The following is a 144179-nucleotide window of genomic DNA, read 5'->3' as shown; positions in this document are numbered from 1 at the left end:
ATTGTTCAGCGCCAGGTAAGTGTTTGTTTGCTTTTGGCATGGCGGTATCGACAACCCATAATATTTAGTTCCGGTAAATACAATGCCTTTCCATCCAACAGAACAATAAACTATCCATTATCCGCGATTTGAACAGCGGAAATGCGACCTTCCGTAAGCCGCTGTTATTTATCATTTTAATTTATTACTACAGAAGCCTATTATGGTGTACTTTTACCTTACGCAGAAACAGTACGTGTGACATTCAATATGTTTTAGGTAAAGTGTGCATTTGCAGATTCTGGATGGGGTGGGGGCACCCGGCCCGTGCCATCTCTAATATCGTCTAAATTTACTTTTATGTGAATATCGGAGACAAAGTAATATATTAAGCTCCAAAAGAAACATTTCGGCTTAGAAATTGTTCAAATGTTCTGGGGTACGTACCCCCCCCCCCCCCCCCCTGCAAACATCTTAAATCATTTAACTTTCGGTTCTGAGGGAGGGGCGAATGCCAAAAGGTTGTGTAAAAAGTAACGCCACCTCGAAAGTCAATTCCTGGATCCGCCCCAGGTGTGATATTTGCTATGAAACGTGTTTATTCTTCTGGTATATCTGTAGCTACAGGTGATGTATACGGTATACGATATGTAATTTAAAACCAAAATATTAATTATTGAAAAATGAATATTTTAAGCAATTGAAGAATTAAGCATACAGAGAGCCGATTGTTCAGAACTTTGCAAAAGTAAAGAACGTTGTAAATGTTCAATACTTTTTTGAGCTAAAACCTTCATGACAATAACTGTGATAATGACGTCAACGAGTTTTATTTAAACATATGAGTAGATGACATTTTAAAGTTCTTAAGGATGTTGCCAATGATATTGTTTACCTTAACAAAGTTCTGAAAATCGGTCCATTATTTTTCAAATGTTCTGCCCGTCTTATATGCTGAATTTCGACTTATACCCCGCCGTGTCTCACCGTGTATTTAGATTTAAGTGTCATAAGTTAGTTTAAATATGTAAGTTAGTAAATTCGACTTAAATATCAAACTCTTCAACATTATGTGTCATACTATTATACATGTATACAAGAGATATTGAATCGGATTGAAACGAAATCCTGCTAATAAAGTATATCTACGTTGGTGTTTTTTTGGTTTTAGTTTAAATATTTTATTCAACATAAATATATGTCATGAGGTAGAACAGACATATTAAGAGATATGCAGAGTTTAACAAACTGAGTAAAATACAAGGACGTCCTGGGACCCCTTGATCGAAGGTGACCGTCGTAAAGCACATATAAATTTACTGCGTTTTAACCACTGCCGAATATTCCATATTGCCAAGTACTTCCGTCTTATAACGAGCGCACTAGTCAATGAAGCTGATTGGTGCCATGTCTAACGTCTTTAAACCTTGTATCTAAACCGATGCGTTAGCGCTAACACTGAGGAATCGGGGCGGTCAAAAATAACTGTTCAACAAAGGACCGCTATACAGTGACCTCTGCTTAAAAAACGGAAGCAAACTTCGACAAACTGTTATACATAAACTAATTCCACTCTTGAGTTTGCTTATGAAAAACCTGGAAATTGTCATTGTGATATAAGGATAAGTTGGTTAACATTGACAACGCCAGATACAACTTATTCTACTACATAAGTGTGTTTCTAGTTTGAAGTATAATACGTTCATACATATAACAGACACATCATATTGTAATGATTCAGTTGGGGAAGTCAAAGAAAAACGTTGGTTTGTTCAAAGACTAATTTACTGCTGACAACAATGTTCACTGTAAAGTGAGATCCAATGAACAAAACACACAGTACATGGTATACATGGAAACACCGAAACCATCAGATTAATGGAGGGGGACGCCCCCCCCCACCACCCCCGCAAAAAAGAAAATAGTCAATATATAAACAAATAAATGTAAACCGTTTAAGTTTTTGTTTTTTTTTATGTCAATTTTCGTGGTAGAACACCGCCGAACGCACCATGCAATCAATTTATACCATTTAATATCGAGTTTGGGGGAGGAGCGAATTAAAAACGGTTTTGCTCTCTCAAGGTATATTCATGGATCCGCCTCTGAGTTAATCAATAGAACGCAACAATTCAAGATCTAGGGAATTTAATGTTCAGCGGTACGTGTATAAAGAATAGGTTTGGCATATTTATTTATGATTGTTAATTTATCATGATATGTAGAGATGTACTATGTTCATTAAACTGTGCATGCAAACTTTGTATTGGTATAAAATTCCTCGCATGGTAATGAGTCTTATCAATGCCCATGACTCGGCCATTTGTCCCGTAAAATAAACATACAACTGATTATTATAATTAAACCTGCACATCCAATCATTCCACTTTGCCTTGCTTGATGTTAATGGTGTGCATGGACTTTTCTCACGGAAAAAACGCGATCTGGTAAAAGGTTCTGTTTCCTGCAGGCACGAAACGCATTCATCTATCTATTATTACTCAGCTGAGGAACTGAAATCCGACCTTCCCTTCCAATTATAAAACTGCGGTTGATTACAGAATCATAATAGTAGCAACATTGTGTTTTTATTTAAACATGTGATACATGCTAAAATAATATAATGGTTAATCAATTTAAATTAAGCATATAAATAATCTCGTTAATATCTAAAATGCACTAAAACATTTTTGCACCCTAATGGTGGTTGCCTTTACCTCCTGTCATGAATATATTAGTAGGCTAATTGAATGTCCTAATACAATGTCTCATATTTCAATTAAAATAATTTGAAACCTTAATTGCTTTTGAGGCTTTTGACATGATAACCGTTACATTTAAAAAAAACTGTACCATACAGAGTTTTTTTATTAATTGTTTTAGCCCACTCTCCTAACCATATCAAATATCAGCAGGCAAAGGGCTAGGGCAAAATTTCAACGACGTCTATCCAAAATGATGTTACCTTCAAAACAATTTGGCACTTGGTGCATAGCTTTTCGTGCTCACTCGATTAAATACAGCATTATCTTGCACTGAAACAAAGTATCACTTTCTATTATTTTCAATAATGTTACGATTATGTTATGTTGCATGTGTGTTAAGGGCGACCTGTCAAGGTTTAACATCATTGTTTGATGTATTGTCCGGTATAATATTTGTATTAAACTACCTTAACATGAATACTTATGTAAAAAACTACAGAAACAAGCTCAGTAGCAAAAAGTTTAAACATGAACCCGCTTGTATGGCACTGGGTAAACGCCAAAGACATAAAACACCAAAAAAAAATCACAAACAAGAAACATGGAAGAACAGCACAAAACTCCACAAACAGCACAGTGAAACCCTATCGAATGATACCAAACTAATATGGATTCACAAGGCATCCGAAATAAAGCTTATGGAGTAGTGGTTATTTGCCAATGTGCAACTCAAACTACATATTGGAAGTGATTATTTCCGGGGATTCTGTTCTTGAAAGACAACTTAGATACAGGAAGTGTGGTTTATTCAACGTGTGTGTGTGTGTCGCTATCCACGCTGGTGGCAAAGCGCTGACCATTTAGAACCTATAGAATCGTGTCTAAAAGTTATTATATACTAGAAAAAAAAGTACATTGTGTTCAAAGATGTATATGTATACATCAACCCAAGCTGTCAAATTATTGTCAGATCTTAAACTAAATATATATACTTAAGTGGATATAGAACACTGTTGCATCATGTAATAAAAGATTCACATACTAACACCTAGCTCGTCGCAAATATCAACAAATGAAAACCGCTTTTTACAATTTCATTACAGACATTAACAAATAAATATTGTTTATTGCTACCCATAAATAACATCGATAGCATGTTGCTCAATTATGGCTCTTATAAAACTTTCCTATATACTTTTTAAAGAATACTTCTGTCAAAGAGTAGAGTATCTTTAATGGCAACGTTATACCCTCAATACACGCATTAGTCAATATGTTAATCTAAATTAAATCCTGTAAATCCAATAAAAGCATTACAATTAATTCGCTTTAAGTGTATAAGTATAACTTAAGAAAGAAAGCAAAGTGAAAACTATAAATTACAGTTTCTGCTAAGGGAAATACAATGGATTTATCTTATCATGTACGTTTTATAAAATATAAAGAATTAAATATTCAACAACTGATTATTAGGAATTCCTATTGTTGAGGTAGTTTACTTTGTTTTTCGTAAAGATTGCATGCTATAATGCCTTTGAAGTTGTAAGTTTTAAATACGTTTACGTCGGTGATGTTTTTTTTGAACGATGGAAGCCGTTTTAAGATGCACCTTTTGTATGTCATTTGTTCGAATTAGTTTTCAAAGATTCGTTCTCTAATACAAAAGGCCTTAATAAAACTGAAAGAAAATGCCTAACTCATCATAAACTAGTTTGGGTATACTGTGTGTATATATATTGTTTAATGTTATCACTGGTACATATGTACAATGTATTCAAAATAACTGGCTTAATAATGTATATTCCCCACCCGAATTTTCATTTGGTTGATATTGACCGTGTAAAGGCAGTCACCCCAACATTTACCAATGATGTAATTGTATAGTTGTGAACTGTCTGTTGTTCTGTAGCTATATGCCTTATGTTCCTAGTGCCTTTAAATAGAATTTTCATTAAGCATTATAATATTGATCTTGCATCTGTAGTTTCAATTGTATTTTATGTTCAATGAACCAGACCGAATTCCTCAATAAGAAAATACAAAGTGTTCAATGTCCACAGAAACATTTTATATCCACAAAAAAGATTGTATCTAGTTATTAATTTAAAGATATAAACATTCCGAAACATATAGTCTGCAGGGGTGCCAATAACAACACAAGTAAGAACATGGCTGTCTTTTGTTTAGTTTAATGCACGCGGGAATATGTAGGGACTAAATTATATGGTTAATGTATAGAAACCATTTGCAGCAATAATAAATGGCTCTTTCTGAGCCTCTTATTGAATGAGTCTACTGGACCAGGGATATAGTGTCCCATTCGAATGTGAATCGTTTCTATGTTATATCCTATGTTTAGTCAAGTACATATAATACATGGCGTGACCAGTAAGAAGCTGCGTATCCATGAAATCTTAGTGCACTCGCTATTTCGCTGACCATTTCAAATCGGTATAACCTCAAAAGATATTAATAAATATTTTTAATGCATACTGATGGTATCTATCTGTGTTGTATTGCTGTATTATGGCGATGTATAGTCTTCCCGCAGTACCTGTTACACATTCCACCTTGTGACCATTAGTAGGATTGGTGTTAAATGATTGGCTACTTAGCTTATCCCAGTAAGTTTTATTGTTTTATCAATACAGAAATGCATGTACCATTCTGTGTTGTTCTTTGTTGTTATTCTCTGGCAGATATTATATCGTTTCCTAAATGTGATTCTTTTGTGACAAGGGAAGAAAGTCCATTACATTAATGAAGACAAAATTGCAGAATGACAAGACAGATGAATAATACATTATTTCCATTACCATTTCCAACTTAAGAAATGAAGAGAGTGTCTCAGAAATGTTAATAATGGATCCACACTAACAATGACATAAACAGTCGAGAGTAAAATAACGTTGCTTTGACATATAGGACAACATAAACTTCTGATTTTATCAGTTGTACAAGCAGGTTGAATTTTGATTTTCAAAGAACATATGTCTCGTTGTGTGTGTGTCAACAATATCATACTAGATTTCTGATTGAACTCAAACCTAACGAATTTCAAAAACCGCTAGAATGTGTAAAATAGTATGCTTCGTTTAGTCACGTGGTGCTGTGTAAAGAATCTGAAGGCCAAGAGATAATTTTTTTTTTCATCAAGTGTATTCACAGTATCCACTTATTCCATTTTATCAAACATAAATCGTTCATTGCACACCATTTGGCAAGATTTCTGTCACTCTGAAATTAAGGCCGAATGAATGTCATTCAGTATATATGCAACTAAAGGATGAAACCAAATCATCACTAAATATTTGTTTGAACTGCAAATGAAAATAGTTTTTTTGTTCTTTTGACCATGCACTTAATTACCCAAGATAATGGATAATCGCAAAAACAATGTTATTTACTGTCCATAAAATGGAGCATATTTGTGATTACCTGTAACTTTGATTAATTATACCAGGATTAGCACAACTAACCACAATACCATTCGCAATCCTTTGTGGTGTCTGTGAACTCATTAGTCGTAAAGTTCTGTTCTAAGGCACACGGGTTTCTTTAAAAAAATCCTGACTCGGTTTCGCAAAGCGAAAATACGTTCGTAAAGGTACCTCTATCAACTGAAGACAAATACATTACACGATGTAAAGCATTAAAATAACATAAAATTTTCTCCAGTAAGCGCCTTCTATTCCAAACTATTGCATTCTGAACAAGAACACAATACATCGAATTTTCACACAGCACTGTTAATTTGTCAAAAATTGTCTTAAAATTGCTCGCTTTAGCTCAGAAATCAAAATGGCCGATATAAACCAAAGCAAAACGTTGCCAAGTCATGCGGTGCATTCATTCATAAACAACGTTTTAAGTGGTCGGCGTTAAAAGTTACGATCCTTTATTAAACTAGATATTTATTTACCTTCATCATTGCACACAACAAGATTTTACTTACATCTATTCATATGATACATTTTTGTGTAAGTGTGTCCGAAAGGCGTCATTTTGTTATTTGTATTGATAACTTATACTTTGGTAATCTCAGTCATTCAAAAGTGTGTTTTAATTGTTACCTTATAAATGTACAAACATTGTGTTAACTCATATACATTCTAAGTTTCAATATTTTGACTATTTTGGTCTGGATCTTGAAAGTATATATATGGGGTAAAAAAGGATAAACCCCTTTGTTCCAAGGCGCTAACTCAAACATTTATTCAGGGCTTTCCAGTATATCAAAGCGGTTGAGGAAGCGACACAAATTAATTCGTTTCAATGTTCTTTTTTATTTAGTGTTGTGAAAGAAAGTTTGAAAGAGTAAAACATGATATTTGAAACATGTGTTGGTGTCAAAAAGGGGTTGTCCAACTGCCACCCATCGTAAATTTTCTGAAATTCGTTTAGCATTTTAACTAAAAAAGTCTTAAGACAATTTGAATATGCTTTTATGTTGAAATGTTCAAACCTATCTAATCATCAATGTATTGTGACAGCAAGCTCGTAACCGGCTTACGTACGTGCCCTCGGGAAGGTTGTTTTTTTATATCTAGGCCGTAAAAACATAAAATAAATTATTTATCTGCAAGGTCAAAATCGGAGAGACCGCGTTAGTGTCAAATCGACAAAAACGTATTTCAATGCAGTATAAATAAACAGTTTATGAAATGAATTAAAATTCCTGTGACCTTAATGTTCTGAAATAGAAAAAGATCGGATGTGTTCGGGTACTGCAGATGACATTTCTTCTTAAGTAATGAATAAATAGTTGGTGCTCATGTTTTTATGTGTTTATGTTTACGAAAAATGTTCATTGTATCTTTAAAAAGAAATAGACCAAATGTTCATATGCATGTTTATTAAAGCGAATCGATGGCGTTTTATAAATTCTGAATAAAGCCATGATAACTACAGAAGCAAGCCAAGTTGTTCTATTTAAACAATATCCATGAAAATATAGGGACACGCTAAGTAGCTATGATTATTCAATATTATCGACACTACAAGGACAAGCATAGTTCTTTTATTTAAACAATATCCATGAAAATATAGGGACACGCTAAGTAGCTATGATTATTCAATATTATCGAAACTACAAGGACAAGTAAAGTTGTTTTATTTAAACAATATCCATGAAAATATAGGGATAAGCTAAGTAGCTATGATTATTCAATAATATCGAAACTACAAGGACAAGCATAGTTGTTTTATTTAAACAATATCCATGAAAATATAGGGGCAATCTAAGTAGCTATGATTATTCAATATTATCGAAACTACAAGGACAGGCACAGTTGTTCTTTACATAAAACGTATAAACTGGCTTGTAAATATTCATTTCTATATTTGTTGGGATTAAAGAGAGTTTTTTAATCATAACCAACTCGCGTATCATAGTCATTAAAATCGTTCGTCAGACCGTACGGATCGAAATATATGTCACGGACGCGTGTCTCAACTGGAAACCTTCAAAAACGTTGGACAATACCAGCAAAAGGACTGAGCATACCAAGAAGTTATCGCTTACATTTGGCAATCTCATATGACTAATAAAGATACTAAGCTTGCAATACATACATTATGTAAGAAATAAGATAATGATAATGAAGCTTTTGATGTTTAAAACAATATATGTGTGTGGTTATATTTCAAAGGCTGTAACAGATGGTGGCAAAACTCATTGCAAATACTCTTGCTTCTTCCAGTCTGATTTGTTTCGTTCTCCTAAAAGTGTACTTATATTATTGTATATTGTTTTAATTCATTATGGTTTGTAATATTATGCATTATGCCATTTTCAAATATATAAAAAAACACGTTTATGTCGAACGTAACATGTATTCCATCTGTAAGTTGTTCAACATATCGCGTCTACACAAATTTTTAACTATGACTGCTGCTCAAATGCTATCTTATAGGTTTTCACTCAGGAAACAGGGCCTATACCAAAATAGTCAAATGTTATCATAGCATTACATTATTTATGAGGTGCATAATGGAATAGGAAAAGGTAATTAAATTTCCAATCATGTGTTACCTTTGAACTGCTTTTCCAATATATAAGAAATGCTATTAGCTGAATTGAATGTACTTAAATAACAATCAGTAACCATAACCTGCATGGCAGTCTAACAATACATATGTATTAAATAAGAAAGCTTGTTAATAGACATAACAATGGCAAAGGCTTCTAGCTCTACATGTTTTCATAATTGCTTTGAGACAGTCAAATGAGCTTGTTCGCAGTATAATTTACTACACATGAGAATTCATTTCGTGGCAGAAGAGATTTTATCAAACGTTCCATTTTCCAACGTCATAAAAACTTGCTGAGCTCAGTAACAATTAAACCTTCATAATATCAGAATTTGCTTATCTATGATTTCGATTCGTAATATCTAGGCCATGCATTTTTAAAGGGGGTCCTTTGTAAGCACATTGAACTATATTTAACGTATGAAAATAGGTCTAGGTCTGACTGAGACTGTTCATTGACAGCAATGGTAAGTGCCACATAAATAACACCCTGAAGCATGAATGGTATCATGTTTTGAATAATTACCTCGACAAAGGCAATATAGAATCGCCAGGTTTGCAACCTGACCCATGTACATTATCATCTGCGGTCAACAAAAGGTTAAGAGTATTAAATGTCGGGTCAACTTATTAGCAATGACAACTTTACATATTTCTTTAGAAGACTGACAATTTGCATTTATTGATGGGTTGATAGAATTTTTCAAATATCATGTTAACCAATTGAAAACATTAGCAAGGAAAACATACGCCGATCATTGTCCCACGATGTTATGGTCCTTGTTAGCTCAATTGCAGTATGTTTGACCTTTATATTTAAGTTAGGCTTATCTAGTTTTCAGCTCGTCTGTTTTTCAAAGAAAATAAACGAGAGGTTGTCTTAGCCTTGTGATCGATGTCGTCTACGTTGTTGCGCCACTCCTTTTACCTTAGCCATTACTAAAAAAACATTCAAAATATGCAATTGAATCATGGTAAATATATATATTACTCACATCCTGACCTGTATGCACGAAAATATAATACTGTGATTACGGAGAAGAAATCAGTTTCCGTAGGCTCTCCGTGCACTCCCGTTCATTTCATGACGAGTTCGGCGATGGTTGATTCTATTCAATTATTCCATATTTGTACGAACTGGGACCAATAACAAATTTAATTTTAACCATTGTTGTGGAAAGGCATAACCCAGACGTAATGTCAGCGACAACGACTTTGTGCATGACGTCAAAATATGCAATTTTATGACGTCGTTTTCTAGCTGCGCTCTAACCGAGCAGTGTTATACGCATCAGCCTTATGGTTTCACCTAAGCCGTCTCATCAATGATGCCACAGGGATTATTGTGCTGACGTGAGAATGTTCATGCAATATCTATAGTGTAGCGAAGCGGACCATATCAGCAGAATGTGTGTGTCAAAGTGGACTGTTATGGATTTTCCCGTCTATATCAGACGTCTCTGCGCTGCAACAGACATCACGTTCTGTCTGACACCTTACATGCGCATTAAATGAAGGTAATATCACATCTTGTGTGACCTCGAATATTTGAATCCCTCGAGAACAATTTAAAACTGCTCGATGACACGCGAAAATTATTATGTGTAATGAACGTCAAAGTGTAGATATTCACTGTCTGGTAAATACAGAACTGTAGTAACCTTTACCAGGTTTAATGGGTCATTTGGTGTCTGGTGATAAACAAGCCACAGAAGTTGATATCTCCTCTAAAAGTATATTTTTATAGTGATAGACATACTTTACCTATATGCTCATGAAAACTGCGATATATAGGAGCTCGTTAACAGTGGTAGTATTTACTTTAAACACATTTACCCGAATAACAGGAACACTTACCTACGCATTGTCACTTTATTCAAGGTCACTCTAACGCCGTCCCAACCCATCTAAGAACGGATATGTTAAACTAAAAATCACTTGAGAACAAGTTGATAAAATGTATGATATATGTCTGCATAAAATTGAAAGAGTGTAAATAAACAACTTCCAAATGACAAGAGACAATATACCTTCTGGTTTTTAAACAGCGTTGGTTCCGTTTCTGCTGCTTCTGAGACACCATTATAATCTATTCTATTGTCAGAAACATTTAAAGTACCAGTTGACAAGACGTCGTTCAAAGTATGAACATGGCGTTTATTCATATATACGATATATATGATATACTTTAATACGTAAAGAGTTGACAAAATGCAGGTCTTTGGTTGCATCTACCCTCCTTCACACAAATGAGTGCATACAAAATTCACATCATTCTGGTACATAAAAACCAGTTATATGATGATAACTTACCATTAAAGTTATGGTTGTTAGTTTTAACTCAAAGTATCCGATTAACATTGTTCGAATATTTTCGGCAAATCATGATATTTAAGTTTTCTACAGCACGTTAACATAATCTCTTATTGCCGTGTCCTCTTCCTGTATTATCTTGCTTTGTTTTTAATACGGAAAACAAACTCCATAGTTATTTCCTCAATAAAAGTACGTTGACACCAGATCGGCAGATGGTTATTTTATGCAGCTCAAACGTTTGTCTGTGAAAGATACAGCACTATGGATGAAAGTATTTGTTTGTTCCTTCTTCCTTTTTAATTGTGTATGTCAAATAGCTGGTGGCGGTGACGATAAGGGATAGTGAACGAATGTTTTTTAGTGTTTTTGTATATTATTAGCCAATTTTATAGCGAGTATATATATCTTCTGTTTGCTTTGGCGGATAAGGAAATTAGATAAAAAAAAATCAATGAAATGTTTTATTTGCCAGTATTACAAAACAGGAACCTTGATTTTTTCGGAGATGTAAAATAAATTGTTTTTTTTTTGTACTAAATTCACTAGTAAAACTTATATTTTGATAAAAGCATGCATATATATAATATAAATTATGAAATATATTTTATGCCACCTCTTAAATATCTAAGACATTATATATAGAGCAGGACGTATAGAATTCAAAATTGACAACAATAAAATAATTGAACAAAATATTAGTTATATATTTTCAGCTTTATCTTATACATGTTTCAACTGGACGACTTTTAGATGCATGTAAACTTATATTACTCAAGTTTTAATACAAACATTCATTGGCTTCATTAACACATTTTATATAATGTGAAATCTTTTAAATATTTGAACATAAATCGTGCAAACTAAAATAGAACTGTAAATTGAAGCAATGTTTTGCTTCTTTTTGTAAAGCATTGTCTCAATGCATACTACAAGTTCAACAATCGGTGGAATTCGCTCGGTATACATTGTACGAATGTTCCTTCGTTAGGGAAGACGAGCAACATCACAAAACATCCACGATACATATGAAACATTTGTATGAAAATGTTAATATGTGTAGTTTCATCAATATAATTACAAAATTATTTCAAACTGCCAAGTGCAAAATAATGGTAAAGGAGCTTGGAATAAGATTATTTACTGACTCAGAAAATAACAACAAACCTTCAACTACATCAGGCCACTAGAACACAAGAACACAGTCCTTGTATTTTCTCTGTATTAACCCCAAAACAGGACAAATGGACTCCTTCCATTACGTTTTCGACAAAATAACATCAACGGCCGCCATAGAATGTGTTCATAACTTTAATGAGCGTTATATTGTGACAAATGAGAAATTGCAGGACTACATTCTGGCAAAATGTCGGAAAGTCTGTGAAGGGAATATATTAAGATGTTCGTGTGTCTTACTCCATTACAGCATACATCCAAACTTAGGAATGACACTGCTTACACTCTTAAAAAATAAGTACTTGTTTTATTTATAAGAACTATATTTGGAACACTTATATTACCAATTATAGATGCTATTGGAAAATTTGTTGGCGTTTATTATCATACATTACTATATAACTTTTAAGATACAATATTATAAGGAATATTTGCATCAATGGCGTTTATATTAGTACTACAAGCGCACGATTTCCTTCATATTTATGTATAGAAAACTGTCTGTGAGTAGTCTGAACAACACAAATATCATCCATATCACAAAGTATAAAGCATGGTATTGGAACAAAAATGGAGAATGCAACTGTTCAAACCAATCAGATTATTTTTGTCTTGCAGTCGTTAATTTGATACTCTGTTTTAATAAAGGTGGCTTTGAAGTAAACAAACACACCGTGTATATAACAGTTCCTATTTAATTTATTGATTACTGGAATAACAGCCTATTTTCGCATACAATTCCGAACTAAATGAATTTAGAACATCATTTGTTGAACGCATAACTTAAGCTTTATAACTTTAAAAATGACAGCAATTCTTGAATGAGAAATTCAAAATCAATGAAATGTGAAAATTCAATGTTGAAATTGAAATTTTATTACTTGGAAACGATAATTATGTGCTTAATAAGCATACATGTTCAGACAAATAGTTGTTTTGAGATGCAGTTGATCCTCTGTCAATTCCGACGACCTTACGGACACAGTACTGCGCTTTAACACATGGCAACTTCTTTCTTTCAACATTCCCTACGTTATACGATTTATAGATTGTAAATAAATGATATCTTTATATTTCATTTTAAAATCACAGTGAGTTAACACCTAGTATGAAGTTTTTCACACACGGCATCTTGCAGTCCCAGGGCTGGTCGGAAGGAAGTGGTGGAATTTCTCCATGAGGCGCAAGAAGTACGCTCCATCCCTTAGACATGCGCTGTCGCCTTCACACGCCTCCGTCACCGTCACCTTGTAGCCATGGTCACAACCCTGTCGAGGTATCTCGAATACTGATCCCTGAACTTATAGAATATAAAAAAGGATGTAGGGTTTATTGCACTGTAGTTTCCTAACGCTGTAAAATATATATGCTATAAAACACTATTACTATTATAGCAATGGCCCCAATCCTGTCTTGGCAACTAAAGTTCCTGTTGTTTTACTTGAAACAGGAACCATATATGATATATGATTTGGTAGTGGAGTAAGGCATACTTGTAGCAAGACCAAGAGTTCGACCTTGTGAATATCTAAGGCGCATCGGAGAAGTGAATTACTGCAACATATCTCACACTGACAACGTCATCCTTTAACTAGATGATCAAACATTATCTTCTGTCACAAAATCTAGTGCCACAGTTGTGTATAAACAATGGCTTCCAGGTAAACAAAACAATTTCGAAGGACTTATACAATTTAGCACTGCTAGTGAACTGTCCATGTGTATTAAGAAATCTGACAAGTGAAACATACTGGATAACAAATGTTTAACTTGTTTAAATGATCGATGTTCAGGCATGACCTACTAGAATCATACAATGACAGGGGTTTAGTTATCTGGTAAACACACAACATACACATTTCCGTTTGACATGAGATTTCAATGTCTGGTCAAATATGCACTTAGAACCATCTCATGTAGCAGGTAAAATGCTATCGTATCATCTAGTGAGTTATTGAGTACATGCCATGTGAGATAACGCTTGGCGTAACATTAACCTTTGACGTAAAATGGATGACTGATGTGGCCATGACAAACATCCTTAAATCGGCCCAATAGTTAATTCTATAAAATTTAAGTAAGTTGTCCAAATGTTATCTTTTGGATGGTTTGCAGATTTAAATTATTTGATTGGTTAATTCTTAACTGCATAATAATTAAATAGATAATTATTGGCAAATGAACGCATTGGTTAACGAGACCATATCAAAGAATTAACTAAGTTGTCAACAGGACACGTGCGTAAATGTATCAATTAATTGACAGTTCATGAAGAACACTCGTTTGACTGGTATCCATATTAGGTTTATGGTCTTAAACCAGATTCTAATAGTAGAATTCCGAAAAGTTAAGTTGATCTTGTAATATGTGTGTAGTGTTCTTTGCGTAGCTCATGACATCCGAGACTGTTCTTCCTAAAACCAAGACTCCACATTAAACTCGCGCTTCCAAACTAATTGTCCGTGCCATTTTCAATCTCTTTCGTAACTGTAATAGAACGTACTTCTCTTCCTAGGGAAATGTCAACATGTAGGTGTCTGGTAAACAAGCCATACATAAAATATTCCGTTTGGCATTTAATGTCTGATTTTTCATGCATTTTAAAGACGACGAACGCTGAATGAGGCAGCCCGTTAACCGATCTTAATTTGTTTTTTTCCAGTGAAAGGAATTCTCGACGTGCTGTCATGAGCAATATCCCGAAAATATCCTCTTTTACAAAATGTTTGACATAACGATTGCCTTTGACGTCACATTGAGGAGTAAACGTTAGATAAATAATCCATTTATTTTTAACGTTTGGTATTTCGATCAGTGAAGTATTTTATGTATCATTTGATTAAACGAAATACTTTCAGGTCTTGAACCTCATTTGCAAGAGCAAAGTCCCTCCGCACAGTCATATGACAAGTAAATACTTCATTTCATGTATTAAACCTTGTTGTTGCTTTTCTGTGTTTTTTTCAACTCGAATTAGTAATTTGCTGCTATTGCATTTATATGTTGTAAGGAAGATAATAATTGAACACATTTAGCGCTACGGCGGACTAAGATTAACACAGACATTGTCATGTTGTGTTATTAACAAATTACACATGAACACTGTGTTCGAAATTTAACGTCTGATTTCTCCTTAACGATTTTGCATTTTGCTAAAAGCAGTTGCGCCATTTCAAGCAGAAAATAACGACCACTCTGCTTATTATCCCCCGCCTTGAAAAGGCGAGGGGATATAGTTATGGTAGGCGCGATTCCGTGTGTGTATGTGCGTGTGTGTGGGAGGGATGTATGTGTGTGTGTGTGTGTATGCGTGCGTGCGTGCGTCCGTCCGGCCCACATTCATTTCTTTGCATCTCCTCTTACCTTTCTCATGCGATTTCTACCAAACTCTCACAGATTGATGTTCATAAAGTGAAGCAGCGCTTATTGTCGGGCTTTTCCGATTCGACCTTTTTTGAAAGAGTTATTGCCCTTTGCTTATTTTACATTAAAAATTGGTTTCTTCGCAACTCCTCTTACGTTTTTCATGCGATTTCTTCCAAACTTTCACAGATTGATTATCGTAAAGTGAAGCAGCGCATATTGTCGGGCTTTCCCGATTTGACCATTTTTGAAAGAGTTATTGCCCTTTGTTTATTTTACATTTAAAATTGGTTTCTTCGCAACTCCACTTTCGTTTATGACAATAAAGTGATGCAGCGCATATTGTCAGGCTTTTGCAATTTGACCTTATTTGAAAGAGTTATTGCCCTTTCTTAATTTTACGCATTTCTTGTATTCCTGAGAAACTACACTTACCATTGATTGGCTTTCGTTACAAAAAATGCCCCATGAGGCGGAGGATATAGCTGTCTGTGACCGCTCTTGTTCCAGATAAAGCAGCTTCCGATCAGCTGATATACCGACACTATGGTATATCGAAGGGCTTTACATTCACATCGCGGATTAAGTCCGGCAAAACAAAATCTGATTAGCATGCCAGATCTAGACTAAGCACTGATATTACGTGAATATAATTAATTAATGATGCTTACCAATCTGTGAATAGGCACCTAACAAACGTCTTTGTGTATATTTATATTATATACATATCTGTGTTTGTGCTTGTGTATCTAATATACGTATCTGTGTATATGTATCATAAATACATATTTGTGAATTTTTATCAAACATCCGCATCTCTGTAAATTTATATTATATAAAAGTTTGTGTTTGTGTGTCTAACATAAGTTTCTGTGTATATGCATCTGAAATACGTGTTCGTGAATGCGTATGTAATATACGTATCTGTGTATGCCTATTTAACATCCGAACCTGTGTATTTGCAATTAATCTATATATCTGTGTATATCTATTTAATGTGTCTGTGTATTTTTAATAATCAACGCTCATGTGATCAAAGCTACTGACCAGTCTTTTCTAATCTGCTTTTTTAAATAGAAACATTAATTTGAACAATAAGTTTTCCTGAAACTTATTAATTCAATGAATACTTTATAATTGGTGGCAGTTCATATCAAATTGCCTAGTTTATTTTTACAACACATTCTCTGTCTAAGTTGTCTTTTTCGGACTGAAACTATATTTACATGTAAATATAAGAACACTACATTCTTTGAAGACATTCACAGAACTATAACGAAGAAAAATAAACAATTATGACAAATGACCTTAATAAACTTTTTTTTTCAACTTTTCTGTTCACCGTAACTATGCTAAGTTATTTAAACTTTTGGCTGGAAGCCTTATATTACAATAAAATATATTTTATGATATGTTATTCTCTTGATAATAACACCTTTTTGTAAGGGTTATTTTTGAAACGTGAATCGGGTTTAACTTGAAATCGAAAGACTTTAAGTTATTGTTTCTTTCTAGTATCTACGAAAACCTGTCACAATTGCATATACTGTTAATGCATTCATCCAAAACATAGAGGGTTTTAACTTAAGTTTAATGACGTTTATCAGAGTTTTAGTATAAATAAAAAGCGGTCATTGGAGCGTTATGTAAGCTGTTTTGATACCAAAGATCGCGTTTATAAGCATATTAGTTGCTTCTAGACTGTTAGTAATACTAAGGAATAACATATTACATTAAATGATTGGAATTGATGTTGATTTGGATTTTAAGAAAGGAAGGTTTTGTGAAAAATCATAATAAGATACATTGTTCAGTGTTCATATAAGAGTAACGTCATCAAGGTAACTACTAGTATACAAGTTTCTGTTAGCAAATAAACCTAGAATGTTAAGGTTTTGAAGTAATGTATGAGCATGGCTTTCTCTCCGCCAAAATTCATCATCGACCGTACACATCATAGAAACGGCACCATCAATACGCGAATAATTTTGCGTATCACTTGAAACTATCAACTAAAGAATCCGACCCATGCCCCATACAGAGCATACATAAAGGTAAATTTTTTATTGGTTTCCTTTCAACTGAGGATGTCGCGTCTCGTTTGTGTCTGGTTTAGCCATCGGTGACAGTCGGCGAAGGCACACATTAATGGTACAATCAACAAAATGGCACACTTACACATGTATAGCACAGCTGGTACCTCCCACACAGATTTCTAGGGTCGTCATCAATCGGAATTCCTTCAGCGTCTGCAAAGGCAAAGTTCTTTGACAGTTCTAAGACAGTCTAAGTCTAAGACAAACGTCTGCTGGAGACAAAATATGTAAAAAACTATGAAGGCGAAAATCTTCAATAATGCTACTGGTTTTAAGAATCATTTAAGGATTAAAATTCGACTTTTTGCATTTTATTGGGGTATGGTATGCAATGGGCTGTTCAAAATGGGTGGAGTCCAATCCGTCGCTGACGTCGTCTGTAAAAAGTAAAGTCCTATTTTTTTTATCCATATAGTTATATGCAGAGCAGGTTTATCGAGCAAAAGAGCTATGGGTGTTTGGTAGTACACGTGATATGTTTGAATTACCTGATCAGCGTACCATAAAAAGGGCAAGTCAAGAAAATATTCAATTAAACTTAGTGTTGAAATAAACTATAATTGTGTTGTTGTTGTTTTTTTTTTTGTTGTTTTTTCGTTTTTATGTTTGTTTGTTGTTGTGTTTTGGGGTTCGGGGTGAAGGGTGGTGGTTCAATACATTTTTAAGTCCCTGATATGACTTACAGAAAACAATAATTGCATTTACCCTTGAGAACTATAAATTGGTTCAAAACGAGAGGAAAGTTGCCTGCAATATTAAAAAATAAAGTCAATCAAAAGGTGCACGTAACATAATAAAGCAATAAAGTCAATGTCTCCAAGCATTGTCATGTTATTCAAACAAAACCCCAAAACAGTGACAGTCAAAGAAATAAATGGATATGTAAAAACTTGTCAATAGAAAAATGTTTTACGGAGCTTTTGATAAGAAACGCTCCGAGACATCTTTATCAACTATGTGTATATTCTGCACGTCATGTGGTCTGAATGTGGTCTTGAATCGTTGGGGAAACCGGTGTACTAGGAGAAAACGACTAATCTGGCTTGGTATTTGCTAAACTTACTAACTAATAAAAGGTGGTCTGGAATTGTAAGGGGAAACCGGCGTACGAATGAGGACATCACTTTTCAGGCTTGGTATTTGCCAACTAAATTAATATCGATGTTGTTTATTGAGCTTTTGATTGTTTACATAAAAGTCGTTTGAATGTGGTATTGAATTGTAGGGGAAGCCGGCGTACCACTAGAACTCCACTTTTCTGGTTTGGTATTTGCTACCTAATCAAATATCGTTTTTGATTATTGAGCCTTTGATTGCTTTAGATAAAATGATAAATGTGTCCGACGAGATCTATCAAGCACACTTTATATATTATTTATTTGTATTTTGTTTCATTTAAACTCACGCGATAATGTAAATAACTTTATTTTATATAATATTCAAAACAATGGTAATGTTGTACATGAATATAATACTACGTTTCATATCGAAGAATGCACAACGTAACGAACAGATCAGCACCGCAAACTGAATATAATTTATAATTGAATAAAAAATGAAAAAGAAGGATTGATCAGTAGTTCTTATCTTTGTCGGACTTTGTCTGAACCTGATTAGAAGATATCTCTTTCGGTCTGGTAAAACATTCTTACAAAAAATAGAAGGAATTATTATGTGTCGGATCAGTTTACATGAGAAAAGGTCATACATGAAAATTGAAACTTACCATCGGTCAGATTTTGAATCTGTGTTTCCGAAGCTGTTGCCTTGGAAATGTCATCGTATTCCTTGTCAACAAAAACATCACTGTCCTGTATTTGATCAAGCGTGGCAAATTTGAGCGCGCTAGCCAAATAGTGGTTCTAGTCTAATTCAACTCAAGCATTTGAAGGATTTCTAGTTTTGATGCCTTTTCTTTTAATTCAGCAATGTCTTCCGGTAAATTAATAATGTATCTTGGTTGAACAGTTGAGAGACCATCAGAGGCTCCATTTGATTTACTATATTGAGCGTTGTCATCGGTTATTGTATTAACCGGTGCTGTAGATTCAAGAACAACTTCGTCATTTTCAGCTTCTGTACTATCCTGGATGTCTTCTGTTATTTCTTCTGAATCTACAGCGGTGTTTGTATCTTTGAATACTTCACCAAGGTCATCAGCTAATTCTGTCTTTGACTTACTGTCGCTTTCTCCTGCGGTGTTAGTATTTTGTTGCATTTCTTCCGCCGCGCTAAGCAATTTCTTAAATGCATTAACTCTGTTGTCTTTGTCAAAGTTAGCATTGTCTTGTTTATTGTAACTGTAGTCATGGTGCTCTTTGACGACTTTACTTTGTTTGGGTTCCTGACGTTTTACTAGAGCTAGCTTTTTCATTGGTTGACTAGCTTCTCCAAAGATTGTTCGAAGTTCCTCCATTGTCGGCACAACTCTATGAGAATTATGTGTAGTCCTTTTTGTGGTCCATAACTGCGCCCATTCAGTCCAGCATATTCCATAGAACCAATTTGTCTTAAAGATAATCAGGAATGAAAGCAATTTCTCTATTTGGAATGTAAGAACCGGTTTGTAAATATCCAATGCCGTCTTCCTTGGGTTAAAGTAAAGTTCATCACCCTCTAGAACACGTTTTCTCGTCAGAGTTCTATAATTGTAATTTCTTCGCGTGTCAATATCACTAAAAGCGTTCGTCAGACCGTACGGGTCGTCATAACCGGCTACGCCCGCGCGTCTCACTCGGAAACCCTCGGAAATGTAGCAATATACCAGCAGAAGGACTGTGCATATCACGTGGTATATCGCCTCCATTTGACAATGACTGAAAGTAAAAACGATTTAACTTTAAAAATCAGATAATGATGATAAAATACTTTTTATATCTTCTTGTTTTATCTTGTGTGTTTATATGTAGAGATCTGTAACAAAAAATGGTAACACTCCTTTAGCAAATCCACTTATCTATTCCATTCTGGTGAAAGTGTACGCATATATTAATATATAAACAAAGTCATTGTAGTTTGTAATCGATTGCAATGTGCCATTTTCAATTAAAAAAATTATGTCGATGGTAACGTGAGTTTTATCTCATGAAATTGCGTCTTTACCACTTATTCTACGAGTGTTGCCGAAAAACATCGTAAAGCCTATCACTTTGATGTATTTTGACAAGAAAAAGAGCCTGAACTAAATTAATGATAAGGTTTGGGAAAACCGTTATCATAACATTGTTTATGAAGTGCTAAATGGAATAGTAAAATGCAATCACATTTCCAATTATGTGGTACTTTTGAACTGATTTTTTGTATATAAGGGATACAATCAGCTGAATTGAATGTACTTAAATGACAATCGTGTGCACACCTGCTAAAAAGACCATTGCTTTCTACAAACATAAGTATTTATGAAATGGAGCATAGGGTAAGGTATTGCTTGAACTCGTTAACTCTCTCTTGAAGGCAACTGGACCTTGTGTTTTATTTCCTATGTGCTTATGCTAAAGCATTAAAAGGTTATCCTATTACCATTTGATTGCCATATTACCAATACGAATATAAAATAAGTAGGCTTGTTACACTTTCAGAGAATGGGTGATTTATTATCATAGGAATCTAGCTCTTATGGATTTCATAATTGCATAAAAAAGCCAAATGAGCACGGTTCGACACATACTTTATTAGGTAGGGGAACTTCAGTTCTATGAATTTATCAGAAACTTCATTTTTCCATTGATAATTCATAAAAAAAAACTACTCATATCCATGTCAATAAATTGCTTTAACATCATTTCGTCGTGTCTAGGCACAAACATATATGAAACAAAATTCTTCTCACGCTCATTGTATATACAAAGTATAAAAATAGCCCTGCGTCTGATTGAGATTGTCCATGCAATGATATATGCCCCACTATTGATGCCCCCGACCGCGCCATTAGCGGTATACTTTTGTTGTGGTATTTTCGAGAATAATTTAGTCAATATAGACGTGCCAAATTAACGACCTTAACAACATTGTCATTTTCGGTTACCAAACATTCTTGTAGCCACTATTAAATATCGACGAGTTATATTATTTCCATACGCGTATCCGGTTTTAATTAGACATCTCTCTCTCTCTCTCTCAAAATAGATACCACTAAGATAAAGAAAATAATCTCGATTACATCTCTTGGTACTAGTAGTGGTATCTGTTGGCCATCAATATCCCCCTCAACAAGGCTTGATATATCCGTAAACTAAGGTATGTTACCTTTAATTTTGTTTTCTACTTTGAAGGAAAAGCTTTTAAGTGTGCAGTTTATATCTTCGTTGTATAGCGCTCATTCCAAACGTAAACTTCCTTATTTCTTGACGAAATAGACCATATGCTTTAAATGCGTCAATGTTTTGACTTTCCATTTCAAATACAATATACATAACTGAGAACATTCGCATAGACTCACAGATACATGCTGATTATTCTCTGGCGATAGTATGGTCGTGGTCATCTCGATTGCAGTCAGTTACAATTCGATCTTTTTAAATATTGTCTATAGCTAGTTAGTAATGTAGGTTTTATTTGATTTTCACAGTATTTTACTGTTGACTATTGTGAAGTGCTTGTTACTTAGTAGTATATCTCTAGCTTTGGCGGCAGTATCGGCAGGGGAATTGTGAAAAAGTTAAATATTATAAATATATAATGCTTTTGCATTAAAGGGCCTGCACTCCGTATGATGAAAAAGCGAAAAAAACGAAATTGTCGAAAACTGAAATAAACTTGGTATCGATGTGTACAATGCATTGAAACTTCCTAACTGAAGTACCACATAGTTAACAATTAATTTATTTTTCGCAGTGTTTTCGTATTTTTCCATTAAAAAAGATTACTAGGTAAGTCTACCTGTTAGAATTCATTCCTTATGCGTGATTGGCTAGTCGATGTTATCACGGGATATTACCAAGTTAGGTATATAGCTTAATTATTCCATCTATTTAGTTTAATCCTTCGTAACACAGTGGATACAACGCTGGAATGCAACTTTGGCGACACCGGTCCGAACCTGGTCTCCGACACATTTTTTTTTAATATTTGTATTTTTATTTACAATTATGATATCAAAGAGTAAAACATTATCTTAAATAATTGTCCTGAGATTCGAAACAGAAAAAGAGTGTTTTTTGTGCCAATCTGGTGTATAGTACCTTTAATTATTTACACATATTTATTTATATAATAAACTTATACAATAAACGTGACCATCGCTGTTGTATTCCGAAAATGTTGCGTTCATTGGAGAGTGCATGCATTCACATGTAACAGAATGAATCACATCTGCAACCTAGACAAATGGAGTATAGATATCTAACACTTAATCGGATATAAGATTATTTTTACCATGTACATACGTGTTGCCTGTTTGGAAAACGATATACGACCTTCTAGTCAATAACGTTTTATGTTCATGTAAAAAAAGGTTATGATTTTTTTTTCATCTCTTGAGCCTATAGATACATCAGAATCAATCATAGACATTTTGTTTGCCATTTTCACATTCAGCAGAAAATTACATTAATGATAATTGGGAGATTAGTCGGTTCATGATTAGAGAAATCGGTCTCAAGCGAGAAAAATAGAAAACGATGCCCAACTTGTTAGTGGATATGAGCACTATATTTAAAAAAGCAACTTTCTATCGGATCAAAGTGTCTTCTGGTTGGTAAATGTGATTATCAAAACAATGATACTGTAAATGAGTTTTAACTTGATTTCGAGATCATGATTTCTTTTAATTTAAACTATATTTGGTAACTTCTGGATGGCAATAAACGAAATCATCTCTTAACTGTAGCATTCGGAGAACAGATTTATAACTATAGAAATACTTTGTATAGATAGACTTATATAATGCATGACGTAGATGGTTGCCATATATTTTATAATACATCTCCATGATAAGTACTAGCGTTATCGCATTGATGTCTTATTTATTACTATCTCTGACATCATACTTATTTATTTTCAATTAGCTAATTTCCATGGCTAAACTATACTGAAATTCCAATATTTGCTATTGTTATTATAGTGCACATCATATACTCATGATATCTCAATGTTTAATATTCATATATGTCTGTTTTGTATTAGTATGCATTCTCTGAATTATTGTAACTTTTTTCTAATTGGTGACCTATAGGCCCATTGGGCCAGGTGTTATCTGTTTGATACTTAACTAATGAATTTGTATTATGTTTATACACATGTCACGGTAATAAACAATTTACTTACTTACTTACTTACTTACTTACTTATAACAAGCTTACTTTTGGTAGGTTTTATATTAAAAATAAGTATTTCATTACAGGAAATTGAATAAAGAAATGTAAATATACGTAAATATTTTGTCGAAAATACCCGAATGCCAATCTTGTTATGCGAGTGTTGATGTTGATACTAAATTTTAAGCTGAAAAACAATTAATGAAATGCTTTAAAAGCTGAATTCTTTTCGTAGAACTGTTTTGATTTCCTGTTTGATTAGCCGGTTAAAAAATGTTAATTAAAAATCGAACACTTTTTGTTAAATAACTGAGAATTCATTGCATCGAAATATTTCCTCGAATCTTTATAAAATAAAAGAATACATCCAAACCCTCCTGCCAACACTTTAAACGAAACAAATTTTGGTTCTGAGGGAGGGGCGTAGGTCAAAAGGTAACATCCTTTAGTTACGCCTCCTATAATGACAAATCCTGGATCCGCACCTGTAACCCGATATGTAATTTAGCCACGTATGGCTACAAAGAGTCACATAATATACCATTAACAAAATCTTTAAAAAAAAAGTTGAAAAGCAGAGAACAGTCTGAGACTAGAAACAAGAAACATTCAGTTTGTCAATTTGAAATCTAGCTTCAATTGTCCAGGTAAGTGTTTGTTTGCATATGGCATGGCGGTATCGACAAGTCCATAATATTTAGTTACGGTTAATATAATGCCTTTCCCTCCAACAGAACAATAAACTATCCATTATCCGCGATCTGAACAGCGGAAATGCGACCTTCTGTAAGCCGTTGTTATTTATCATTGTAATTTATGACTACGAAAGCCAATTATGGTGTACTTTTACCTTATGCAGAAACAGTAGGTGTGACATTCATTATATTTTAGGTAAAGTGCGCACTCGAGCACCCGGCTCGTGCCATCTCTAATATCGTCAAAATTTACTTTTTATGTGAATATCGGAGACAAAGTAATATATTAAGCTCCAAAAGACACATTTTGGAATAGAGCGTGTTCAAATGTTCTCGGGTAAGTACCCCCCCCCCCCCCCAGCAAACATTTTAAATCATTTTACTTTCGGTTCTGAGGCAGGTGCGAATGTCAAAAGGTTGTGTAAAAAGTAACGCCACCTCTAACGTCAATTCCTGGATCCGCCCCAGGTGTGATGTTTGCTATTAAACGTGTTTATTCTGCTTGCCGGATAAAAATATATCTGTAGCTACAGATGATGTATATGGTATACGGTATGAAAATTTAAAACCAAATTATTGATGATTGAAAAATGAATATTTTAAGCATTTGAAGAATTAAGCATACAGAGAACTGATTGCAAAAGTTAACAACGTTGTTTTATTTAGCTGGAACCTTCAGATGACATTTTAAAGTTCAAAGTGGAAATCTTTCTATTTTTTTTGAATAGTTTATAAAGGTCTGCCCGTGTTATTTGCTTTACTTTGACTTGAACCCCGTCGTGTCTCACCTTGGCCTAACTAGTATTGAAAGTTAAGTGTCATGAGTTGGTTTAAACATGTAAGTTAGTAAATTCGACATAAATATCAAACGCTAAAACATTGTATGTCATACTTTTATACATGTTTACATAAGATATTGTATCGGATTTAAACGAAAGCAGAGCTTATAAAGTTTCTCTCCGGTATTTTTTGTTTTAGTTTAAATATGTCATTCAACATAAACATATGTCATATGTTGATACAGACATATCTAGATGTATGCAGAGTTGAACAAATTCAGTGAAATACAAGGATGTCCTGGGACCCCTTGATCGAAGGTCACCGTGGTAAAGCAATACCCAATACCCCCGAGCCCACCATGCAAATATTTTAAACCATATTATTTCGAATCTGAGGGAGGAGCGAATTTAAAAAGGTTATGCTCTCTCAAGATAAGGTATAATTATGGATCGCCTCTGCGTCAATCAATAGCACGCAACAATTCAAGAACTAAGGAATTTAATGTTCAGCCGTACGTGTATGGGAATATGTTTCTCATATTTATTTAAAAATGTTAATTTATCATGATAAAGCTGCACTATGTTCATTAGGCTTTGCATGCAAACTTTGTATTGCTATAAAAATGCAAGCTTGATAATGAGCCTGATCAAAGCGCATGAGTTGGCCACATACACCAACCTGATTATTATCATTAAACCTGCACATCCCAACATTAGACTTTGTATTGCTTGATGCTAATGGTGTGCATGATTTTTTCTCACGAAACAAATGAGATCTGGTAAAAGGTTCTGTTTCCTGCAGGCACGAAACGCATTCAACTATCTATTATTACTCAGCTGAGGTACTGAAATCCGACCTTCCCTTCCAATTATAAAATTGCGGTTGATTACAAACAAATAATAATACTAGCAGCATTGTATTCTTATTTAAACATATTATCCATGCTAAAAAAAATAATGGTTAATCAATTTAAATTAAGCATAGAAATAAGCTCGATGTTATATCTAAAATGCACTAAACATCTTTGCATCCTAATGGTGGTTGCCTTTACCTCCTGTCATAAATATATTAGTAGGCTAATTGAATGTCCTAATACAATGTCTCATATTTCAATTCAAATAATTTGAAACCTTAATTGCTGTTGAGGCTTTTGACATGATAACCGTTACATTTTAAAAAACCTGTATCATACAGGGTTTTTTATTGATTGTTTTAGCCCACTCTTTTTACCATATCAAATATCAGCAGGCAAAGGGCTGGGGCAAAACTTCAACGACGTCTTTCCAAAATGACGTCACCTTCAAAACATTTTGGCGCTTTGTGCATAGCTTTTCGTGCTCACTCGATTAAATATAGTATTAACTTGCACTGATACACACAATCATCTTCTATGTTTTTCAATAAAGTTACGATTATGTAATGTTGCATGTGTGTTTAGGGCAATCTGTCAAGGTTAAACATCATTGTTTAATGTATTGTCCGGTATAATATTTGCATTAACGTTACCTCAACATGAAACCCTATCAAATGATACCAAACTAATATAGATTCACAAGGCTTCCGAAATAAAGCTAATTGCGTAGCAGTTATTTGCCAATGTGTAAATCAAACTACATATTGAAATTGGTAATTTCCGGGGATTCTGTTCTTGAAAGAAGTTAACTTAAGTGTTTTGACTTGTGTTGAAGAGTCGAGTATCTATGATTACAAAGTTATACCCTTAAAACACGCATTAAAATTTAAATCTAAATTAAATCCTGTATTGTTTCTTTGTATAGCAAATTTTTGACAACCAATACTAAGCTTATTATCTTTAAATCTTTTATCAGATCCAATTTCAACTACTGTCCTGTCGTTTGGCATTTTTGTAGCAAGACCAACACAGAAAAATTGGAAAGATTCAATACAGAGCTTTAAAAATTGTATTTAATGATTACACCTCAACTTACGAAAATCTTCTTCATAGAGTTCAATTGCCAACATTACATTTGAGTTGGGTAAGATAATTGCTATTGAAACCTACAAATGTCTGTATGGTATCTCACCAGAATATGTTCAAAACCTTGTAACTTTTAAGACATGTAATTTTAATCTGAGATACGAAAACTGTGTAGACGTTCCATCAGTAAGAACAACTAAATATGGAGAAAAAACTCTTTCCGCTTTGAGGCCAGTCAGGTATGAAACAGCCTCCCAAAGGAAATAAGGGGCTCCCAAAACTACCTGAAATTTAGAAGGCTGATCCGCACCTGGACAGGTCCCTCTTGTAAATGTTCAATGTGTAAATAATACCTTTTTGCTTACACCCACTGGACAAGACATGGGATTCAAATACCAGAAAAGAATTCAGCGGACTTATTTGACTAAAATTAACAACTTATTAAATTACATGGGCTAATATCTCATTATGATTGTTCAAATTTATATAACATCCGTCGAACACATACAACTACTTGTGTTTTTCTTTCGGCAAGTAGTTTGTTTAGGTGTTACGACTTTACTTTTTCGATTTTTTCAATTAACATTCTTTTACAGTGATAGGTGTAATATCAAAATAACATGATGCATATCATACCTCCTCTAAGCAATACTTGCAAAGTATTTTTCCTATCATGCTAGATTAATTATAAGGTTTTTTTTGTTCTTTTACAAACTACACATCGATGTACAAAGCTGCTATTCCCTTGTATATTTTGCTAATTACAATTTTGCTTCTTCAATGTATATGATTACCCTTTAAGTTATACTTTTGAAACAACTAACCATTTTACAGTGGTATATCAAATAGTGGAAACGTGCGCGTGTGGACTGGTCGTACAGCCGGGAAAACTCGCTGATGTTATCTCTCTTCTCGATGCTTCCATCCAATTTTCCTATTTGTATGTGTATGTATGCTCCAATATGTGTTCATTTTAACATATATACGTTTATTTCCAGGTCACAAACTCATTGTTATTGTTATTTGATATGTTATGTATGTTTGTTATTCATGTCGGAAAATAGCTCATTGATCTAATGTTTCTTGTTAACACATACCCGACTTTAAATAAAGATTCTTGTATCTTGTATCTTGTAGAAAGATACCATTTATTTCACAAAACAATGTTGGAATAAGAATTCATAACTGTAACAGTATTCTTACTGGCAATTGAAAATCATAAACTACAGTTTACGCCCAAGAGAAACGCAATTGGTTTATTGTATCAGGTATGTTTTATAATGAATAAACAACTATTAATAAGGCTTCCTAGAGCTAAGGTAGTTTTCTTTGTTTCTCGTAAAACTTGCATGCTATAATGCTCTCGGAGTTGTTAGTTCTAAGAACGTGAACGCCAGCAATGTTTCTATGAATGATGTATCCCGTTTTAAGATATACCTATTATATGTCATATGTCCGAATTAGCGTTCAAAAATTTGTTCTCTAATACAAATAGACTGAATGATAATGAAAGTAAATACCTTACACATCACATACTGCTTTGGATATACATGGTGCATACATGGATTAAGTATTAGGATACTGGTCTTGTATCTGTGGTTTCCATTGTTGTTTGTTTACCAATGCTCCAGACCGAAGACCTCAAGAAGTAACTACAAAGTGTACGATGTCCACAGCAATATTTAATGTCCACCAAAAGACTGGATATTGTTTACTTAAATATATAAACATTCAGAAAAAGATATTCTGCAGGGGCGCCAATTACAATCCGAATATGTACATAGCTGTCTATAATTTAGTTTATTGCACGCTGGAATATGTACAGAGTACATTATTCGATAAATATATATATAAAAGACTTTTTCAGCAATAAAAAATGGCTCTTCCTGTGCTGCTTTTGGAATGAGTCTTCTGGACCAGGTATAGTGTACCGTTCAAATTTAATTCCAATCTATATTCTATCCAATGTATGGTCAAAACATATAATATATACGTACGCCTGACCAGCATGCGTCTGCGTATCCATGAACGTGTTGAAACTCAAAGTGAACTCACTGTTTCGCTGACCGATTCATTGCGGTAACCTTGACATCTATTAATAAAGACTGTTAATGCATAATTAAGGTATCTATTTGTGCTGTATTGCTGTATTATGACGATGTGTGTTCTTCCATCAGAATCTGTTGCACATTCTACCTTGTGACCATAAGTAGTGTTAATGTTAAATGTTCGGCTACTGAGCTTGTCCCTGTAATTTCATTGTATTATCAATACAGTAATACACACCATTCTGTGTTGTTTTTATTGTTACTCTCTGGCAGATTTTGTATCATTTCCTGAATGTAATTCATTTGAGACAAGGGAAAGAAAGTCCATTACATTAATGAAGACAAAATTGCAGAAAGACAAGACGGATGAATTATACATTATTCCTATTACCATGTCCAACTGAAGAAATGAAGAGAGTGTCAGAAATGTTAATAATGGATCCACACTTACAATGGCATAAACAGTCGAGAGTAAAATTACGTTGCTTTGACATATACAACCACATGAACCTCTGACTTTACCAGCTGTACCCACAAAATTTAAAACATGTCCGGTTTTAGGGTGTGAAAACAATATCAGACTCGATTCCTGGTTGAACTAAAACCTAACGAATCTTCAAAAATCTTTTTTAAACTGTACATTTCGTTTAATCACGTGTTGCTGTGTAACAAAGGCCAAGTTATTATTTCTAAGTTTATTTACAGTATCTAATTACGGCATTTTATCACGCATAAATCTTTCATTGCGCACCATTTGGCAAGATTTGTTGCATTTTGAAATTATGGCCGAATGAATGTCATTCGCTTCATTATGCCTCCAATCGATGGAACCAAATCATTTCTTAATATTTGTTTGAACTGCAAATGAGAACAAACACACAGGTTTTTGTCGTTCTGTTGACCATGCACTTAAGTGCCCAAGAGGTTGGATAATCGCAATAACAATGAAATTTCCTATCCACAAAATGGGGCATATTTGTGATTACCTGAAATTGTGATTAATCATACGAGGATTAGCATGATTAAGCACAATAACATTGGCATTAAATAAACGGAATATCTGTAAATACAGGAACAAGCCAAGTAGTTTTTTTAACCAATATCCATGAAACTACAGGGACAAGCTAAGTAGCTTTGTTTAACCAATATCCATGAAACTACAGGGACAAGCTAAGTAGCTTTGTTTAACCAATATCATCAAAACTACAGGGACAAGCACAAATGTTCTTTATTTGGAACGCATAAACCGGCTTGTAAATATTCATTTCCATCTTTGTTCGGATTAAAAAGAGATTATTAATATAATAATAGTAATATATGTCACGGACGCTTGTCTCAACCAGAAACCTTCAAAAACTTTGGACAATACCAGCAGAAGGACTGCGCATACAAAATAGTTATCGCTTTAATTTGTGTCATATGACTAATAAAATACTAAGCATGCAATACCTACATTGTATAAGAAATAAGATAATGATAATGACGCTTTTGATGTTTAAAACAATATATGAGTGTACGAATATATAAAAAGGTCTGTAACATATGGTGGAAAAACTCATTGCAAAAACTTTTGTTTCTTCCAGTCTGATTTGTTTTGTTCTACTAAAAGTGTGCTTTTATTATTTATATTGTTTTAATTCATTGTAGTTTGTAACATCATGCATTATGCCATTTTCAAATATAAAAAAACGTTTATATCGAACGTAACGTGCATTCCATCTGTAAGATGTTCAACATATCGCGTCTACACAAATTTTTAACTCCGACTGCATCTATAATGCTACATTATTTATGAGGTGCATAATGGTATAGGAAAAGGTAATTACATTTCCAATCATGTGGTATCTTTGAACTGCGTTTCCAATTGATCAGAAATGCAATTAGCTGAATTGAATGTACTGAAATAACAATCAGTAACCATAATCTGCATGGCAGTCTAACAATACATATATTAAATTAGAAACCTTGTTAATACACACTACAATGGCAAAGGCTTCTAGCTCTACATGTTTTCATAGTTGCATTGAGACAGTCAAATGAGCTTGTTCGCAGTATAATTTACTATATATGAGAATTCATTTCGTGGCATACGAGATTTTATCAATCATTCCATTTTCCAACTTCATAAAAAGTTTCTCAGTAACAATGTAATCTTTATAATATCAGAATTTGCTTATTTATGATTTCGATTAGTAATATCTAGGCCAATTAGTATTGAAAGGGAATCCTTTGTAAGCACACTGAACTATATTAAAAGTATGAAATTAGTTCTGGGTCTGACTTAGACTGTCCATTGACAGCAATGGTAAGTGCCCCATAAATAACACCATCGACTTGAATAATTACCTCGACAAAGGCAATATAGAACCGCCAGGATTGCAACCTGACCCCCGTGCATTGATATTTGCGGTCACCAAGATGTTAAAAGTATTAAATGTCGGGTCAACTAATTAGCAATGACGACTTCTCATATTTCTTTACAAGACTGACAATTTGTTTTAATGCTTCAAAGTTTGATAGTTTTTTTTCAAATATCATTTCCACCAATTGGAAACATTTGCAACGAAAAAACATACGCTGATCATTGTTCTACGATGCTATGGTCATTGTCAGCTTTATATTTAAGTTATTAATAAGGCTTATCTAGTTTTCAGTTCGTCTGTTTTTCAAAGAAAATAAACGAGAGATTGTCTTAGCCTTGTGATCGATGTCGTCGTCTGCGTTGTTGTGCCACTCGTTTACCTAAGCCATTACTAAAAAACATTCAAAATATTCAATTGAACCATGGTAAATATATATTACTCACATCCTGACCTGTATGCACGAAAATATAATACGGTGATTACGGAGAAGAAATCAGTTTCAGTAGGCTCTCCGTGCACTCCGTTCATTTTCGTGACGAGTTCGGCGATGGTTGATTCTATTCAGTTATTCCGTATCTGTACGGACTGGGACCATAACAAATTCACTTTAAGGCTTTTGTGGAAAGGCATAACCCAGACGTAATGTCAACGACAACGACTTTTTGCATGACGTCAAAATATGCAATTTTATGACGTCATTTTCTAATTGCACTCTAACCGAGCAGTGTTTTACGCTGCAGCCTAACGGTTTCTCCTAAGCCGATTCATCAATAATGCCACAGGGATGATTATGCTGACGTGGGAATGTTCATGCATTATCAAGAATAGCGAAGCGGACCATATCAGCAGAATGTGTGAGACAAAGTGGACTGTTATGAATTTTCCGTCCCTATCAGACGTCTCTGCGCTAAAACAGATATCACGTTCTGTCTGACACTTTACATGCGCATTAAATAAAGGTAAAATAACTTCTTGTGTGACCTCGAACATTTGAATCCCTCGAGATCATTTTAAAACTGCTCGATGACACGCGAAAATGATTATGCTTGATGAATGTCAACGTGTAGATATTCACTGTCTGGTAAATACAGAACTGTAATATCCTTTACACGTATTAATGGGTCATTTGGTGTCTGGTGATACACAAGTCATAGAGGTTTATATCTCCTTTAAGAGTTTATTTCTATAGTGATACCCATACTTTACCTTGTAAATATGCTAATGAAAACTGCGATAAACAGGAGCTCGTTAACAGTGTTAGTATTTACTTTAAACACATGTACGCGTATATCAGGAACATTTACGTACGCATTGTCACGTATTTCAAAGGAAACTTCATCGCCGTGACAACCCATGAAAGAACGAATTTGTAAAACTAAACATTTAATAAAACACTTACGTTGATTAAATTATTGATATGTGTCTGCATGAATTCGAAAAAGAGCGCATAAACAACTTTGGTATATGCAGGTTTTTGGTTGCATCTACCCTCCTTCACACAAATGAGTGCATACAATAATCACATCATTCATGTACATAAAAACTAGTTATATGAGGATAAACACCAACCAACTTACCATTAAATGGTAGTTTTAACTCAAAGTATCCGATTAAATATTGTTCGAATATTTTTGGTCAAATCATGATATTTAAGCTTTCTACAGCCCGTAAACATTCTCTCTTATTACCCTGTTCCTCTTTCTGGATCATTTTGCTTTGTTTTAAATACGGAAAACAAACTCCATAGTTGTTTCCTCAATAAAAGTAGGTCGCCACCAGATCGGCAGTTGGTTAATTAATGCAGCACAAACGTTTGTCTGTGAAAGATACAGCACTATGGATGGAAGTATTAGTTTGTTCTTTCTTCCTTTTTAATTTTGTTGACATTCATTTGTCAAATAGTTTGTGGCGGTGCCAATAAGGGATAGTTATCATATATTTCTTTAGTGTTTTTGTATATCATTAGCCAATTTTATTGTGAGTATATGTATCTTCTGTTGGTCTTGCGGATTAGGGAATTAGATAAAAAGATCAATGAAATATTTATTTTATTTGCCAGTGTTACAAACAGGAAAATTGATTTTTTTTCGGAAATGTAAATAACGTGGGTGTTTTGTATCAAATTCACTAGTGAAACTTATATTTTGATAAAAGCATAGATATCGATAATATAAATCATAAAATACTTTTTATACCACCTCTTAATTATATTTTACATTATATATAAAGCAGGACGTATAGAAATCGAAATTGACAACAATAAAACATTTCAACAAAATATCAGGAATATATTATCAACTTTATGTTTTACATGTTTAATTTGGAAAACTTTAAGATGCATATAAACTTTTATTAATCAAAATCTAATACAAAATTTCATTGGCTTCATTAGTATATTTTTATATAAAGTGAAACCTTTTAAATCTTTGCACATAAACCGTGCAAAATAAAAAAGAACTGTAAATTGAAGCAATGATTTTCTTCTTTTCGTAAAACATGGCCTCAATGCATACTACAAGTTCAACAATCGGTGGGATTCGCTCGGTATACATTGTACGAATTCCTTCGTTATATGAAGAAGAAGAAGAACCTCACAAAACGTCCACGATACAAATGAAACATTTGTAGCAAAATGTTATGTGTAGTTTCATCAATATAATTACAAAATCATTTTAAAACATTCAAGTATTCGAAAGCTTAATATCGTATCAAAATGATGGTCAAGGAGCTTGGAATAAGATTATTTACTGACTCAGAAAATAACAACAAACCTTGGACTACATCAAGCTACTAGAACACAGTCCTCGTATTTTCTCTTATTCTATAACCAAAAACAGGAGAAATGAATTTCTTCAACCACGTATTCGGCAAATATAACATCAACGCCCGCCATAGACTGTATTCATTACTTTAATGAGTGCTAAATTGTGACAAATGAGAAATTGCAGGACTTTATTCTGACAAAATGACGGTGCTTATAATTCGCAAAGTCTGTGTAGTGAACCTGTTAAGATGGTCGAGTGTCTTACTCCGTTACGGCATACATATAAACTAAGGACTGACACTGCTTACCATCTTAAAAAACAAAGGACTTGTACACTTATATTTACAATTATTGTATTTTTTTTATATATTAGATCGCCTTTTTATCATACATTACAGCAATTAGGAGTATTTGCATTAATGGCGTTAATATGAGAAGTACATGCGCACGATTTCCTTCATATTAATATATAAAAAAACTGTCTGTTAGAAGTCTGAACAACACGAATATCATCTATATTATAAAGCATGGCATTGGAACATGAAACAAATAAAACTGGAGAATGTCACTGTTCACACCAATCAGTTTTTCTTTGTCTTGCAGTCGTAAATTTGATACTCTGTTTATATATAGGTGGCTTTGATTTAAACAAACAAAACGTGTATTTAATAGTTCCTTTTTAATTAATTCATTACCAACATTACTGAAATAACAGCCTATTTCCGCATACAATTTCGAACTAAATAAATTTAGAACCTCATTTGTTAAACGCATAACTTTAGCTGAGGTTTTATACCTTTGAACATGACAGCAATTCTTGGATGAAAAATTAAAAATTAATGAAATGTGATATTTTGACATCAAAATTGATTTTTTTTTTTTGAAATACGATAATCATGTGCTTAATAAGCATACATACTAAGACAAAAAGTTATATTAAGAGATGAAAGATGATCCTCTATCATTTCCTAGCACCTTACAGTCACAGTACAGCGCTTTAACACATGGCAACTACTTTCTTATAACATTTCCTACGTCATTCGATTTATATATTGTAAATAAATGATATCTTAATAGTTCATTTAAAAATCACAGTGATTCTAATCAACGCCTAGTATGAAGTCTTCCACACACGGCATCTGGCACTCCTCAGGGCTGGTCGGAAGGAAGTGATGGAATTTCTCCATGAGGCGCAGAAAGTACGCTCCATCCCTTAGACATGCGCTGTCGCCCTCACACGCCTCCGTCACCGTCACCTTGTAGCCATGGTCACAACCCTGCCGAGGCATCTCGAATACTGATCCCTGAATATACAGAATATAAAGAAGGATGTAGGGTTTATTGCACTGTAGTTTCCTAACACTGTAATATTTATATGCTATAAAACGCTGTTATCATTGTAGCAATGGTCTCAACCCTGTCGCGGCATCTCTAGTACTGATCCATATCATACATGAAACTAAAACCGTATATGTTTTGTTAGTGGAGTAAGGCATACATATCATAAACAAAGAATGACCACGAGTTCGACCTTGTGAATGTCTAAGGCGCAACGGAGAAGTGAATTACTGTTACATACTGTTAATAAGATGATGAAATATTCTCTTCTATCACAAAATATAGTGTCACAATTGTGTATAAACAATGGCTTCCATGTGCGTAATCAAAACAATAACGAAGGACTTTTAACAATGTTACACTGTTTTGTAAACTTTTGATGAACAATAAACTGCTAGTGAACTGTCCATGTGTATTAAGTTAGAAATCTGACAAGTAAAACATACTGGATATCAAATGTTTAACTTGTTATCTTATTATCTAAAGAGTTATTGACTACATGCCATGTGAGATAACGCTTGGCATAACATTGACCTTTGACGTAAAATGGATGATTGATGTGGCAATGACAAACATCCTTAAATCGACACAGTAGCTAATTGTATGAAACATTGATAAGTGGCACAAATATAATCCTTTGGATGTTTTGCAGATTTAAATTATTTGATTGATGAATACTTAACTTCATAATTACTATATTGGTAAATGAACGCATTGGTTAACGTGACCAAACCCAAAGAATTAACCAGGTTTATAAAGATGGCAACAGGACACATGGGTAACTGTATCAATTAATTCCCTGTTAATGAAGAACGCTCGTTTGACTGGTATTCGTATAGGGGTTATGGTCTTAAACCATATTTGAATAGTAGAATTCACAAAAGTTAGGTCTTGTAATATGTATATAGTTTTTTGGCGTTCATTTCACATCCTTATTGCGTAGCTCATCACGTTCGAGTTCTCACTACCAACTAGCGTGTCCAATCTAAATGTCCGTGCCATTTTCAATTTCTCTCGGAACTGTAATAGAACATACTTCTCTTCAGCATATAGGTGTTAGTTGTCTGGTAAACAAGCCATACATCAAATATTCCGTTGGCATTTAATGTCTGGTTGTTCGTGCTTTTTTAAAAACGACGATTGCTAGCAGAGGCAGTTTGTTAACAGATCTTAATTTGTTTTTATTTCTAGTGAAGGCAATTATCGACGTGCTGTCATTCGCAATATAACCCAAAAATATCATCATAGACAAAATATTTGACATAGTGATTTCCTTTGACGTCACACTGAGGACTATATGTTACAAAGATAATCCTTTTATTTTAAACGTTTGGTATTTCGATCAGTGTGGTATGTTGATTTATCAATTAATTAAATGAATTACTCCTACGGCCTGTTTTAGGCCACGTTTGAATAGTCTTGCAATGCATCGACCGTGTTCTTACCGTATTCAGTCTGGCTTTGTAAATAAGCTCATACCCAAGACATTTCTTTTCCATCGTGCCTTTCAAGTTATATTGCCCAAGCAATGTCCCTCCAAGCTGTCATATGAAAAATTATTACCTTCTTATGTATTAAACCTTATTGCTCTTTTCACCGAAAATGAGTTACAATTGCACTTATACATGAATGTTGTAAGGAAGATAATAATTGAAAACATTTAGCAGCATGGCGTGAAACTTTTTACAACCACGATGGACTAAGGATTTGACAGACTTGGGCATGTTATGTCGTAAACAAATAAGACATGAACATTTCGTTTGAATTTTTATGTTTGGTTTTTCATCAAAGAATTTGCATTTTTCTAAAACCATGAGCGCCGTTTCATGTCGCAAATAAGGACCACTCTGCTAATTTCAATTAAAGCACCTTCCGATAAGTTGACACTCTGGTATAGCGAAAGCCTTTGCAGTCACATTGGGGTATTAAGTGTGGCAAAACGAGGTCTGATTAACATGCCATATTTAGACTAAGCACTGATAGTACTTAAGTATAATTAATTAATAGCGCAAACCACTCCTCTTGTTTTGTTCCAAGCTTTATGGATTGCCAAAATAAAGATATTGTATGGTCTTCGGCGAATGTAAGCAGAACATGCCCAACATAAGATAATGATATGGCTGGAAAGGCTGTGCATGTGTATCTTATCTTCGTATGTGTAAAACATTCTGTTCACCTTTACTATGCTATGTTATTTATACTTCGGGCTTGAGGCCTTACACTACAATAAAATGTATGTTATGATATGCTATTGTGTGGATAGTCAAACCATTTTTGTAAATGTTATTCCCGAAACGTGAATCAGGTTCAACTTGAAACAAAAAAATACTTTATGTTAAAATTCCTTTCTAGTATCTACAAAAACATGTTATTTAAGAAAGGACAGTTATGCGATAAATTTAGATAAATTGTTCAGTGTGCATAAAGGAGTTACGTCACTAAGCTAATTATACAAGTTTCAGGTTGCAAATGAACTTAAAGTGACAAGGTTTTGGCGTAATGTATGAGCATGGCTTTAACTCCGCCGAAATCCATCATCAAGCCTAGCTTATCGATCGACCGTATACATCTTACAAACCGACTGCCACCATCAATACGCGAATAAATGTGCGTATCACTTGAAACTAACTACGTAAGAAACCGGCCCATGCCTCATACATAAACGTACAGTTTGTACTGGTTACCCTTTAACCGATCAACTGTATCATCATTTTAAGTAATGCTAGTTAGAACGGCGCGGTAACAAACGAAACTCTTTTGGAAGCTCTGAAACTGTCTTGGGCAAATGGTTTGATTTCATTGCAAATGTAGATAGTACAGCAAGCGACTCGTATGTGTCTCGATGGTGTAGCCATCGATGACAGTCGGTAAAGGCACACATGAATGGTACAATCAATCAAAAGACATACTTACACATGTATAGCACAGCTGATGCCTCACACACAGATTTCTAGCGTCGTCATCAATCGGAATTCCTTCAACGTCTGCAAAGGCACAGTTCTGTGACAGTTCTAAGACAGCCGGACATACGTCTGCTGAAGACAAAATGTGGAGAAATTATGAAGACAAAAATCGTCAATCGTACTCCTTGGGAGGTATTCATAAAACTTCATAAAAGTCATTTCCTAACTGAACTTATATTCTTATCTTATTTTTAGTATCTCTTTAGTGATATGAAGTAAAAAATAACGAATTGTCAAAATACATTGTTTTCATTGACCTTAATGAAAAAACTTATTTTAAAGTCAAAAACACTGATACATTTCTTTTAATTTAACTATGAAAATTTAAGTAATCGACTTAAGTTATTAAATGACCTAAGACGTTTCATAAATATATCCCTAGGCTGGTTGTAAAAAATAATAACAGAAATTGATCAAATAAATAACTAAGTCACCAAATCATTATAAATAGGGACAGCTATAAGGAAATCTATAGCGAAATATAAAAAACTGCGTTCTTTTCACGACTTGTAACATTGCCGTGTGCTTTTAACTATATAGAACATTTTTTTTTACTGGTAAAATTTCAACAAAGTCTATAAATCAGCTACTTTGCAAGTGGGTTTATGAACTACAATTTCCGATTGTTGACAAATGATACAAGTTCTACATAATTTTCACTAAAAAAAATAATAATATACCCTGTGTCCTTAAAACAGGAAAAAGCCATTTACCTGGGGCAGTTTCTTGCTGCAGATCGGAGATGATATTGTTGACGGTAGATGGGGACAGATTAGCCAGCAGTGTGGCCAGAATGTTTCGGTCGCCTAAAATTGAATGATACATGATCTTTGGATTTAAACATGGATATATGAAAATTACGATCATTTTGGCATTTGTAAGAACAATAATTTGATTATCATAAATACTGAACATGTTTATTATATATGTATATGCTATACGGTGGTTTATAGAGATTACAGTAAAATTATCAATTTGATATTTTTCAATGTTTTAAAATTTAAGCCCGCTCTCGGTTCCAAATTAAACGTCAGCACGCACAGGGCTCGGACGCAGTTTCAACGACTTTATTTCCAAAATGATGCTTCGTGCGCATACAAATTAGCGCGTTTTTCTTAATTCCAATTGTTTGTCATCGCCACCTGTGAAATATAATTTTTTGCGCTCACTCTGTGAAATATATTACAATCATACACTGAAACAAACAATTATATTCTATGCATGTATATTTTGAAAGGCCCACTCTATGCGATTTTGAGAATGCACTTTAAACACCGATTATAGTTATTTTAGCACAATAACACTATTGTTTATGTACTAAATAACAAATAACAAGAACCACTGTTTAACCTTGTTTAGTGTTTTCAGAATACTGTGGTGGAGTTTCCATTGCAACTGCATCCCCCTCCTCGTGGTCATCTGGGAATGGCAGAATCAATCGTGAATCCAATCCGTTCAAATCTGTACCTTCGTCATCAGTAGGATCTTCAACATTGTAAGAAAATGTAATCAGTTAAACCGTATTGAGAAATATTACAACATATTATTTTGATAAAATAGTTACAGAGAACATAGAATGCCCAGTGATTCGCTCAAGAAAGATAATGAAATGTAACCTTTGTTAGCAAAAGCTATTTAATATGCGTAGAGCCTACGGTATGATTTGGACATACTTAATATTTTAACCTGGGCGCTGTGATTTTCTTGTAAGAAATAGTTTTAAGTTCATATCGTTTATAAATCAACAAACACATAAAACTGAAGCTGAACTTGATATTGTGTAAAGGATAAAAACAATCTAAGAATTGCTTACTTGTTTTGTTTTTATCATTATTTGTGAACATGCCTGGCTTTAGCAAAAGTAATTTGAATAAAACTCTAACGTGTTCCAACACTGTGCTTATAAATGAGGTAAACATTAAGTATTGACTTCAAACAACATTAGTTTCAGATAACAAATTGATAAATTGCCTTTCAATTTAAAAGCACAGCGTAGTATGGTTAAATGATATAGATTATTGTTCGAATGCAAATTACAGGACATGAAAAAGTACATCAAACAGTCGAGTTTCGTACAAAACGACACACGTTTAACGTGACAATTAATTTAACTTGTCCACAACTGCCGGAGCTTTCGGTTAAAATATTTAAAACCGATTCACCTTAAACTGATTAACAATGGGATCAGTAAGTCCATATACCCCAATTAAAATACATGTAATTAGTATTATTGATTTCCCCAAATCGCCCCTCGGTCACAGCTTTCGTCAGGGGCAAAAACAACTTCTTAAGCCACTAAATACTCACCACCGCATTCAATTAATTATTCATTGCTTGTTATTGTGAACATTTACATTTAAAAACTTCCTTCAGATATGACGTCGGTAAAAAGTCAATATAGCATATGAAGAGGGGTACAAAAAAAACTTATTTCATAATGATTTCAAAAACTACTTTTCCAAAAAATATTTTACCTTCCAAAATCGCCCCTAGGCCAACTCCCTCTCTTACTGGTGTATCGTACCACTCATCGTTCGGACCAGAAGGAATGTTCGGAATGTCAGATCTTTTAGTTTCCTCTCCGACAATATCTTTTGGAAAAAAAATGTTCAAGAGAATTACAACAACATTGATTGATATCAATGTACGTGATAGACCATGCAGAACAACCAGTGTCATTTTGGAATGATTGAATTGATATGATTGATGTCATTAAATAACATATGCATACTTAAATATATAAACTAAGGTGTGAACTGTTGATCTGTTGTATACTATACGGCACTACTTTCACTGTTTCTTGCAGCTATATGTAGAAAATTATTTCCGGTACAATATTTTTTATTTGATTCCTTCCAGGCGATCCAACAGACCCCCCCCCCCCCCCAACTCGCTGAAATCGTCCATGTTTACTTTTGTGTCCAAAATATACGGACAATATCGGACAAAAAAGGTAAAATACGCTCAAAATGCACCATTTCTGACTTGAATCATCAAATTTTCATTCGGGGGAATAACCTTGAATTCCCTGCCAATATTATAAACCATATAAATTTCGGTAATATCGGAGGGGCGGTCATCATTTCACCTCATACAGTGTTTGTAAATAAACACTTTCATATAAACCATTAAAATAAACCTTTAATCTGTTGGAGGTGTATGCTATTAAAGGGTTGTCGAATTTATATGAAAATGTATGCGCTCGTTCAGGCGTCTTGCTATATTATTCCAGAACACGGTCATAAAAATTCAACAACCTATAAAAGAAACTAGTGTGTTCGTATTGTCGTGCCATTTCCGTTTTTATAACTTCATAATTCATCAAATATAGATAAAATATTACATTCGTTGTCAATATGAACTTATTAAACATGTTTTCTTAAGTTAATAAGAAATCGTTAATATATTCCGTATTGAATGACCACTAATTTTACATATATTATATACCAACTGCGTAAGTAACAATTTCCATCTTACCATCAGGAAGAGGGGATTGAAGGTCTTCACCAAGAGTTTCAATAACCCCTTGTTCGTCCAATCCCTCGCTGTCGTCGTCTGTAAAAATAATGTCATGATTGTTTGTTTTAAATTATATGTAGAGCTGGGTAATCTAGCTAAGGAGCAAAGGGTTGTAAACGTGATTCGTCTCAATTAACAGATGCAAGCAAAATGAAAAGGGTTAGTCAAGAAAATATCATTGAATTTAACGTAATGTTGAGATAGACTATTGTTCCTTTTTTTTTCTTTTTTTCCCGTTTTTTTTCGTTTTTTCCCTTGAGAACTATACATTGGCTCAAAAAGATAAGAAGGTTGCCTGCATTATTTAAAAATAGCTTCGATCAACAGGTGTACGTAACATTTAAATTCTAATATCAAGGGAAGGTCTCCACGCATTGTCATACTATTCAAACATCAAAACAGTGACAGACAAACCGATATCAAAAAGGTGTATATTCATCAAGCTCTGTGGTCTGAGTATGGTCTTGAAATGTGAGAAAAACTGGCGTAATAGGAGAAAACCACTTTTCTGGCTTGGATTTTGCCAACTGAACTAATTATCGATGTTGTGTATTGAGCTTTAAACTGTTTACATAAAATGAACACTTTAACATGCATTCAAGTAACGTAACTATCGATAAGTCCGCATAAAAAATGTCAAAATCTTTTGGTGACTCAACATTCGTACCAGAGACAATATCTACATGGAATAACAACGAGTTTTGAGGCTTTTATCATCGGTTGAGATTTTGATAAAATCAATTTTTAACCAATGTTTATTTTTTCCATGCATTGTACAAGATAGTGTTTAAGGAACGTGTTTAATAATGTTTGCCTGTATATTAGACAGGATTTTAAGGTATCTGATATGTAATAGGGGATACCTGGTGACCTATTTCTTTACAATTTGAAACGGATATGCACAAAAAGCAATATACCAAACGATGTCCCTAAATAATATAACAAAGAATTTCTTTTGTCATACTTTTGAAAGATTGCAAATTTAGTCATTACGCGTCCGAAAAGAGCAAACAGACATACTCAAATTACATCATGTATTATTTATTTGTAGTTGTTTCATTTATACGTCACGCTTTCCTATTCCCTTTATATAATAGTCAAGACAATGGTAATGTTGTACATGACTATAATACTAAGTTTCATATTGAAGGACGCACATCAAAACCCACATGTCAGCACCGCAAACCGAATATAATTCATAATCCAATATAAAATTAAAACAAACGTATATATCACTTATACTAATCTTTGTTGGAATTCGTCTAAACCAAATAAGAAGATTATTCTTTGGGTCTGGTAAAAACATGCTTACAAAATAATCCCAATATAATATCCTCCAGGAAATGAAATAGTGATGTGTCGGATCAGTTTACATGAGAAACAACCCTACATGAAAATTGAAACTTACCATCTGTCAGATTTTGAATCAGTGTTTCCGTATCTGTTGCCTTGGATATGTCATCATATTCCTTGTCAACAAACACATCACTGTCCTGTATTTGATCAAGCGTGGCAAATTTGAGAGCACTTGCCAAATAGTCATTTTCTCGTTCCTCGAGCATTTGAAGAATTTCTAGTTTCGATACCTTTTCTTTTAATTCAGCAATGTCTTCCAATAAATTAATAATGTATCCAGGTTGAATAGTTGAGAGACCATCAGAGGCTCGTTTTGATTTACTATATTGAGCGTTGTCATCGGTTATTGTATTAACCGGTGCTGTAGATTCAAGAACAACTTCGTCATTTTGATCTTCTGTACTATTTTGGACGTCTTCTGTTCTTTCTTCTGAATCTACACCGGTCTTTGCATCTTTGAATACTTCACCAAGGTCATCAGCTACTTCTGACTTTGACTTACTGTGTACGCTTTCCCCTGCGATGTTGGTATTTGGATGCATTTCTTCCGCCGCGCTAAGCAATTTCTTAAATGCATTAACTCTATTTTCTTTGTCAAAGTTAGCCTTGTCTTCGTGTTTATTGTAACTGTAGTCACGGGACTCTTTGGTGACTGTATTTTGTTTTGGTTCCTGACGTTTTACAGGCGCAAGCTTTTTCATTGGTACATTAGCTTCTCCAAATATTGTTCGAAGTTCCTCCATTGTCGGCACAACTCTATGAGAATTATGTGTAGTCCTCTTTTGTGGTCCATAAATGCGCCCATTCAGTCCACCATACTCCATAGGACCATTACCAATATACGATTTGTCTAAAAGATAATCAGGAATGTAAGCAATTTCTCTATTTGGAATGTAAGAACCGGCTTGTAAATATTCAATGCCATCTTCCTTGGGGTTGAAGTAGGATTCATCATCCTCTAGAACACGTTTACGCAGCAGAGTTCTATAATCGTAATCACTTCGCGTGTCGATATCACTAAAAGCGTTCGTCAGGCCGTACGGGTCGTCATAACCGGCCACGCCCGCGCGTCTCACTCGGAAACCCTCGGTAACGTAGGAAAATACCAGCAGAAGGACTGCGCATATCACGTGGTATATCGCCTCCATTTTGCAATGACTGAAAGGAAAAAAGTACGAGTATATTTAACTTATATCAAGATAATAATGATGAGATACTGTTTATATCGTCTTCTTTTGTCTGGAGTGTTTATAAGAAAATATCTGTAACAAAAGATGGTGTAACTCAATGCAAATCCACTTATTTATTTCATTCTGATAAAAATGTATTTATATTAATATTCAATGTAGTTTTTAATCAATTGCATTATGCAATTGTTTAAATAAAAAGAATTTGTGTCGAAAGTAACCTGCGTAGTATCCGCAAGTTGCTCTTATATTGCGTCGTCACCAGTTATACTCCGAGTGTTGCCTAAAGACACCGTATAACCTATCACTTAAATATATTTTGACAAGAAAAAGAGCCTGAACTAAAATAATCATCTGGTTTGAGAAAACCGTTATCATAGCATTACATTACTTATTAAGTGCTTAATGGAAAAGTAAAATGCAATCACATTTCCAATTATGTGGTACTTTTGAACCGATTTCTTGTATATAAGGGATGCAATTAGCTAAATTGAATGTACTGAAATGACAACCAGTTTCAACTCGGCATGGCATTCTCATTTTGATTGTAATTCATGACACGTCTTCATGCATTTTATGAACCGGAGCATACGGTAATTGATTTATTGAACTAGTAAACAATATCTTGAAGTCAAATAGACATTGGGTGTTATTGGTAATGTGCTTATGCTAAAGCATTAAACTGTTATCTTAAGAAGGCCTGTTAGTCTTTCAGAGATTGGATGATATATTATCATAGGAATCGAATGGACTTCATTATGACATTAAAAAGTCAAATGAGCTATGTTAGACACGTAATTTATTATTTAGGGGAATTCATTTCCAGCCAATTAGGGATTTATCAGATATTTCATTTTGCATTGATATCTAATAAAAATAAAAACCTGATATCGTCTAGATTGATATCAATAAATTGCTTTAACATTTTCCTCGTATCTAGGCAAAAACGTACTTGAAACGAGATTCTGCTAATGCACATTGTATATAAAAAGTAAAAATAGGCCTGGGTCTGGGATTGTCCCTCGACAGCAATAGTAAGCAATGGTAAGTGTCACACAAGCAACGCCCCCGACCGCGGCATTAGCGGTATACTTCTGTTTTTGTATTTTCGAGAAAAACCTAGTCAATAAAGACGCGCCAGGAGAACAACCTTACCATTATTCTCATCTTTGGTCACCAAAAATATAAAAAAATATAAAATCTCGTAGCAGCTAATGAACATCGACAAGGTATATGATTTCCAAACGCGATACAGGTTTGAATTAGACAGAACAGGCGCCCAATCTCTCAAAATAAAAACCACTAAGATTGAAATAATCTCGATTTGAATTCGTGGTACCAGTAAACTGTTGGCCCTCAAAATCCCCTTCTACAAGGCTTGACTTATCGGTGAACTGAGGTATGCTACCTTTAATACTGTTTTCTACTTTGGCAGAAAAAGGTCCGAAGTGTGCAATTTTATATCTTAAACGTATAGTGGTCATTCCGAAAGAGCCCTTCCTCATTTCTTGACGAGCTATAATTGCGTCGATGTATTGATAGTCCTTTTCAAATACCATTTACATAACTGAAAACATTTGCAAGGAATTACAGATACATGCTGATTATTCACCGGCGATAGTAGTGTCGTGGTCAGCTCAATTGCAGTCAGTTACAATTTTGTTTTTAAATTCTGTAACTATCTCTAGAGACTTACGTCGTAATCAACTCGTCTGTTTGAAGAAAGAAATCGAGGTTTTATCATAGCCTAGTTGTCTTTGAAGGCCTTGTGCAATAACTTGAACCGTGATCATGATTCAAAACAGTTTGAGATATGCAAATCAAATGCGGTGCGCATGCGCACATGCAAGCCCTTTCGTCTGGAATAAACTGACGAGCGTTTGCATTCGCCCCGCAGCGCTCATGTTATATTCGACACATGGAGGTCATATTGATTTTCACAATTTTCAACTGCAGCCAATTGTATGAAAGGGGTTAATTATTTGGTTTGGTCAAAGTTAGCCGAAAAGATTATTGATTGGTCAATATTTATCAAATAGTTACTTTTAACCAATCAAATCAGTTAAATGTGCAAACTAACCAAACGATAACCAGTGGACATCTTAACCACGTTTTATACAATTGGCTGCTGATGACTTATGCGAAGTACGTGTAACTTAGAACTATATCTCTAGCCATGGCGACAGTATTGTATCGGCAAGGCGGTTGTGAATAAAATAACGTTACTATTAATATAAAGTGTTATTTTTTCATTAATATTGTATACGTACGTGTTATATAGATATACATATAGAATTAATTTCACCATCTCTGCTGTATTCCGAAAATGGTGCGTTCATTGGAGTGTGAATGCATTTAAATGTTATCCAATGAATCCTATTTGTAACCTTGTCAACTGGAGTAGAGCTATTTAACACTTTATAGAATTTTAGATCATTTTTACCACGTAAAAGTGTTGCATGTTTGGAAAAGGACATTTTACGTTCATCTAAATTCAGCGGGATGATTTGTTTCTTCTCTTGGGCCTATGGATGCATCAGAATCAATCATACACGATTTTTTCTGCCATTTGCACATTCAGCAGAAGATAACATGAATGATAAATTTGGGGTTAGTCGGTTCATGAATAGCGAAATCGGTCTTAAGCGAGATAAACTGGGAGCCTGGTCATTTTCGTGGACATTCGTGCTCAGATATGCTCATTACTTATAAAAAGCAACTTATTTATCATATCAAAGTTTCTTCTGGTATGTTTATGTGATTAGCAAAGCAATACTACCGAAACGGAGTTATAACTTGATTTCAAGCAATGTTGTTTTTTTAGTTTGAACCATATTTGGCAACTTCTGGTTGGCAAAATACGAAATCATCTCTTAACTGTATCATTTGGAGAACATATTCATAACGAGCTCGTTTTTGGTAGGTTTTATATAAAAGATAAATATTTTGAACAAAAGGAATTGAAAACTGAAATGTAAGCATATATAAACAGTATGTAGAAAATGCCCGAAAGCCGGTCTTGTCATGCGACAGTTGATGTGGATTCTTAATTTAAAACTAAAGAATAATTAATGACATGCGTTAAACGCTTTTTTGTTTTCGCAGATGTTTTTGATTTCCAACTTGATTAGTCAGTTAGAAAATGTTAATGAATTACAAGCAAAATCAAACATGTTTTGGCTTAATAATTTAGAATTCATTTCATCGAAAGAATTCCTAGAATTTCTATAAATTACAAAAATAAACCAAAACCCTCCTGTGGCACAAAGCAGAAGGTTGTGCCGCTAAGAAACGCTGTGTAGTCAAATCCTGAAGCCGCACCTTTAACCCGATCTGAACTTTTGCCACATGTATGAGTCATATCTATATACCATATACTATTTACAAACTCTATACAAATGGTAAAAAGCAATGAACAGTCTAGACTAGAAATTTGAAACATTTATTTCGTCAATTTGAAATCTAACTGCAATTGTACAGCACCAGGTAAGTGTTTGTTTGCATTTAACATGGCTGTATCGACAAGTCCGTAACATTAAGTTTCGGAAAATGCCTTTCCATCCAACAGAACAATAAACTATCCATTATCCGCAAGCTGAACAGCGGAAATGCGACCTTCCGTAAGCCGCTGTTATTTATCGTTGCAATTTGTAACTACCGAATGCCATTATGGTGTACAATTTCCTTGTGCAGAAACAGTAGGTGTAACCTTTATTATGTTTACCATAAGTGTGAAAATTTCTCTTAGTAAACCATTTCGGACTCATTGCTCGAAAAATTGTCATCAGTTAGTTTAAACATACTTTATATAACAAAAATATCAAACATTGCAATATCGTATGCCATACTATTTTATACATGATGTTTGGAAGCGGATTCAAACTAAAGCAGAGGTTATGTTTTATGTTCTCCGATTTTTGTTTTAGTTTAAACATATTTATTCAACATAAGAATATGTCATGAGGTAAAACAGACTTATCTAGATGTATGCAAATCTGAACAAACTGAATTAAATACAAGGGCGTCCCTTGGACCCCTTGATCGAAGATGGCAGTGGTAAAGCACACATAAATTTCAGTGTTTTACAAGTTCCCAAATTGCATACCGAGCGCAAGAGTCAGATGAGCTATTGGGACCATGTCTACCGTCTTTAAACCCGGCATCTTCCTCACCGATGCGATAGAGCTACCAGTGAGTTATCGGAGCGACCAACAAATCCCTTTTCAACAAAGGACCGCTTTACAGAGGTTCTGCTTAAAAGCCCGAGAGCCTACTTCGACAAGCTCCCTCTAGAAAACGTCTATTCATGGATCCACCCCTTAGCAAAACAATTAAGCGCAATAACACAAAAACTAATGAATGTAAAGTTCAGCCGTACGTGAATGGGAATATCTATTACATAATTTGTGATAAATGTTAATTTATCATGATGTATAAAGATGTACTATGTTCATAAAACCTCGTCGAGTTGTTCAAAGGCTGATTTTCTAAAGAACAGTCAACGTTCACTGTAAAGTAAGATCCAATGAGCAAAATATACAGTTCAACACTGTATACAACAGCCGTCAGCAACACTAACGGATTAAGCCCTCCACCCACTCCAAAACTATTTTAAGTTTATTTTTTATGTCAATGTTCGTGGGGATTACCACCGAACCCAATATGCAAACATTTTATACCACTTTTATTTATCCGAGGGAGGGGAGAATGTCATAAGGTTATGCCCCTAAGATACTCACCCTCTAAAAACGTCTATTCATGGATCCACCCCTTAGCAAATCAATAAAAGGCAATAACACAAGAACTGATGAATGTAAAGTTCAGCCGTACGTGAATGGGAATATGTATTACATTATTTGTGATAAATGTTAATTTATCATGATATATAAACATGTACTATGTTCATAAAACTTAGTTTATATATAAAAGTGCACGTATGATAATGATTCTTATCAACGTGCATGAGTAGGCAATGTCCCGTAAAATAAACGTTCATCCCTTGATTATCACTATCAAACCTGCACATCCCACCGACCCACTTTACATAACTTGATGTAAATGACGTGGATGAACCTCTCTCTCTCTCTCGGTAAAAGGAGATCTGGTAAAAGCTTCTGTTTCCTGCAGGCACGAAACACATTCAACTATCTATTATTACTCTGCAGAGGAACGGAAATCCGACCGTCCCTTGGGCGTTGTTTTGATTATAAAATTGCGGTTGATTACAACATATCTCCAGTTGGTCTTGAATTTGCTCTGCATTTATGGTGTGCATACATTGGGTCAGCGCAAAATGGGGGAAGGGGAGTTGAGTTTGTTTACTGTCGCCATTAGGTTATACCTACTATAACTCTTGGATTGCAACATCAAAACAGGGATCATTTTCAAGTTGTCTATTATATTTTATCTCTCACCCTGGTATATTTTTAAAGCAGACCCATCAGCATGAAGTCATATTCACGTCATATAAAGATGCTGGTTTTGAGGACCTCGCCATGCAATTGGATTGTATCCATGCACCGAACAAAACTCATATAATTAGATAGGTTTTGATATAAATTTATAAAACATTTTTGAAATTATAGTTAAAAAAATATATTCCTGAGAACAACAATTCTCTTTAGCCGTTGATAGGAGACGTTGCTCTTTCGACCCTCTTTGGATATGAACATTCGAAGGTCTCTTATTGAAATACTAATGCTGTGTATGTTGCTTACGAATGATCAACAGAGTGTATTTGACGTTGTAGCTCAACCATACGCCGATGGTATTTTAGGTCAACCAATCATCAATAATACAAAACAGTTCCATTTTACAGTTAAAAACCTATAAGCTGTTGTTTTTTTAAGTTTGCACTAATAGCTTTTTTAATAGAGACATTATGTTATATAATGAAAGAATGAATTAGATTAATATTTAAAACGCACTAACACATCTTTGCATCCTAATGGTGGATGGTTTACCTTACGTAAACGAAGTTATTCAAGATTACGACAGATACATTAAAAAAGCATGTTTCTTCTTCAATGCCATTTACATGAACTTACGGCCAAATATTTTGCGTACTGATTCATGTAACGTCTGCCTGAATCTCTTGTCATAAATATATAAGTAGGCTAATGGAATGTCTTAATATAAGGTATACTATTTCATTTGAAATGACACTATCTTAATCGCTTTTGAGGCTCTTGACATGATAAGCGTTACATTTGTATACACTATACCATCAAAGGTGTATGCGAGGTACGTCATTAGAAATCGATAAATTAAAATGACGTAGTTAAAAAAAAGACATCATAGGATTTTATATTCATTTCTGTCTTGTAATATTTTATGATATAGGATAAAATGTATACGTTCCTTTTAGACTAGACTTCAAGTGTAAGATTTCGGCTCCAATTACTCAGTTGCAATTTCCGAAGAATTCATGTATATATTAACTAGGATCATGGTTAACAATAAGACAAAAAAAACAACAAAAAAACACAAATTCTAAAATTCGATTGGAAAGAGGTATGTTACAACAACAAGTGTTTGTGTATATTCAAAACTTTTAACAAAAATGCAACTTTATTTTATGCGTTCCGTTGATTTATAGAGATTTGTCAGTAAAATGAAAATAGTCTTTCATTCTTTCTCTGTTTAAAAACCTATTTTACAATGTTTTTCAATTGATATTTTTGTCCGCTCTTCTTGCCATATCAAATGTCAGCATGTACAGGGCTGGGGCCAAATTTCAACGACGTCTTTCCAAAATGACGTTCCCTTCAATACAATTTGGCCCGCTTTTCTGAAAAACTATTATGAACTGTCTTTAAAATTTTGATGTCTTTTACGGCTATAATAATAAGAAAATAAAATATTATGTAAATGTAGTATCACAATATATTTGATATCAAGAACAACAAAAGTAAATAGCTTTTGGTGCTCACTTTATGAACTCGATGTACTCATAAGGTGCCCATAAAATTAAATATACGTGGAAATGTATACATCAACCCGAGCTGCCAAATATTGGCATTTATCTTTTATTGGCATCTCTTTAACTACATATATATATACATCAACGTATATATAAAACATTTTTGCATCATGTGGTGAAGTATTTCCATTGTTAACACCTCGCTGTTATCAGATATCAACAAATAAATACCACTTTTTACAGTTTCATCACAGACAATAACACATAAATATTGTTTATGACTTACAATAAATAACATCGATAGCATAAGACTATTTAAGATAATGCATTTCTTGACTCTTGCTATAGGCATAAAACTTGATTGACGATACCGAAAAAGAACACTGTTAAAATCGTTTATGACCGCATTGGCGTCCATTGAGTACGATTCTATTGCAACCATTATTGGATGTGGACATTATTTCTCAATAAATCATCATTATTCATCATAATTGGGCTCTGTTCGGGAATAAATTGTGTGTAAATCTCGATTTGTGGTACGGAAAGTGTGAGCGAATTGCGGCCTTGCTTCATCTCCCAGGAATTGATGGTGGTAATTGTGGTAAGTTCGCAATAAGACGGAGTTTCACGGATACATTTATGATCTGCTGTATTTGAGACAACCTTTTTAGACGTACTTATCTAATTTAAATATGTCAGATTTAAGAAGTTAAACACTATGTCTTTAATCAAGTTCCTAACGTTTTCGACAATTGGGCCATAGTTATGACATGATCATAACATACAGGTTTCATCTCATTGCTTTACTCAAAGCAATATAAAGTGTATGATGAAATAACATTGTAAATACTATAATAGATACATGTATGGCACAAGATAGATCAAAATTTAGCAACGGAGTGAACACAGTTAATGTATAGTACATGGATTATTCATTTCGCAATATTCGGAAGATACGTTATGTATTGGGCAATTGCCGGAACATAATTTATTTATTGGAAAATAGTCTGAACATATTGTTTTCACTATTTTTTTATTACTTCTAAATGTGAATGATCGTTACCTTACTGTTAATGGGGCTTTGAGTGTCAAACTGATCTGGGCTGGTTTTTTCACCCATGTCAAAATGATCTGGAATGTTTTGTCCACCCTGTCCACACGATGAGGGTGGTTTGTCCATCTAGTCAAACATGACATGTTTTGTCCATGGGATTTTTGTCCAACATGGTCGTTATATATCAGAAGCATTCTCAGCTGAGACAATTTTCATCGTGCTTATATATATCTTCATGTTTCTTTGAATATCATGTTTCTGGATCTTTACCTGCTGCTTGTGTCGTGCGTAAAATTGATAATATTAGGTCATGCCATTTACATAAAATTAGACAGTTTTTGCCAGTTTTTTTCTCACGCTTTCATAGCGACGCGGAAGTTGTTCCTAGACTCCATACCGTACTAGCGTGATACGAGATCAGAATACAACAGTATGGTGAAACGGATTTTTCCATGTGTCGTGCTGTAGTTTCACTGTTAGATATGTAAAAGGAAATTGATCGGAATTCAGTAAAAACACATACCTGTTGTTTCATCGTGGATTTTCTATATACGTTTTAGAAATATAGACTTTTGTTAAAGAGTCGAGTATCTTTCATTGCAATGATATATCCTCAAAACGTGCACTGTCAATAACTTAATCTAAATAAATGTTTCTTGGAAGAAAGATGCCATTTATTTCACAAAACAATGTTGAAATAAGAATTTATAACAGTAAAAGTATTCGTACTGGCAAGTGAAAACCATAACTTCCAATGATGTAATTTTATAGTTGTGTAATGTGTGTTGTTTTGTAGCTATGTGGCTCTTGTACCTAGTGCATTTGAAAAGAATATTAAGTATTGGTATACTGGGATGCTGGTCTTGTATATGTAATTTCCATTGTTTTTTATGTCCAATGATCCAGACCGAAGACCTCAACCAGTAGCTACAGAGTGCCCGATGTCCACAGCAACATGATATGTCCACCAAAACACTGTATCTAGTTTATTTAAATATATATATATACATTCCGTACAACACCGGTATGAACATAATTGTCTAAAGTTTAGTTTGATGCACGCGGGAATATGTATAGACTACATTATATGGTAAATATAAAGCAACCATTGGCAGCAATAATAAATGGACTAGGGATATAGTGTCCCATTTAAACGTAAATCGTATATATGTTCTGTCAAATGTTTGATCAAGAAAATATGATATATGTAGGCCTGACCAGTAGATGGCTGGGTATCCATGAACTTATTGAAACTCATAGCGAACTCCATATTTCGCTGACCGCTCAAAGCGGTTACCTCGACATTTATTAATATAGATTTAAATGCATACTGATGGTATCTATCTGTGCTGTATTCTTATATAATGACGATGTATATTGTTTTATTTTTCCCTCTGTATCTGTTACACATTCCACCTTGTGGTCATAAATAGGGTTGGTGTTTAAAGTTGGCTATTGGGCTTTTCCCTGTATTATGTGTACAGTAATTTACACCATTCTGTGTTGTTTTTGTTGTTATGCTCTGGCTGATATTATATCATTTCCTGAATGTGATTCATTTGCGACAGGGGAAAGAAAGTCCATACATTAATGAAGACAACATTGCAGAAAGACAAGACAGATGAATTATACATTATTTCCATTACCATTTCCAACTTAAGAAATGAAGAGTGTGTCACAGAAATGTAAATAATGGATCAACACTAACAATGGCAGAACAAGTCTAAAATAAAATAACGTTGCTTTGACATATACGAACACTAAACCTTCTGACTATACCAGCTGTACAAGCAGGTTGAATTTAAATTTCAAAAACAAAATATGGTTGGTTTTGGGTGTGTTCTGATTAAACTAAGCCCTAACTAAACTCCAAAACAGTTGGAATGTTTTAAACTGTATGTTTCGTTCAATCACGTGTTGCTCACGTGTTGCTGTTTAACAAAGAATCTTTAGTCCAAGTTCTAATTTCAATTTTATTTACAGTATCCAGTTATGGCATTTTATCACACATATATTTTTCATTGCGCACCATTTGGCATGAGTTGTTCCATTTTGAAATTATGGCAAAAATGAATGTCATTCGCTTCATCATTCCACCGATCGATGAAACCAAACCATTACTAAATATCTGTTTGAACTGCATTTACAAACAAACAGACAGGTTTAGTGAACAACTATTCCATTTTGAACAAGAACACAATACATCGAATTTTCACACAGCAGTGTTAATTTGTCAAACTCGCCATTTTATGTGTGAACAGTCATCAGCCAATAAAATGGCTCGACAAAACCGTTGTGCTAAAAATCAAAATGGCCGATAAATACCAAAACAAAACTTGATGGATGACTTTGCCAAGTTAAGTGATGCATTCATTCATAAAGAACGTATTATGTGGTCGGCGTTAAAACTTCATTGATCTTTCATTGGAAAAGATATTAATTTGCCTTCAGCATCGCACACAATGTGATTTTTACGAAAGGTAAATTTGAATGATGGATTTTTGCGACCGTGTGTTCAATGTTTATGAATGTGCAACCATTATGTTTACTCTTATACATTCTTCATTTCAATACTTTGGCAATTAAACAATTTTATGTTGGGATATTTAAAGCATAAAATTATATGGGATAAAACATCGAGAAAAAAACCTTTGTTCCAAGGCCGGTAACTCCAACATTGTTAATGGGCTTTTGAAAGACATTGTTGTGGAAGAAATTTTGAAAGAGAAAAACATGTTATATGAAACATGTATTGGTGTAATAAGGAGTTGGACAATTACAACGCATAGAAAATTTGTTGAAATTCCGTTTGCACTTTTATTAAAAAAAAGTCTTAAGACAATATGAATATGCTTTTATGTTAAAATGTTCCAGACTATCAATTTCTTGTCAATTTCTTGTGACAGCAAGTTCGTTACCGGCTTTCGCCCGTGCACTCGGGTAGGTTTTTCTATCTAGGCCGGATACACATAAATATATTATTTATCTGCAAGGCCAAAACCGCGTTAGTGTCAACTCGAAAAAAACATATAAGGTTGAGGTAGAAAAAATGCGAATGTATTCGGGTACTGTAGATACCTTTGAATTATCCTTTGGTACGATTTTCATAATGTCTGAAATATACAAAACAAGTCTACTTGTCAGAGAAAATGAAATAATAAATAAATGCTCAGGTTTTTTATGTGTTTGTTTGTACAAAAAAATATTCATTTTGTCTATAAAAAGAAATTCACCAAATGAATATATTTATAGAACAGAATCAATGACGTTGTATCTATTCTGAATAAAACCATGGAAACTAAAGGGACTATCCTAGTAACTTATTTTTAATAATTGTCATAAAAACTACAGGGACAAGCCCAGTAGGTTTATTTTACCAATGTCCTGTAACTTACAGGGGCAAGCCACATAGCTTAGTTTAACCAATGTCCTGTCACTTACAGGGGTTAGCCAAGTACCTTAGTTTAACCAATGTCCTGGAACTTACAGGGAAAAGCCAAGTAGCTTTATTTAACCAATGTCCTGGAACTTACAGGTAAAGGCCAAGTAGCTTTATTTAACCAATGTCCTGGAACTTACAGGGAAAAGCCAAGTAGCTTTATTTAACCAATGTCCAGGAACTTACAGGGAAAAGCCAAGTAGCTTTATTTAACCAATGTCCTGGAACTTACAGGGAAAAGCCAATGAGCTTTATTTAACCAATGTCCAGGAACTTACAGGTAAAAGCCAAGTAGCTTTATTTAACCAATGTCCTGGAACTTACATGGAAATGCCAAGTATATTTATTTAACCAATGTCCTGGAACTGACAGGTAAAGGCCAAGTAGCTTTATTTAACCAATGTCCTGGAACTTACAGGTAAAAGCCAAGTAGCTTTATTTAACCAATGTCCTGGAACTTACAGGGAAAAGCCAAGTATATTTATTTAACCAATGTCCTGGAACTGACAGGTAAAGGCCAAGTAGCTTTATTCAACCAATGTCCTGGAACTTACAGGTAAAAGCCAAGTAGATTTATTTAACCAATGTCCTGGAACTTACATGGAAAAGCCAAGTATATTTATTTAACCAATGCCCTGGAACTAACAGGTAAAGGCCAAGTAGCTTTATTTAACCAATGTCCTGGAACTTACAGGGAAAAGCCAATGAGCTTTATTTAACCAATGTCCAGGAACTTACAGGGAAAAGCCAAGTAGCTTTATTTAACCAATGTCCAGGAACTTACAGGGAAAAGCCAAGTAGCTTTATTTAACCAATGTCCTGGAACTTACAGGGAAAAGCCAAGTAGCTTTAGTTAACCAATGTCCAGGAACTTACAGGTAAAGGTCAAGTAGCTTTATTTAACCAATGTCCTGGAACTTACAGGGAAAAGCCAAGTAGCTTTATTTAACCAATGTCCTGGAACTGACAGGGAAAAGCCATGTGGCTTTATTTAACCAACGAGTTGTTCAGAGAACTACCATACACTGAACGAATAACACAACGTCAAGCAATGGTGTAATCTATTCTGACAGAGGTAAATTCATAGTGGCACCCACCACCCTCAGTGTGTGTATACCACGTGATAAATTACGTGATATATGCTACGTCGCAAGGCCACAATTTGATTATAATAAAGACTTTAATCAAAGATAACTTTTCCTTTACTACACCATTTTAAATAAAACAAAGGGCAGTACATGCCTCTTAAATAGCCCCTCCTCAGTTTTATTACCGAAGCTTGATAAGGTGATTGTATGTTTACGATGTGACAGGTGTCGGTTATACATGTATATTTACGATGTGACAGGTGTCGGTTATACATGTATATTTACGATGTGACATGTGTCGGTTATACATGTATATTCACGATGTGACAGGTGTCGGTTATACATGTATATTCACGATGTGACAGGTGTCGGTTATACATGTATATTCACGATGTGACAGGTGTCGGTTAAGGATGCATATTCACGATGTGACATGTGTCGGTTAAACATGTATATTCACGATGCGACTGGTGTCGGTTAAGCATGCATATTCACGATGTGACATGTGTCGGTTAAACATGTATATTCACGATGCGACTGGTGTCGGTTAAGCATGCATATTCACGATGTGACATGTGTCGGTTAAGCATGCATATTCACGATGTGACAGGTGTCGGTTAAGCATGCATATTCACGATGTGACATGTGTCGGTTAAACATGTATATTCACGATGCGACTGGTGTCGGTAACATATTTATATTCACAATGTGGCAGGTGTCGGTAATACATGTATATTAACGATGTGACAAGTGTGGGGTTATATATGATTATTCACGACGCTACAAAAGAACATTGACTTTGACACTTTGATGGAAATAATTCACCAAACTTAATTAAGAGAATGGAGGTCACTGTTACCCTATAATGAAATATGCATGGACTTTTGCGTTCGTCTTATTGCAAATGTTTATATCAATATTTGACACTGCACACATGAATTCCGGTTGTATATCGGATAGTACACATTGGCTGCTTCGCATCTGGTTATTACATCCTTTATAGGTCAAAGACATTATTACTCAATAAATCATTATTATGCACATGAATACATTCCTCTATGGCTCGAAAGTGTTTGTGGCGTAAAAGGCGGAGGAATTCCAGCGTTAATTCGTCCCCAAGGCATTGATAGTGAGAATTGTGAGCAAGGATTTAGCAAGACCAAAATGAAATTGTTAATTTGTTGGCAAGATCCTTTGCTTTGAAGGTTTTACTTTTTCCTTCGTTCATTACAAAAAGACGAGAATCATCCATTTGTTTTCGAGAAAAGGTGTATTCAAAACTAAATGAAATATGAGGTTCCACTTTGATTGCAATTATTTTGTCAATGCAACTGCATATACATATTTAGTTCTGGGACATAATCATTACATCAAAGTTGCAATTCAATTAATGTAATAATCTTCGAAAATGATTAATTAAATGAAGTATGTGCTGTTTCCATCAGGTCAACAGAAAGTCAATGATCAACGAGTATTGTTAAAACTATGATATTTTCCTTTTTAAGACAATAGAGTCGTGATTTTGCAATAAATGTATTGATTGGGCAATAGTTGGAAATTGATTTCTCGTAATTAGATTGTTTGAAATGCTTTTCCTCCAGGCGACAGTAATGTAATGATCTTTGATTACAACGTCCTCCCACATCCTGCTTGTCATACCTTTATATACGTACCCAATAATTGTGAGAATCTATCTAGCCCTGTATTTTGCGTTAGTGTTGGTATGTGTTTTGTTTGTGTGCATCTGGCCGACTGATTGCATATGTTGCTTTGTCTATCAAGGGAAATAAATTGTTTACGTAAATAAAAATAAAATCGAGGGAGCTGACGACGGATAAATAATTGATCATCCCCATTTGCATTTCTTAGATATATGGATATATATGTAGTCCACTCAAGCAAGTCGGACGCAAGTCGAGTAAATCATTAAATTTTAAATTACTTTCAATTATGAAAATATATGTCTATTGTATTTTGGTATGTAAGTAAGTAAGTAAGTAAGCATGATGTCTGATTGAACTCAGACTAAGTTCATCTCAAAATGTAGTAGTCTTGAGAACATATAAATATATTAGTTTACAAAAACTTATCAAAGGGTCATATAAAGGACATCCACCACAAATACCACTTATGGTTAAAAACCAAAGCATTACCAATATTTGTGCTTACTTGATATGAAATCAAACATACTGTTTTCAGTATGTTAGCAATGCACTTGAGTACTGACGAAGTGGGAGGTATACGACCACACAAACAATTTAGTTATCTGTCCTCAAAATGGTTCACATCTGAAATCACCTCTAACATTGATTAGACCAAGATTCACCTCGATCGTTTGTATGGTTAACCACAGCAGCACCAAATGAATGAATTATTGATGCGGTTTCATTCAATGACGATTTCCCATTAACATACACGATTCCCACTAGTAAACAGGAAGGAAATGAGTGTGCTTCTTTATATGAACAAAGAGTAATTTTATTGGCTTCAGATCTTACACAAAACAGAAGGCTGTATATATCCCGTTCTGATCGCCAACAGACCTATTATTACGCCTCCATCGCAAGTACATAATCTATTCTGTTTTATATAAAGTATTTTCCCGAGTTGATTCGGAGAAACCAAGGAGTGCTTAATCGACTTAACATTTTATATTAGGTTTTAAACGAACTCTCAAAATAGAATGTGTTATGTAAGCAAAAAATGTACATGTATCTGTGGCGTCAACCAATGGATATTTCTTTTTTGTGTGTACATATAAGGCATGTTAAAACATGTTAAAACATTGTTGCCAAGAAACAACACATAAACTGTCTCAACAACTCTTAACACTCTCCAGTCGGCAATGATGTTCATTCGACAAAATTTCCCCTGCTGTGTATTTAAGTCTCTGAGAAATTTAGAGTACATATTTTGCCAGCTAGAATCTAGTCATGGTATCGATCCGTATCTTAAGCTGCTATTCCTGTTAGCATCGACAATGCCTTATTGATTACAATGTGTTCCTGTTTTGTAATGTGCACGTCATACTAATGTTTCATTGAATTCAGTGTTCCTACAGATATGTTGTGATTTACAAAACAAGTTTTAATTTCATAAACGAGAAAAAGTATATGACTGGAAGGTCAAATAGCTCATACTTGAGCTATCCCAGAACTCATGTTACATTGTTTTTCAAGATAAACCAATATTCCCCTTAGCCGAACAAACTTGTCCTGCTGAATACGGCTTTACATTTGTTTTATTTGTTTTCAGAGTATAAAGGATACAATACAAATATAATTAAAATCAACAAATGTTTGTCTTGTATTTGTATTGTTAACCATGTAAAAGTTTTAAAAAGCAAGGCGTAAACGATATTGCAGAAGTCCCCAGCTAGTAATGCATTTCAGTTGACAAAGTTCAACCTATTGTTAAATTAAAGTCAGGAATGCACAGTGTCAGCGTTCTCAAGTAATGCTCTCATACGAAAGACATATCAGAGCCTCTATTACCAAGAGCTAGACTACCTAGATACGAATTTAATCTGTGTAATGCCATAATGTGTGATGCTTGCTAGATGTGGTATTTCTGTGATGAAAAATATAATATTGCTAAAGAACACAAGCTATGTTTTGTTTACTAAGAAGGAAAAACTTTGTTCTTTATATATTGATTATTGACTGACAAATAATTATTTAAAAGTAATGTTTCACGGATTATGTTTTATGGATGTGATGTGTGGGGCAGTAATTATATATAAGAAACAATACAACTAATTAGTTATATGTATGACAAAAGTGAACTACAATGGATAAAACATATCAAATAATATATTATGGCTTAAACAGTCGTTTCAAATGAAGTTATCGGATTTATTTATAAGTGGTATTCTACTTTGAATACGTCGAGAAAAATGCTAAATACTTATAGATTGTTTAAAAAACGCTTGGGGTTGAGCAATACTTAGTTAAAAAAAATTCTGAGCTTTTGTGATATTAAGTAAAGTTCCGAACAAGAAATATTCGCTAATCAGTTGAAGTTGGAATCTGGTTAAAATGAGAAAGTTAGAGAAAGAAAATGTTAACTTTTGGATAAAACCTGTTTTGGGGATGAATTGTATTGGGTACTTCAGTGTAGATGTTTTGTAAAACAAAGAAAAAAACATTGAAAAACAATAACTTTCGATCTCCAAATATTTTGAAATTCTAAATAAAAAACAAATATGACCTTTTCACAAGTATATCAAATTTATAAAATACTTGAATGTCCTAATGTGGCTATGAAAACTTTGAGCAATGCAACATAATGTACTCCTCCATAACTACTTACGTGATTAACTTTTATGTTTTGTTTCAGTAAGGTGCCGTATGTGATTTTCTTAAAATGTAACACATATTTATGTTTAAAAAAACTTTAATATATGTTATGTAAATTGTATCATTATGTTCAATCTGTATATTGTTCTCTATGCCTTTATATTTATATGGCATATGGTTGTACGCTTGTTTTTCAAGAACATGTAACATGGGTTTTAATGAATAAACTAGGAAACTATTGCCAAGGTCCCATTTTTCTTTTATTACGTTTCAAACGCATTCTCGTTCACCAGAGTTACGTACCTTTCACCTGACGTACCACAGATTTTATCACGATCGAACATCTGATAAATGAGAATGGTTGAACGTTGAAGGCAATTTATTCTTTATTGAGCGTCGTGAATGTGGTCGTTCTACATATATACATCAGCAGTCAATTGTATAAAAGCGGAAAGTTATTTAGTTTGGTTAAAGTTACTCGAAATATTTAATAGTAAATATTATATGTTATATTTGTCAATAATTTATCTAAAAATGACTTAGGCCAATGAAATTGCTTGTATGTGCAAACTAACCAAAGGATAACTAATCCAGTTTTATATAACAGGTCTCGGTATTCCGTGAACCTCGAAAACCGCATTTGCTTTTTATGCAATTATTTCTAATTCGTACTAAACAGATAATCAGCGTTAAAGATAAAAGCTCATTACGCATTTTGAACGTGTTTGTAATGAACTGGGTAGGGTTTCCTGCCTTTAAGCTCGAGAAAATGGATTTATACATGCTATGCAGTCAAGGGATTTTGCCATGCCATTGACCCGTGTCTCACAGATATTTTTGCTAGCATCGGCTTTCCATTATCGGTTACCATGTGATTTCGACAGTTTATAGAGACTCTAAATTTCTGTAAAACTATCGACGAAATAGCTATGTTCTGTTTTAGATGCTATTTTTCCATACAAATCTATTTAAATATGGAAAAAAAACAGATATCAAAATTCGAAAATATTTTTCAGTTCATTTTTTTTGTATATTTACAAAAAAAGCGTTTAAATAATAGGGCAAACAATTTATACTAGCTCTAGTGATTAAAAACATAGTTCATAAGCTTTGCAGTTGTGTTCATGGAATAATGAAACAGAGGAGTGACAACCAAAATATTATTACATTCTAACTTTGAAAGTTAAATATATTAAAGCCAGGCAATGTTCATTCTATAACACGTTGATGGACATATTTTTCTCAGTTAATTCATATTGCTCTAAATAATTAAAATTTTCAATTCTGCTATGTTATTTATTTGCTGTTTTCAATTAAATATTCCAACCAGAAATATTCAGTATTTTTGTTAACAAACAGTTGTGCATGGATATATTCTGCCATATATATTCTAATCATTCAAAGGGATATATTTCTTCAGAAATACGAACACGTCTCCAAGACAAAGGAACATTATTTTAACCAAATGAGATCTAGAATTATATAACTCGGTATGGAGGACACTTCATTTCATTTACTATTATATTATTATTTGAATCAAGTCTATTCCATAAGTCGTAAGGAAAACCTTACGCCTTCTGTATGTTATATTTGGCAATTGTGGTGTCGAGAAATTTACTTATTTTATAAGACTTAAACAAATACAGTTTGCCAATCGAAGTGCTGTTCAACGCATTGGTGCTGTATAACCATGAAAATGTAGATGGTGAAATCTTAAATTGTCCAACTTTATCTTCATTTAATGTCACCTTAATATATGGAAACCTTTTGCCCCACCCGCCTGAACATTGGAATCGTTCACGGATACAATAACGACAACACTTAAATACAACACTTGCTTACCTTGGACTTACAAATTAAATTGTAAGTCTCGCCATAAAAGTCTGTAGTCCTACTTAGTATTTACGGCAAACTCCTTATAGCTGTACTGAACGTAAAATACCAATTTAAAGAACAAACTAAACTGAATCAAATAGCGACTACAACATAAGAGCAACACAAAACAAGACGACTATCCGTTCTATTGGAATCGTCGTTTGTATTTGTCGTCTGTTGTAGTACGTGCGTATCGATAGAATCTTGGAAGTTCCTGGGAAAGGTTTATTGGAACATTGCCAGCTTCGCATCCAATTTCTAAAGGCAAAATTGGAATAGAACGCTCTGCAGTGCGCTCCGTATTGTTTGCTTCTTATGGAAACGCCTGCAGGCCCGCGAAGCTTGTAGATTTTCAATGCTATCGTGATTATATGGAGTTGGAACTATTGGCCGTCAGATGTGCTAAAGGTCGCAGTTTTCGTCATCGGTAAACATGTTCTGTAAACTCCATAGGGAGACATTACATGCAGATTCTAATGACTTGTTTATCGATTTATATCGGGGAAATTATCCCATTATATGTATTTATGATGCATCGCTGTTGATACCGCTATTGATGAATAGTCGCTCTTCATATTGAGAAATACAATTGAATGCAGTCCAAACATGGTCGAGCTTACTCAAATCGATCATTTGTGTCCTAAGTAACATTTGCTTCAGGATTATGAACATCATTTTCTTGCCATGTTATTAAGTGCAATCTTAGAAAACTTGAATTCATAACAGACATCAATGAAAATTAGTTATCTTTTGTATAAATTGATGAAATGAATAATCATTATTCATTAAACATCGATTGATTTATGGTGTGTTCTTAATTGTACGAAAAATATATAAAATCTTTGTTTTCACTAGGTGATGTTCTCAAAGGAGGGCATTTAACATCGCACGTTGAGCGTTCAACACCCATATAAAGTATGTTCAACAGGGTATTAACCTGAACATAATTTATGTACATATGTGTTGTCCTTTTAAGACTATCAAGATGTTAAAGCGAAGTAGTTTCATCGTTTTATGTTTGGGACAGCTTTTTCCGCAACAGTTTGTCAACACTCAATATTACTGCCACTTCCACTGATATTGATGTCAAATGTTTGTACAATGGTAATATATCAACACAACCTGCTGACATTGAATAACGCTCTTCATACGATAACACGGAAGCGATGATATTAATAAAATTAAGCAAAACAAAAAATCCACGAACTATATTTGCTTTTTGATAAGACCGCCGGTACAAGACTTCTCTGGTTAAATCGATTAAATGTCATGGCGCCGTTTTCATTTCGCCTATGCCATCATTGATCATGTTGATATTGCAAAGGTTTGTGTCTGGCTTTAGCATTACCCCGCCAAATCACGTATTCATTATTTGACTAAACCACTCGGGTTTCGTGCTGTTTGATTAGTATTGCTTTGTTATTTATCATATTCTCATGACCAGGACGTTTGTTCATAACAATAATAAAACAATGGAATCTTCTGGTACAAACACATGAGTCTAAAATGGCGTAATATCTTGTCTATGGGCACATGGATCCAAGTTAAGTAAACACCAAACAAGAGACACAACGCTATATGACAACACATTCATCATTTTACTAAACAACTCGGCTTTCGTGCTGTTTATTTAGTATTGCTTTCTAACGTATTATGCTCTTGACATAAAAAACACTATTGAAACTACAGGGACAAACACAGTTTTCTAAAGTGACGCAATATATTTTAAACACGTGTTGTTGATGATGTACATTGTGCAAATCAGAAATATCTGTCGATAAAGCTGTCTATCTGTCCTAATTACCCAGTTAAAATATACGATGCGTCTGGCACTACACTTCGTTCGTTTAGAGTTACCACCTGTATGTTCACCTGATGCTGGTTCTAGCACATTTTGAGACTTAACTTAACAGAAATTGATAGTTTATGTGTAATAACATATCTTTGTGTGACATAATGAAGACGTAAACGTTGATAGTTATTCCTCTGCAACCTCAGTCTACAACACGAATGCGGAATGTAAGAGGCAATACATGGCTCATCTGCCTGTCCGTCCTTATATTAATATACAGTCGAACCCCGTTGGCTCGAACTCAAAGGGAGCTGCGAAAATACATCGAGCCTCGGGAGATTCGAGCCATGCGCGAATGCTTATTTTCAGTATTTAGAACTCATTCCTTTACATCCAGTTCGAGCCAACGAGGAGATCGAGCCAAGTGAGTTCGAGCGAACGGGGTTCGCCTGTATAATTGTAAAAGCATGTAAAACCATAACAAGTACAACTGAAATAACATATACTTATATCATCCGATATACTTATAAGGTTGTAATTTGTTTGAGCCCTTGGCGACTTCTTCGACTTTGATTCCTAGTGACCCCATATGCCAATGTTGGTATCATTCGTAAGGGTATTGCATGCAGATAACTAAGATGTATCACAAACACATTTATCACAGTTTATATATTTGTTCTTTGTTTCAAGTGGAACCGGACGTGAACTATCTATTTTGCAATCTTCCAAGTCCACAATCGTAACAACTCGGCCATCTCCGGCAAGCTTCGAGATTCCTGTCAAATACTGGCCGACTGGTGTTCCGATAGTCATGTCCATTGATGCTTTTGTGTAAAAATATTTTCGGAAACCTGTTTACTAAATTCCTATTCACACTCAAAAACCGTGATATCAAAATTATGTAGGGACAGTAAACATACACCATTCATATACTTGAACATCGGATATCTTAAGTGTTTTATACATTTGAAAGTATTTCCTCAAAGAAAATAAAACACTTCTAATGTTCAAGTATGTTGTATGCTGTACGGCGGCAATGGTGTAGTAATAACTGACAATGTTGTTTGTTAACCTTGGTCATCAAATCAGATAAACGCTCCATTTAAAATAGCTTACAAAATTAGATGTTTATTGAAATTGTATTTTACTGAACACATAAGTTTAATTTGCACTCATGACAAAAAAACACACGTTCACGCTTGGCTTTGATAAAAACATGATAAAAAAAGGCAATAACCATTGTTCAGAAGTCGGACATAAATGTGTTGTGTGTCAAAGAGCATCTGAGTGTTGGACTCGACTGTGGCTTAATGATCTAAGTGGCGTCTAAGAGGCTTGGATTTCCACCAACAATTGCCTTAATAACATAGAATACGATACATACGTTTCAATCGGACCCTGTTCATTTAACATTCGTCAAAAATAACAACAGCCCGCTATATCACAGGGGGCAGAAACAAATTATTTTTATTTAGTTTAGCCTATATGTATAAATAGTCTATATAATGATAATAAACACAAATAATTTGTTTCTGCCCCCTGTGTGTTATATCAATGATTTGACCTTAGGGTGGCTTATCAATCAATCAACTTCATATATAAAGTGTGTAAAGCTCCTGCATGGTGTTTGCATTTATAAAAACACACAACGTTATATTGAACACGTGCTATGGCACTTTCTTCTTAAACGTTCAAAAGTCGTATCGTTTGCAAGCAGATAATACGTACAGAGTTCAGCAAGTATCAGGATTATATGAACTACCTTCAGGTAAACATTAAGGTGGTTCAACCAGGATATCTCCACCAGTAAAGCTCTAGTACACCAACGACAGTTTAAAAAGTAAATAAAAACTAACATTATTCTATATACTACCGTTATTGTCCAAAGCACAGCGATTGCTATGTATTCGTTTATGTGAAATATATGTTCCTTTTTGTATTCCAGAGGTCGTTGCTACCATACAAGATGATTGATGTAGTAATGTGAAATAGACTATAGCTTGATATATTACTTATGGTTTGCATTGTCTAAATGTATTCAGTTGTACTGTGATGCTTGTCGAGAATAATTGTGTGTAAAGCTTATGAAACCGTAAGTTATAACAATTACATCAGATTGCTAACGACATTCGGAGCTCCTCGGCCATTTTATCGAAAACAACCTCGGATGTATGCAGGTACATCAGTTGAAGTACAAAAAAGATTTTTGTCAAAAAGTAACGAAGGGTACCAGTCTAATTGTAGTACGACCAATGCAATCGGAACTCCTCGGCTAGTATAAAGATATGTAAGTCTATCTCGAAGCTTGCCGGAGATGGCCGAGTTGTTACGATTGCGACCAATGTTGGTGAATTACGACAGTAGGTACCTAACACAATGCCAATGTATTTTTCTGTTTACTTTTTCTGCAAGAGAGGACGTTCTTGTCTGGGCTTGTATTAATGAGTATTCTAGCTGTTTTATATTGTATGGAGTTGAATGTACGCTAATTATCTGAAGACTAAGACACAATTTATATGACTATTTGTAACAGTTCCTTATAGTCCGAGTCAAAACAACTTGGTGTCGTTTGCGTGCAAATTTATTTCGCTATCGTTTCTGATATTTTCCATTGTGCTGTTTATGAATACGATAAACAACAACGGTCCTAGCACTGATCCCTGAGTTATACCAACAGCCACTGGTTGCCGTTCTGATTCACATCCTCTTACATTGGGGAGGGGCGAGGAAATAGAAACGGGTATTACCAGGATTGACACAATGTAAGAAATTGTTGAGTGCTACTCTTGTGCTGATTTTTGACTTTCCCGCAAAAAATGCCGTCAAGTCGAAATAAAAAGAAAGCGTTAAAAGCCGAAGAAGGCGATGCAGATGAGGATGTATTAAGTGAAAATATTACCCCTACCACAAGCAAATATTTTCCGAAGACACCTACACAGTGGCTATTTTTAATGAACGGTACTTATATTTCGCCCACTATCGTTTCGTACCAAATTATTTCAACACCATTTATACTTTATATGATCTTTTCTTTAACCTTGGAGAACTTCATACACAATTTTTTTTTCCGCAGAGTCGGGTGAAGGTGGTGGTTTTGTCTTTGCGCCAAAAATAGCATGGAATGAGCTTATCTGGGGTGCGGGGGCATTTGGCGTAGATTTTATCAGCAGTGTGTACCCGCAGGGTGGAGATCTTACCCGGGCTTAACTGGACCAAAAGTCAAAGTCCCCCCATTCCGGGACTTAGGGGGGTCATGGTTACAATTGACCAGTGCATTATTATAGGAAGGAGTTGGGCACCTAGACACAGTACTGCTATTTATGGAATGTGCCTGGACCGGATAACCCCAATTATTTAACCAAACCTGCTCTATATTCTTTAAGCATAAAGAAAGAATTAAATTAAGGTCTAAATAGTTTCGAAAAATAGATATACAATGGTCGAAATTAGCACAGGCCTGCAAGCCCGAGACTGGTTAACAGGCCTGCACGCCCGAGACTGGTTAACAGGCCTGCACGCCCGAGACTGGTTAAATGTCTGTCGGGCTTGTTCATTATCCAATAGAGCAAGTCTCACAGACTTGTCAACTTGGCTGAGAATGAAATTCCAGTTACCGTACAACTATTTTCTTATCCTATAAAACTTGTTTACTTTCTGTCAGTGGTCCTTTTACCAAACGTGAGTCTGGATCATCTAGATGCTTGCATCTGATCCGGGTCCTTACGGTTCCATATAAACAGTTACAATTTAATACTAGCTATAGAATGATGGAAATTGGCGGAAAACATTCGTCTTTGATCAATATGTTCTGTTTCTCGCCATTGGTTCTCAATCACACATTAAATTTATCGTATAAACGGGCAACCGATAAGTAATATTTCTTGAAATTCTGTTGACCTTAATAGATCCTTTGTTTACAAACAAATATGTTTTCCTTGAAATATACGCCAGGTGCAAAACCAGGTTTTTAGCACATCTCAGGGTTTGATATTGTAGGGCTTGTTCAAATATCAAGATTACAAGCCTGACCCGGGAATGGCTTGCTGTTCAATATTCTAATTTCAATGACTGGATATATATATGCATGAGAATTAAATAGATATATTTGGCCAACCACCATGATTTAATGTTTTGTTATCCTGTTTCATAAATTTATTTGGACATAAATTGATTGTCTGTTTTCATTTTTTCAGATGAAATTACAAAGCATGATGGTAATGTAGAGAACAATCCTGTTGTCGCTGCTCTCAGACACCCCAAAACAGGTAAATACTAGAAATAAGTTAAAATGCCAAATTCATTAAAAATTTATAATTGATGAACATCTTAATGAAAATCAATATAATTCCATTTGAAGTAGTGAAAATCAATATAATTCCATTTGAAGTAGTGAAAATCTATAGCACTTAAAAAAATTCAAATTCTTCAAATGGAATTATATTGATTTTCACTACTTCAAATGGAATTATATTGATTTTCACTACTTCAAATGGAATTATATTGATTTTTAATGAGTTTGGCATTTTACATTCACAAAGTGTGTTGAATACCAATGTCATTTTTAAAGAACTGTCTGAATATAAAATTCATCATAAATCTTTAAGGCTGTCCCTTAAATGATATACATGTACTACTAAATATGAGTTTTTAGTGTGTTTTTTATGCCCCCGAAGGTGGGCATATTAAAATCGCACCGTCCGTCCGTCCGTCCCTATAACTTTCCCTTGTATGGACAGATTTTAAAATAACTTGCCACATGTGTTCCACATACCAAGACGATGTGTGGCGTGCAAGACTCTTGTCCCTTCCTCTAAGGTCAAGGTCACACTTAGTGTTTATTCACAATCGAGTGCTGCATATAAGGACATAGAGTATAGGTTGTCATTTCCGGGCTGTAACTTTCTCTTGTATGGACAGATTTTAAAATAACTTGCCACAAGTGTTCCACATACCAAGACGACGTGTCGTGTGCAAGACCCGTGTCCCTACCTCAAAGGTCAAGGTCACACTTAGTGTTTATTTACAATGGAGTGCTGCATATAAGGACATAGAGTATAGGTTGTCGTGTCCGGGCTGTAACTTTCCCTTGTATGGACAGATTTTAAAATAACTTGCCACATGTGTTCCACATAACCAAGACGACGTGTCGCGTGCAAGACCCGTGTCCCTACCTCAAAGGTCAAGGTCACACTTAGTGTTTATTCACAATGGAGTGCTGCATATAAGGACATAGAGTATAGGTTGTTGTGTCCGGGCTGTAACTTTCCCTTGTATGGACAGATTTTAAAATAACTTGCCAAATGTGTTCCACATACCAAGACGACGTGTCGCGTGCAAGACCTGTGTCCCTACCTCAAAGGTCAAGGTCACCCTTAGTGTTTATTTACAATGGAGTGCTGCATATAAGGACATAGAGTATAGGTTGTCGTGTCCGGGCTGTAACTTTCCCTTGTATGGACAGATTTTAAAATAACTTGCCACATGACTTCCACATACCAAGACGACGTGTCGCGTGCAAGACCCGTGTCCCTACCTCAAAGGTCAAGGTCACACTTAGTGTTTATTCACAATGGAGTGCTGCATATAAGGACATAGAGTATAGGTTGTCGTGTCCGGGATGTAACTTTCCCTTGTATGGACAGATTTTAAAATAACTTGCCAAATGTGTTCCACATACCAAGACGACGTGTCGCGTGCAAGACTCTTGTCCCTACCTCAAAGGTCAAGGTCACACTTAGTGTTTATTCACAATGGAGTGCTGCATATAAGGACATAGAGTATAGGTTGTTGTGTCCGGGCTGTAACTTTCCCTTGTATGGACAGATTTTAAAATAACTTGCCAAATGTGTTCCACATACCAAGACGACGTGTCGCGTGCAAGACCTGTGTCCCTACCTCAAAGGTCAAGGTCACCCTTAGTGTTTATTTACAATGGAGTGCTGCATATAAGGACATAGAGTATAGGTTGTCGTGTCCGGGCTGTAACTTTCCCTTGTATGGACAGATTTTAAAATAACTTGCCACATGTGTTCCACATACCAAGACGACGTGTCATGTGCAAGACCCGTGTCCCTACCTCTAAGGTCAAGGTCACACTTAGTGTTAATTCACAATGGAGTGCTGCATATAAGGACATAGAGTATAGGTTGTTGTGTCAGGGCTTAACTTTCTCTTGTATGGACAGATTTTAAAATAACTTGCCACATGTGTTCCACATACCAAGACAACGTGTCGCATGCAAGACCCGTGTCCCTGCCTCAAAGGTCAAGGTCACACATAGTGTTTATTTACATTGGAGTGCTGCATATAAGGACATAGAGTATAGGTTGTCGTGTCAGGGCTGTAACTTTCCCTTGTATGGACAGATTTTAAAATAACTTGCCACATGTGTTCCACATACCAAGACGACGTGTCGCGTGCAAGACCCGTGTCCCTACCTCAAAGGTCAAGGTCACACTCAGTGTTTATTCACAATGGAGTGCTGCATATAAGGACATAGAGTTTAGGTTGTCGTGTCAGGGCTGTTACTTTCCCTTGTATGGACAGATTTTAAAATCACTTGCTACATGTGTTCCACATACCAAGACGACGTGTCGTGTGCAAGACCCATGTCCCTACCTCTAAGGTGAAAGATACACTAAGTGTTTATTCACAAGGGAATTCTGAATATAAGGACATAACAGTGTAGGTTGTCAAGTATGGGTGGTATTTTCAGTATGTTCAGAGGCAATTTAAAATAACTTGCCATATGTATTTGACACGTAAAGGCAAGATCAACTTTTCATGTACTGACCTTGTTCGTAGGTCAATGTCACATTCGGGGGCATTCGTCACATACTGTGACAGCTCTTGTTTAGTGATATAAACAGTTTTTGATGTAGTCTGTACTTGAATCCGACTATTCATGCATACGATCAAGTCACAGCGGCATTTTGGTCAGTTAAGGTTTGGAATGTTGAGGGTGTATTTCAATCATTTTATGTATGTCTTTTAGCAGAAAGTATTCTGCTCAATAGAGCTTAACTCTTTACTCCATGGAAACGCCTTTTGACCAGTTAGTACAGATCCAGACAAACCGTAAATCATATCAAAACACTGATCAGAACCTACACTGGTCACCAGAATGTTCAAGTAATATACTTGATAAATACCAAGCACATGTTCCGATCTATACTTGTTTATGTCAAAAGGCATCTTAATGGCATTGATATAATGTTCAGGATCTGTCAAATTTTGAACACTTGTAAACATTATTTTTATTAGATATTTTTGTTATAAGAAGGGAGAATTACTTAAAAATTAATACATACATATAAGGAATGGACATATAAGGAATGGTTATTATTTTTGTTCTGAGATCATCCATACAAGGCATTTGTAATGCATATTAAAACATTTGTTGAATTTTGAACCCTTATAATTCAAGCTGAAATTTGGAGTTTTCTTATTTTTAAAAACCACCAGATAAAGTATGTGGTCAGTTCAATATATTCCATGGATGATAATTGTTTTAAAGTTAAAATATAAAATATAGAAATAAGAAAAGTCTGCTATACTTTTTTTCCTACTGCACATCTTTTGTTTTATTTCCTCCTAAACATTTAGAAAAATCCGGTAGAAAATGCACTTGAAGAACTTTGGCCTAAAGGCATCAGAGATGGGTTCACTTGTTTTGATTGGAAAATCTATAAAAACGTACTGGTACCATAAAAACGTCTGATTGGTTAAATGTATTAGAGACATTAAAAATTTGCCAACATTTATTTGTTCCAGACAAAAAAATTTCCAACATTTATTTGTTCCAGACAAGAAGGCCCTGTATGTGTTCAGTCAGGCTGATGGCAGTGTTCATGAATTGCTGCATTTCCAGGAGGAATGTCGATCCTGGCTTATAGAGCAAACAGTTCACTCAGGTTCAGTGCGCACTTCAGTTTATCAAAATCTTTTAGGGTTGAAGGCTCTCATGAACTGTAATAGTCTTAAGCTTATCTGTTTTTGTTTAAAAAAAAAGTTGATATATTGCCATAACCTTGGTATGGTTATTGTTGTGCCATGTTTTAAACCTTTGCCATAACTCTAAAACCGTTAAAGATATTTAAATACGACTTAGAACACATTGTGTCCAGAGACAATACTTACATGTATAACTGGGTTTGAATATTATTTTGCTACAAATTCAACGAAAAATAATCACAAAGATTATAAGTAAATAAAAACAATGTATTGCCATTTGTGATGTTTATACATGTTGTATATATAGATTTAAGATAATTGAAGCTATTGATAAAACCCTGAATTGAAACGGCCCCCAGGAAATTAAATCTGCATTTAAAATACATCAACAGAAAGATAATGATGATAAACTTTGTCTCCCTCAGATGGCAGCCTGTATGTGACGACCCAGGTGGATCCGGTATTCCTGGTTTTACCCTACCTAATCAAGGCAGAACAGGTGAGGTATTCTTTTTATCATTCCCTCCCTCCCTCTTAACAAAGCAGAACAGGTGAGGTATTCCCAGTATTAAAAACATATGTTATTGACTACTTACTCCCATAATGGCATGGTTATTATAATCTCAATTTTCTTTTAAGGTTGTTCTACTAATGAAAAGAAAATTGAAAATCTTCCCTGGGCTTTGCATTTATTGTGATTTATAAGGGATAATTTTTTAATTGATCTCACTCTTGTTTAAAAATTTATTTATATTTTCTCACAGCATCCGACAGATATTTCCCATTAATTTATTTATGATGCAGTTATCACAACACGCAAATTCCATTTCCATGTTCTCTGATTTAGTAGAGGGATGACAGCAAGAAGAAAGTATCTCCTCCTTCATGTAATGTCACTTAGAACAGTTTACCAGATTTGTTTTCACACATCAAAGTGATGGATTTAGAAGATGCAAATTTACTCTGTTTTTCAGACGGGGAAATTTATTACGTTGGAGCAGATTATCATTGACGAAGATTTTCCAGAGTGTGAACGCCTCATTACTGCATGCAAGTCTCAGGATTTACACCATGTGTCTGAAGTTAAAGGTAAAAACATCTGTTTATGCATTTGGTCCTAATTTCTCGAACAATCCTGTTACCATATTCGAGAGTGCTTTCTTTGTGTTCATCCATTGATTAATTTCTTATACCAGAATGATAACCTGTGCAATAAGTGGTGTACAGATAAATAACAATGCTATTTTAAGATAAGCATGCTACCTATTGAAAGCAAGCATCGACAATATAACACAGTTACTGCACTCATGGGCAGTGGGTGAAACTGAATATATTTCTGACCTGGAATAATTTGAGTAGGTCCAGTAGGTATTTTTTATTGATTGTTTTAATTCAAGGGGAAAATTGAGTCACTGGCAAAAAACATGGTTGGTCAGGTAGTCAAAAACAAATTTTGTTTAATGACATTAAACTTTTCTTCTTTTTTTGAACCCAAGATGAACCCTGGCTTGCATCTAGTTAAGGCTAACACTCATAACCCTGTTGAAGCCCTGTCATGCCTTCAGTTAAGGCTACCAGCCATTACCCTGATGAAGCCCTGCCGTGCCTTCAGTTAAGGCTAACACTCATAACTTTGTTGAAGCCCTGTCATGCCTTCAGTTAAGGCTACCAGCCATTACCCTGATGAAGCCCTGCTGTGCCTTCAGTTAAGGCTAACACTCATAACTCTGTTGAAACCCTGTCATGCCTTCAGTTAAAGCTACCAGCCATAACCCTGATGAAGCCCTGCCGTGCCTTCAGTTAAGGCTTACAGTCATAACCCTGATGAAGCCCTGTCATGCCTTCAGTTAAGGCTACCAGCCATTACCCTGATGAAGCCCTGCCGTGCCTTCAGTTAAGGCTAACACTCATAACTCTGTTGAAGCCCTGTCATGCCTTCAGTTAAGGCTACCAGCCATTACCCTGATTAAGCCCTGCCGTGCCTTCAGTTAAGGCTAACAGTCATAACCCTGATGAAGCCCTGCCATGCCTTCAGTTAAGGCTAACAGTCATAACCCTGATGAAGCCCTGCCATGCCTTCAGTTAAGGCTAACAGTCATAACCCTGATGAAGTCCTACCATGCCTTCAGTTAAGGCTAACAGTCACAACCCTGATGAAGCCCAGCAGTGCGTTCAGTTAAGGCTAACAGTCACAACCCTGATGATGCCCTGCCGTGCCTTCAGTTAAGGCTTACAGTAACAACCCTGATGAAGCCCTGCCGTGCCTTCAGTTAAGGCTAACAGTCACAACCCTGATGAAGCCCTGCCATGCCTTCAGTTAAGGCTTACAGTCACAACCCTGATGAAGCCCTGCCATGCCTTCAGTTAAGGCTAAAGCCCTGCCATGCCTTCAGTTAAGGCTTACAGTAACAACCCTGATGAAGCCCTGCCATGCCTTCAGTTAAGGCTTACAGTCACAACCCTGATGAAGCCCTGCCGTGCCTTCAGTTAAGGCTTAAAGTAACAACCCTGATGAAGCCCTGCCATGCCTTCAGTTAAGGCTTACAGTCACAACCCTGATGAAGCCCTGCCATGCCTTCAGTTAAGGCTAACAGTCACAACCCTGATGAAGCCCTGCCGTGCCTTCAGTTAAGGCTAAAGCCCTGCCATGCCTTCAGTTAAGGCTAACAGTCATAACCCTGATGAAGCCCTGGCATGCATTCAGTTAAGGCGAACAGTCATAACCCTGATGAAGCCCTGCTGTGCCTTCAGTTAAGGCTAACAGTCATAACCCTGATGAAGCCCTGCTGTGCCTTCAGTTAAGGCTAACAGTCATAACCCTGATGAAGCCCTGCCGTGCCTTCAGTTAAGGCTAACAGTCACAACCCTGATGAAGCCCTGCCATGCCTTCAGTTAAGGCTAACAGTCATAACCCTGATGAAGCCCTGCCATGCCTTCAGTTAAGGCTAAAGTCCTGCCGTGCCTTCAGTTAAGGCTAACAGTCACAACCCTGATGAAGCCCTACCATGCCTTCAGTTAAAGCTAAAGTCCTGCCATGCCTTCAGTTAAGGCTAACAGTCACAACCCTGATGAAGCCCTGCCATGCCTTCAGTTAAGGCTAAAGCCCTGCCATGCCTTCAGTTAAGGCTAATAGTCACAACCCTGTAGAAGCACTGCCATACCTTCAGTTAAGGCTAAAGCCCTGCCATGCCTTCAGTTAAGGCTTGCAGTCACAACCCTGATGAAGCCCTGCCATGCCTTCAGTTAAACCTAACAGTCACAACCCTGATGAAGCCCTGCCATGCCTTCAGTTAAGGCTAACAGTCACAACCCTGATGCAGCCCTGCCATGCCTTCAGTTAAGGCTAAAGCCCAGCCATGCCTTCAGTTAAGGCTAACAGTCACAACCCTGATGCAGTCCTACCATGCCTTCAGTTAAGGCTAAAGCCCTGCCATGCCTTCAGTTAAGGCTAACAGTCACAACCCTGATGCAGTCCTACCATGCCTTCAGTTAAGGCTAAAGCCCTGCCATGCATTCAGTTAAGGCTAACAGTCACAACCCTGATGCAGTCCTACCATGCCTTCAGTTAAGGCTAAAGCCCTGCCGTGCCTTCAGTTAAGGCTAACAGTCACAACCCTGATGCAGTCCTACCATGCCTTCAGTTAAGGCTAAAGCCCTGCCATGCCTTCAGTTAAGGCTTACAGTCACAACCCTGATGAAGCCCTGCCATGCCTTCAGTTAAGGCTAACAGTCACAACCCTGATGAAGCCCTGCCGTGCCTTCAGTTAAGGCTAACAGTCATAACCCTGATGAAGCCCTGCCATGCCTTCAGTTAAGGCTAACAGTCATAACCCTGATGCTGTCCTACCATGCCTTCAGTTAAGGCTAACAGTCATAACCCTGATGAAGCCCTGCCATGCCTTCAGTTATGGCTAACAGTCATAACCCTGATGCTGTCCTACCATGCCTTCAGTTAAGGCTAACAGTAATAACCCTGATGAAGCCCTGCCATGCCTTCAGTTATGGCTAACAGTCATAACCCTGATGCTGTCCTACCATGCCTTCAGTTAAGGCTAACAGTAATAACCCTGATGAAGCCCTGCCATGCCTTCAGTTATGGCTAACAGTCATAACCCTGATGCTGTCCTACCATGCCTTCAGTTAAGGCTAACAGTCATAACCCTGATGAAGCCCTGGCATGCCTTCAGTTAAGACTAACAGTCATAACCCTGGTGAAGCCCTGCCGTGCCTTCAGTTAAGGCTAAAGCTCTGGCATGCCTTCAGTTAAGGCTAACAGTCATAACCCTGATGAAGCCCTGCCATGCCTTCAGTTAAGGCTAACAGTCATAACCCTGATGAAGCCCTGCCGTGCCTTCAGTTAAGGCTAACAGTCACAACCCTGATGAAGCCCTGCCGTGCCTTCAGTTAAGGCTAACAGTCATAACCCTGATGAAGCCCTGCTGTGCCTTCAGTTAAGGCTAACAGTCATAACCCTGTTGAAGCCCTGCCGTGCCTTTAGTTAAGGCTAACAGTCATAACCCTGATAAAGCCCTGCCGTGCCTTCAGTTAAGGCTAAAGCTCTGCCATGCCTTCAGTTAAGGCTAACAGTTATAACCCTGATGAAGCCCTGGCATGCCTTCAGTTAAGGCTAACAGTTATAACCCTGATGAAGCCCTACTGTGCCTTCAGTTAAGGCTAACAGTCACAAACCTGTTGAAGCCCTGCCGTGCCTTTAGTTAAGGCTAACAGTCATAACCCTGATGAAGCCCTGCTGTGCCTTCAGTTGAGGCTAACAGTCATAACCCTGTTGAAGCCCTGCTGGGCCTTTAGTTAAGGCTAACAGTCATAACCCTGATGAAGCCCTGCCGTGCCTTCAGTTAAGGCTAACAGTCACAACCCTGATGAAGCCCTGCCATGCCTTCAGTTAAGGCTAACAGTCACAACCCTGATGAAGCCCTGCCATGCCTTCAGTTAAGGCTAAAGCCCTGCCATGCCTTCAGTTAAGGCTTACAGTAACAACCCTGATGAAGCCCTGCCATGCCTTCAGTTAAGGCTAACAGTCACAACTCTGATGAATCCCTGCTGTGCCTTCAGTTAAGGCTAACAGTCACAACTCTTTTGAAGCCCTGCTGTATCTTTAGTTAAAGCTAACAGTCATAACCCTGATGCTGTCCTACCATGCCTTCAGTTAAGGCTAACAGTCATAACCCTGATGAAGCCCTGCCATGCCTTCAGTTATGGCTAACAGTCATAACCCTGATGCTGTCCTACCATGCCTTCAGTTAAGGCGAACAGTAATAACCCTGATGAAGCCCTGCCATGCCTTCAGTTATGGCTAACAGTCATAACCCTGATGCTGTCCTACCATGCCTTCAGTTAAGGCTAACAGTAATAACCCTGATGAAGCCCTGCCATGCCTTCAGTTATGGCTAACAGTCATAACCCTGATGCTGTCCTACCATGCCTTCAGTTAAAGCTAACAGTCATAACCCTGATGAAGCCCTGGCATGCCTTCAGTTAAGACTAACAGTCATAACCCTGGTGAAGCCCTGCCGTGCCTTCAGTTAAGGCTAAAGCTCTGGCATGCCTTCAGTTAAGGCTAGCACTCATAACCCTGATGAAGCCCTGGCATGCCTTCAGTTAAGGCTAACAGTCATAACCCTGATGAAGCCCTACTGTGCCTTCAGTTAAAGCTAACAGTCATAACCCTGATGAAGCCCTGGCATGCCTTCAGTTAAGGCTAACAGTCATAACCCTGATGAAGCCCTGCCGTGCCTTCAGTTAAGGCTAAAGCTCTGGCATGCCTTCAGTTAAGGCTAGCACTCATAACCCTGATGAAGCCCTGCCATGCCTTCAGTTAAGGCTAACAGTCATAACCCTGATGAAGCCCTGCCGTGCCTTCAGTTAAGGCTAACAGTCACAACCCTGATGAAGCCCTGCCGTGCCTTCAGTTAAGGCTAACAGTCACAACCCTGATGAAGCCCTGCCGTGCCTTCAGTTAAGGCTAAAGCCCTGCCATGCCTTCAGTTAAGGCTAACAGTCATAACCCTGATGAAGCCCTGCCATGCCTTCAGTTAAGGCTAACAGTCATAACCCTGATGAAGCCCTACTGTGCCTTCAGTTAAGGCTAACAGTCACAACCCTGATGAAGCCCTGCCGTGCCTTCAGTTAAGGCTAACAGTCATAACCCTGATGAAGCCCTGCCGTGCCTTCAGTTAAGGCTAACAGTCATAACCCTGATGAAGCCCAGCAGTGCCTTTAGTTAAGGCTAACAGTCATAACCCTGATGAAGCCCTGCCGTGCCTTTAGTTAAGGCTAACAGTCACAACCCTGATGAAGCCCTGCCATGCCTTCAGTTAAGGCTAACAGTCACAACCCTGATGAAGCCCTGCCATGCCTTCAGTTAAGGCTAAAGCCCTGCCGTGCCTTCAGTTAAGGCTTACAGTCACAACCCTGATGAAGCCCTGCCATGCCTTCAGTTAAGGCTAAAGCCCTGCCATGCCTTCAGTTAAGGCTAACAGTCACAACCCTGATGAAGCCCTGCCATGCCTTCAGGTAAGGCTAAAGCTCTGCCATGCCTTCAGTTAAGGCTAACAGTCACAACCCTGATGAAGCACTGACATACCTTCAGTTAAGGCTAAAGCCCTGCCATGCCTTCAGTTAAGGCTTACAGTCACAACCCTGATGAAGCCCTGCCATGCCTTCAGTTAAACCTAACAGTCACAACCCTGATGAAGCCCTGCCATGCCTTCAGTTAAGGCTAACAGTCACAACCCTGATGCAGTCCTACCATGCCTTCAGTTAAGGCGAAAGCCTTGCTGTGCCTTCAGTTAAGGCTAACAGTCACAACCCTGATGCAGTCCTACCATGCCTTCAGTTAAGGCTAAAGCCCAGCCATGCCTTCAGTTAAGGCTAACAGTCACAACCCTGATGCAGTCCTACCATGCCTTCAGTTAAGGCTAAAGCCCTGCCATGCCTTCAGTTAAGGCTAACAGTCACAACCCTGATGCAGTCCTACTATGCCTTCAGTTAAGGCTAAAGCCCTGCCATGCCTTCAGTTAAGGCTAACAGTCACAACCCTGATGCAGTCCTACCATGCCTTCAGTTAAGGCTAAAGCCCTGCCATGCCTTCAGTTAAGGCTAACAGTCACAACCCTGATGCAGTCCTACCATGCCTTCAGTTAAGGCTAAAGCCCTGCCGTGCCTTCAGTTAAGGCTTACAGTCACAACCCTGATGAAGCCCTGCCATGCCTTCAGTTAAGGCTAACAGTCACAACCCTGATGAAGCCCTGCCATGCCTTCAGTTAAGGCTAACAGTCATATAACCCTGATGAAGCCCTGCCATGCCTTCAGTTATGGCTAACAGTCATAACCCTGATGCTGTCCTACCATGCCTTCAGTTAAGGCTAACAGTAATAACCCTGATGAAGCCCTGCCATGCCTTCAGTTATGGCTAACAGTCATAACCCTGATGCTGTCCTACCATGCCTTCAGTTAAAGCTAACAGTCATAACCCTGATGAAGCCCTGGCATGCCTTCAGTTAACACTAACAGTCATAACCCTGTTGAAGCCCTGCCGTGCCTTCAGTTAAGGCTAAAGCTCTGGCATGCCTTCAGTTAAGGCTAACAGTCATAACCCTGATAAAGCCCTGGCATGCCTTCAGTTAAGGCTAACAGTCATAACTCTGATGAATCCCTGCTGTGCCTTCAGTTAAGGCTAACAGTCACAACTCTTTTGAAGCCCTGCCGTATCTTTAGTTAAGGCTAACAGTCATAACCCTGATGCTGTCCTACCATGCCTTCAGTTAAGGCTAACAGTCATAACCCTGATGAAGCCCTGCCATGCCTTCAGTTATGGCTAACAGTCATAACCCTGATGCTGTCCTACCATGCCTTCAGTTAAGGCGAACAGTAATAACCCTGATGAAGCCCTGCCATGCCTTCAGTTATGGCTAACAGTCATAACCCTGATGCTGTCCTACCATGCCTTCAGTTAAGGCTAACAGTAATAACCCTGATGAAGCCCTGCCATGCCTTCAGTTATGGCTAACAGTCATAACCCTGATGCTGTCCTACCATGCCTTCAGTTAAAGCTAACAGTCATAACCCTGATGAAGCCCTGGCATGCCTTCAGTTAAGACTAACAGTCATAACCCTGGTGAAGCCCTGCCGTGCCTTCAGTTAAGGCTAAAGCTCTGGCATGCCTTCAGTTAAGGCTAGCACTCATAACCCTGATGAAGCCCTGGCATGCCTTCAGTTAAGGCTAACAGTCATAACCCTGATGAATCCCTGCTGTGCCTTCAGTTAAGGCTAACAGTCACAACCCTGTTGAAGCCCTGCCGTGCCTTTAGTTAAGGCTAACAGTCATAACCCTGATGAAGCCCTGCCGTGCCTTCAGTTAAGGCTAAAGCTCTGCCATGCCTTCAGTTAAGGCTAACAGTCATAACCCTGATGAAGCCCTGGCATGCCTTCAGTTAAGGCTAACAGTCATAACCCTGATGAAGCCCTACTGTGCCTTCAGTTAAGGCTAACAGTCACAACCCTGTTGAAGCCCTGCCGTGCCTTTAGTTAAGGCTAACAGTCATAACCCTGATGAAGCCCTGCTGTGCCTTCAGTTGAGGCTAACAGTCATTACCCTGTTGAAGCCCTGCTGGGCCTTTAGTTAAGGCTAACAGTCATAACCCTGATGAAGCCCTGCTGTGCCTTTAGTTAAGGCTAACAGTCACAACCCTGATGAAGCCTGCCATGCCTTCAGTTAAGGCTAACAGTCACAACCCTGATGAAGCCCTGCCATGCCTTCAGTTAAGGCTAAAGCCCTGCCGTGCCTTCAGTTAAGGCTTACAGTAACAACCCTGATGAAGCCCTGCCATGCCTTCAGTTAAGGCTAAAGCCCTGCCATGCCTTCAGTAAAGGCTAACAGTCACAACCCTGATGAAGCCCTGCCATGCCTTCAGTTAAGGCTAAAGCTCTGCCATGCCTTCAGTTAAGGCTAACAGTCACAACCCTGATGAAGCACTGACATACCTTCAGTTAAGGCTAAAGCCCTGCCATGCCTTCAGTTAAGGCTTACAGTCACAACCCTGATGAAGCCCTGCCATGCCTTCAGTTAAACCTAACAGTCACAACCCTGATGAAGCCCTGCCATGCCTTCAGTTAAGGCTAACAGTCACAACCCTGATGCAGTCCTACCATGCCTTCAGTTAAGGCGAAAGCCTTGCTGTGCCTTCAGTTAAGGCTAACAGTCACAACCCTGATGCAGTCCTACCATGCCTTCAGTTAAGGCTAAAGCCCAGCCATGCCTTCAGTTAAGGCTAACAGTCACAACCCTGATGCAGTCCTACCATGCCTTCAGTTAAGGCTAAAGCCCTGCCATGCCTTCAGTTAAGGCTAACAGTCACAACCCTGATGCAGTCCTACTATGCCTTCAGTTAAGGCTAAAGCCCTGCCATGCCTTCAGTTAAGGCTAACAGTCACAACCCTGATGCAGTCCTACCATGCCTTCAGTTAAGGCTAAAGCCCTGCCATGCCTTCAGTTAAGGCTAACAGTCACAACCCTGATGCAGTCCTACCATGCCTTCAGTTAAGGCTAAAGCCCTGCCGTGCCTTCAGTTAAGGCTTACAGTCACAACCCTGATGAAGCCCTGCCATGCCTTCAGTTAAGGCTAACAGTCACAACCCTGATGAAGCCCTGCCATGCCTTCAGTTATGGGTAACAGTCATAACCCTGATGCTGTTCTACCATGCCTTCAGTTAAGGCTAACAGTAATAACCCTGATGAAGCCCTGCCATGCCTTCAGTTATGGCTAACAGTCATAACCCTGATGCTGTCCTACCATGCCTTCAGTTAAAGCTAACAGTCATAACCCTGATGAAGCCCTGGCATGCCTTCAGTTAAGACTAACAGTCATAACCCTGGTGAAGCCCTGCCGTGCCTTCAGTTAAGGCTAAAGCTCTGGCATGCCTTCAGTTAAGGCTAACAGTCATAACCCTGATAAAGCCCTGGCATGCCTTCAGTTAAGGCTAACAGTCATAACTCTGATGAATCCCTGCTGTGCCTTCAGTTAAGGCTAACAGTCACAACTCTTTTGAAGCCCTGCCGTATCTTTAGTTAAGGCTAACAGTCATAACCCTGATGCTGTCCTACCATGCCTTCAGTTAAGGCTAACAGTCATAACCCTGATGAAGCCCTGCCATGCCTTCAGTTATGGCTAACAGTCATAACCCTGATGCTGTCCTACCATGCCTTCAGTTAAGGCTAACAGTAATAACCCTGATGAAGCCCTGCCATGCCTTCAGTTATGGCTAACAGTCATAACCCTGATGCTGTCCTACCATGCCTTCAGTTAAGGCTAACAGTAATAACCCTGATGAAGCCCTGCCATGCCTTCAGTTATGGCTAACAGTCATAACCCTGATGCAGTCCTACCATGCCTTCAGTTAAAGCTAACAGTCATAACCCTGATGAAGCCCTGGCATGCCTTCAGTTAAGACTAACAGTCATAACCCTGGTGAAGCCCTGCCATGCCTTCAGTTAAGGCTAAAGCTCTGGCATGCCTTCAGTTAAGGCTAGCACTCATAACCCTGATGAAGCCCTGGCATGCCTTCAGTTAAGGCTAGCAGTCATAACCCTGATGAATCCCTGCCGTGCCTTCAGTAATGGCTAACAGTCATAACCATGATGAAGCCCTACTGTGCCTTCAGTTAAGGCTAACAGTCATAACCCTGATGAAGCCCTGTCGTGCCTTCAGTTAAGGCTAAAGCCCTGCCGTGCCTTCAGTTAAGGCTAACAGTCATAACCCTGATGAAGCCCTGGCATGCCTTCAGTTAAGGCTAACAGTCATAACCCTGATGAAGCCCTGCTGTGCCTTCAGTTAAGGCTAACAGTCACAACCCTGATGAAGCCCTGCCGTGCCTTCAGTTAAGGCTAACAGTCATAACCCTGATGAAGCCCTGCTGTGCCTTCAGTTGAGGCTAACAGTCATAACCCTGTTGAAGCCCTGCTGGGCCTTTAGTTAAGGCTAACAGTCATAACCCTGATGAAGCCCTGCTGTGCCTTTAGTTAAGGCTAACAGTCACAACCCTGATGAAGCCTGCCATGCCTTCAGTTAAGGCTAACAGTCACAACCCTGATGAAGCCCTGCCATGCCTTCAGTTAAGGCTAAAGCCCTGCCGTGCCTTCAGTTAAGGCTTACAGTAACAACCCTGATGAAGCCCTGCCATGCCTTCAGTTAAGGCTAAAGCCCTGCCATGCCTTCAGTTAAGGCTAACAGTCACAACCCTGATGAAGCCCTGCCATGCCTTCAGTTAAGGCTAAAGCCCTGCCATGCCTTCAGTTAAGGCTAACAGTCACAACCCTGATGAAGCACTGACATACCTTCAGTTAAGGCTAAAGCCCTGCCATGCCTTCAGTTAAGGCTTACAGTCACAACCCTGATGAAGCCCTGCCATGCCTTCAGTTAAACCTAACAGTCACAACCCTGATGAAGCCCTGCCATGCCTTCAGTTAAGGCTAACAGTCACAACCCTGATGCAGTCCTACCATGCCTTCAGTTAAGGCGAAAGCCTTGCTGTGCCTTCAGTTAAGGCTAACAGTCACAACCCTGATGCAGTCCTCCCATGCCTTCAGTTAAGGCTAAAGCCCAGCCATGCCTTCAGGTAAGGCTAACAGTCACAACCCTGATGCAGTCCTACCATGCCTTCAGTTAAGGCTAAAGCCCTGCCATGCATTCAGTTAAGGCTAACAGTCACAACCCTGATGCAGTCCTACTATGCCTTCAGTTAAGGCTAAAGCCCTGCCATGCCTTCAGTTAAGGCTAACAGTCACAACCCTGATGCAGTCCTACCATGCCTTCAGTTAAGGCTAAAGCCCTGCCATGCCTTCAGTTAAGGCTAACAGTCACAACCCTGATGAAGCCCTGCCATGCCTTCAGTTAAGGCTAAAGCCCTGCCATGCCTTCAGTTAAGGCTTACAGTAACAACCCTGATGAAGCCCTGCCATGCCTTCAGTTAAGGCTAACAGTCACAACCCTGATGAAGCCCTGCCATGCCTTCAGTTAAGGCTAACAGTCATAACCCTGATGCTGTCCTACCATGCCTTCAGTTAAGGCTAACAGTCATAACCCTGATGAAGCCCTGCCATGCCTTCAGTGATGGCTAACAGTCATAACCCTGATGCTGTCCTACCATGCCTTCAGTTAAGGCTAACAGTAATAACCCTGATGAAGCCCTGCCATGCCTTCAGTTATGGCTAACAGTCATAACCCTGATGCTGTCCTACCATGCCTTCAGTTAAGGCTAACAGTAATAACCCTGATGAAGCCCTGCCATGCCTTCAGTTATGGCTAACAGTCATAACCCTGATGCTGTCCTACCATGCCTTCAGTTAAAGCTAACAGTCATAACCCTGATGAAGCCCTGGCATGCCTTCAGTTAAGACTAACAGTCATAACCCTGGTGAAGCCCTGCCATGCCTTCAGTTAAGGCTAAAGCTCTGGCATGCCTTCAGTTAAGGCTAGCACTCATAACCCTGATGAAGCCCTGGCATGCCTTCAGTTAAGGCTAACAGTCATAACCCTGATGAATCCCTGCTGTGCCTTCAGTTAAGGCTAACAGTCACAACCCTGTTGAAGCCCTGCCGTGCCTTTAGTTAAGGCTAACAGTCATAACCCTGATGAAGCCCTGCCGTGCCTTCAGTTAAGGCTAAAGCCCTGCCATGCCTTCAGTTAAGGCTAACAGTCATAACCCTGATGAAGCCCTGCCGTGCCTTCAGTTAAGGCTAACAGTCACAACCCTGATGAAGCCCTGCCGTGCCTTCAGTTAAGGCTAACAGTCACAACCCTGTTGAAGCCCTGCCGTGCCTTTAGTTAAGGCTAACAGTCATAACCCTGATGAAGCCCTGCTGTGCCTTCAGTTGAGGCTAACAGTCATAACCCTGTTGAAGCCCTGCTGGGCCTTTAGTTAAGGCTAACAGTCATAACCCTGATGAAGCCCTGCTGTGCCTTTAGTTAAGGCTAACAGTCACAACCCTGATGAAGCCTGCCATGCCTTCAGTTAAGGCTAACAGTCACAACCCTGATGAAGCCCTGCCATGCCTTCAGTTAAGGCTAAAGCCCTGCCGTGCCTTCAGTTAAGGCTTACAGTAAAAACCCTGATGAAGCCCTGCCATGCCTTCAGTTAAGGCTAAAGCCCTGCCATGCCTTCAGTTAAGGCTAACAGTCACAACCCTGATGAAGCCCTGCCATGCCTTCAGTTAAGGCTAAAGCCCTGCCATGCCTTCAGTTAAGGCTAACACTCATAACCCTGATGAAGCACTGACATACCTTCAGTTAATGCTAAAGCCCTGCCATGCCTTCAGTTAAGGCTTACAGTCACAACCCTGATGAAGCCCTGCCATGCCTTCAGTTAAACCTAACAGTCACAACCCTGATGAAGCCCTGCCATGCCTTCAGTTAAGGCTAACAGTCACAACCCTGATGCAGTCCTACCATGCCTTCAGTTAAGGCGAAAGCCTTGCTGTGCCTTCAGTTAAGGCTAACAGTCACAACCCTGATGCAGTCCTCCCATGCCTTCAGTTAAGGCTAAAGCCCAGCCATGCCTTCAGGTAAGGCTAACAGTCACAACCCTGATGCAGTCCTACCATGCCTTCAGTTAAGGCTAAAGCCCTGCCATGCCTTCAGTTAAGGCTAACAGTCACAACCCTGATGCAGTCCTACTATGCCTTCAGTTAAGGCTAAAGCCCTGCCATGCCTTCAGTTAAGGCTAACAGTCACAACCCTGATGCAGTCCTACCATGCCTTCAGTTAAGGCTAAAGCCCTGCCATGCCTTCAGTTAAGGCTAACAGTCACAACCCTGATGAAGCACTGACATACCTTCAGTTAAGGCTAAAGCCCTGCCATGCCTTCAGTTAAGGCTTACAGTCACAACCCTGATGAAGCCCTGCCATGCCTTCAGTTAAACCTAACAGTCACAACCCTGATGAAGCCCTGCCATGCCTTCAGTTAAGGCTAACAGTCACAACCCTGATGCAGTCCTACCATGTCTTCAGTTAAGGCGAAAGCCTTGCTGTGCCTTCAGTTAAGGCTAACAGTCACAACCCTGATGCAGTCCTACCATGCCTTCAGTTAAGGCTAAAGCCCAGCCATGCCTGCAGTTAAGGCTAACAGTCACAACCCTGATGCAGTCCTACCATGCCTTCAGTTAAGGCTAAAGCCCTGCCATGCCTTCAATTAAGGCTAACAGTCACAACCCTGATGCAGTCCTACTATGCCTTCAGTTAAGGCTAAAGCCCTGCCATGCCTTCAGTTAAGGCTAACAGTCACAACCCTGATGCAGTCCTACCATGCCTTCAGTTAAGGCTAAAGCCCTGCCATGCCTTCAGTTAAGGCTAACAGTCACAACCCTGATGCAGTCCTACCATGCCTTCAGTTAAGGCTAAAGCCCTGCCATGCCTTCAGTTAAGGCTTACAGTCACAACCCTGATGAAGCCCTGCCATGCCTTCAGTTAAGGCTAACAGTCACAACCCTGATGAAGCCCTGCCGTGCCTTCAGTTAAGGCTAACAGTCATAACCCTGATGCAGTTCTACCATGCCTTCAGTTAAGGCTAACAGTAATAACCCTGATGAAGCCCTGCCATGCCTTCAGTTATGGCTAACAGTCATAACCCTGATGCTGTCCTACCATGCCTTCAGTTAAAGCTAACAGTCATAACCCTGATGAAGCCCTGGCATGCCTTCAGTTAAGACTAACAGTCATAACCCTGGTGAAGCCCTGCCGTGCCTTCAGTTAAGGCTAAAGCTCTGGCATGCCTTCAGTTAAGGCTAACAGTCATAACCCTGATAAAGCCCTGGCATGCCTTCAGTTAAGGCTAACAGTCATAACTCTGATGAATCCCTGCTGTGCCTTCAGTTAATGCTAACAGTCACAACTCTTTTGAAGCCCTGCCGTATCTTTAGTTAAGGCTAACAGTCATAACCCTGATGCTGTCCTACCATGCCTTCAGTTAAGGCTAACAGTCATAACCCTGATGAAGCCCTGCCATGCCTTCAGTTATGGCTAACAGTCATAACCCTGATGCTGTCCTACCATGCCTTCAGTTAAGGCTAACAGTAATAACCCTGATGAAGCCCTGCCATGCCTTCAGTTATGGCTAACAGTCATAACCCTGATGCTGTCCTACCATGCCTTCAGTTAAGGCTAACAGTAATAACCCTGATGAAGCCCTGCCATGCCTTCAGTTATGGCTAACAGTCATAACCCTGATGCTGTCCTACCATGCCTTCAGTTAAAGCTAACAGTCATAACCCTGATGAAGCCCTGGCATGCCTTCAGTTAAGACTAACAGTCATAAACCTGGTGAAGCCCTGCCGTGCCTTCAGTTAAGGCTAAAGCTCTGGCATGCCTTCAGTTAAGGCTAGCACTCATAACCCTGATGAAGCCCTGGCATGCCTTCAGTTAAGGCTAACAGTCATAACCCTGATGAATCCCTGCTGTGCCTTCAGTTAAGGCTAACAGTCACAACACTGATGAAGCCCTGCCGTGCCTTCAGTTAAGGCTAAAGCCCTGCCGTGCCTTCAGTTAAGGCTAAAGCCCTGCCATGCCTTCAGTTAAGGCTAACAGTCATAACCCTGATGAAGCCCTGCCATGCCTTCAGTTAAGGCTAACAGTCATAACCCTGATGAAGCCCTACTGTGCCTTCAGTTAAGGCTAACAGTCACAACCCTGATGAAGCCCTGCCGTGCCTTTAGTTAAGGCTAACAGTCATAACCCTGATGAAGCCCTGCTGTGCCTTCAGTTGAGGCTAACAGTCATAACCCTGTTGAAGCCCTGCTGGGCCTTTAGTTAAGGCTAACAGTCATAACCCTGATGAAGCCCTGCTGTGCCTTTAGTTAAGGCTAACAGTCACAACCCTGATGAAGCCTGCCATGCCTTCTGTTAAGGCTAACAGTCACAACCCTGATGAAGCCCTGCCATGCCTTCATTTAAGGCTAAAGTCCTGCCGTGCCTTCAGTTAAGGCTAACAGTAACAACCCTGATGAAGCCCTGCCATGCCTTCAGTTAAGGCTAAAGCCCTGCCGTGCCTTCAGTTAAGGCTAACAGTCACAACCCTGATGAAGCCCTGCCATGCCTTCAGTTAAAGCTAAAGTCCTGCCATGCCTTCAGTTAAGGCTAACAGTCACAACCCTGATGAAGCACTGACATACCTTCAGTTAAGGCTAAAGCCCTGCCATGCCTTCAGTTAAGGCTTACAGTCACAACCCTGATGAAGCCCTGCCATGCCTTCAGTTAAACATAACAGTCACAACCCTGATGAAGCCCTGCCATGCCTTCAGTTAAGGCTAACAGTCACAACCCTGATGCAGTCCTACCATGCCTTCAGTTAAGGCGAAAGCCTTGCTGTGCCTTCAGTTAAGGCTAACAGTCACAACCCTGATGCAGTCCTACCATGCCTTCAGTTAAGGCTAAAGCCCAGCCATGCCTTCAGGTAAGGCTAACAGTCACAACCCTGATGCAGTCCTACCATGCCTTCAGTTAAGGCTAAAGCCCTGCCATGCCTTCAGTTAAGGCTAACAGTCACAACCCTGATGCAGTCCTACTATGCCTTCAGTTAAGGCTAAAGCCCTGCCATGCCTTCAGTTAAGGCTAACAGTCACAACCCTGATGCAGTCCTACCATGCCTTCAGTTAAGGCTAAAGCCCTGCCATGCCTTCAGTTAAGGCTAACAGTCACAACCCTGATGAAGCCCTGCCATGCCTTCAGTTAAGGCTAAAGCCCTGCCATGCCTTCAGTTAAGGCTTACAGTCACAACCCTGATGAAGCCCTGCCATGCCTTCAGTTAAGGCTTACAGTCACAACCCTGATGAAGCCCTGCCTTGCCTTCAGTTAAGGCTAACAGTCATATAACCCTGATGAAGCCCTGCCATGCCTTCAGTTATGGCTAACAGTCATAACCCTGATGCTGTCCTACCATGCCTTCAGTTAAGGCTAACAGTAATAACCCTGATGAAGCCCTGCCATGCCTTCAGTTATGGCTAACAGTCATAACCCTGATGCTGTCCTACCATGCCTTCAGTTAAAGCTAACAGTCATAACCCTGATGAAGCCCTTGCATGCCTTCAGTTAAGACTAACAGTCATAACCCTGGTGAAGCCCTGCCGTATCTTTAGTTAAGGCTATCAGTCATAACCCTGATGAAGCCCTGCTGTGCCTTCAGTTAAGGCTAAAAGTCATAATTCTGTTTAAGCCCTGCCATGCCTTTAGTTAAGGCTAACAGTCATAACCCTGATGAATCCCTGCTGTGCCTTTAGTTAAGGCTAACAGTCATAACCCTGATGAAGCCCTGCTGTGCCTTTAGTTAAGGCTAATAGTCATAACCCTGATGAAGCCCTGCTGTGCCTTTAGTTAAGGCTAACAGTCATAACCCTGATGAAGCCCTGCCGTGCCTTTAGTTAAGGCTAACAGTCATAACTCTGTTGAAGCCCTGCTGTGCCTTCAGTTTAGGCTAACACTCATAACCCTGATGAAGCTCTGCTGTGCCTTCAGTTAAGGCTAACAGTCATAACCCTGATGAAGCCCTGCCGTGCCTTCAGTTAAGGGTAACAGTCATAACTCTGTTGAAGCCCTGCCGTGCCTTCAGTTTAGGCTAACACTCATAACCCTGATGAAGCTCTGCCGTGCCTTCAGTTAAAGCTAACAGTCATAACCCTGATGAAGCTCTGCTGTGCCTTCAGTTAAAGCTAACAGTCATAACCCTGATGAAGCTCTGCTGTGCCTTCAGTTAAAGCTAACAGTCATAACCCTGATGAAGCTCTGCTGTGCCTTCAGTTAAGGCTAGCACTCATAACCCTGATGAAGCTCTGCTGTGCCTTCAGTTAAAGCTAACAGTCATAACCCTGATGAAGCTCTGCTGTGCCTTCAGTTAAGGCTAGTAGTCATAACCCTGATGAAGCCCTGCTGTGCCTTTAGTTAAGGTTAACAGTCATAACCCTGATGAAGTCCTGCTGTGCCTTCAGTTAAGGCTAACAGTCATACATTTTAACTCTGTTGAAGCCCTGCCGTGCCTTTAGTTAAGGCTAACAGTCATAACCCTGATGAAGCCCTGCTGTGCCTTTAGTTAAGGCTAACTGTCACAACCCTGATAAAGCTCTGCCGTGCCTTAAGTTAAGGCTAACAGTCATAACCCTGATGAAGCTCTGCTGTGCCTTAAGTTAAGGATAACAGTCATAACCCTGTCAGATAAAGCTCTGCTGTGCCTTAAGTTAAGACTAACAGTCATAACCCTGATGAAGCTCTGCCGTGCCTTAAGTTAAGGCTAACAGTCACAACCCTGATGAAGCCCTGCCATGCCTTCAGTTAAGGCTAACAGTCACAACCCTGATGAAGCCCTGCCGTACCTTAAGTTAAGGCCAACAGTCATAACCCTGATGAAGCTCTGCTGTGCCTTAAGTTAAGGCTAACAGTCATAACCATGATGAACCCCTGCCATGCCTTCAGTTAAGGCTAACAGTCACAACCCTGATGCAGTCCTACTATGCCTTCAGTTAAGGCTAACAGTCACAACCCTGAAAAAGTATTACCACAAAAATCTGGTTGGGGATTAAAATATAGGAGCAGGCGCACAAAAAAAATATTTTTTTACATTTTCAAAAAAACAGGAGCGTTAAATCCGTGAAACGAAATGTCAATTTGGTGTGGCCTAACTTTAAGTTAAGGTTGACATATTGTGACCAAACGTGGTGTATAGGAAGAGTTTATGGAGTCCTTCCAAGGGATTGTGTTTCGGGCCCCTAAGGTCAAGGTCACTGTTACTTAAAATAGAAAAATGGTTGGTACTGAAAAACTTTAATTCGGGTGGACATATTGTGACCAAACCATGGAGTTGCATTCGGGGCCTCTAGGGTCAAGGTCACTGTTAATAAAATACAAAAAAACTGTTGAAAAGTTCTTCTGTCAATCATTGAAAACCTGGTTCCATCCCATTATGGGGTCTCTTGTTTACTTTCTATTTGTCTTTATTATTGCTGTTGACAGGCACATATTACATCATTATTGGGTTCATTTCTAAGACAAAGCGATGTATAGTCGAGCACGCTGTCCTAAGAAAGCCTTTGTTAGACTTAAAATAATTTACATTATACCTCAGGCAGGAGGGTTTCAAAGACCTGACTGTGCCAGACAAGCTTTACATTGATCTGGTATTATGTCTGATTTTAATGACAAATGCAACTTGTGTCTTATTATGGTGATTCAGAAGCTCTTGAAGGGATTTTGCCTGGGAGTGATACTGTCTCAGAGTGTCATTGGCATCTTACTTTCAAATCGGTGAAAGAGCGCTTGATGGAACTAGATTGATAATATACTAGGAACGGCTTCTATATTCAAGGTCATTTAACATGAGGTCTCAGTTTCTTATTTGGATTAAGGTATTTAAAATAACCGATACCATAACTTTTTGCCACTTAACTCGTTTGGATTTCAAAGGCTGGTAGACTTGGCTTACTGAAAAATGAGTCAGTCAATCACAGTTGGTTTTGTGTAGGTGTCGACTACAGTTGGTGTTGTGTGAAGTTGTACTTTGACCTTGGCCATTTGGCTATTACTAAAAATGCACTCAAGAAAAGAAATGTTACTTGAGACACATGACGCCAGAGACAATCTAAACATGTATAGCAGGGCCCACAACTCTTTCTTTAATAATTGTCAAGTTATTCCCCCTCATTTGACCACAAAAAAATACATGAACATTGGCATTTGCTCTGCTGCACTCTAGTTAACTAGGTTTTCACATAGAGACATTAGAATGACTTACTTTGTTGTTGGATGGGCAGGCGGCATCAAACTCACCTATGAAAGTGAATAACTTAAGCTAGGATTGTCAGACATTTCTTGACCAAGATATTATGGATATCTTTCATGAGATTGTGTTTTTGGCCCCTATATGGTTATGGTCAAGGTCACTGTTACTAAAAATAGAAAAACAGTTGAAACTGAATAACTTTAAATTTGACGTGTCTTGACCAAACTTCATATAATATATAGGAAGATATAAAGGATACGTTTCATCGGTTTGCGTTTGGGGGCTCTTAGGGTCAAGGTGAAGGTCACTGATAATAAAAATAGAAAAACAGTCAAAACTGAATAACTTTAGTTAGGGTTGACATATCTTGACCAAACTTCATATGTAGGAAGATATTAAAGATACATTTCATGGGATTGCATTTTCTAGGATGAGGATGAGTGACTAGTGCATGTTGACAAGTCAGAGACATCCCTCTTTTAAAAAGCACTGGTTTCTGAGCAACGATAACTACATGTTTATCACAATTGATGAATATGTTTAGTTATCATTTATTTGCATCCAGAAGGGTTTGTAAAGAGCCCTACTTTCCCTACTTTTTGCTGTTAATATCCCTATTTTACCCTACTTTTTCAAAAAAAATCCTACTTTTATCCCTACTTTTTTGTTATTGGTCACTTGAAAGCCTGTAAGCAAGAAATAAGAACCCAGTTGACATTTCTTACCTAGTATGTGTACAGTACTAAGGCCTAAAAAAAAGGTTTGGTTAGGGTTACATCCTTTTGCAAAAATAGGTACGGTAGGTAGGCTTTTTTTATTTATTTATTTTTATTGGGCTTTATATAAGAATGTCATTTTCATCATTGGAGAATGATGTTAAAGTAATCTTCTGAATAAACCATTCAAGGTTTTAAACTACATATTGAAAAGCAATACAAAAAAAGTTTTTCAATTTTTTTTCAAACTGACTATAAAAGCGGTAGGCCTATTTCCTAGGTAGGGTCGGGTAACCCCAACCAAATGTAATTTTTTTTAGGTCCTAGAATGTTCAGGGAGATTCCTTGCTCAAGAACCCAACTGATATGTCTTACGTCCCATCTCATGGATAGGTCTATGGAAGACGAATATAAAGTTATAGAAGATCGCGCTGGTTATGAGCAAGTACAATACAAGTATACATGATAGATGTTTTATTGTTACGACCTGATAGGGACACTGAGAGTTGTAATCTTAAGTACATGGCAGGAAATTATTGGCACCAGAGAACTGCTTGGATCTTGTCAATGCAGTTCATAAAATTGCAAGGCTTAACGACAAATAACTTGACATTTATACAATGTACACATACTTGGATGAACTGAAAAAGAATACCGCACATACACAGAAGTAGCTTTTCTTAATCTCTTCATTATCCTAGTGAAAAAAGGCGTAGTTTTTTTATTATCTCACAAGTTTGTATTCATTACAGGAGATGATGACCTGATGGCTTACAAGTACAGTCAGGAGAAAACACTGTCCTGGCTTAAGTTAAAGGTGCATACTTAAACTTATTATGATTAGATGATGATGATGATGATGATGATGATGATGCTATACATGTTTTGATAATCTTTATAGTTTGTATAAAACTAAACACATTAACTTCTACCACAAGATTTTGAGCGTTTATGGGCTTTTGTACGTGTATGTCCAATTGTTCTCATATAGTTTATTGTCCATTTTCAGACAGAGAGGCTGAGCCGAAGCCTATCTCAGAAGAATATCTGTGTATCTGGAGCCAGGGCTGAAGATCTCGTTCATAGCAAGGCAAATCATGGTGGGTTGAAGGATAAACAGTCAGATTTCATGAAAGCTCAAAATAAAGCTTTTCTCTGATCTTCGAACTAAAAAATTCCCTATTATTAGCTTTGGCATTAAATGTCAATCTTGGCCACAATGGCATGCAAAAAGCAGGCTAAGAAGTGGATGAAATGAATTAAACATTACAGCCAAATGCTCACAGAAACCTTGGATCATACAATACATATGCATACTTGAGGATATTCCAATGATCCTGGCTAATGCTACTTTGGCTGATGTTTTTGCTATGTTATGCCCAATGTTCTTGTTTTTTTATCAAGATTTTTCTCAAAGCTTTAAACAGAATGCCCTTTAAAGGTCTGAATGCTTTGTTTGCTCAGAAGCATCAAACTTAGTACTTTTGTATATTGAAAAAACAACAGTCTTTTCAAAAATTGATAAGGGACCTATTATGTAATGTTTTTTACCACTGTGTCCAATTACACATACCAGGCTTACAAATGAACACTAAACAATGAAGAAAAAAAAATCTGTGACTAACAAGAATTGGACTAACATTCTTTTTAGCTCAGTGTTTCTTTTCCCCATTTCAGAGTTCCCACTTACTATTTTTCTCAAGGGTAAACTAATACCCCCTGGGTACAAAAATTGGGGTTAAAATGCAATTTTGGGGGTATGAAATAAATAAATATTTAAAAAAGATATATTAAAAAGTTACATTATAACAAATTGTGAGTTTTGTATTGAAGTTACAACTTTGTCAGCGTCGATTGCATTCACATTTTTGATGCAGACGGAATTCCCGTGTGTAGGTTAGTAAAAATGTTTCTCTGCTTATCATTCATTTCCTCAAGCGTAAAATGTTATAATCTGTTAACACTGTAATGACTTCACCAAGCAGAATCTGGGGTTTAGCCAATTAATGTCATGTCTATTTTTAGAACGCAGTGTGGGATTCCAATGAAAATGATTTTCGCATGCGCGCGATCTCGTACCAGTTGAAAAATGTTTGCGTGATTTTTTTAGAAAATTTGCGTGGTTTACGTAGTATTTTAAATGAGTGGGAACTCTGCCATTTTGTGAATGGAGCAAGGGCCCTTAGAATTGTGAAAATAGCAACTAACCACCTAAAATTGTGAACTCATTACCATTGTATATATTTCAAATAAAGAAGTAAAGGAAAAAATTTTTTTTAGATCATTGATTGGAATAAATTGAAGAGAATAAGACTGCATTTAATCATTATCTGTATTAGTTTTACTTGTTTAGTGGGATATAAATCAATATATTTTAGGTTTGTGAATTTTGAGTCCAATAGTTGGGAAATAAGTATACTTCTTGGGGATTGTGAATCAAAGAAAACGATAGTAAACAAGCTTTGGCATTTGCTTTTTATGATAGTAAACAAGCTTTGGCATTTGCTTTTTATGATAGTAAACAAGCTTTGGCATTTGCTTTTTATGATAGTAAACAAGCTTTGGCATTTGCTTTTTATGATAGTAAACAAGCTTTGGCATTTGCTTTTATGATAGTAAACAAGCTTTGGCATTTGCTTTTTATGATAGTAAACAAGCTTTGGCATTTGCTTTTTATCAATTTATATATATATATATATATTTTTTAACACTGTTTCAGAGGAGTACCTGCGTTACGCTTTTGGAATTGTGTCGGACTACCTTCCCGTCGACCTTGCTTCGAGACTGAGAGAACATCTTGGGTACGTGTTTTAGGGTTTGGATTGACTTGTTTTCTGTTTGGATTTAGTGTGTGTGCTTTTTCTGACTTTTTTTTCGAAAAGTAAAAATAAAATTCCTTATAGTTTATTTATTACTTCATATAAAGTGAATTCCTAAACTGTTTTAGAATGGAAGAATCGGTGAATTCTTAAAGACACAAACTTAATCAATTTCTTTTCCCCAATCAGAAAGTTTACATTCCCAAAATGTTGCAAAAAACTAGTTTTACCAAGGACATCTGTATGTCATTGTTCTGTTCTAAAGTATGGGAGTGGTTCTACGACACATTTACCTGAATGATGGAGAGTAAAACTGGTGATTGGCTATAAAAGCTCTGCATTGCTTTGTTTCTTCATCATGATTGCGGAACATTTTTTTTTTATGTTTCCTAATGAATATTAGTATTACATTTTCCATAACTTTGTTACATTTACAGTATACAGTTGTTGCATGGACATTTGTGTAACAGTCAATCTGTTGTCCCGAGGTGGAGGGAATGACTTCTGAACTGTTGTCTCGAGGCCTAAAGGCCAATGGCAACAGTTTGGAATATCATACCGGACACCCATGGACAAATTCAGTTTGACTGTTACACAAATGTCCATGCAACAACTGTTTATAGCTCTATATACAGAAGAGCTTATGGGACGGTAATGTGTACGTAGTATGTGAGTCCATGTGTCTGTAAACAATTTCTTGTTAACGCAATTCAGTCTTTAGTTTTGATTGTATCTCGATGAAACTTGTACAGCATTTAGATATCAATTAGAGCTTGGTTCCTTTCGAAAACCAGCCATATCCGCCCAGGCATGCCTAGATTATGGGCCTTGAAAGTTTTATAAAAAAATGATATTTTTAGTTAACCTATTTTTAACCAGGTCTGCATGAGCAAATTCTATTTTAGCCAAGTTTACATGTACATGTTAAAGTCAAGTCTAGGATTAAGGGAGACGATTTGTTTTTGGTTCTGCAGTTGATTTTGTGAATTTCTCTGCCTTGTTCTTGTTGAAAGCCCAAAGGCCATTTTTTAGCCTCAAGTGTCTGTAGTTCGCGCATTCATCTTAACAAAATTGGTTGTAAATGTTTGTTCAAGTTATTCACTTGGGGTTATTACTGGCCACGCCCAGGGTTCACAGGTTTGGTAAACTTAAATTGGGAAAGGTTTGAAAATCTTTTTGTGTGTTTGTGCATCCATCTCAGCACAATTGCTTGTGGATGTTTGTTTAAATTATGCCCTTGGGGTCATTACTGGCCATCCCACGGGGTTCACAGGTTAGGTATACTTAAATTGGGAATCTTTTTGTCGGAACCAGCTTTGCAAACACTTGCTATTTTGAATAAGGCACCACAAGGCTCAAAATATGCCCCTGGGGCTAAAGCTGGTCCCACCCCTTTTGACCTTTTTTATTCTTAAACCTTCAGCAATGATATTTAGACCATGTCTACAATTTTGCAAATGAGCATCAAAGTTGTCCTCGGATGCCCTAATGACTTTCACCTTTTGACCAACCTTTTTTTAATTTTTAAAACTACAGAAATTTTTACTATGAGTACAGTTTTGAAAGCCTTTTTTTTTATTGTCAGATGACCTTTACTTGGCACATATTGAAATAGTTCATGCAACTAATCTGCTTACAATACTTTCTAGGCTCAGATGTTGAACATGCAACGTTTTCAGGTAACCCAAACACAAAACATGAACTATATGTCTGTTGCCTTTTACCCATACATATATGCTCTGGATTAAAAATGACCACAAGAGCCATGCCAGTAGAGCATAGGCCCTTTTGGGCCTCTTGTTTTATTACCCAGTAGAGCATAGGCCCTTATGGGCCTCTTGTTTTATTACCCAGTAGAGCATAGGCCCTTATGGGCCTCTTGTTTTATTACCTGATTGTATATTATTGTTCAAACACGAAAAGATAAATACTTTTGTAAAGCAAATATATTTATGTTTATATAGACGATTAAGCGCTTGAAATTTCTTGGGTATTCTCTGTGAACTAATTAAAATTACAAAACCAATACTTAAAATTCAAGAGTTTAAAAAATAAATTATGCAGTTTATTTTTAGAATCTCGGTAAAACCCATGATGTACCTATGACGTAGCCTCAAGCACGGGTAACAGTTCATACTGTTAACCAGTCAACAGTTCAGAACTTTGTAATGTTGATTACTATTTGTAAAATAGTCGAAAATAGTGAATTACATTTATATAGGGCATCGGGTAATAATTGAAATTGTTCTATTATCATTTCAACACTTATCAGCATTCCATTTGTAAAGTTGGATTGTTTTTCAATTAAGTAGATAATTATCTGAACAAGGTAATATATCTTTCTCATCATAAGTTTGATACATGTATTTTTATGCCATTTTAATTTTTAGAATACCAGCTGTGATTGAGAAGAGGCCTTCAGATGCTGCCAATCCACCATCTAAGGTAAGGTTGCATGTTTAACAGTCTGTTGTGCAAACTCTGATTAGGGTGCTGTATCAGCAAGAATGCTTGGAGTGATTTTGTATCGAGGAGATATTTTAAAGAGTAGAACTGCACTGCTAAAAATCTCTCCTGGCTTAGGTATGAGATCAAACTTAGGATTTTACTGTACTGTTGGAAGTCACTCCTAGGATTCTACTGTACTGTTGGAAGTCACTCCTAGGATTCTACTGTACTGTTAGAAATCACTCCTAGGATTCTACTGAACTGTTGGAAGTCACTAGGATTCTACTGTACTGTTGGAAGTCACTCCTAGGATTCTACTGTACTGTTAGAAATCACCCCTAGGATTCTACTGAACTGTTGGAAGTCACTCCTAGGATTCTACTGTACTGTTAGAAATCACTCCTAGGATTCTACTGTACTGTTGGAAGTCACTCCTAGGATTCTACTGTACTGTTGGAAGTCACTCCTAGGATTCTACTGTACTGTTAGAAATCACTCCTAGGATTCTACTGAACTGTTGGAAGTCACTCCTAGGATTCTACTGTACTGTTGGAAGTCACTCCTAGGATTCTACTGTACTGTTAGAAATCACCCCTAGGATTCTACTGAACTGTTGGAAGTCACTCCTAGGATTCTACTGAACTGTTGGAAATCACTCCTAGGATTCTACTGTACTGTTTGGAAATCACTCCTAGGATTCTACTGTACTGTTGGAAATCACTCCTAGGATTCTGCTGCACTGTTTGAAATCACTCCTAGGATTCTACTGTACTGTTTGGAAATCACTCCTAGGATTCTACTGTACTGCTGGAAATCACTCCTAGGATTCTACTGTACTGCTGGAAATCACTCCTAGGATTCTACTGTACTGTTTGAAATCACTCATTGGATTCTACTGTACTGTTGGAAATCACTCCTAGGATTCTACCGTACTGTTTGAAATCACTCCTAGGATTCTACTGTACTGTTTGAATCACTCCTTGGATTCTACTGTACTGTTTGAAATCACTCCTAGGATTCTACTGTACTGCTGTAAATCACTCCTAGGATTCTACTGTACTGTTTGAAATCACTCATTGGATTCTACTGTACTGTTGGAAATCACTCCTAGGATTCTACCGTACTGTTTGAAATCACTCCTAGGATTCTACCGTACTGTTTGAAATCACTCCTAGGATTCTACTGTACTGTTGGAAATCACTCCTAGGATTCTTGATGAAACAGCTTAACATTTTGAATGGGCATACAGTGGGAATAGTGAAATTTATTTTTTACATGTGCACCTTCTTTTAAATTTGCTGCATTATTACTATACAATATTTGTTTTACTACAAACAATTAAGAAATGTTATGAAAATGAAATTTATTTCAGCGTATCAAGCTTGAGGACATTACACCAACTGAAGACTACAGCAAGAACGTTGTACTAGAAAAAAAGGACTCCAAGGTTTACTTATTAATATTGATATTGTAAGGACTGCTCATAATAACACCAACCGCGTTCAGCTGGGCTCTTTTGACTTACCAGTGTAAAGGCAGACACAATATATACCATGTATACCATGAAACTGAGTTACCCTGATTCAGTATATTATGAATCCAAACTTCACTTTAGCCTGTTTGTATCTGCATTTAGTTTTCCACATGTTTTTTTAAATCTGAAGGCCGCCAGACTAGTAGAGAAAATACGAATAAAAGTGTCCTTTAATATTTTGTTTTCTTTTTAATTGATATTACTGGGTAGATAATAAGCAATTTTGTCATATGGAAACTTAGACTATTAGATAGCCAAAATCTAGGTGATGCTGCAGTAAAAATATACATGAACAGTTTTTAATAAGACAATACAAATTCTCTAATTTAAAAACTAGTTTTTCTCTAATCTTTGTTTTTTAATCAAAATTTGTGAATTAGGTTTAAGAGTATATGCTCATAATGTTGATGGATACACAAAACAGATGTATTTAAACACATTGCTAAGTCATAGAAGAACATGCCTTTGAAATATTCAAATGTCAAAAACTAACGAGCAAAAACTATGCAATAAGAACACATTGAACTGTAGAATGATACACCTCGGAGAAATCATCGGAAATTGTTTAACAAAACATTACACTTCAGAGAAATCGTAGAAAATTGTATAAAAAACATTACAGAATGAGGTTTTAAATTTACAGTAATGACTCATGAATTTTGGACTTGATTTGGATAAGAAAGCGGTTAAAGTAACTTGTGAATATTTTAAGAATAAAGATATTTACGTGATATATTGTACACTTATTTACAATGACATGTTATATGCACAAATGTTATTAATTAGCAACTTTCTGCTTGCGACAGTCTGTGCTATAATTGTACCTGAGGCTTGTAAAATCTTGGCAAAATCTCTTCTTGGCTTGCTAAAGAACCAATGTGATGTACTTTTTGGCATTGTACTTGTACAGTTTGTGTAAATACCTTCAGGGCCCTGTTTCGTTGAAGATCGTAAGGCTTAAGATTGTAAAATTCCAGGCATTACCCTGTTTTTGGCATACACGGTGTTTCAATGAAAATATCGTCAGAATTTTTATCAGAATTTTTTTTTTATATAGGTTTTAACAGTACATTGATGGTTGTGACCCGAGCAATTTTAAGCAACTTATAGATAATACTCAAAAATAAGATTTAACATATTTAAAAAAATTGTTTTAATATACCAAAAAGGATGAACAAATGTCGAAAACAATAGATCTTATGGAGGATACCGTGTTTAATTTGAAAGAAATGTGCAGAAAACACTGTATTGCTACTTTATGAGACCATAGTAGATCACAGTAAATCTTTTAGCATTCACCAATCATTTAATATTTTTGAGTTTTCAGCTATAAAATACACAAATATAATATTGTTAATAGTAATTAATACTTTCCATAAAGTGCATTATTTAGTAAATATTTAAGGGGTTATCACTCAAAATGTATGCATGTTTTACATGAATATGTATTGATTTTGAATAAGAGTGTCACTTTAAGGTTCATGACTTAGATATCTTATTGAACATAAATATATTCCCAGGGTAAACAGACAACAGCCCAGAAGAAGCTGGAGAAAACTGACAAGACGGGAATGAGAAGTCTCACGGCATTCTTCTCTCCCAAACCCAAGTCCTAGAACTGCACATATAGCAGGAGGCACAGTGAAGAGTTAATCTCTTTACTTATGCGGTATAAAAGTGTAAGACTGAAGGGCTTGACATTGGGCGGAATGTTTAGAACATTGTTAAAGTTAACAACGTGATTTTGAACAACATTGTCGTTAACTTTTAAACATGAAATTGATGATGATGTGTTAATATATTAAATTTAAACAAGTACAGCTGACATGTGTTCTTAGATCTAGTTAGAAATGCTGCAGTTCACATGTGTATTCTTTAATACGAGGGCAGTACAGATTTTTAAAGTGAACAATCATGACTTTAATATGGTTGTTAATTTTAGCAAAGTTCTGAGCAACTTGACATTGTGGTGCTTTACAATTTTATGAGTTGACTATTTGTGATTGATTTATTGTTGAGAGGGATTATATTTTCTTGCCGTATTTGTTTCAAATGTTAATTAATATAATCTATGATATGAAACTGTTGGAATTTTACGAAGACTTTTGCTAGAATAGTTTAGTTTTAAAGAGCAAATTAGTACATTATTGTAAAGTGTTAACTATTAATTCATTCAAGGCCACAACAGTATAATTTTAATACCCCCAAAGGTTGGCATATTAAAATCGCACCGTCCGTCCGTCTGTCCGTGTGTCCGGCTCAATAACTCGTGTCCGGACTGTAACTTTCCCTTGTATGGACAGATTTTAAGATAACTTGCCACACGTGTTCCACATACCAAGATGACGTGTCGCGTGCAAGACCCATGTCCCTACCTCTAAGGTCAAGGTCATACTTAGTGTTTATTCACAATGGAGTGCTGCATATAGGACATAGAGTATAAGTTGTCGTGTCTGTGCAGCAACTTTCCCTTGTATGGACAGATTTTAAAATAACTCGCCACATGTGTTCCACATACCAAGACGACGTGTCGCATGCAAGACCCGAGTCTCTACCTTTAAGGTCAAGGTCACACTTAGTTTTTATTCACAATGGAGTATTGCATATAAGGACATAGAGTATAGGTTGTCGTGTCCGGGCTGTAACTTTCCCTTGTATGGACAGATTTTAAAATAACTTGCCACATGTGTTCCACATACCAAGGCGACATGTCGCGTGCAAGACCCGTGTCCCTACCTCTAAGGTCAAGGTCACACTTAGTGTTTATTCACAATGGAGTGCTGCATTTAAGGACATAGAGTATAGGTTGTCGTGTCCGGGCTGTAACTTTCCCTTGTATGGACAGATTTTAAAATAACTTGCCACATGTGTTCCACATACCAAGACGACGTGTCGCATGCAAGACCCATGTCCCTACCTCTAAGGTCAAGGTCACACTTAGTGTTTATTCACAATGGAGTGCTGCATATAAGGACATAGAGTATAGGTTGTCGTGTCCGTTCTGTAACTCTCCCTTGTATGGACAGATTTTAAAATAACTTGCCACATGTGTTCCACATAACAAGATGACGTGTCACATGCAAGACCCATGTCCCTAACTCTAAGGTCAAGGTCACACTTGGGTGTTTATTCACAATGGAATGCTGCATATATAAGGACAAAGAGTATAGGTTGTCATGTCCAGGCTGTAACTTTCTCTTGTAATGACAGATTTTAAAATGACTTGCCACATGTGTCCGGCATACCAAGACGACATGTCAAGTGCAAGACCCATGTCCCTACCTCTAAGTTCAAGGTCACACTTTGTGTTTATTCACAATGGAATGCTGCTTATAAGGACATAACAGTGTAGGTTGTCAAGTATGGGTGGTATTTTTTTATGTTTAGAGGCAATTTAAAATAACTTGCCATATGTATTTGACACGTGAAGGCAAGATCAACTTTTCATGTACTGACCTTGTTCATAGGTCAATGTCACATTCGGGGGCATTCGTCACATACTGTGACAGCTCTTGTTTGTTCTTCGGATTTTGACGGTATTAAAGCAATAAGAGCAAGTGAGCGAAATAAAAAAAAATCCATCTTGTTTAAGAACAGTAGCTTTGAATATTTTTTGTACATATTTTTGTCATATAGAATGATAATGTATTGTATTTTTTATAAGTGTAACTTTAAGCAAATTTCCCACAGAATGTTCATTTTAAATAACTGTTTCAGTTTCTCAGGAATGAAATAAGAATTAGAATGGTAAAATAGAAATAGAAGGTTCGGTAAATCCTTCGAACGAAGCATTTATTTGGTGTGGCATTATTTTTACTTTTTCGTATCAGTGCTAGCTATTTTTGCATTAACAAGTTCATTTCAAACTTGTCTGATTTTCCAAGGAAGAGTAGTGGAGATTTTGTAACAGCATTGATGACTGCAGTTAATTGTTTGTGGTCTTCAATTACTTAAACCTTTGCCATTACTGAAACACATTCAAGATATTCATATAAAACTTGAAACTCATATTGCCATTGACAATAAGCAAGCAAGGCCCATAACTCTGGCTTTTAATTGTTGAGTTGTTTCCCTTGTTTGACTGAAAGTAAAATAACTGACAGTGTTTTTCCGCGGTGCTCTTGTTTAATTTAAACATATTGTGTTCAATATTTATATCAACAATCAGATTGCAACATTATATGTTTTACTATCACATGATGGATTAAAACGAAAGCAAAGCTTATTCTACTTCTCTCAAATAGCTCTTGTTTGAAGCGCTTTGACCCATTGTTGTTATTTAATTCAATGATAAAATGGTGTTATTGCTATTTGTTGTCTCATAACTACAGTACATTTCAGTTTGATATTTATTCAGTCAGATTGTTAAAATGCATATAAAAATATCTTTTTACAAGAATACTAAGAAAACTATCAAGCCATGAATAAAAATTTTAATAGTTACGGTATTTGAGAAGGTGTTTATACTCTATCCCCCCCCCCCCCCCCAATAGACTGGCAAAAAGACCCTGAGCTTCTATTAGGACATGTGCATCCATATAGACAAATACGGTTTATGAAAATACCTTTCTGTCGCTTAGCTCTTTACATCAGCTACCAAGTTTCATTACTATCCATTACTCCTAAATAAGTTATAGGTCACAACCATTTGCAGCTAATCTGTAGCTCACAAGTGCTCAAGATGGGCTTCTAGAATCGGTCCTTGTCAGGTGTCTGTCGCTCCATATGTCCGTCAACAAGTCAACAATTGCTTATACTGTTTATTTTTAGTAACTGTGATGATGACCTTGAGCCCCCCACCCTCCCCCCCAAAGACCAGGGGTTTAATGTAGAATCTAATTCAATCCTGATTTCAATATAAGTTCTGTTATTATTGGAATAACACTGTTTAATTCTTAACACTTTTTATACCCCTACCACTTGGTGGTTGGGGTTATATAGGAATCACTTTGTCCCATCCGTACATAGGGCCCTTTGACATCTGGACAAGTTTACTTTTCTCCAACATTCCATATCCTTTTGAGGTATAGACTCCAAACTTTATACACATATTGACTGTTTTGAGAAGTGCTGTGCGAAGAAACATCGAGATTTTCTGGATATCTAACTTACATATATTCACAAGTTTGATTGAGTTACAATCATAACCGAGGACTTTGTAGTGTTAACAAGCAGTTGATTAGGTACACAACCATGGACAACAAGCTATTACATATGCCTTACGAAATAGTATGTAAATTTCTTATCCAATCTTCACCAATATCGGACAGTAGTTGAATATTGATGAGACCTCGGTTCCTTTCGAAAACCAGACAGATCTGCCCATGCATGCCTGTATAATGTCACAATTGCCATAATTTGAGCTGGTGAACACAAAAGAGCATTCATTTATTATTCGATCTTAACTTGAACAGTAGTTTAGATATAACTAAATCATGGTTCCTTTCGAAAACCAGCCAGGCCTGCCCATGGTGGATTGAATTAGGCCTAAAAAAAAAATACATTTGGTTCTGGTTACCCGACCCTACCTACGGAATAGGCGCCGACCCTACCGTTTTTATAGTCAGTTTGAAAAAAAAAAATGAAAAACTAAAAAAAAAAAAAAAAATCGTTTTTTTTTTTAATTGCTTTTCAATATGTAGTTTAAACCTTAAACGCTTATACAGAAGATAGCTTTAACACCATTCTCCAATGATGAAAATGATATTCTTATATAAAGCCTAATAAAAAAAAAAAAAAAAAAAATAAAAAGCCTACCTACCCTACCTATTTTTGAAAAGGATGTAACCCTAACCAAACAATTTTTTTTTTCTAGGCCTTATGGCCCTTCAAATTGCCATAATTGAGTTTGTGACCAATATAGAGCTTCCATTTGTTATATGATCTCTACTAAACATATACAGTAGTCAGATATAACCTATAATCACAATTCCTTTTGAAAACCAGCCAGAGATGCCCAAGCATAACTTTGTAATGACCCCTTGGAATTGACAAAATAGCTATATTTGAGCTTGTGAACAGAATTTCAAGTTTTTATTTGATATTCACCACATATCATACATTTTGAAGTTAATGTGGGGACCTTTTATCTTGGACACCATAAACACAGGTTTCATTTACGATATATTAACAGAAATCTACAGTTCCATAATTATATATATCATTTTGTGGTTTCTGTTGGGCCAATAATTTCACACATTTCTTATGACCTTGACCCCATAGGGGTCATATACAGGTCAATGGTATTCTATCACTGAAGTATCATGGTCCTAGGTCAAACCATTCTCAAGTTATTGTGTTGACGTTTTCAACCTGTGATATCAACATTCTGACCATCATAAACATAGGAATCATGTTGTGTTAAGGGCAACCTTCAGCAGAAGTTTCATTGTCCTAAAGGTCAAACCCTTGTTGATGTAAAGTGCAGACAACATCTGTATGAACATTGACCTACTTTCCCTCAAAAAAGATAAGCGTCATGTACTATAAAGGAGTTATTGTCAGGACAAAGTTTCCATTAACCTTTGACATACAGACCCTAAAAACAATTGATGTTCATCTAGAGGTCAAAGGCAACCTACTACTAGTTTCATGATAGTAAATCAAACCATTGTCAAGTTGGTATGTGGACGAGACATGGTCTACTGACTGAACAACACACCTTTTACTGTGTAAGGGGTATTATAAATAAATAAAGAATAAACATTTCTGAATATTTATGGCATATAGTAAAAGCATGCAAGTATTTTAAATAAACACTGTTTAATGCAGAACCCGATTATACAATGTATATAAAAAACAACAAATTCTTAAATAAAATAATGCCTATTTCAATTATGCTAGTCAACAGAGTTGGCAGGAATGACATCTTTAGAACACAAGGTATATTTCACTGGTCATAAAAGCATGAATTAATGAATGTATGCTGAAAATAGTATCAGTCAATAACACTGAAGAGGCTGAAATGTTAACCTCGGGGTGAAGGCAGCAATAAGTGGGTTTTGGCAACAGCTGATTCCAAACAGATCTCCATAGATGCAGCTACACCACTTACAAGTATATTTAATATCCTCCAGGACTTCATGACTAGAATGACACTCAGCTAGGGAATTTGACAAACCTCCCTGCCCATGTTGTGAAATTAAGACAATAAAGCATACCTTGGATATAATTACCCAAGTACAAATGCATGTTTTCAATAAATCTTCCTATCTCATATTACCACACAGCTCAAGAAATTCTGATTATCATTTAAAGCAAGATGTACATGAAGTGAAAAATGAAGTGAAGGACAAGCACCAATAATAAAAAAAAAATCAGATAGAGGGGAGATAACTGTGTCTTGTGCAACATGCTGCCTCATCATGGTGAACATTCAAGATACAGACAGCACATGGTTCAGTTCAGACCAGTACTATCACAAGAACTCAAGTGTGAACACGACCTTAGGGGTACAGACCTTGGACTTGCATGTGAAGCACCAACTCATTATAGTAAATTTTTGGATATCCAATAATGCATAGTCAACAGCCGGACAAGGTTCAATCTGGACAGACACACTTAATGATGTGTTAAGATATAATTTCTCATTCAAATATCAATAAAATTTACTTCTGCATCTTCAAGTCAAATTCTTGAAAAAAATTACGGGCGAACAATTTAACTCAAAAATCTTTTTTAAACCATACTCCACAGATCATAATTGTCTTTTCACAATTTCTTCTTTAAGTGGTGACTCTTCAAAAGGAGAACATAAAGCATGTCGATACATCAATTAGTGTGATTTGCCTACACGTTATCCACCATTCTAGCCACTTTTACAGCTTTAATGTATTTGTTTATATTTTACTCTATAGGTTATCAAGAACAAACATTCGTTTGAAATGGGAATAAAATGCATTTCACAATGATAAAACATCAACAATAGTTCAGATGAAAGCTCTGCTTTTAACAGTTATTGAAAAATGTGACACAAATTTATTTATTTTCAAAAAAGCTTTAATAACACTATTAAAAATTGAATCGTTAAAGGCTTAAATTAAAAAAAATCTGTAGAATGAGTAAATGCCAGTTGGTAACTGTTGTTTGATCATAAAAATAAGAGAAATAATTCAATCTTAAACAAAATTTAAAAAGAATGATGCCCGAATAAAATTGGTGAGTAAGTCTCTTTCAGATTATTATGATAATCAGTCGCTGTTGCTTAAAAAAGTTAATATGCATGATTATCGGACTCATGATTACAAACAGCCTCAAGTCCAAGACTAGACTAAGAAAATTCCATTTTTTTTTTTGAAAATAGTTATGAAATTTGGCATTTTTTTCACCAAAACTCAACTAAAGAGAAAGTTACAATGAAATAAAGATATGCAGTTTAGTAACTGAGTCTGAACTCAGACTTAATCATGGCCCTTTCACTGAACCATGCCATCAAACATCCACGAAGAACGGGGAGTCTAGACAGGAAAATCCGCTGAACAGTCCGCCCTCGTTGGCTTCTACCGGTTTGGTCCGTAATAACCATCCACACTCAAAGTTCTCCAGTTCTTCTCCTGGAGTACTGAAAACATGTAGCATGAATTCCTGTAATACTTGATATGCAATGTTTTGTTCTATTTTTAAAGTTAATCAATATCCCCATGCTGCATGTATATTTGTACAAGTGGTTTTAATAACATCGCCAATTGCCCAACAATTGTCTTAAGCAGTATGCTTCTAACATTGTCAATCACCTAATAACTAGCTGAAGCTGTATTCTTGTGACATTACCTGAATCAAATTACCAAAATGGCCGCCTTAAGCAATATTTCTTTACAATTGCAAATCCCTGAAAGAACTGGGGTAAACTGTTTTTTTAAACCCAAAATCACAGCTTTAAGCTGTAATTCTTGTAATATTGTCATATCCGAAAAACTGACCTAAGCCATTTTTTTGTTACATCTTCAACCCCAAAATAACAGGCTAAACCTTTATTCTTGTAAGATTGTCAATACCAAATTAAAACTGGCTTAAGCCATATGTTTGTGACATTGTCAATCCCCAAATAACTGGCGTAAGGTGTATTTTTTTAGCAAATTGCTAAACTCTTTAATAACTTACTTAAGCTGCATTCTTCTTTCTGTTTCTAATAACTACATTAGATAATTACTGGTATTCAATTTTTTATACCAAGTACCTTAAATGAACGCCAAATATTCCTAGCTCACTACAGACATCCCTACACTCGGGCCCCAGTCCAACCCGGATTAATCGATTCCTATGTTCCACCACTCGGATCCTGTCCATTAAGATCCAGGATGACAGTTCTTGGGTGTTCTTGATTTTCTCAAGAAATGACTTCAGTTCAGCTCCAAAATGATTGTTTCCTATACAACAATGAACAATATATCCGCAGATTAATTTAAAACAAATCAATGTATTATGCATGAAACTCTTCTTAGAATTATTTATCGAGGCAATAGTCTTGTTAATTAATTCAACATTTACATATTGAGCACCGAAGATATAATTTACTATTCAGTTAAAGAAAATCAATCTCATAAATATGAACATTTGTAACTCTAATGACAGTGTATCATGACTATAAACAATCAAGTATTTTTCATGATTCCCTGTACTAGGAATGGTTAAAGCAAAAGAAACTGCACCCACAAGCCAAGTTATATAAACTATACACAAGCTCAAAGCAAGAATTGTATAATTTCAAAAACAAGGTTTAATATGTATATTGAAGTTAGAATCAGTGTAATTTATCCTCATGCTAGTAATTGCACAGTAAGAGCTCTGTCTACTGGTTACCATTCTCAAACAACAATAATGATTGAATGAAAATGAAAAAAATAATTAAAAATGGTACAAGTGAAACTCTTTTCTAGCGCATGTTGATCAAAAGAACTCAAAACAATATTGCTTTTAGCTCTTTTTCTTCTTGTTCTTAATGAATTTATCTGCATATTTCAATAACAAGAGGCCCACAAGGGCCTATGCTCTACTGGCATGACTTTTTGGGTATTATTGTTATCCAAAGCATGTACATCTTGTTATAGGCAATTTATTGAAACCTTTATGCAAAAGGAAGCTATTAGTGAACCTTAGGTTTTACAAAGGGCAAAGGGAGAGAACCACTAATACACAACTCTCTGTATAAGTTGTCTCCCTTAGATAACCTTTGCTAGAGCTGCAGCATTTCAAGGGCCATAATCCAATCAAGCATAGCCGGACCTAGCTGGTTTAAGAAAGTAACTGATCTCTCATGGATATCAAACTACTGTGTATCTTTGAGAAACAATCAAAACTAAAGAGTGCATTGCGTTCACAAGTAATTGTTCACGGACGCAGGGACACCGTACCATGGCATAAGCTCTTCTGGCCCTTTAGAGCTAAAAAACTGTGATACTTTAAATAGAACCAATTTGAATACTAGTGACAATTAGCTATGTCACGGCCATGTATAAGGCATGTTTCATCTTTGTTAAACTTATTAGCCACACATGACACATCATTCCTTCGTGGCATTTTAGTGGATTATAAGGAAGGTTTGCTGTTGAGTATAACTCAAGATGACGCCAATTTTGTTGCCAACAAATTATAACATTTCTTCCAGTTTCGCAAATCTATTGATAAAACATTGTGTTTGTCAGTTGAATGATTTGATGCTGGTTTATTTTCCTGCAGTTTTTGCACCATACATCTGTGGTGTTTATTCGAATTTTTTAAGTTAAAAAGTATATTATAAACGTGAGCACCTCCACCCTCTCTCTGTGGTTTCATCACAAACTGGTCTGGGTTGGCCAGAGCTTTCTCTATCACAGCGGAGCTACTTCCATCCTGTAATACAAATGGGTAGTGGACAAGTTAGTTAATTTATCGTGCCGTGGCCATTATCAAATTTCAATGCCCGGTGACCCTTTATAGTGTTGTATTTTTAGAAAGGTTATTGCTTGCTGATTACTTATACAGTCGAAACTCGTTGGCTCGACATCTCATGGCTTAATATCCTTGTTGGCTCAATCGAACCAGATTTAAAGGACCAATTTTTTTTTACTCTATGTTCATATAAAATTCATTGGATGGCTCCATATCTTGAGGGTAAATTAATATTTCTCCATGGTCGATGTCATTTTTCGCAGTCCCAAGTAAGAATTTCACATTTTGTCAATTTCATTTTCGCAGGTTCATGTAAGAATTTTACCTTGATTTTTTTGCTTTGCTTTAGTTGCCACAAGGCCCTATTAATCGATTGAATTGCTTGATTGGTATTATAATTCTCATCAAATTTAAATGGTTTATCAGTCTGAGATAACATGCCAAGTAAATACTCTTCCTTTGCGGAGATAGCGTAGCAAATAACAAACCAGGTAAAACATGACTTTTTGTAATAAATCAAAGAGAAGATCACATTCTGTAAGCAATCCCCCTTGATAAGTGGGTTTTTCTTCAGGTGCACCGGTTTCCCCCACAACACATTAGACCACACTTGCTCAACGATTTGATTGATGTAATGTGATAATTTGTTTCACAAATTACCAAAAAGATAAACATAGTAAAAAAAGTGGAAATAAAATGGTCATAAAAAATTATCCAGTTGTCTAAAAAAAATAAGGGTCAGGCGCTAAATATTATAGTCGGTCGGCAAATGGGAAAAAATAATCTTCTGACCAATTAAACACTATTGCCAATGCAAGGTGCTCTTCTGATATTTGTTTTTGATATTTATATTATCAAAAATTGATCTCAAACTTCACACACCTGGTTGAGTCTATACAGCCCCACAAATACAGATCTGATCTCCGCCACAGTCACAGGGTCGGAAATAAACCTCTCCAGCACTCTGGGCTCAGCCAGGACTTGCTGTATCTTCTTACATCCAGCCAGGTGGGATGCCATCGAGGGACATTTGATGGCGCGGGAACGCTCCATTTTGAGTCGAAGGTCATACTCCTGTAAACGCAGCCATTATTATAAAATGTAGACAACTAAACAGGAATGTGAAATTTATGATTGGCAAAAATAATATTTGTGCTTAAGGTTTAATATGATGAAGGGATGGCAGAGAGGGACAAACAAAGGAAGACAAAACAAGCCCTCTAAATAAATCTGCTTTACAGTCATCAAAATTAAACATTAAGCTAGCATACGTTTTAGAGAGTAGTCATATCTAAATATCTGCTTACCTTCCATGATGGAAAGTGTTTTTTGGAAGGTCACATGCCTACCTTCCTTGTTGGATAGTGTTTTAGGGAGTAGCCATATATAAAGATATGCTTACCTTCCTTGTTTGAAAGTGTTTTGGGGAGAAGCCATATCTGAAGATGTGCTCTCTTCCTTGTTAAAAGTGTTTTGGGGAGTAGCAATATCTGAAGATATGCTTACCTTCCTTGTTGGATAGTGTTATAGGGAGTAGCCATATCTAGAGATATGCTTACCTTCCTTGTAAGATTGTGTTTTGGGAAGTAACCATATCTGAAGATATGTTTACCTTCCTTGTTGGATAGTGTTTTGGGGAGTAGCCATATCTAGAGATATGCTTACCTTCCTTGTAAGATTGTGTTTTGGGAAGTAACCATATCTGAAGATATGTTTACCTTCCTTGTTGGATAGTGTTTTGGGGAGAAGCCATATCTGAAGATATGCTTACCTTCCTTGTTTGATAGTGTTTTGGGAAGTAGCCATATTTGAAGATATGCTTACCTTCCTTGTTTGATAGTGTTTTGGGAAGTAGCCATATATGAAGATATGCTTACCTTCCTTGTTGGATAGTGTTTTGGGGAGTAGCCATATCTGAAGATATGCTTACCTTCCTTGTTTGATAGTGTTTTGGGAAGTAGCCATATTTGAAGATATGCTTACCTTCCTTGTTTGATTGTGTTTTGGGAAGTAGCCATATATGAAGATATGCTTACCTTCCTTGTTGGATAGTGTTTTGGGGAGTAGCCATATCTGAAGATATGCTTACCTTCCTTGTTGGATAGTGTCTTGGGGAGTAGCCATATCTGAAGATATGCTTACCTTCCTTGTTGGATAGTGTTTTGGGGAGTAGCCATATCTGTAGTACACCACTGCAACCTCATAGTCATCTCTAAAACAAGAGTTTGCATCTTTTGCTGATTTTCAACTGAGACAGATGTCATAAAAGTCTACAAATGTTACTACCGTAATGCTGCTCTCAACTATGTCATATTGTAAGTGGATGAATGACATTATCTTAAAATTATCAAGTCAAGACCTAGATTAAAGTGTGACTCCGTCATTGCCAAAATCTTTAAGGCTATGTTTTTCTCTGTGAATAGATAAGGTAAAAATGATTTGTTCATAATTGAAAAATGTCTACGAAATCTCTTACAAAGAAAAATAATGGGAACTTTTAAAAGTTAAAAAATATGATAAAGGGTCATTGTTAACTTACATGAACTATTTGATGAAGTACTCCTATATCTAAATAAAACAAGTACAGCTGCCTCAAATTTTCTCAGGTATACTGCAGATAATAAGTGTATCCAGTAAACTTCAACAGCAGTAAATAGTTGAAAGTTAACAAGAATCTTGTTAACAACATTGTTACGTTAATCTTAACAAAATTCTGACCAATTTGCCCAATTTCATTACAATCATTGACAACTCTCACACTAGTAGTTCCTTATTTTCCCCGAGCTTGCTAGCTTGTATCAGCTGGTCAAACGTTCTGTAAATAACCCGGGCTCTAGGCTCACTCTCAAACATATGTCTCTCCAGCCATCGCTGGTCCGGGCTGTTTGGCTCAGGGATGCCAACAACAAATAGCACAACTGCCCTGAAATGTAAATGAATAAATGTAAATGGTACCTGCCATGTTAGCCTGTACAAACATACCTTTGAAAGGGCACTACTTTACCTTTAACATTCTGATCTCACAATCAAAATTGCTGGTCATGACCAATTCAACCTGACTTCCATGTATGTGGTTCCTGGGCCCAACCATTCTTTAGTTACTGATTGGAAACCATGGTTACTGATGGACAGAAGGATAGATGGTCTGCTACTTTATATATGATGCCCTCTGGGGGGCATTAAAAAGCCCAAAATATGGTCATATTTAGTATCTTAGACACTGCAAGATGGCTCTCAATATAACAGGTTTAATGACATTGTCAGATCCACATTGCTATTTTCACAATCTGGATAAAAGGTCTGACAGAATGCACCTTATAATAAAGGCTATAATTACCTATCATTTCCATACAACTGCCACGCCTTTACCAGACCTTTAGCAAGACCCTTGCTGGGGCAATTCTCTGGCAACTGGAAACAAAACATACATGTAACAAATAAATAATTGATATATAGAGATGCATATATGCAACATCCCCCCAAATTTGAACCCATCCCCTTCAGTCACTTGGCAGAGAATGAATATCCCAGGGAGTTGGGTTTTTTTAATCAATATATTTTTAGTGTAACTGGGACTATATTTTTACAATAATTCTCTTACAACAAATATACTCAATAGAGGACTTTTCAGTAAAATAGAATTCTAGATGAAAGTTTCAATAACCGGTCAAAAACCATACCCGCACCATAACAATTTAAATGTCATCCTCGTTCATCGCAAAAGTTTTCTGATAAAACTCCACTCAGGGAAGCTTTCAAGAAATATTGCAATTTTGATCAATTGGTTTGTTTTTAAAAATGCATAAAAAAGAGAATATATATGATATGGATTTTTTTCATATAATTATAATTTTTAATTACTTATTAATAATTGTTTATAACTTAACAGAATTGTTTTTTTGATGATATATTTGAATAAAACAAGACTTGTACAGATAAAACAGTATAACAAAAAGTAGTTCGCAGATCTAAGGTATGTTCATGAAAATTCCAAAGAATTAAAGATTTTAATGTTAACAACTGCAACATTTGACAAGAATATATACAGACATGCTAGTTAAGCAGGAAAAGACCCTTTAACAAGTTAAAAAATTCAACTTAACATTTAACATTAATACAAGTGTTTTTAACAAAAGACGAATACTTTAACACATGGCTGCTGATAATGGATAAAGGAATAAGCTAGTTCTTTGAAAAGGGGCCATCATTAAAATCCATTGTACATGCATTACTGTCATAAGTATTTGTTGGGATACATGTAGACAAATTATAAGTTGAAAAGGGGCCATAACTCCATCAAAATCAAACCGGCATGTATTTTATGTTGTTAAAATATTTGTACTAAAACTTGTTTAAAGAGGTCAATCTTTTCATGAGTTACCCTATGGACAAAACCTACAGACTGACAGCAGTCAATTGAATGAAACCGGTTAATCCGTTATCTCTTTGGTTTGGTCAAAGTTATCCATAAACACAATTGATTAGTCAAGACTTATCCAAGACTTACTATTACCAATATAATAATTTGAATAAACATACTGGCCAATAGATAACCTGTGGACAACTTGTCCTAGTTTTATACAATAATGGAGACAAGCTCACTCTGGACTATAAGTATCTTCCCTGTCCGAGAGTGTAAGATAGGTTCATCCCAACCTGAGCGCAGGGTGTTTTGGCAAAACACCCTACGCAAGCATTGGGATGAACCTATCTTACATGAGCGGCTATGGTAGATGCTTTTTCACTTGATATTCACGCTGTGATTCAGATTATGTTAATAGTCAAATCGGTCTTTAAATAGTTCTGAGGAGGGTGAAGCATTATTTCTTGAAAGTTGCGTGAAAACTGTTTTATGACGATATTTAAGCGAGAATTTTTTTATAAGCATTCTAAATATTGCCACAAGACAAGGTTTCTATGATGCTACAGACAACGTTCTTCAACAAGGGAGGTAATTACAATGTGATTACTATTAAAAAGGAGTTCCATACAGGTACTTGTATTATCTTTGCCCATGGGCAAGATAAGAATTTCTAACATGGTCAATTTATTGGATCTACTTATTTGAGGTGGGAGAAAAAGCCTTCTCATTGACTGACCATCCAGTCTGCAGACCAACTGACTGAATGACCAACTGACTGACCGACAAGCTCACTCCTAAATTATACCAACCCAAACATTGTTGTGTGGGATATTATAAACATAAAACATTTACATTAAACATTTATGTTAACTCTGAAATTGAAACAAACACACAAGCCATGCTTCCTGGAGGCTAATAATGTTTTACATTTACACATCTGTACTGAAGCATAGAATATTAACAGCAACAAGCATAAATCATGTTTTCCGCCGCAGCCATGTTTCATTCCATTTTTCTTTCACCTTGTGAACACCACTCGCGAAATATAAATTTTGACAATCACTTCAGGTGAAACACATTGCAATCCTACACAGAAACAAACAATTATCTGATATTTGCTTAATCCAGTTTGTTTGCCTTAATTATACATTTCTTAGGTGTTTAAATGATAAAACAATGATTGAAATATACAATGGAAATGTAATCCAAGTCGCATATAACTATAACGATCCTTTTGAATGTCTTTCAATGAACTATTGTCAACAGTAAGTATTTATCATGGCAACATTCTGTACAATGAGAAGTTATTCTACTTATTTGTTTTCAACCAAGGTCAAGGGTACATGTGTGCTAAAGTTGCTGGCAACATATGTACCAAATTGTATTTGAATATCTTGGACATTTTTTAGTTTAAAATTGCCTGGGTTAAAGATTTTGCACTACGATGACGTAGACACCAAGGCAATCACAATACCTAAACTTTTTTTTCTTTTCAAACAGAGCTACATACATGTTAGTTTTATCACACCCAGTATTTACTGAGTAAAGTTTTAAGCATTCATTGGACAAAGAATTATAAAAAAATTGTAAAAAAAACAACAGTTATTTACAGCAGCATTGAGGTGTCATACATGTTCTTTTTTATTTCATTAAAACGACTGATGTATCTTGTTAAAAAAACTTAGTAACCAGTTAAAACGATTTAGTAATTCATTAAAACAGCATAATTATGCATCTCATTAAAATTACTTTAAAGTATCTCATTAAAACAACTGACTCAGTAACTCCATATATATAAAGCGACTAACACATCTCAATAAACAACTTAGAAGCTTACCTAAACAAAGTTGTTGTTTTCTTAAAATTACATTACTGGTCAATGAGAATTGCATAATATCTGTGCATATACATTGAAGAGGATGTTTTCTTGACTCGGCCATGTTTACAATGTCGCGAATTGGAGTTATTACATGATTCTAATTGGCCAATATGTCAATACATAGAAAATTTATTTGCTCAAACGATAAATAAAGTGATTTTAAAAAGATGTTAAGTTGTTTGTTAAGTTATTCTAACGAGTTACTTAGTCATTTTAACAAGATACATAATTCGTTTCAACATGATAGGTATGTAACGTGTAAACGAGTAACTGAGCTGTTTTACGAGTTACATCTTGTACTTGTAAATAGTTAAAATGAGATACATAACTCTTTTTTAAATGAGATATAAGATAAAAACGTATGTCACCTCTATGCTACCATAGTTCTACAAACAAAATCTTATCATTTTATGTCGAAATGTTTGTCAAGATGATAAAAATACAAGTTGCCAATCATCCAAGCATTATACTACATGTATAAAGTATTTTTATATTATTTTTTTTGCTCCTCGAAAGGCTTTTATCTGAATTAAAACATGGTCCGTTATAATCACTTGAATTTGACCTGAAGACTCCAATGATGCAGAAGACTATGGACTATTTTGCACTGTTTGATCCAGAAATGATGTTTGAAAGTCACTTTTGACCAAATACTGACAAAAACAATTTCACACATATCTGGTTACAAATATTGATTATCGATAGGAAAGAAAACTTGATCAGACAAGCAGATAAATAGCTACTTTGAAACATTAACATAATCTGGGAGGACCACAACTCTCCCTGACCATAATACAGTTCTAAACATACTGTTCCTATTTGGTAAGTACCGTACATGCAATTGCCTTAGCAGTGATATTAAAAACGAAATTAAATCAAGAAGTGGGATTGTTTATTGATGAATTTGGATGCTGTCTGTGTCAAAAACATGCACTTAAATTTTGCTTATAGAAATTAACATTATTCAAGTAAATGTATAAGGCACAACTAACCTTTCTTTTTTAAAAATGCAAGATCAACGGATATAAAACTAGCGGGCAAGCATTAAAAGGACTTGTTCACAATTGTATGTAAAAACTTATTTTGGAAATCTTAACCTAATGCACCAGTCAATTTTAACCATGGCCCCCAGGTCCGGGGAATAGCCAGGACTTTGACATTCGGTCCAGCCAATCTCAGTTAAAGTCCCCGCCCTGCTGGTAAAAATTGCTGCTAAAATCCCCACCAAATGCCCCCCACACCCCGGGGACATGCTAGGTAAGGCCCATTCCCCACTATTTTTCTGCACGAAAAACAAAAACATCACATTCACTCGGCACTGTGGGGCCACCAGAAAGGTTAAAGCATATGGCCAATTTCCCACTCTACATCCAGTATACCCCTAGACCTGGGGAGTGGGGGGGAGTGGAGGTTACAATGGACTGGTGCATAAAATAAATCAATTTTAAATAGAGTTACTGTTTTTGTCATATTTCTAAACATTTAATTTCAAATAGAGCTGTAGTTTGACTTTGAAGATGTTTATTATTGAAACAAGCCCCATTATCACATTTTACACAATAATTTGATATGATCTCTGACTTTCTACAATGAGAACAAGTCCCTTTAATCTAGGAGCTTTCATGGATGCATAAGGTCACAGTTATCAAACCTGATCTTCCTTCAAAGGAAATCCTGCTACATTAAGGCTGTACCTGTGGAATCAAATGATCAAAATACTTCAGAGGATTTAAATGGAACAGAATTATAAATAAACAATATTCAAATCAAATTTGTATACTTCAGGGCCACTTAACACCAGCTCCACCACTCATCTGTACTGGGTAAGTGTCGACAGCTCATTTTCTTTGCACCACCGATAAGTGATGGAGCTGGCGTTGTGTTGCCGTGTACTAGTACTTACCTGTGTAAACAAGAATATTCACCCGAAATCTTTAAACTCATCCAAACATTTTAAATAGCCAAGACTTGAAGGTACTCAGGTTATAAGTCAGGCCCCAATTTCTCGAAACTTCTTAAGCTTAACAGACTTAAGTCGTTTATTTCAATTAGCCAAAATACATACTAAAAATGGATTTTGATAAATTGAAAATGGTTTCTTCTCATTAGCATACAGATTTTTCTTATATACTTTCTAAACACTCTTAAAGTAGTAAATATAACGCATTTTATAAAACAGCAAAAATAGTGAGTTTAGCTTAATCCTGTTATAAGGGACTTAAGAAGTTTCGAGAAATTGGGGTCAGACATCAAAAATTATATTATACATTGAATGAATTTAGGTTAAAAACTACAATTTCTGTATCTGCCCTTTGTAGTTTGGTGTTTGTTAATAAATAAGGTAAAAAAAAACATCTTTGCAAAGCCTGAAAAAAATGATGCCAAAATTACATTTGTGAGCGAGTCCAATCCTCAAGAGCCTTACAACTTCACAAGATAATAAACACCCTGTACAAATATTAAAATCTCTTATCAAGCTCGCTGGCTTTCAGGGAGTAGATTTTAAATATTAAAATACCGAAAGCCAAACCCACAGTTTTGCTTTTGTTTGGCATTTACTGCTTAATAGTCTCCTTTTGAAGTCAGAGCTATTTAAATGGTATATCATTTAGCAAAAAAATATATGCTAATTTGGACCCTATTAATGGAACAGCCCTCAGCTTTAAATTGGATTTTCAGCAAAATACTTGTAGAGGTTACATTTGAAATTTTGAAATCATTTTTTTTAGAAATCAGCTCTTTGTATACAGTTGACTTACCGATGCACATCTCTCATAGCACCAATGACCCCACCAGCACCAGAGGCAAACGTGTTAAACTCAACCTGCTTCACATCCTGACCCTTAGATCCATCTGCCTTTGGCTCCATCATAAAATCATCACGGCTCAAGGTCAGCGTTATTTCCTGAAATTGGATTTATGCATTTGTGTTAAACTCAATGTGCTTAACCATTTGACCTTGTGATCAATTGGCCATTAGCTATAGCATGAGATTGTTGCATAAAGGTCAAGGATATCTAGAAAAAATATAGATACACAGTCCTATTTTAGTTGACTAATTCATTATACATGTACCGTAGCTCAACAGATTTTACATTAGACATTATGCATATTCATAAGCATATGCATGGGCCTTTCTGTACATCAATTAAGAGCCATGCAGTTCAGTGATTTAATCCATGTTTTAATGTGGCGGTAAGTTTAACTCTAAAAAAAAATGTCTGTTAAATGATTTTTGAAAATACTGACTGACAATATTTCTAAGGTAAAATGCCTTATTCGCAACAATGTATCACCTAATGGAAATCATTTTGAAAGTATTACATATGGTACCATATCCATTACAAGGCATGAATTAAGCGCCCCTTTCAGTGATCAAACTTTATGACAACTTGAATCAGAGGCAGGCACCTATAGCAGGCAAACAGACACCTACACACCTGAGCTGGACCCTCCTCTCGCACTGTGTTGTAGATGTTCCAAAATTCCTGGGTAAAATCATCCACCGGCAACACACTAGAAAAAAGTAAACACAACATTGACCCACAAAAAACCCTAATTTTTCCAAAGACCAGAAATAGTTCAGTCCTAATTTCTAGAGAAGATTATACCAAGAGAATGGTGTACAACATGTTCAAATTTCACACCATGTTGCCTCAATCAAACCTTAACATGTAAAAAGACCTCATCTGGATATATGTTCTTTCATTATATCATCATCAGTGTAATTAACATGAGCACCACAAGGGTATATTGTCGCTCGCCTAATTTCCTATAACTCTGTAAGTATTTTAGCCACTGTAGACTGACGTTAGAAACTTATGTGTATTTAGCAGCATTGTGAACCAGTGTATCAAGTTTTTTTATAAATATCTTGAATGTTTCTGAAGTCTAGGCCCAGATCTAAGTTCACCTAGGCTATGATAGAACATGTCATGTGTATCTAAACTTTTTTCTTCAAAATAGAAGCCAGATGGCCACATGTCGAGCCTTCAGAAAGAGCCTTTTACACAGATATAAAGCTCTTCAATGCAATTGCAACATAGAATAACATGGAGTTGAACAATACCTGGAACCTGCCACACTAACACACAGCATTTAATCTAAAAGTGTGACCTTGATCTTTGAGGTACATTCCGGAGTCTTGTGCGTGTCATGTCGCCTCATCATGTTGAACCTTCATGGCAAAATATTTTGAAAACCCTATAATGCATGGTCAAGATACAGCCTGGACAAGGATCATTTCAACTTTAGACCTCTAACCTTGACCTTTGAGGTACAGACCTCGTCATGGTGAACCTTCATGGTGAGTTTTTTGAGAATCTTGTAATGCATGGTCAAGATTCAGCCCGGACAATGTACAGTCTGGACAGACAGATGCACTAAAGCATGCACATACAAAGAACCACCATTATGACAGCTATGTCTTGCTCACCGCAACCAGGCTCGATATGAACTTACTCCTTTAAACATTTTTTCATGAACTCATGGTCGTTTGCCACTCTGTATATGAGAGTCTGGAACATGATGTGGACACGCCTGGTCCTTGTGAACACTTCAGCAGGCATCAGGCTGGGAAACAGTGTGAATGGCATAGCCTCCTGTTGCTCGGGAAACTCCCAGTTTGTAACAGTCTTCTGGACACCTGAAATAAACTTCTCCTATGGATGACTGTTGATCATGACTGTTTTGCCATATTTTATTTAACATGTATTAGTAGTAGCCAGTTTCTGTACTGGCTTCTCAGTGTTTGGAAATATTTAGTAGGGTTTTTAAGCCAGAGCTTAAAAGGGGAAGGGTGCTGAAAAGAAACAAGGGCACATTGTTTTGGGATGTGAAGATTAATTAACTATTATAAATTTGACAAAAGATGTAAATAAGTGAAATAATGTTCACGTTCACTTGCCAGATATGTTAAGTTTGTAAGTATTTTTAATCCTATAGTAACTATGCTTTTAAACAAAACAAAGAAACTTAATGAATTCATTCTAAGAAGATTGAAGGGTGCAAATGCTGATTTCTGCGAGTACATTAGGGCACAAGGCTCATATAAGGAAAATAGGCTCAACTAACGAAAAGCTTAGAGAGAAATACCCCGGAGATTTTTTTTTTCTTATCTAATAAAAAAATGAGGGCCTCGGGTAATCTGGGCCTCAAGTATTGGTATCAGTGATGGTTGTGACAGTTAGTGCCCTAATTCTTTGTAACAACAGGGACATCTCACTTTAAGTAAAGGTTGAAAGTTACTGTAGGGAATATACTAGTTTGTACAATACACATCTATTAAAATAAATCTATAAATATGACAACCATATTAAAAAATACATGTTAAAGTGTTCAAACTCTCTATTTTAACATTTAACAAAAGCATCTCAGAGCAAACACTGTTGCTCATCAATTTTGTTCAGGCAATAAGGGGCATTGCTCAGCACTTTTAAAAGCAAGAGTCATGGGTCTTGACAAAAAATTGCACATTCTGATTGGCCATAATAATGTGTATACAAACTTTCATGAATATCCTGAAATTATATAACGAATGGTTGTTTAATTATGGCCAAAGTAAATTTGCATGACTTTTCAAAAGATCAAGGGGCATAACTGGACAAATAGTAAAGACAGAGTAATGGGCCTTGCTTCACATGTGCATTTGGCATGAGTAAGATGAAAACAAAGTTCCATGATTATATCTTGAATGGTTATAAGGTTATGGCCAAGTTAAACCTTTTTTATAACTTTCTCCACACTATCAAGGGGGATAGCTTGCCACACATGTGCGTTTGATCTCAGGCAAGATGACTTTACCAGGTTTTGTCTGAAAATCTGGATGGGCTTTCCAGTAATGGCCTGTCTTTTTCAACAAAAACAACCCTGACAATACCAAGGCTATTACAAGCTCAAACTCCATATTGTATCTTAAATAAATTATGCACTAATACATTCATCAGTGCTGACACAAACCTGTACTTGTATAAATCATAAAAAGCCTCACCATACAGCATTGCCATTCCAGTCACCCTTCGAATCATCTCCCCAACCACATCCTCTGCAATCATATCACTGTGATAGTCCATCATGAATAACAATGGTGTGAAACTAGCCTCACCTGTAAACATTTAATTGAGAAATTAAATTATAAAATAGACCTTAACCACAGATTTCAATATTCTGACCAGTTTTCTCAATGGGGGGTTGCTGTTATCTTGTAACTTGACCTAGTGCCGTATTCAATAAGCATCTTGGTGAATATTTTCATCTTAGTAAAAATTTTGTAACTTTTTTGACAACGATTATTTGATATACCTGCTACTTTTCATAATATTTATTCATATGCATATATTGTTAAGACCATATTCTTGCTTATTTTCATATATTTGGTGAATAAACATTGTCCATTTTCTTAAAATTCAGATTAGAAAAAGGCAATTTTTCACTAAGATGAAAATTGTTACTAAGATGTTAATTGAATATGGCCCCTATACATCATTAATTAAGCACTTTCTTGAGCTGTATATGGTTTTGCCTCTGTGAATCTATAATATGTAATGTTTTATAAAAAAGCGTTTTAAAAGTAAAGAAAAAAAATTCTTGGCTTGCTTTGATACAGATATTTTTTCGAGTTTATGATAACAAACCCAAATGTCCATTCAGTTACATGTTTTCAATGATCTAGTATTAACTTTACTAAGTCAATGAATAAATTCAAGATTCATCAATGATCTACTTCATTTGGAATAATGTATCACTATAAATATAACACCCTTGGTCAAGCAGTGTAGATATTTCTTCATTTCATCATGTTAAAATTCAAAATTATTAAAGGCATACGCATTAAAAACATTTGTTACAAATATGACTTTAAACTAATGATACAGATGACTTACACTTCTAGAACAGTTATAAAGTTATTGTATGGGCAAGACTCAAGTTTTAATGCCCCAGGCTGAGGATGCATCCATGATAATTAAAGATACACAGTATCAGGATTTGAGAACAACAGCTTTTTCTGCCTACAGTGCTGTTAGCTTTGGTTTGCACATTTGTGGTAGCCATTATCATCAAACTAATGTTAGATAATTAAGCGTATTTCTAATACGCTTAAAGATCAAAATGTAGCGCACGGGGCATGACATCAGAGGGCGCATGCACATCTGGCTAAGGTCACAAATCCGAACACTTTTTGAGGTTTTTCACAGTTATCTTGGAGAGTTTTTGTTGTAGTAAGTTAAAATTGTATGACAACATCTGTCAAAGTACCGATTCACGATCTCATCAATTTTATGTTGAAAATCATTTATTTTATAGACAGTAAATCACCCTTAAATTTATGCTATGGAGGGCAAAAATACCGAACACTTGAAAAGCGAAAATACATGGTCATACAATTATAATTAATAAGTATGCTATATCAAATAAACACTTAGCTGCAAAGTTATTCATTGTTTCCGATGTTTTTCAAAACATGCAACTCAAATGTAAAGCGTGATTTCTATTTATAAATATCTTGAAAGTAGGTAAACATAACTGCAAAACCTAAAGATGCGCGTGCGCCCTCTGACGTCATTCCCTGTGTGCTTCATTTTGATTTTTAAGCGTATAAACATTGCATGGTACTTTTTAGAAAAATACTCAACAAAATAAGATGAAACTTCACACATGTGACCAAGGCAAGCCTCTGTATTACTCCAGATCATTGAATAATTGGTCACAGTAAACAAACGTGTGTTTTAGCTGGTGTTCGGGATTTGTGTCCTGTTCGGAAATGTACTGTCAACCAGTATAATGTAGGTCCATGATTAAATTAAAAAGATTGGGAACTTATACACAGATGTTGACACATAAGTTAGATTTAAACTTTTAGAGATGTGTCATACAAAAACTAACTATGACAAAAGTTAAAATATTGTTGTATTTAGAGTGTGTAGTCCAAATAATTGTACGTTGACAGATTTTTTTTAGATTTTTGATATGGCAAATCCTTCACGTACAAATTGTTTAGTATCAAAAGTGGGTAGTTGTTCCAATCAGGATTCCAGGTTAAAGCATATAGCGTCTACAAAATATCATAAAAACAAGAAATATTACCAGATAATGTTATTTTATATTAGTTCCGTACACAATTATTTTTTTATCCAACTTACAATTATGAATTTGACGGCTTTTCTTCATTTCATTCTGTCAAAACATAACGATATATACATGAAGGGCACCTGCAAGGCTTCAGGGCACAGTTTTAAATCGCTCGGAACATTTCGGCCATGGCCGAGTTGTTACGATTGTATAACGAGGTCTATCTCAAAGCTTTGTCGGAGGAGGCCGAGTTATTACGATTGTATCGAGTTGTTCCCATTCGCATAATTGTTATCTGTGTCAGTCAACTTTCGTTTTATTGGAAAGGTAAACAACTTGTTTTAATGCATTAAATGCTTGTTTAGTGCAAAATAACATTTCACTTACATGGCAAAATATGAATATAACTCTTTATGATCAATTTTAACCATAAAATACTTCACTTAAAACAATTTCAATATTTTTAAAACACCCCCGTTTTTTGCACATTCCCGTTTAGACGTTAGGGATTGGAAGAATCCCGTATAACACGTCTATTATTTTAGACTATTAGAGTGTGTTGCTAAAATTATTTCATGAATGATAAAATCTGGGAGTTTGGGTTTGCTATTGTAGAGTTTAAAAACATTCTAGTCCTGTAAATTCAAAATGTCTTGTTTTTCTTGATTTTTGCTGATATATAATATTCTTTATGCTATTCATGAGTTGACATGATGTTTTATAATGTTTTAAACTGTTATTTCTTATCTTGTATGTTTATTAGGGCAATAAATAAATGTAATGCACATACTCAGTCAGTTTTTTGTATTTAATCTTGTATTATAAATTTCGTTACTGTTCAAAATCTCGCTCCGTAAAAATCCCAACATGTCATAGCATCAAAATCACGTGGAGGTCTGTCTTCGGGCCAAAGTCCCTTAGGATGTGGCAAACATGTACGAAACAGAAAATAAAACAAAACCATTGACCACAGTTAATACAAATTAAGATAATTTATTGTGTGGGTTAAAACCGGATAAAATTTCAAAATGCCATCGTAATTACCTGGATTGTTTCATCAGAAAAACAGATCATAACATTTTGATAGAAGTCACAAAAATATTTATCGGTGCAACTTTCTAAAAAAGGGATGTAACCCACTATTAATAGGTAATAATTTAAACAAAGGGAAGTAATTCGTATATAGGCTAACGTATACTTAATTTTGAAACCTAATGTTTCAACAATGGTAGTACTCGTTAAACCGCCTAATATTATCCATGGTAATCTGCCTTCTAGAAGCATATTGAGTTTATTATATTAACACTAGATGAAACAAGAAACGTATGAATTAAATAAATATCATCAGTGACAGTCTTTAAAAAAAGAGAAATTTATTTACAGTTCCATAGTTCTGTTTACTGCGATCAAAATGTGTCCAGCAGTCTTTTTTCTTGAATTCTATTTAAGCAAATATATAAATATATATCATGACTATTAGCTGTTTTCCCTACTCATAATCATGGTCTGTAAATAACGCCGAATTGATACCCGCTTTATCAGTGTACCAGCTACAAGCATACCCCCCCCCCCCCCAATAAGGTACGCCGGATTACGGCCCATTTGTGGCAGTATTCCGGGTGCCGAGGTAAGGTACGCTTAATTCCACTAATAAAGCAAACTGGAATCGGATTTTCTTTTAGAAAAGAAGCGAATATAATTGACAGTAATAACATTTTACTAGATAAATTGTCAGCCTACGGCTTTTCAGGGTCTGCTAACACCCCTCTACAGTTATATCTTTCAAACCGTAAACAACAAATAAAAATTGGAAAAATAGTAAGTTCCTGGGCCGAAATAAGCAAAGGTGTTCCCCAAGGATCTATACTTGGTCCCCTACTATTCAATGTTTTCATCAATGATATGTTCTACTTCATTCATAAAGGCACCTTATACAACTATGCAGACGACAAGACATTGTCTTATCATTCCAAGAATTTTGATGAAGTTAAATCCGTTTTACAGGATGAAAGTAAAATCCTAATAGATTGGTTTACTTGTAATAAAATGAAAGCAAATCCTGACAAGTTTCAAGCCATTGCTGTTGGTAATAAAACCCATTTAAAACATCCGAGCTTTTACATTGGTAACACTGAAATTACATGTGAAGAGTCTGTAAAACTGTTAGGGATTGATATTGACAACAAACTTAAATTTGATCTCCACATTGGTAATTTATGCAAGAACGAAGCTAAACAGCTTAACATCCTAAAGATAATCAGATATAATCTTAGTAAGCTAAACCGATTAACTGTCTTCCATACCATCATTCTGTCAAATCTCAATTTTTGTCCAATGACTTGGCATTTTTGCGGTGAAGCTAATACTAGGAAAATGGAAAAACTTCAGGAAAGGGCGCTTAGATTTGTTTATAATGACTTCTGCTCACCCTATCAAGATTTGTTAACAAAAGTAAATTTACCAACACCTCATGTCAGAAGGATACGTACCATGGCTATTGAAACTTATAGAATAGTAAACAAAATATCACCTGTTCTTCTTAAAAATCTTGTTGTTAAATGAAACTCAAACATAGGTTTCAGATACTCTAATATTTTGCAAGTACCCCGTATTGCTACTACCACCTACGGTAAGAACACATTCAGATATGCTGCGCCTGTGCTATGGAACTCCCTTCCCGAAGAATATCCCTCTAGCACACCTTTTAATCAGTTTAAAAGTTTAATGTCAAATTTGAATGGTAAAGAATGTAAATGTGTTGCTTGTTCATGGGCCAAAAACATAGCACAGGTATAGCTTTTTTTCTGATCTGTAGTTCTTGTTAGCAACCCACATACATGTATGTTAATTACATGATCTGTTCTTTTTCTGTGTGTTTGCATTGTTTTTAATGTGTTGTTTGTATTGCTCTGTAGTCTTGCCTTAATTTGCATTGTTTTGTACTCTTACATTATCTTGCATAGTTATGCTTTTGTATATTTCTGCCTTATTTTGCTTCGTGTTGCTTGCATTATTTTGTCTCTTGGCTAGCTGCTTTAGAAAATATCATGCATGTCTGCTTATCTTGTATAACCTGGATACCTGTACCCTTGCATTATTGTGATTTGCTGTGTCTTTTGGTTAGCTGCTTTAAAAAATATCATGCATGTCTATCTTGTATAACCTGGATACCTGTAACCTAGCATTATTGTGATTTTCTGTGTGCCATGTCAGTAATAATATAGTATTTAATAATTTATTCCAAATGATTTAATTTTATTTACTATGAGTAACATGCTAATCAGGTCACTTCAAATCTGATTTGAGCTGATATTTTGATTTCTTATGCCATTTTTTAAAACAAACAGGCTTGTGTCATTTACATTTTTTTGTCTTGTACTAATAATTTTTTAAGCTCTTTTAAACCTCTTTTGGTAAGATTAGCATGTCTCCCATAGCTTTATTTTTGTTTATGCTGTAATTATGTAAGTTTTACTCCCTTGTAGCTGCTTTATATATGTTATCCATATACATTTGTTAAATAGTCGGTTATACAAGCTCATAAGAGCTTATGTTGTCTGTATATCTGTCTTGCCGACTGTAAATAAATCTCTTTTTTTTTTGACGAGATTAGGCTGTTAAACTTATCATTTTCCGAGTTCTTCGGCTGTTCGATCCACAGCGACACATTCAGTAATCTCCGCTTGGACCAGCCATTTAATTGTCAAGTGAACTCTGATATTGGAATACATGTAGCTAAAATTATTGCATATGCGTATCAGATCCATACACATCTCTGAAAATAAAAATAAGCGGCCTATAACTAATTTTGCTGCCGACTGTAATGTACTATATGTAGCCTTGCATGGAATTCAGAGAAACGACCAGGCTGTGAAGCGAATATTCACATAATCTGCATAGTTTCTTTAAAATTATTGGGACAATTTTAAACTAGGATAGCGCAACCAAAACAATCAAGTTATATAGAACATCAGTAATAAATTACATTAGTTGTTGCTGAAAATATTAATATTTATATAATGTTTTACTTACGCTTGATTATAGTTCAACAGATCTCGAGGCACTCAATACCAGGAAATATGTTACTTTTTGTCTAAATAACGCCAGAAAACCATGCCAACATCCTCTGTTAATGGTGTACATAAAACAATTGAACAATCGAAATGATGATTTGACGATTAACTCTATCGGAAACATTGAGTGTTATTGGTACAGAACCATGTTTCGAGTAATTTGATAAAACGGACATTGACGCGATTAAATATATAATTCAGAAAACTCCATCTGTGTAAGATTATTTTAAACCATATAATCAGATTGAAAAAAACTATGTCAAATTCACAAACCTTCTAGCGGAGATATATACTGTTAGGATTAATATAATATTTCTGTGTGATATATTGGGGTCGCAGATCCTCGTAAAAGTCACAAACAAGTAGGAAGTGGTATTCTTCTTCAATGCATACAAAAATGTTGACCACTCTTAATGTTGACCACTCGTACGCTTTAACGCTTTGCTAACAAAAGGAAATACAAAATATTATCAAACTTAACTTTATACAAATCATTTATGTCGATAATTGTTATTTTTTCACCAACTCAGATGGATACTGCTGGCCTATATTTTGTATTCAATATTGGTAGATATTACCGCTGCGCATTTTAATATCGTTTATTGGATTCGCCAAGTCAATATGAGGTTTCAGTTGAAAATAAGTCATCAGATTGCTGACTGTTCTATCTGATAATAGGAAGAATAAAAAAATACTTAACTGTTGTATTTAAAATACATACCGATGTTGTTTTCAGAAAACTTTTTTAGTCAAGATGCGTGATATGTTATTTCTTTCATCGTTCATTGCTTTAGGTGAGTTGATATTTATGTAATTTTGTTCTTGTGACTTATTTCAGAGAAGAAAAATACATATTAAAAATTTACATGATATCGGAACGCCGAAATTAGCAGAAGCTGCAATGGTTGAAACACATGTACAATCTACGATAAAGAGAATTAATACAGATTAATTGTTTTATTACGTTTGAAAGTTTGTATAAGTTTTGTATAGCTGACGATTTTAGCAAGATTACTGTTTATCATAATGTAAATTTGTAACGATTTTTGTCGAATAAAAGTCGCCCGGTGTATTGCAGTAACTTATTACCTAAAGTATACGATAGTGTTACGAAAAAGCACTAGAATGAACCTAAATTCTACGGCAGGATTCGAGTCTCTGCGGGTTTGTACGCATTTATAGAAGTTTTGCATAATTATACATGTATGTATGTGCGAGTTTGTATGAAATGTGGCGCGATGCACGTGTTTGTTGCGAGAATCGTACGATATGTGGCGCGATGCACGGGGATGAAGCGTGGTCCATGCGATATGTGGCACGATGCACGTGCTTGTTGCGAGGTCCATACGATATGTGGTGCGATGCACGTGTTTGTTGCTAGGTCAATACGATATGTGGCGCCATGCACGTGTTTGTTGCGAGGATCATACGATATGTGGCGCCATGCACGTGTTTGTTGCGAGGTCCATACGATATGTGGCGCCATGCACGTGTTTGTTGCGAGGATCGTACGATATGTGGCGCCATGCACGTGTTTGTTGCGAGGATCATACGATATGTGGTGCGATGCACGTGTTTGTTGCGAGGTCCATACGATATGTGGCGCCATGCACGTGTTTGTCGCGAGGATCGTACGATATGTGGCGCCATGCACGTGTTTGTTGCGAGGATCGTACGATATGTGGCGCGATGCACGTGTTTGTTGCGAGGTCCGTACGATATGTGGCGCGATGCAAGTGTTTGTTGCGAGGTCCGTACGATATGTGGCGCCATGCACGGGGATGTAGCGTGGTCCGTACGATATGTGGCGCCACGCACGGGGATGTAGCGTGGTCCGAACGATATGTGGCGCCACGCACGGGGATGTTGCGTGGTCCGTATGATATGTGTCGCCACGCACGGGATGTAGCGTGGTCAATGCGATATGTGGCGCCATGCACGGCGATGTAGCGTGGTCCGTACGATATGTGGCGCCACGCACGGGAATGTAGCGTGGTCCATGCGATATGTGGCACCATGCATGGGGATGTAGCGTGGTCCGTATGATAAGTGGCGCGACGTACGTGGTGTTTGTTGCAAGGTCCATACGATATATGTGGCGCGACGCACGTGCTTGTTGCGAGGTCCATACGATATGTGGCGCAATGCACGTGTTTGTTGCGAGGATCGCACGATATGTGGGACCATGCACGGGGATGTAGCGTGGTCCATGCGATATGTGGCGCCATGCACGGGGATGTAGCGTGGTCCGTACGATATGTGGCGAGATACACGTGCTGTTGCGAGGATCGTACGATATGTGACGCGATGCACGTGTTTGTTGCGAGCTCCATACGATATGTGGCGCGATGAACATGTTTGTTGCGAGGATCGTATGATATGTGGCGCGATGCACGGGGATGTAGCGTGGTCCGTACAATATGTGGCGCAATGCACGTGTTTGTTGCGAGGTCCGTACAATATGTGGCGCCATGCACGTGTTTATTGCGAGGTCCATACATTATGTGGCGCCATGCACGTGTTTGTTGCGAGGTCCGTACGATATGTGGCGCCATGCACGTGTTTGTTGCGAGGTCCGTACAATATGTGGCGCCATGCACATGTTTATTGCGAGGTCCGTACGATATGTGGCGCCATGCACGTGTTTGTTGCGAGGTCCGAACGATATGTGGCGCCATGCACGTGTTTGTTGCGAGGTCCGTACAATATGTGGCGCCATGCACGTGTTTGTTGCGAGGTCCGTACAATATGTGGCGCCATGCACGTGTTTGTTGCGAGGTCCGTATGATATGTGGCGCAATGCACGTGTTTGTTGCGAGGTCCGTACGATATGTGGCGCCATGCACGTGTTTGTTGCGAGGTCCGTACGATATGTGGCGCAATAAACGGGTATGTTGCGAGGTCCGTACGATATGTGGCGCAATAAACGGGTATGTTGCGAGGTCCGTACGATATGTGGCGCAATAAACGGGTATGTTGCGAGGTCCGTACGATATGTGGCGCAATAAACGGGTATGATGCGAGGTCCGTACGATATGTGGCGCAATAAACGGGTATGTTGCGAGGTCCGTACGATATGTGGCGCAATAAACGGGTATGTTGCGAGGTCCGTACGATATATGTGGCGCCATGCACGTGTTTGTTGCGAGGTCCGTACGATATGTGGCGCCATGCACGTGTTTGTTGCGAGGTCCGTACGATATGTGGCGCCATGCACGTGCTTGTTGCGACGTCCGTACGATATGTGGCGCCATGCACGTGTTTGTTGCGAGGTCCCTACAATATGTGGCGCAATAAACGGGTATGTTGCGAGGTCCCTACAATATGTGGCGCAATAAACGGGTATGTTGCGAGGTCCGTACGATATGTGGCGCTATGCACGTGTTTGTCGCGAGGTCCGTACAATATGTGGCGCAATAAACGGGTATGTTGCGAGGTCCGCACGATATATGGCGCGATACCCGTGTATGTTGCGAGGTTCGTCCGAGATGTTTCTTGACGGGGAAACTTTAAAACAGTTCAACATCCTTGTAAGCACTTCCCGGCAAGATATTAAAAATCGACACACATTTTGAGACATATCTTCGAAACCCACACATTTAGTGGAAAGTTATAAACTCGCCACAATTCGTAGCAAAAATCGAGACAAGGTATTTTTTAAATGTGGTGAATAAGAGATATCTACCAAACACCCCTTGGTCACTTGGACGGGGTACTCCAAATAGGATGATTTTACTGAAAGTGACATGCTGTATTCTTTACAAAAACACACCTCTGGCCGACTGTTCAGAACTTAAACGTCTAAGTTAACCACGAGATTGACAAGAATCCCAAGTTAAAAGAACTGGGTCGCATCAGCCGGTTTACATGCGTTAAGGTGAAGGTTTTTTTTAAATGAAATTATAATTTTGAATCTTAAATCTTTTCTAGATACAGTTTTGGATATTGTAAAAGGCTAAATTTAAAACTATGTATGGTTTTCATGGCCAATTATCGCTCTGTTCGCGTAGAAATAGCCTTTCAACAGTCTATTGTCAGCATTGAAGGCTACGGAATTGTGAATTAGTGCCTTCTTATCTTTAGACAAACTCATTACCTTGCATGTTCAGTAACTGTTTCCGCTAGTATAGATAAAACTGAAATAACTTGGCGCGAACTGTCTGAACTCGGATCGGACGGGAATCGGACGCGCAAGCGGACGCGTACACATGGAATATACCTCCAGTATTTCTCAAGTACCTCTTGCTCGGGTAAAACCTACGGGGGACAGCCGTCGCAAATAGCAGCCGCGGAAAGCGTGAAGAAATTTCGCACTTTAACTGCATCAACTCGTGAGGTGTTGTTAAAGACTCGTATTTATGACAAAAACACCGCAGACATGTTTCGGAACATCTGTACAAACATTTTGCCAACAATTTCCCTGACGACTTGTCGTCCTTTATGGCGATATTTAGCGCGCTGTCTACACCATAGCAGTTCCGGCAGCTTCGCCGTGGTATTGAAATTAAGTTATTTCAAACCCTACATATACATGCATATTCGTAGCCATGGTGGCTTTAATTTAGAATAAAACCAAAACCTAAATGTAGTCACGAGTCATCAACATTCTTCTTGATCGTGAAAAACTCGGAATGATTTTGCTATCGACATGTGTCATTAAAACGCATGTTTCGACACATAGTGTTAATTTATTAATATTTATCTAGTCATTCATCTAAAAAAAACACCATTTCATTAAAACAAATATTAGTCGTTAGGATTCGATCAATTGGCGTTGTTCTATCTAATTCAACACTTCAGGTGTGTACGGAAGTGCGTTATTTGATTTATATTTAAAATTTAAGTGGTTAAAAGTGTCCAAACAAAGGAGCAGAACTCAACATTCAGCGCTGGTGATTCTCTGTTTACTCGTCTGAAAATAATTACTAGTAGTTGAAATTTTAGCCATAGCCTGTCCTAAAAAAAATTCTTTTTCGAATCAATAAATGGTGACCCGTTTATTTTTAAAATAAAAAATCACATAAAAAACAACAACGGTGACATACTGTCTAAATAATAAACTTTTATATGATATTTAACAAATCTTCAAAGTTGTCATAATTTCTTATGTTTGCTTTTATATTGTTCTTTTATATCTACTGATGAAGTCGTTACACCGAAACGTTTAAAATAATAGACTTTACATGTGTGTTTGGTTTATTTTATTCATACTAAAATCACATACTAATTATAAACATGATAAATAATGAACAAGAAATTTATGATATACGACTATTTCATCGTAAAACATTGCATATGTATGAGATAAATATAACCTAATTAAAAAAATATTATTATGTAGATGATTTTATATATCTTAATGAATTTATTGAGAAGAGAACAGTGAATTCCTTTATTTCTATATAATGTTTGAATAATTAGAAGGTCAGCATATTATAATGCACACACGTAAATACGGTTCTTTCATCTTTCAGATAGGAAGTACGATTTGTAAATACAGTATCTTATTTGAGATAGAAACACAAACACAAACCAAACACGCCCTGCAGACTCGCTACCATTAACCGCCAAATTAAATCCAGGTCATAAACACAAACCAAACACGCCCTGCAGACTCCCTACCATTAACCGCCAAATTAAATTCAGGTCATAAACACAAACCAAACGCGCACTGCAGACTCCCTACCATTAACCGCCAAATTAAATTCAGGTCATAAACACAAACCAAACGCGCACTGCAGACTCCCTACCATTAACCGCAAAATTAAATTCAGGTCATAAACACAAACCAAACGCGCACTGCAGACTCCCTACCATTAACCGCCAAATTAAATTCAGGTCATAAAAACAAACCAAACGCGCACTGCAGACTCCCTACCATTAACCGCAAAATTAAATTCAGGTCATAAACACAAACCAAACGCGCACTGCAGACTCCCTACCATTAACCGCCAAATTAAATTCAGGCCATAAACACAAACCAAACGCGCACTGCAGACTCCCTACCATTAACCGCCAAATTAAATTCAGGTCATAAACACAAACCAAACACGCACTGCAGACTCCCTACCATTAACCGCCAAATTAAATTCAGGTCATAAACACAAACCAAACCCGCACTGAAGACTCCCTACCATTAACCGCCAAATTAAATTCAGGTCATAAACACAAACCAAACGCGCACTGCAGACTCTCTACCATTAACCGCCAAATTAATTCAGGTCATAAAAACAAACCAAACGCGAACTGCAGACTCCCTACCATTAACCGCAAAATTAAATTCAGGCCATAAATACAAACCAAACGCGCACTGCAGACTCCCTACCATTAACCGCAAAATTAAATTCAGGTCATAAACACAAACCAAACGCGCACTGCAGACTCCCTACCATTAACCGCAAAATTAAATTCAGGTCATAAACACAAACCAAACCCGCACTGCAGACTCCCTACCATTAACCGCAAAATTAAATTCAGGTCATAAACACAAACCAAACGCGCACTGCAGACTCTCTACCATTAACCGCCAAATTAATTCAGGTCATAAAAACAAACCAAACGCGAACTGCAGACTCCCTACCATTAACCGCAAAATTAAATTCAGGCCATAAATACAAACCAAACGCGCACTGCAGACTCCCTACCATTAACCGCAAAATTAAATTCAGGTCATAAACACAAACCAAACGCGCACTGCAGACTCCCTACCATTAACCGCAAAATTAAATTCAGGTCATAAACACAAACCAAACCCGCACTGCAGACTCCCTACCATTAACCGCAAAATTAAATTCAGGTCATAAACACAAACCAAACACGCACTGCAGACTCCCTACCATTAACCGCCAAATTAAATTCAGGTCATAAACACAAACCAAACACGCACTGCAGACTCCCTACCATTAACCGCCAAATTAAATTCAGGTCATAAACACAAACCAAACACGCACTGCAGACTCCCTACCATTAACCGCAATATTAAATTCAGGCCATAAACACAAACCAAACACGCACTGCAGACTCCCTACCATTAACCGCCAAATTAAATTCAGGTCATAAACACAAACCAAACACGCACTGCAGACTCCCTACCATTAACCGCCAAATTAAATTCAGGTCATAAACACAAACCAAACACGCACTGCAGACTCCCTACCATTAACCGCCAAATTAAATTCAGGTCATAAACACAAACCAAACACGCACTGCAGACTCCCTACCATTAACCGCAAAATTAAATTCAGGCCATAAACACAAACCAAACACGCACTGCAGACTCCCTACCATTAACCGCCAAATTAAATTCAGGCCATAAACACAAACCAAACACGCACTGCAGACTCCCTACCATTAACCGCAAAATTAAATTCAGGCCATAAACACAAACCAAACACGCACTGCAGACTCCCTACCATTAACCGCAAAATTAAATTCAGGTCATAAACACAAACCAAACACGCATTGCAGACTCCCTACCACTGACCGCCAAATTAAATTCAGGTCATAAACACAAACCAAACACGCACTGCAGACTCCCTACCATTAACCGCCAAATTAAATTCAGGTCATAAACACAAACCAAACACGCACTGCAGACTCCCTACCATTAACCGCAAAATTAAATTCAGGCCATAAACACAAACCAAACACGCACTGCAGACTCCCTACCATTAACCGCCAAATTAAATTCAGGTCATAAACACAAACCAAACACGCACTGCAGACTCCCTACCATTAACCGCCAAATTAAATTCAGGTCATAAACACAAACCAAACACGCACTGCAGACTCCCTACCATTAACCGCAAAATTAAATTCAGGCCATAAACTCAAACCAAACACGCACTGCAGACTCCCTACCATTAACCGCCAAATTAAATTCAGGCCATAAACACAAACCAAACACGCACTGCAGACTCCCTACCATTAACCGCAAAATTAAATTCAGGTCATAAACACAAACCAAACACGCACTGCAGACTCCCTACCATTAACCGCAAAATTAAATTCAGGTCATAAACACAAACCAAACACGCACTGCAGACTCCCTACCACTGACCGCCAAATTAAGGTTCAGGTCCTAAACACAAACCAAACACGCCCTGCAGACTTCTTACCACTGACAGCCAAATAAATACGGTTCTGGTCCTAAACACAAACCGAACATGCTCTGCATACGTCTCGACACTGCCCACCCAAGGGGGGGGGCAAGTCCTAAAAACTTACCAAACATACTCTACATACGCTTCAGTACAAACCACCCCAGGCGGAGCCAAACCCTAAACACAAACCAAACATGCTCTACATACGCTTTACTATTAACCACCACAGGCGGGGCCAAACCCTAAACAAAGATCAAAGACTCAGTGCATACGCTTTACTACTAACCACCCAGGCGGGACCAAACCCTAAACACAAACAAAATACTCTCTGCATACGCTTTACTTCTAACCACCACAGGCGGGGACAAACCCTAAACACAGACCAAACACGCTCTACATACGCTTCACTACTAGCCCACACAGGCGGGGAAAAACCCTAAACACAGACCAAATACTCTCTACATACGCTTTACTACTAACCACCACAAGCGGGGCCAAACCCTAAACACAGACTAAATACTCTCTATATACGCTTCACTACTAACCACCACAGGCGGGACCAAACCCTAAACACAGACCAAATACTCTCTACATACGCTTCACTACTAACCACCACAGGCGGGACCAAACCCTAAACACAGACCAAATACTCTCTACATACGTTTCACTACTAACCACCCCAGGCGGGGGCCAAACCCTAAACACAGACCAAATACTCTCTACATACGCTTTACTACTAACCACCCCAGGCGGGGCCAAGTCCTAAACACAAACCAAATACTCTCTACATACGCTTCACTACTAGCCCCCACAGGCGGGGCCAAGTCCTAAACACAGACCAAATATTCTCTACATACGCTTTACTACTAACCACCCCAGGCGGGGCCAAACCCTAAACACAGACCAAACACGCTCTACATACGCTTTACTACTAACCACCACAGGTGGGGACAAACCCAAAACACAGACCAAACACGCTCTACATACGCTTAACTACTAACCACCCCAGGCGGGGCCTAACACTTAACACAAACCAAATACTCTCTACATACGCTTCACTACTAACCACCCCAGGCGGGGACAAACCTTAAACACAGACCAAATACTCTCTACATACGCTTCATTACTAACCACCACAGGCGGGGACAAACCCTAAACACAGACCAAATACTCTCTACATACGCTTCACTACTAACCACCACAGGCGGGGACAAACCCAAAACACAGACCAAATACTCTCTACATACGCTTCATTACTAACCACCACAGGCGGGGACAAACCCTAAACACAAACCAAATACTCTCTACATACGCTTTACTACTAACCACCACAGGCGGGGCCCAAACCCTTAACACAAACCAAATACTCTCTACATACGCTTTACTACTAACCACCCCAGGCGGGGCCAAACCCTAAACACAGACCAAATACTCTCTACATACGCTTTACTACTAACCACCCCAGGCGGGGACAAACCCTAAACACAGACCAAATACTCTCTACATACGCTTTACTACTAACCACCCCAGGCGGGGCCAAACCCTGAACACAGACCAAATACTCTCTACATACGCTTCACTACTAACCACCCAGGCGGGGCCAAACCCTAAACACAGACCAAATACTCTCTACATACGCTTTACTACTAACCACCCAGGCAGGGGACAAACCCTAAACACAGACCAAATACTCTCTACATACGCTTTACTACTAACCACCACAGGCGGGGCCAAACCTTAAACACAAACCAAATACTCTCTACATACGCTTCACTACTAACCACCACAGGCGGGGCCAAACCCTAAACACAGACCAAACACAAACCAAATACTCTCTACATACGCTTCACTACTTACCACCACAGGCGGGACCAAACCCTAAACACAGACCAAAAACGCTCTACATACGCTTTACTACTAACCACCACAGGCGGGGACAAACCCTAAACACAGACCAAAAACGCTCTACATACGCTTCACTACTTACCACCACAGGCGGGACCAAACCCTAAACACAGACCAAACACAAACCAAATACTCTCTACATACGCTTCACTACTTACCACCACAGGCGGGACCAAACCCTAAACACAGACCAAAAACGCTCTACATACGCTTCACTACTAACCACCACAGGCGGGGCCCATAAACAAAAAGACCGAATACTCTCTACATACGCTTCACTACTAACCACCACAGGCGGGGCCCATAAACAAAAAGACCGAATACTCTCTACATACGCTTCACTACTAACCACCACAGGCGGGGCCCATAAACAAAAAGACCGAATACTCTCTACATACGCTTTACTACTAACCACCACAGGCGGGGCCAAACCCTAAACACAGACCAAATACTCTCTACCTACGCTTTACTACTAACCACTCCAGGTAAGGTCAAGTCATGAACATTACTGAACACGCTTTGCACGCGTCACAACTCTGACCACCCAAGACGGGGCCTGGTACTGAACACAAACGAAACATGCCTTTTACACGCATATCTTAATTTATATGAAAGGTTTACATTTATATGCATTAGTTTCGGTTAATATTTTTTATAAGTTTATCCGAAAGAAAACTTTGTTCACCATCTTTAAGCAAAACTGTCACATTTGTTTAAGGCCCGAGGTCGCCAGTGGCTTTGTTAGGAACTAGACCTCTGACCGCCAAATGTGGAATTTAGTATTACTAGCAAACCACTTAAGCCAATATTTTATACTGCCACACTGTCGCCCCTTGTTTTTAAAGCGGCTGCCTGCCACTGACCCTCCATGTGGTCAAATTGTACACACTTGAACTATGATTTTTTTTTTAAATATTTCACCAGTACTACATATTTACTACACATGAAAAGAGCGATGCATTAATTTTCCCCACACATTTCAGCTCCGCTTATCAGCGGACTAGGATACCCAAGTTTTGACAGCGGCTGGCTGCCACTGATCTCCCAAGATAGAACCAGGTCCTACAGAACGGTTAACCACGCCCTAGGAGCCGTACCTAGCATTGTTGACGTCCAGGTGAAGTCACTTGATGCTCCTAATGAGGGGTTCATCTTCAGAGGCTACGGTCAGTTGTGTTTTTCGTATATACTAATTCATTTATTAATTACTCATTGTTAATTGATTTATTGCTAATTACCGACCGATCATAGGTCACGAAAACACAATAATTGTACCTATATCTTAGGCAACGGTGAGAGAGATGACGACAATAACGAGCCTTACGGTGGCGTCGTGTACGTGTATAACGACGTCGACGTCTTGGTGATAGCTCCCAAAGCTCATAACCACAGATATCCCGTTGGGGGCAGTGCGATTTACACGGGTACGTTTTATCCAGATTTATAAGTCAACTGGTTTGAGTACAAAACAACTTAATTCGCACATATAAAAGTGAGAACTTGTGTACAGTTGTATCTCTAAAATTAATATGATTAGTACAGTACATTATTTTTTTTATTATGAGTCTAAAAAGCTGTTGTGTCATTTGTCAATAATTTACAATTAATAACCAGGCGAGGCGCCGTACTGGACCGGTCCAAATACCCAGTCGTCACATGCCGTCCAGATCCGGGTGCGGTGTTGGCTGGAGGGCGCGCTTCCTGTACCTTGCTACAACGCCTCCGACATCCTCATGAGATCTTCATCACAAAACCGTAAGTATTACATTATTTTTAAACGCGCGCTGCTGGCTAGAGGCCGAACTTCCACCTCATTGTTTTATCGCCAATCTTCCCCTCTCATTAAATTCTTGCCGCTCACAAACTCATCATTTCAACTTAAATATGTCCGTTCTTAAATACATTCGGTTGTCGATCTTGTCGTTAACGGTAGATTGCCTCGTTGTATGCAAGTTTTCCGAATAAAACTAAAAATGAATTCCCTTTTTCAGGTCAATTGACATCAGTTTTAACTTGTGTTGTCCGCTTGTCATATTATAGCCACTATTACCGACATTTTATTACGAAATATTGTGTTAAGGAAGTACACATTGCTTTATCGCAAAGCAATGTTCAGTTATGTTGCATAGCTATAAAACTTATGGACTGTGTTTTTCTCATAAATAAAATGTAGTATTCAAGGTTTTAGTGATCGACCTCTGTTTAAAGTTTAATCAAAGCTTAAGTAGTGGAAATTTTCAAGCTGGATTAAGTGGCCACCTGTCTTAAGCAGCCACTTTGACCTTTTCCGAAAGGTGACCTCTTAATACAAGTTTAACTGTACATGGTTTGTATTTAAATATTTCCAAGTGGTTTAGTGCGTTTGTTTGACAACAAGTTATTTCATTTTTATTTTATCTGATAGAAAATGACACCTACCGGGAGCTGGAGCACGGTCTTGAGCGGTACCCGTCTTTGGTACGCGTACGAGCTCGACTTTCCCAGGCCAGGGCTCCACAGTGGTATACGGACGCACAAGGTAGTCTCAACTGTGTTATGGCAGGGATGTTGAGTACTGTTGCACGATGATACACCAGGGGTACACTATGTCCCACAATTCAACACGACTGATACTCTCCCTTCGGTCGGTGCCCTTAGATAACAAGTTATTGGTTCGTAAAATAAACGTAATAGTTGTTCAGTCAGACATTGATGCAACACAAATGCTGGTATTTTTGGTGTTAATATGTTTGTTTATTCGTGCTTTCACTTTGAGGACATTCGCCAGTTCAAAGTTCTTGTCACCATTTCGGTAAATCGTAAGGGGGGGGGGGGGGGGGGGTAACAGGAACTTACAGTGAAATTTAACCAGTTCATTTTCATGAGCGCGAAGACCGTCGGTGATCCGACTAGAATATACCCGAGTGGAACACATTTCGGAGTATTTTTATGCCTTGGTTGAACTAACAATTCCCCAGCGCAGGGCCCTTCTTTAATACAGATAGTAAGGCCTAATATCGTAACTTTATGGGGACCAAGTCAGTCAAGAAGATAACAGTTTCAGTTTCAGTTTCAGTTTATTGGCAATATCAGCAAATACATGCTTTTGGCCAAAATTAACATCAAATATCACATAGATGGCCACAAAAAAAAGAAGTGAGAAAATTATCAACATACAAACATATAAGTATTTGATAACTATAATTTTAGGCTACACATGGTTACTCACACATGCTCACATTCACACATATAAGATACATACATATATTAATACAATCAAAATGCTACTGTATGTAACATCTAAACAAATCAAGAGACACCGGCAGCAAGTACATCGTTTCGTTTGGACATGGCAAAGAAAACAAATTTCGCTAGGTTCCTGATAGTCCTTAAATTATTACTAGATAAGGTAAATGCAAATTTTTCAATAGTGTTAAACGATCTGTTTATGTTATATTTGTTTCTAAGGTCCATATATAAAGGACAAATACAAAAAAGTGATATTCTGATTCAACCATATTGGTAATACATAGTTTACATTTTCTATCTTCTCTAATAATGTTATTGTGTCTTCCAGTTTCAATCTCTAAGGAATGGGCACTCTGTCTGAATCTGGATAAAGCGATTCGATGATTTTCTTTGTCGATGGTATCGATATATTTTTCACAATATCGAACCATGTTTGAACATACTGATCACGTAGCCTTTGTTTGAGCAATGGGAAATAATTTCTTTCGTAGTTAAAATTTAAGAAAATATAATTAAACCCAAGTTCATTAAGTAGACGTTCAATAGCTTTAACCCAACTTAGTTTAGTATTCATATTTACGGATACAATGTCTCTAACATTCGTATCATACACAGATCTTATAATAGAGTTTGTGGAATTCATAACCTTACACCAGAATTTAAGAGCTCTCTCTTTACATAAAACAGATAGTGGGAAACGGCCAAGCTCACCCAGAACAGCCGCGTTAGAGGTCTGTTGTCGGACACCCAAAATGTGTTTACAGAACTTAAGATGTAGCTGTCAACCTCAGTAAAACTATAGATTCCCCAGACTTCACAACCATACGTGATAATAGGCACAACTAAAGAATCAAATAGTAATAATTTCTTCTTAACATCTAGCTTCACTCTGCTAAATATAGATAAAACATTATTATATGCCTTTAAGGCTTGTTCATTAAGCATTTTAACAGCATCATTGAAAGTACCATTGTAGTTAAATTTAATACCCAGATATGTAAAACGGTCACTTATTTCTATGTTCTGGCTGTTTAATGACCATAAAAAATTGGCCCTTGTCTTTTTCTTTTGAAAAATGCATACCTTTGTTTTATGAACATTAATTTTTAATCCC

General features: G+C 36.9%; 3 protein-coding genes and 1 pseudogene across 5 annotated transcripts; 1 reads left to right on the top strand and 3 right to left on the bottom strand.

Annotated features, from left to right (window-relative positions):
* Nucleotides 1-13324: 13324 nt before the first annotated feature.
* LOC128219442 (uncharacterized) lies at nucleotides 13325-20471 on the bottom strand (annotated as a pseudogene).
* Nucleotides 20472-35168: 14697 nt separating this feature from the next.
* LOC128218784 (uncharacterized) lies at nucleotides 35169-63743 on the bottom strand. Of its 2 annotated transcripts, none has more exons than XM_052926479.1 (8): nucleotides 63515-63743; nucleotides 43737-44842; nucleotides 42287-42364; nucleotides 41284-41400; nucleotides 40160-40294; nucleotides 39523-39615; nucleotides 38760-38878; nucleotides 35169-35812 (listed from the first exon to the last, which is right to left on the bottom strand). In XM_052926479.1, exons 2-8 carry the CDS (start codon nucleotides 44830-44832, stop codon nucleotides 35609-35611), a joined length of 1842 nt encoding a protein of 613 aa, XP_052782439.1. In that variant the 5' UTR covers nucleotides 44833-44842; nucleotides 63515-63743; the 3' UTR covers nucleotides 35169-35608. The 2 variants fall into 2 exon arrangements, with proteins under 2 accessions (XP_052782439.1, XP_052782438.1); XM_052926478.1 differs by having other exon boundaries at nucleotides 38760-38881; nucleotides 63515-63742.
* Nucleotides 63744-68117: 4374 nt separating this feature from the next.
* On the top strand, nucleotides 68118-105025 carry LOC128218719 (ribonuclease H2 subunit B-like). The gene is made up of 11 exons (XM_052926406.1): nucleotides 68118-68297; nucleotides 69533-69604; nucleotides 73145-73252; nucleotides 73718-73791; nucleotides 74267-74381; nucleotides 94534-94598; nucleotides 94791-94881; nucleotides 96501-96582; nucleotides 98991-99045; nucleotides 100421-100495; nucleotides 102103-105025. Exons 1-11 carry the CDS (start codon nucleotides 68156-68158, stop codon nucleotides 102196-102198), a joined length of 975 nt encoding a protein of 324 aa, XP_052782366.1. The 5' UTR covers nucleotides 68118-68155; the 3' UTR covers nucleotides 102199-105025.
* Nucleotides 105026-107283: 2258 nt separating this feature from the next.
* LOC128220408 (glutathione synthetase-like) lies at nucleotides 107284-126884 on the bottom strand. 2 transcript variants are annotated; one of them, XM_052928786.1, is made up of 13 exons: nucleotides 126802-126884; nucleotides 123680-123793; nucleotides 122152-122335; nucleotides 121131-121206; nucleotides 120450-120595; nucleotides 119342-119384; nucleotides 114786-114859; nucleotides 114207-114371; nucleotides 113591-113660; nucleotides 112331-112522; nucleotides 111328-111409; nucleotides 109758-109947; nucleotides 107284-109142 (listed from the first exon to the last, which is right to left on the bottom strand). In XM_052928786.1, exons 2-13 carry the CDS (start codon nucleotides 123762-123764, stop codon nucleotides 109013-109015), a joined length of 1437 nt encoding a protein of 478 aa, XP_052784746.1. In that variant the 5' UTR covers nucleotides 123765-123793; nucleotides 126802-126884; the 3' UTR covers nucleotides 107284-109012. The 2 variants fall into 2 exon arrangements, with proteins under 2 accessions (XP_052784746.1, XP_052784747.1); XM_052928787.1 differs by lacking the exon at nucleotides 109758-109947.
* Nucleotides 126885-144179: the final 17295 nt, after the last annotated feature.

The sequence above is a fragment of the Mya arenaria genome, chromosome 15 (assembly GCF_026914265.1).
Source record: "Mya arenaria isolate MELC-2E11 chromosome 15, ASM2691426v1".
In the NCBI taxonomy this organism is placed as follows: domain Eukaryota; kingdom Metazoa; phylum Mollusca; class Bivalvia; order Myida; family Myidae; genus Mya; species Mya arenaria.
This window is presented reverse-complemented; position numbering and strand designations above follow the sequence as displayed.

Coding starts and splice junctions, on each gene's coding strand:
- LOC128218784 (XM_052926478.1), bottom strand. CDS start 44,832: ATGGAGGCGATATACCACGTGATATGCGCAGTCCTTCTGCTGGTATTT. Junction 41,401..42,286: donor TCAATCCCCTCTTCCTGATG/GTAAGATGGAAA, acceptor TTTTTCCAAAAG/ATATTGTCGGAGAGGAAACT. Junction 35,813..38,759: donor ATCAGCTGTGCTATACATGT/GTAAGTATGTCT, acceptor CTGTATATTCAG/GGATCAGTATTCGAGATGCC.
- LOC128218719 (XM_052926406.1), top strand. CDS start 68,156: ATGCCGTCAAGTCGAAATAAAAAGAAAGCGTTAAAAGCCGAAGAAGGC. Junction 94,882..96,500: donor TCATAGCAAGGCAAATCATG/GTGGGTTGAAGG, acceptor ACACTGTTTCAG/AGGAGTACCTGCGTTACGCT. Junction 100,496..102,102: donor TAGAAAAAAAGGACTCCAAG/GTTTACTTATTA, acceptor ATATATTCCCAG/GGTAAACAGACAACAGCCCA.
- LOC128220408 (XM_052928786.1), bottom strand. CDS start 123,764: ATGATGGACTATCACAGTGATATGATTGCAGAGGATGTGGTTGGGGAG. Junction 122,336..123,679: donor TGGAATGGCAATGCTGTATG/GTGAGGCTTTTT, acceptor AGTTTATTTCAG/GTGTCCAGAAGACTGTTACA. Junction 114,372..114,785: donor CAGTTGTATGGAAATGATAG/GTAATTATAGCC, acceptor TTTACATTTCAG/GGCAGTTGTGCTATTTGTTG.